The 132,979-nt window shown below is 42.9% G+C and overlaps 1 long non-coding RNA gene across 2 annotated transcripts; it reads right to left on the reverse strand.

The window, feature by feature from the left end:
* Window positions 1-23,723: 23,723 nt before the first annotated feature.
* Window positions 23,724-115,748, reverse strand: LOC122465817. Of its 2 annotated transcripts, none has more exons than XR_006290894.1 (3): window positions 115,452-115,748; window positions 29,280-29,573; window positions 23,724-23,839 (listed from the first exon to the last, which is right to left on the reverse strand). It is a non-coding gene; the product is annotated as an uncharacterized LOC122465817 (long non-coding RNA). The 2 variants fall into 2 exon arrangements; XR_006290895.1 differs by lacking the exon at window positions 115,452-115,748 and adding an exon at window positions 34,406-34,530.
* Window positions 115,749-132,979: the final 17,231 nt, after the last annotated feature.

A 132,979-nucleotide genomic window follows, 5' to 3' on the forward strand; every position in this document is an offset into this window, starting at 1 on the left:
TCTTTTGGTTAGGGTAAACAATCCAAGCTCTTTGAGTCTCCTTTCATAAGACAGGTTTTCTATTCCTCGGATCATCCTAGCAGCCCTTCTCTGTACCTGTTCCAGTTTGAATTCATCTTTATTAAACATGGGAGACCAGAACTGCACACAGTATTCCAGATGAGGTCTCACCAGTGCCTTGTATAACAGTACTAACACCTCCTTATCTCTACTGGAAATACCTCGCCTGACGCATCCCAAGACTGCATTAGGCTTTTTTCATGGCCATATCACATTGGCGGCTCATAGTCATCCTCTGGTCAACCAATACTCCAAGGTCCTTCTCCTCCTCCGTTACTTCTAATTAATGTGTCCCCAGCTTATAACTAAAATTCTTGTTATTAATCCCTAAATGCATGACCTTACACTTCTCGCTACTAAATTTCATCCTATTACTATTACTCCAGTTTACAAGGTCATCCAGATCCTCCTCTGTGATATCCTGGTCCTTCTCTAAATTGGCAATACCTCCCAGCTTTGTTCGAGGACGATGGTTTGCAGTCCTACTGCACCGTCTGCTGAAAGCAGTATGGCGCCCGCACGGAAAAGAGGCGTAAAATGATTGTCTGCCATTGGTTTCACAGACGGAGGGGCCACTGACAACATATACCCAAAATCACCCGCGACAATGTTTTTGCCCCATCAGGCATTGGGAGCACAACCCAGAATTCCAATGGGCGGCGGAGACTGTGGGATAGCTACCCACAGTGCAAAGCTCCAAAAGTTGATGCTAGCCTCGGTATTGTGGACGCACTCCGCCAACTTAATGCACTTAGTGTGGACACACACAATCGACTGTATAAAATTGCTTTCTAAAAAAATTGACTTCTATAAATTCGACCTAATTTCGTAGTGTAGACATATCCTTATTAAGAGCAACATGGAAAATTTGGCTCCCCTTCTGGCTAGTTCTTACTGTTCTGATAGGATGAAATTCACCCCTGTGCAAAAAGCCAACCTGTGCCTCACTTATAACCTCATTCAAAGGGTTACGTGGAACATAAACTCTGTTCTAGCCATCTTCACAAAGCTAAATTTCACTAATAAAAAGACCGCTGTCCAACACACAGCAGATGTGAACCTTAGGTGTACTTGTTTCGTATGTAGGCACATGATCAGACACAAGCTTTTAGCTTCCAGAATAGCTGTTTTCAAGGTACTTTGTTTAACCATAGAATTGCTCTTCTTTTCCATGTCATCTTCCAAAAAGAAGATTAGAATGGAGACCCATAAGAAGAAAAGTTTCCAAAAGTTATTCTCAACCAAGGCTGTCAAACTATATTTTAAAGATGATTGGTATTTTTTAATAAAAAGAAAAACAGACCTACCTCAGAGACAATCTGAATTTGGAGATAATAGGGAGAATGATTCAGCAAGGCTGGCAGAACATTCGACAGTTAGAGTGAGCTCTTGACAGTGATAAGTCAGGAGGCAGACAGGCACAAAAAAGAACAGCAAGTTTTGCTAAAGCTGGCCACACAACTGCCCACTCAGTCACCAGTTAATAGTAAGACTCCATGAAACTGTTGTCATGAAAGCATTCTTCCACTGGTAACTTTGGTGCAGCTTTTATTCTGCTGCAGAGCTTTATATTTCACCATGTTGTCTGTGCATAAGACTCTGAGACTAATTGTAATATAGAGTAATCAGACTGTACATTCTTTAGGTGACCTTTTATAACCTTTTATAACACACTCCTCAGATTAACAAAGAGGTCACACTGTGTTTTTTAGACTCCATTCCTTTTATTTAGTGCAAATGATTGCTTCTGTCACTGATGCTGTTTCTTTAGACCCTTTCAAAGATTTTTTTTTAAATACATGAGCTCTACATTTAATTGGCCATTTCATGGGGGAAGAATGAGGCATAAAGTAGAACACCAATTTTGCACTAATTTGTTTACTAGAAGATCATTTTACTCATCAATGTCTGAACCCTGCTGAAGTACAGTTTCAATTTCCTGTCTCAGCCATGGATAAAACAAAGTTGACAACACATATTTTTCTCTGTCAAAACATTTCACTTATTTTTCAGTCTGCAGACAGTTTAAGAGTCATAACTTCTTCAAACATTACAGTAGCATTCTTCTTGTTATCATAACACTGGAATGGTACATGAGAAATACATAACATAGGACCAAGCCAATTTAAAAAATGTGCCACAGATACACAGGGATTTTCCAAACAATAGTGTCAAATGGGCAAAGAGGAATACTTTGGCTGTTTATTAGATTTCAGTGAAGGTTAGGGCAATAATGTCTGCCATCCTTAGCCTCTAGTGCTCAGTTATATTTTTGTTCATAGTTTTCAGCTGGTTTAGGAGCCACTCCGGCATCTTATACACAGCGTTTCAGTTATCTAAACTGTCTTGCACAGGCTGACATCTGGACAAATTATTTCTTCATCACAGCTGAACAAGTATTTCTTGGCCTTCACAAGATGGCCAAAGCAGACGCAGATTTTAAGTGGCATCCCCACATATGTACAGCTTTATGCTTTGCTTATTGTCATAGGCTTCAGTGGGTCCATCTACACTGCAAAAAAAAAAAAAAAATCCTCCACAGCAGCGAGTCTGAGAGCCTGGGTCAAATGACTAAGGCTCATGGGACAGGACTAAAAATAGTAGCAGAGATGTTCCCAGGGAAGAGCTGGAGTCTAGGTTCCGAGACCTTCCCTCCTCACCAGGTTTCAAAGCCCAGGCTCCAACCCAAGCAGGAAGATCTACACTGCTATTTTTAGCCCTGAAGCGCAAGCCCTGTGAGCCTGAGCCAGTTGACCTGGACTCTGAGACTTGCTTCCGTGTTTTGGTTTGCTTTTTTTTTTTTTTGCAGGGTAGGTGCACTCACTCACTGACATATTTTTTCAGAGCTCAATGGGTTGAGGGTAAAAAAAATAAATAAATAAATACTGAGATAATTGCTTCTGGTTCCCACAGTGGCATGTTGATTATACTACAATCAACTTTATAATGCTTGTTACTAAATGCTGAATATAGGGAAGAGAGAGAGAGAATGTCAATGGAATGGAATGGTGTGCCTGGATAATGGCCTCCTGCTGCAAGATAAATGCTGAGGCCAGGCCAGGCCAGGCCAAAGCATTTGCAGAAAACAAATATTAAGGTAAATCCAAGGTAATTATTTTCAAAGCAGAAAACCACTTACTAGTCAGAAGGTTCCATGACATTATTTCTGAAAAACAAAATAAAATATTTGTAAATGTATAAAAGCAACTTACCGTACCAGCCAGAGTACCTGCACTCTGAATTAACGAGGACACTTGCTGCTGTGCAAATGCACCAGAAGGTCCAGTGCACCAAGGCCAATTTAAAGCTTTAGGGCCAAACTCAGGAGCTCAGCGTAAAGCCCAAGCAGAGGGCTGGGCATCTCCTTAAGGAGTAAAAGGCAGGGTGGACAGAAAGAATCTTCCCTCTCTGGTAACAAAAGTAGAATTAGAGCTGTGGCACTGAGGCTCATTCATCCTAATGGCAAAAGTAGCTTCTGTGGTGCTAACATTTCCCCGTTCCCCATATCCCCCACCCCCCCCCAGGGGGCATGACCAGAGGATCTGCACAGCTGTGAATCCTCTCCTTGTGCACCCCTACCCCACCTCCACCTACCCGTGGGCTCCATCCCCCTAGTCGCGTCTGTTGCACAGCAGAATGGTACTTTGTTAATGTACCTTGTTCATGTGGCAGTAAGGGGTGCATAGAATGCATACAAGTGTGTAACCTGTGAAGTGTACTGGTCATGCACTATTCCTGAACGCGTCCAGAAACAATGTGCAGAGTTGGGGAGCGGCTTAGGGAACTCATTGCAAATAAAATTCCACCTCTTTTAGTCGGGATAAAGCCCACATTGGGCCATGAGTCTATTCACCACTAATAGTCTCGGATAGTGTTGAATGTTTAGATATTAGAGATGAGAAATAGCTACTGCTAGCTGCATTAATATAGATTATCTATTCTATCTACTGCTTCCTTTATTCCCATAGACTACCTAGTCTAGCCCCCGCTAATGTATTTATACATTTATGCCATTTTACACACACATTTTCTAAATAAAGTTGGCACGAAGATCTAAATAATTACCTCTTTATTACAGATTTTTTGCAGATTTTTCTTCACTTCCCATCCTGCTCTATTGTATATATTTCTGTCTGCTTTTAAATAGCAGCCATGTCTGCATTTCAGTAGTAGATGAAGCAATCCATTCCTTTGGATCAGATAATGCTACAAGGATTTAAATTTTTATTTTTCATGTATTCTTTTCTAAAAATCATTGTAACTGTTAAACACAGGCCTAGTCAGTGAGATGCAGGGTCTTCCTTTTCTCTTCTGGCACCCATGTGAAAAAAAATTTCTTCTTCTCTATAGATTGTTTTACCCAGACCACATTAATGTGTCAGTCTGGATTTTACTCATCATGATACTTCATGGATTAATGACTGCTTGTCTATATCTGCCATATCCTTACCTTTTATTGTTAAAACATGCTCTAAGTCTAAATCCTCAGTTTTACTAATGGACCTGCTGGATCTTTAAACCTGCCCCATCCCCCATGTCTGTTTTCCCTCCTAGTGATTGCAGTGTTGTCGTCGCATGTTGGTCTCAGGCTATTAGAGAGACAAGATGAGTGACCAACTTCTCTTGGTGAAAGAAATGAGCTTTTGAGCTACACAGAGCTCTTCTTCAGGTCCTGCACAGAACAGAAGTTGGTCCAATAAAAGATATTACCTCACCCACCTTGCCATCTTAGTGTAATTGTGAGACTGAAATTTTCAACCCGAAGCTCCAAGGGCAGAGTGTGAAAGCAGCAAAAGTGATGTTGTTAAAAGGGGGCGGTAGGGAAAGAGATCCAAATGTGTTTCAGGAGAATCATTTCCTGAAGGTTTAATTTTCCTGCCTTTATAGTTCTGTTTGCTCTTAACTTCAAAGCAAATCTTGATTAGAATAGATCTAATTTGCTGTTGTCTTATTTTAGGCAACTGTTTATTTGTAGTGTTAAATAACAGCTAGCATTTGGCTTAGGTAAACACCCAAAAGTGGGTCTAACTAAACTATCCAGATTTTCTGGGTCTTCAAATTAAGTTGCAGATCTGCTTTCTCACAAGATTTCCCATTCCTCCTACTTGCTGCGCTCAAGCAGAAAATAGCAGCTATTCAAGAATAGTTTTTCACATCATGTCCTGCCTATTCTCGTTCAGGCCCCAGCATGAACCATGAAAATTAAAAGGCATGAAAATTAAAACTACTTTAAAAGATTTTTTCAATTTGAATTTTGGCTAATTTTTGTTTTAGTTCTTATTTTTCCTGTTGGGTGGATCCATTCCTTAATACATCTTCTTCGTTGCTCTGTTCTAAAAATGTTGGTGAACTTTGCCACTTCTTCCTTCTTTTTGCTTTCTTCCTCAACTTGGTCATGCTGTCTTCCTCTAGTACATGACCCTATTTTTTTAAAGTGTATATGGGCTCCCAGTTCATTCTTCTGTTGCATTTTATTGAGCTTACTGTGTGCATCACTCTGTTTTTGGATTGTTGGCCGAATCGAAATTTTTTTTTTTTAAAAAAAAATCCATTTCAGGTCAAATGAAACAGTCTGTTTGACCTGAAACAAAACATGGTTTCAGTCAGAGGGTTTTTTAAAAAACTTTTTTAAAAAAATCAAATTTGAAATGAAGTCATTTTGAATAAAACATCAAAATGTTTCATTTCAAAAATATTAAAACAAAATATTTTGATTTTGGGGTGGTGGTTGTGGTTTTCACAGAAAAAAAATTAGCAACCAAAACTGATTTTTTCTCTTTTAAACTGATATTTTCCAGTTTTCAATTTCTGAGAACAAAAAACTCATTGCCTACAACATTTTGATTGTCATGTTTTCTGTTTTTAGATAAAATGCCCAAAAAGTTGAAGAAAAATTTGGATGACAATGAAAAAAAAAGGAAAAAATATAATAGGAATTTTTTTTCCTGAGCAGCTCTAGCTTGAACCCTGAACTGGAGAAACCAACCACCTTTAAGAGTGAGATGTTCATTTCATACCCATTCACTTCCCTGCAAGAGTCTTAAATTCAATTTACAGTTCCAGGCTTGGAATCTAAATTCTGTCCAATTTTACACCATTACAATCCAACTTACTTCAATGGATTTACTCTCAGAGTCTCTCACTCCTTGGGACTGTAGGAGGCAGGAGTAATATGTGGGCCATGTTCTCAGCCACTGCAAGGAGGAAGGCAATGCTGGGCTCCAAAAGGGATTTAATGCTGGAAGAATGCAGACTTCAAAGCCTGAGCTCTAGCCTGAACCCAAACATCTCCACAGCTATTTTTAGCTCCATAGTACAAGCTCTGCAAGCCCCAGTTTGTAGCCCCGGCTCTGAGAGTCACTCCTGCAGGCTGACACTCACTGCATAGACATACCCAAAATGAGATCCAGGTCATGTCTAATACACAAAGCTTGTACTAGAGATGATCTAAAAAGCCTTAAAAGCAAAAGGTTCAAGATGTACTGATTGCATTGTCTCCTTTTTTCAGTGGCATCTTTCCATAATTGTAATGTAGGAATTTTAAAAAATAATCACTTTCTGAAAATTGTTTGTTATAGTTATTCTTATTATTAGTAATACACTCCTGGGTATATATTAATGGACCCTTAATGCACATCTTGGGTGGTTAAAGTCTCTTGGCCTTCAGCCTCATGCACACACTGTACCTGAGGCATGTATTTATAGCCTATTAATGTACCCCGTCATCTCTTATTGCTTTATTATTTTACTTGATGCAAATTGGAACCAGTCCCTTAGCAATAGCAATCTAAAATGACTAATGTGAGGAGTAGGGGTGGAAAATAAAGCTATGAATTTCTGCTGTGGGCTAAACATCTAAAATAGAATTTTATAATAAATTTAAAAATTGTATGTACTACAGTATATATACTGCACCTCATAATTCTCATTTGTGTTAAGTAGAGTTATGGAGCAGAAACAACATGAGTTATATAATCGTAAGGCTCACTTACTGTGAGCCGAGCTCTGCTCAGTTACGTCAATGTAAATTCAAAGTAACTCCAAAAGTCAGAGAGCCAGAGAATAGAATTTGTCCCTATCTGCCTTACTCAGAGTAGTATGGTCCCAGAATTTTTTTCATGAGCTACTTTGAAATCTTAACCTACACCCATTTTCCCTGTGCAAACAATAATCACCACCTCAACCAATAATAAGAGGTATCAAATATCCTCCATATACACAGCTGGTATCTTCAAAGCAGAGGACAACACCTTGTTCTCCTTATCTTTTTGGACATTTGGGATATCTTGGACATTTTCTACATCCCCCTAGGTGCCAGCCCTAGGAATCTATTTTGTTTGATGCATCGTAACAGTCTTGCAAATTGGCTGTTTTTAAATCAGCCATCCTCCATTTTGCTACTAGTGGGAACTCATCTCTCAGTAATGAAAGTGGAAGTTACCTATGTGTATAAGGGCAAGAAGAAACAATGCCCCTAAAGTGCTTTCTTGTAAGCACCAACAGGAAGGTTAATACTGCACTTGCAACTTTAGAATTAAGTATTAATTTAGGGCCAAATCTTGCTTTCCTTACTCATGCAAGCCTTCTCACTGAATTGAATTGCCATGAGTGGGATTTTCAAAAGCACTCAGCATTACCATCTCTCTGCTCCCTCAGAAACAAATGGGTCCACACTATAGTCCCTGTTAATAATGGCATTATTGCCATGCTACACTAGGACACTCACGAAGTTAAGGTGAATCAGCTAAAGGTGTGAAGTCAGTGTACATAAATTAAAGCATGTTAGATTCCCATGTGGATGCTCTCATTCAGGAGTAACGTGGCTTTAGTGAATTGTAAATTAGGGCTATACCTACACTACCACACAGTTCAGACTACAGGGGTGTGAACAGCAGTGCACCCCAGAAGGCTGAATTGCAAGCCACTTTACTCTTGGATGAGAGTATACACTTGGGGGTGGGAGGGTGGAATTCACTTTAATTTATCCACATTGATTTCACAGCTTTAGCTGATTCACTTTTATTTTCCTGAAAGTCCCTGTGTAGACAGACCCTCAGGTAATACAGGTGAAAAATGTTGCCTGCTACCGTATCACACTGCAATTCACAGCATGCAAAGTTCTACTACTTAATTAAGTAGCCTTTTTTCTTCCCCTAGAATTATGGTGGCAGAGATCTTTAAAGTGTGCGCCTGACTTGAATACATCAGTAAAAGTATTCACAAAACAAAACAATTTGGAATGAATTGTATTTTGGAAAAAATGGCCAAATTTTTCAAAAATTATTAGTGGTTTAGGGTGCCTCACTTTCAGAGTGTGCACCCTAAAAAGACACCTGCAAGACATCTAAGAGGGGCCTGATTTTCAGGAAGTGACTGCAGTCTCTCTGATAAACCATTAGTGTCAGAGCCAGTGCTAGGCATGTGCAGACTAAGCAATTGCTTAGGGCCCCCAGCAGCTCTAGGGGGCCCCCCAGTTGCTTTTTATTATAAGAACTTGCTGATTTTAGTATGGGGGGGAGGGGCGCCAAAAATATTCCTGTTTAGGACCCCTGCTGGGCTATCACGGATTCTGATTATCTTCTTACTTACACCAAAAAACAGGCACACTTTTATTGAAGACTATAATGGAGCTACCCTGGTATGAAACCAGTATATGTGAAAACAGGCCCTAGATGACCACCACATTCGCAATATTTGTTTCTTGATTAAAAATAGCCACTTGTTTAAAGGTATGTCATTTGTCTTACTGAGTGTTCCACAGATATGAGCTTTACTTCTACTTGGTTAAATCCTATGGGCTTCTGGTCTGCACAGCCTGTCTTAGTATTAACAAAATTGTACTTCCATCTCAATCCAGTCAAAAGTTAAAATCTGTTCAACTCACATTCTTTGCTGCTTTGCCAATGTATTCTTCTAACAGTAATTTTTTTCCACCAGGTATTGTTGAACTATATTAAATGCAGACCATTCTATCTCACAATTCCATACCTACCTATCTGTGGTTCAGTATAATTCAGAAACAACACACTAAATCAATTTTTTAAAAATTCTTCTAACAGTGATTTATCCTTTCTCAAGATTAATAGGATTTAGGGCTTGTCTATATGTTTCAGTGTGCACTATGGGGTGTTATTTCTAAAGCACACTAAGATGTTGAGCACTAATTGGTCAGGGTAGACTTCTAAAAGTTTCATAATTCACTTTAACGTAGTGTCTACAAATAAAGTCTAAAATCATGTACCACAAGTAGTATAATATTCTGTCCCAAGCTCCGCTGAACTGTAAGGCTACACTATTGCCATCTGCCCTGGCCACAGGGGCTAAACTCAGTGGTGACAAACAGTAGTGTAAGTCACACGTCATCCATAAGTGTGATAAGTGATGAAGTGCAACTTTCATTGATTTGCCCTCGCAGTCACTGTACTGGGGGAAAAATATCAAGTGTAAATTAAACACCAAGGACCTAAATTCAGCTCTAAATTCCATTGGTATAAATCTAGAAAAACTGCGCTGAAAGCAGTGGAGTTACCAATTTTATGTCGGTTTAATTCAACAGGGAGTCTGATCTCATGGGAAGAAAAGTGGGTGTAACAGGAAAAGCAACTGCCAGGAAGTTGAAAATAAAGGGATGGATTCCCCAGTCTGATCCAGCCCCTTTGCACCACTCACTATACATGGTAGTATACAAGGGACTAGGAACTAGTCACAAGTCTCCAGCAGAGAATCCCTCTGTTGAAGGGGAACTCCCTGCTGGCAAAAGTGTGCTGAGAGCCCTACTCAGCTCAGCCCTACTGTGGCTCAGCTCCTGTAAACTCCATTAAGGCCTCTCGTGCAACTTTGCGCAGTGTGGTAGGAGCACAGAGTCATGCGCGGAGTAGGGCTGACTCTTGGAATCAGGACGTCAGAACTAAGGCCAAAAGGTACAATTGGGAGCTTTCATCTCACTCCTTGCCTGTGGAAAAGCAAGGAAGCAATGGTTCCAAGTCCATGTATTCTTAATCTTCTGCAGAATTAAGGCAAAAATAAACCTGGCTATTTATTCTGAAAGATACTATAGTAAAAATCAGCAGTCTTTCATTTTAACAAAGGAGACTTTGGGAAAAAAAACTCCCATCTTATCATTTATTTTAAAAAATGCAGCCTAGAATAAAAGTATGGGCCTGATTCTGAACTCTCTGGTGCAAATCACTAGTAACTGCACTGCAATCCATGAAGACAAAATGGTGTAAGTGAGATCAAAATCTGGCCAATTGTCTCTAAAGGAGTGACCTTCATGGGGAATCTAGGATACTCTCTCAACTCCACGAAATATTTGAAGTGTTATTTTCTGTATTTTGCACCTATCTCATCAGGCCGTCATTACTGCCTATATAAAAGAGAATCCAGTTTGAAAGGTGCTCTATTTATGGAGCACTTTTTGTCTAAAATGTGCACTCAGGAGCCTAGCAGACATATTTTTCTTATATGGTAGAGGTAGAGCGCCCTAATTCACAACCAGATTCACCCCCAACCTACACAATTTCAGAACTGAAGACTACAGGAATAGGGCATACAATTGCTTTACTTTCATTCAGAAAAAAATATATCTGATTCAAACTATTTCACATGCAAAACCCATCTAAATTTAACATTCAAGTTAAAATAACTGAGTAAATGGTCAAGTTAGTCTGCACAGCATTAACTTCCACCTCTTATCTAAATCCAGAGTTCTCACATGAGGAACTGCATTAGCCCTTATTGGTATTAACTTGACTTGGAAAATGGCTAACCATTTAAATGCTCAAGATGGCTGATCTAATAAATATCATGGGCCTGAGTCAGCTCTCACTTACATCTGTTTTGCACAAGTGCAATTCTATTGATGACAACGAGGTTATTTCTGATTTACACAAGTGAGAGGGTGGATTCTGGCCTAGTATCTTTATAGCTAATGTAGCGGAAATGTAATCTCTATCTAAATTGCTTCATATTTTGCAGTTTTGGATCACATTTAGATCTTCTTAATAATAAAAGGGATATAAAAGGCAATATGAAGAGGTTCTTTGAATACATTAGGAGCATTCTTTGACGGGGTTACTGGAGTAATGGACGGGGGAAGTAGTAGACATGAAACATGTTGATTTTAGTAAGGCTTTTGACACAGTCTCACCTGACATTCTCATAGGCAAACTAGGGAAATGTGGCCTAGATGGAATTAGTGGGTGCACAACTGGTTGAAAGACCATACACAGAGTAGTTATCAATGGTTTGCTGTCAAACTGGGACGATATATTCAGTGGGGTCTGGTACTATTTAATATTTTCACTAATGAATCAGATAATGGAGTAGAGAGTAGGCTTTGCAAATTTGCGGATGATCCATGCTGGGAGAAGTTGCAACGGCTTTGGAGGACAGGGTTAGAATTCAAAGTAACCTTAAACAGAAATAGGAACACTGAGTTCAATAAGCAGGAACCAGGAAACAAAACAGAACAAGGAGCAGGAAGGCAACACACTCCAGTTTTCACAGTAGTTAAAGGTCTGGAATAGGCTTCTAAGGGAGATTGTGGAATTCCCATCATTGAAGGTTTTTAAGAATGTGTTGGACAAATGCCTGTCAGGGATGGTCAAGGTATAATTGGTCCTGTCTCAGTGCCAGGGGCTAGACTTGATGACTTTGAGATCCTTTCCAGAGCTACTTTTCTATGATAACCTATTAAAATATTTTTCATGCATTTTTTTCCTGTGTTAACATGTAAGCGAGCACATAATCACAGAACCTCAGAGTTACAAACCTCAGAGTTACAAACTGACCAGTCTACCACACACCTCATTTGGAAGTACACAATCAGGCGGCAGCAGCAGAGATGGAAACAAAAAAATCAAATACAATACAGTACTGTGTTAAACATAAACTACTCAAAAAATAAAGGGGAAGCAGCATTTTTCTTCTGCATAGTAAAGTTTCAAAGCTGTATTAAGTCAATATTCAGCTGTAAAATTTGAATTAACCGTAACATTTTGTTCAGAGTTACAAACATTTCAGAGTTACAAACAGCCTCCATTCCCAAAGTATTCATAACTGAGGTTCTACTATATATAGTATGTTATGTCTACTCTCCCGCCTCGCCCCTCCTTCCCCACAACCCAACCTTTCCTGAAAATAAAGGCTCTTATTAACATTAGCTGGTGTATTACTGCAGTGCTTTCTGAGGAAGGAGCAGGAGATACTGATGCTCAAACACTTCCCCTGATTTACCATGAGTAATAGGTCTTTGCATAATTATAGTGGAAGAGGTAGAGCGGCAGGAAAGAATTACAGTGTGTGTAATGTTTTGCTTCAGAGAATGCTTCGGTTCATTTTCTTGCTGCCTATGTATGCTGCAAATGAGAAAGTACCCAGCTGGCAACTTTGCTTCTGATTTATAGGAAAGGTCAGTTAATCCCAAGAAGGCATTTTGCTAAATATCAAGATATCGCCCCATGTGTTTTCGCTGTTTAACTCAAAAGAAGTTGGAAGCTAAAGCATTAGCAAGGCTAATCATGATCACTCAAAGTAATTTTGATTCACAGAGTTGAATACTTTGTGGATTGTAATTAAGATTATAAATTTACATTGTTTCCCTATTTGTCTCAATACCCCAAAGCTTGACAGAATGAGCATGCAATCTTTATCTACAGTGTGACAAATACACTGCCAGGCAGATGGCATTAGGACAGGTGAAGTACATTACAATACTAATCCTATAGTTCCTATTCACACAAAACTCCAATTGAAGTCAACTGGAAGAGTTGTGTGAGTAAGGACCCCATGTGGGACATGCAAGTCCTTTTCAGTTATGTCTACTACCGCTAAAATAGCATAGTTTTTGTTCAATTCCTCATCTTTGGGCTTTAGAAACTTCAAACAAGATTTTAAATTCAAGCAACAGGCACATTTTCTTCCATGACTATTCAGATACTTAAAGGAGAAAAGGTAGGTGAGGTAATCTTTTATATTGGACCAGTTTACGTTGGTAAAAGGGGCAAGATTTCAAGCTTCACAGAGCTTTTCTTCAGGATTGAGGAAGGTAACCAGAGTGTCTGAGCTAAATACAAGTTGAAAAGTTTGTTGGGGATAAGGTGTTCACACATGCTGTAGGAGACCACGTCAAATGAAGTGGGCAATTAAGGGATAGCAGGCAATAGGGGTGAGTGACAAATTGTTGTAATGAGCTGTAAAACTATGGTCTCTGTTTAGTCCACAGTTTTTAGCGTCTAACAGAATCATGAATTTAAGTTCCCAACCTTGTCTTTTGAGGCGTTGTGCAGGTTTCCTTTGAGAGTGAGGACTCAGAAGTTAGATATGGAGTGATCACTTTGTGAAAAGTGTTCATCCACAGGTGACAGGGTGTTTTTGTCATATCATTTTTCTGTGTAAGTTCATTCAAGAGCATATCTGTGGAGCTTGAACGCTTGTCTCTTCTACCAATGGATTATGGTCCAATAAAATATATTACCTCATGTACCATGTCTTTCTTATATCCTGGGACCAATACAGCTACAACAACACTACAAAAAATACTTAAAACCACAACCTGAAATCACAGGCTGCTTGCAACAAGAGAGGCAACTAACTAAATTAACATCAGCACATGAGGAAACCTGCATGTAACCTCCAATGCTATGAAATAAATGGACCAGAAGTATCACATTTACATTTGTTTAAGTAAATGTGCTTCAGCAGGAAGGCAGAGTATAAATAAAAGCAGATAAAAGCTCTGTAGTACCCTCGAAAAAACTGCTGAAGTGTCCAGAACCTAACACTCCATAACACTTCCTATATTAAAATAGTACATCACCCCTAGCAAGAGACCAAAGTGAAAAGACAAGGTCACTAGAGATCTTTTTAGTTTGCTTCAGTTTTTTGCCAGAGAGAAAAATTACCTGTGGCATATGGGTAACTCTTCCTGCAGAAAATGGGATCCTGAAAGGCTTACAGTGGTGAAGTGAGCTCCAAGGTGTGATGCTGTATGGATTCTGGGGGACACTTGAGGATATTATGAATATTCATATTGTAAAATTGCAATGAGTTATGTCAGATATGCCATGTAAGATATCTGCAAAAATGTTATAATTCGCCAGCTATGATAACCTCATGCATGTGTTTGTATCACCTTCCTATTTTGGGTTATAGATATGTATGTATATCTGTATTTCAAACATAGGCTATGCTTCTGGGTGACACCCCCAGACAGTTTAGCATCAGCACTGCCTAGCCTGCTTGATGACCCCAAGGACCATCAGCTGACCCATTGAGAGAAGGCAGATACATCTTATGACTCAGCAAGGCATGCAGGGGCATGACTATGGACAGAAATCTAAGGCTTTCAAGCCATGTGCTGGGCATCTTGATTTGAAACAAAGGAAGCACAGGCTGCATGGCAAAAGACTGTAAATGGCAGCTGCATCTTCTCCATTTTATCTTCAATCCTGCTTCTTACCTCTGGAGGAACTTTGCTATGAACTGAATCTCTGAACAACCAATCCAACCTGTGGATGTATTCCAGAAGGACTTTCAAGCCAGCAAACTCACCAGTACTGCTAGGAACCTCATATATGGACTTTGGAGTCTTTGTATGTATGTGACTCAGTCCCTGGAAAAATCATGGAGCAGGTCCTCAAGGAATCAATTCTGAAGCACTTAGAGGAGAGGAAAGCAATCAGGAACAGTCAGCATGGATTCACCTAGGGCAAGTCATGCCTGACTAACCTAATTGCCTTCTAGGACAAGATAACTGGCTCTGTGGATGAGGGGAAAGCAGTGGACGTGTTATTCCTTGACTTTAACAAAGCTTTTGATATGGTCTCCCACAGTATTCTTGCCAGCAAGTTAAAGAAGTATGGGCTGGATGAATGGACTATAAGGTGGATAGAAAGCTGGCTAGATTGTCAGGCTCAACGGGTAGTAATCAATGGCTCCATGTCTAGTTGGCAGCTGGCATCAAGCGGATTGCCCCAAGGGTCAGTCCTGCGGCTGGTTTTGTTCAATACCTTCATTAATGATCTGGAGGATGGCATGGAGGATGGCGTGGACTCACTTAGGATGGAAGAATCCCATGCACTGCTACAGACTAGGGACCAAATGGCTAGACAGCAATTCTGCAGAAAAGGACCTAGGGGTTACAGTGGACGAGAAGCTGGATATGAGTCAGTGTACCCTTGTAGCCAAGAAGGCTAATGGCATTTTCGACTGTATAAGCAGGGGCATTACCAGCAGGTTGAGGGACATGATCATTCACCTCTATTTGACATTGGGGAGGCCACATCTGGAGTACTGTGTCCAGTTTGGGGCCCTACACCACAAGAAGGATGTGGAAAAATTGGAAAGAGTCCAGTGGAGGGCTACAAAAATTATTAGGGGGCTGGAGCACATGTCTTATGAGGAGAGGCTGAGGGAACTGGGATTGTTTAATCTGCAGAAGAGAAGAATGAGGGGGGATTTGATAACTGCTTTCAACTATCTGAAAGGGGTTTTCCAAAGAGGATGGATCAAGACTGTTCTCAGTGGTAGCAGATGACAGAACAAGGAGTAATGGTCTCAAGTTGCAGTGGGAGGGGGGAGGGCAGGAGAGAGACCCTCCTCTTTCCCAGCACACGCTCAGGGGCTGCTGCAGCAGGGGAGAGAGGGCACATCCATCGCATTAGAAAGGTAAGACTACTGATATTAAAATACAAGTTGTGTGCTTTTATTGGTAGAACAAAAAACTTTAATATATACTGTTTTTATCCAAAGTGCTTAGCTAACTATTATAAAATGTTATAAACAACATTTGGAAAGACCATTAAGTGGTCTGCTGAGACCCTCAGCAATTTTCAAGTGGTCCATGAAAAAAAAAAAGTTTGAGAACCACTGTACTAGAGGATTGGCTGGCAGCGTGGTATTTGGAGTAAGATCCAAACCTATAATGGCCTGGTAATGTGGCTGACCCTTTGGGGTCAAAAGAACATTTTTGTATATGTGAGCAGAGTTTAAAATAAACTCACTGTTCTGGACCTAGGTGCTGACTGGGAACCAGAAAACTGGAATGCAATAATGGGCTGTGTGATTTCCAAACACAATGTGACTAGATCCCCCTGGCATGTAGTCTGGGACTGTAGTGGGCCCGCGGAGCATCCCCACTCTCTCCCCCCCCCCCCTTGCCCCTGCTTGCTGGGAGCCAATAAATAAATAAAAAAGACACACACACACACACATATGCAGGCTGTAATAAGCTACAAGCCAAAAACTAGCCAACAAGCAACTCACAAGCCAATTAAGCCCAAAACAAGCCCAATTTCTGCTTTTTTTTTTTTTGTGGGTTTGGCATGTCTGAGGAGGGGGCTATGCCACCATAGGCTCTGTAGTGTAAATGTAGCCTTGGTGAGAAGACGCCACATCACTTTAACCTCATCTACTAATATCTCAGTAGCTTTACCCATTTCTAGGTATTATCTTGAGTTTTAGACAGATGGAAAGCTCAATGAAACTTGGAGGCAAAGAAATTCTAAGTACCAAACACCAGATACATATTAAAGTTTCCTTTCCATTTTTCTTTTTAAAGGGAAACCCAAAAAGAAATGCCTCTAAAACTGCTATGTCTAAAAATTATATGACCAGTTAGTTCCAAAAATGAGATCACAAAAAAATGCTCACCCTAAGTAAAAAAGTAAACAAACACCCATCTTATGTATGTGTGGATTGATCTCTCCATGTTCTGAACTATCCAATGTTTCCTACACAGGGTAAACCAAGCTCCGTTCAGCATCCTTCAGTCTATGCTTTTGTTGTCAAGTCAGTGGACATTTTGCCAAGTATTTTGAAGCCTGGTAAAATATTCAAAAATTTAACCAAAAAAACTTTGCACCTTCCTATCACTGGGCACATTTAGCATCAGCATATTGGGTCTAGAAAGATTCTTGCCCTCCTGCTTTTATTAAAATCTCTTCCCCTGAATCCTCACTCCAGACAAAGCCAGGGAATGTAGCTCATTTAGAGCCAATTTCCTGCTCTTAATGCCACTCCCCTCCCCCCAAAAAGAGACTATTTCAATAAATTTGACAGATAGTAAGAATTCTGCTATCCTCTACTTGAATTGTAACAGTGCAAAATCAGATTATAAATCCAAAAAAGTCTCAAAAATGCAGCAAAGAGATTTGCAAGTGGTTTTTCTTTTGCATCTTAAGATAAGAACTGGCTCTCCATCTGAGAAAAATTTCTGAGATGGAATGGCCATTACCGTCATAGGTAGCAAAGCATCCAGGCTGTTGCATCTGAACTGTATGCCCATGTCCCTCCCCACTTCCCCACCTTTATTTTTCTGCTATCCAAATTAACAGCAGGTACTCATGATAAGACATCTCTGCCCATCATCTGGGGACATAAAATCACCATGTCATGCATTTAAAAACAAATGTCACTTGTCCCCTGGCTGAGTTATAAGACCTGGCAGAGTTGCCTTTTACAGTGTTTGATGGCTTCCATAATCTTCAAGCATCAGACTCTTTTTAAGTTAATTCAAACTGGCCAGCTGTAAATTTGCCGTGAGTTACTTCCAGCATTATGTAGTTCTCAGGAAAAAAAGATGAAGAGAAAGGTTCAGTTCAAGGTAACCCTCAAAGCATATTTCAGTTGAGGGTCTGAACAACTATGAGATTCCAGCACAAAACTATTCTCAGGTCCTGATTTTTTCTGAGCTCCTTCAAAAAGTTTGATGCACGTCAACCCGGGCTATTCTCAATCCTGGCTTATTTAAAACAGTTCATACAGTGGACACAGAAGAGCATGTGCATCTCTTATTGGCCTCTACTATGATTACACCCAATCCACTAATTAAGTAAAAAATTTGGTTCAGGGGTTCACTGCCCAAGTTAATTGGCTTGCTGACAACAGGTCTTATTTTCATTAATCAAATAATAATTGTTGCCATGAATAAATAAAAAAAGCCTAGAACAGAGATGTTTGAAATAATGTTTCCCAGCGGTTTCCTCAACCCTTTCCCTCTCTGACACCCAGTACGTTTTCCTCCCAGGCTCACACACAGGGTAACATATTACTGCTCATCTGTAGCTTTTACACCACAGTGGAGCAAAACTCCATGGAGGAAAGGAACAGATGAGACAAGCCATACGCTAAAAGGTGTATACATCCCTATGTCTGACCTAAAAACAACCCCCCAAATTACAAAACATTCTGGTCCAAAGTAAGGGGATTTAACCAATGTAAGTCCCTAAGCAGCAGTTCCAAGGCAGAGTGTTAATGTGGATGGCAACTTTAAAAGCAATAACCCAGCAATAGGCATTAATTTAAAGAAAGTTGCATGGAACTGGAAGACAAATAATGGGCCCCAAAGATTCATTATTCCTTGGGGAAGCTGGTCTCTCTTCATGGAATGTGATTATATTGTGCTGATTATTACGTGCCAAGGACCTGGCTCCTTGCTTTCTGAAGGCAGCAGATCACTAGATTTGAAAGTTTGCTGTAGCACTTTTCGGTAAAAATCCATTGATTGAGTTATGAGACCTGTCAGAGTTAGATTTTTCTCAACTGTATTCCCTGTGCAAGATATGGAAGACAGAGAAACGATGTGCCCAGCATCAGCAGGAGTCCAGCTAGAAGAGTAGGAGTTAAAAAAAAGCAGAAATCTTAGCGGAGGGAAGAGGGAGAAATGTGTGTGTGTTTTAACACAGGATCAAGTTACTTGGAGTTAACATATTCACAAATTCCCTCAACAGCATCCCAGCTTTATAAAATATTCCCCCAATTACTGCCCAAGAAACTGACCACCATGCAAAAATGTGGAATTTAGCAGTTACTAATGTTATATCCCGTCAGCAGTTAGGTTTTGAGAACCATAAAATTGTACCACAGTGTCTCTCTTGGGAAATATGTAGGTGATAAGATACATGTGTGGATCCCTACCACCTCAGGTATCCACACACTATGTGTGATTTTTTTTAGCATACATGTGGTAGGATCACACTCAGATGTGGGATGCTTACAGAGTGTCACAGTACCTGCAAAGCAGTATTTCCAGTGTCATGATGCCATTGCCAATAGTACCATCTTCCAGAGATGATGCTTCTGGGAATGATGGCAGGAAACATGGTACCAGACAGGTAAATCAAGGGTTATCACAAAGCCATATCCTCTGTGTCAGAAAATGGCAAGTGCTCCTGTTTGGGGAATTACTCAAAACTTGTTTATAGTCCCAACCAGCTTTGTTAAGATTTGTTTTAAGGGAGACAATGGGTTTGATATATCTATCATTGGATTGATTTTTCAGACTATGATAAAGCTACTATAGCACAAAATAGGTTGTTCTAGGTAAATATGATACTTGATGGTGATATGGGAAAGAAATAGCAAATTTCACAAATGACTGTCATTCAATTCCCACATTAAAAGATCTGTCCTTTGTCATACAGATTACCACCATTTCTTCTGTAAAGCATACAAGACATTAGCCAACTCTAATATTTGTTTAATTCCTTAAAAAAAACTTCTTTGCACTTCCAGAAATTGCACTGCTCTTGCTCAGTCAGGTTAGGTCTTCACTTGGAGCTGAAGGTGTAACTCCTGGCTCAAGTAGGTATACTTGTGGTAGTTCTCATCAAGTTAGCACACTAAAAATAGTTGGGTAGCCACAGTAGCTCTGGCAGCGTCAAGTGGAGGCTCAAGTTGCTTGCTCCAAGTACAGGTTTGTATTCAGTGCAGCTAGCCCATGCTGCTGCTCACCCCTGCCCATGCTGCACTATTATTTTGAGCTCACGAGCTCGATGACAGCTAGTACAAGTATATCTAGCCAAGATGGGAATCATAACCTTAGCTTCAACCATAGGCATAGCCTAACTGTGTAATTTTATTGAAGTTACCCTGGCCTACTTCTCCAAATCCCTCCTACTGTCTTTTTACCTGCTACTTTATACCACATCTGATATTTCCAGTAGCTTAATCTTGTCCTTTTATTTGTATTGCTGGGACATAGCACATTTATGGAAGCTGTGAGACATACATTAATAAAACTAATGCTTCTACACAGGAAATCCACCCATTTGCCTCTGGCCAAGGACCCAGTCCTCTGGGTGGCAGTGGTCAGGCTTCCAACAGGAGATCTGTGTTTACTGGTATCCCATGCGGGCTCTCCAAAAGAAAAAGGCCAGTTCCAGATTAAAGAATGTATGATGTTTCCACACCCTAAGTGCACGCTCTGGTCACCCCAGTAATGTTTACAGTCTTAAGGAATCAATGAACATGTACACTAGTGGTTCTCAACCTATTTACCATTGTGGGCCACATATGCAGCTCTGTGTTATGTGGGCCGCATCCGCACAATATATATACACACTACCTGTATGGTCCTGAGTATGTCACATGGGCCGCTGCTGTGTGCTGATTGGGCCGCAAGCAGCCCATGGGCTGAGAACCACTGATGTACACAATGGACAGAAGGTGGGCAGGTGACCTGAGTGGCTTTATTTAAACTAAGAAGGGGATAGAAAAGTGAATAGAGAATTGCAAGTAGACTAATAAAATAAAACCCCCCACACAAATGAATCCATAGTTTCCCCTCTGTTCCCCCAAATGGATCCCACTTTTGCAAGGTCCAACTTCTAACACACGTTAAGGTGTGCTGAGAAGTCATTGAAACAATCTGTCTGAAGTCTACAGCTGTTGGCCAGTATAAAGACAGTTGGAGCCATTTAAGGAGTTCAAGTGATAGGGCATGCCAATATGCAGAGATGAAGGGCATGAAAAATTGGTAGAGTAGAGCCCTCACAACCACTGTCTATGTGCACAGGTGAGGTTGAGGATCTTGATTTAGTTAAATTGTTATCAAACCTTAACTAGTTCACTCAGTATTTCCTAGTTGTAATGGAGATGCACTGCCAGGCAGTCCTGATGAGGGTAGGGCCAAGCCATTCCTCACTTCTGAGAAGGGTCTCTCAGCTCTTGCTTCAGGTTGTGCATCTAGATCAGGAAGATGCTCTGACCTGGAGTTTTGCCTGTGGTCCTTACTGGCGCCACCAGACAGGATTTCTGAAGGCAGAAATCCTAAATGGGGCTTTTGGTGTCTTAATTTCTTGAGCAATTTAGGAAGCACAAATTGTCAATCATGGGTGCTTAAAGTCAGGCACCTAAAGCCCCATTTAAGCACCAAAGTGAAAATTGTTTTGATCTAAGGTGCTGATACCCACTGCTCCCACAGGCTGCAAAAGCAGGGCATGTTCTTACCAGAGATGCCTAAAAATTTGGATTTAATTGCCTGAACTCAGGCACCCAATCTGACAATTTTGGTGAAAGCATCAAACCAAATATCTGAAGTGGCCAGTGGAGGGAAGTATATCCCTTGCTTTAAGGAACCATTATTTTAAGGAACTTTACTTTTTTCCATATCTGACCTTTGGCCCAGATAAATGTTGATATGCAAATATTTACTGCCCCTCTCCTCATTCCCACCCAGTCCCTGATAGCTTTGTCTTTCTCCTCATCACCATCCCTAGTTTGTCTGTGGTTTAGAAAAAAAGATGTCATTTCTCTATTGTTATGTCAGCTTCTTCCTAGTACTTCTCCCACAGGCAATCACTCCAAAGTTTCCCTTGAAACTGAGGATGGAGAAAGAGGGACAAAGGAGCCACCAGAGGCTGCCTCTTCCTCCTGCAACAGCAATGGGTTGTTGTAGGCCTCCAAGGAGAACTAAGGTACGTGTATACAACCCATTCTTACAATATGCAACTTTTTATAAACATGTTTCTGAAAATGCAATTGGGAGTGAGTTTCCATAGTGATGTTGTGTGAGAGAGCAAAGGGAATAAGGGGCTTCCTGCAGGAGACATGAAGCCTAGAGCAGATAACCAGAGACACTCTTGGTATAGGAAAAAGAAAAGGAATACTTGTGGCACCTTAGAGACTAACCAATTTATTTGAGCATAAGCTTTCGTGAGCTACAGCTCACTTCATCGGATGCATAAAGTGGAAAGTACAGTGAGGAGATTTTATATACACACAGACCATGAAAAAATATACATTGTAAGGAGAGTGATCACTTAAGATGAGCTATTACCAGCAGGAGAGTGGGGTGGGGGGAGAGAAAACCTTTTGAAGTGATAATCAAGGTGGGCCATTTCCAGGCGTTAACAAGAACGTCTGAGGAACAGTGGGGGGAGAGGGGGAATAAACAAGGGGAAATAGTTTCACTTAGTATAATGACTCAACCTCTCCCAGTCTGTTCAAGCCTAAGTTAATTGTATCCAATTTTCAAATTGATTCCAATTCAGCAGTCTCTCGTTGGAGTCTGTTTTCGAAGTTTTTGTTATAATTCTTGACATCTGAACCAGGAACCTATCCTTGCAACAAAGCCCATTGCCAACTGTGCCCACATATCTATTCAGGGGACACCATCATAGTGCCTAATCACATCAGCCACACTATCAGAGGCTCGTTCACCTGCACATCTACCAATGTGATATATGCCATCATGTGCCAGCAATGCCCCTCTGCTATGTACATTGGGCAAACTGGACAGTCTCTACGTAAAAGAATAAACGGACACAAATCAGATGTCAAGAATTATAACATTCATAAACCAGTCGGAGAACACTTCAATCTCTCTGGTCACTTGATTTCTGATCTCAAAGTGACTATCCTTCAACAAAAAAACTTCGAAAACAGACTCCAACGAGCGACTGCTGAATTGGAATTAATTTGCAAATTGGATACAATTAACTTAGGCTTGAATAGAGACTGGGAGTGGTTGAGTCATTATACTAAGTGAAACTATTTCCCCTTGTTTATTCCCCCTACTGTTCCTCAGACGTTCTTGTTAACGCCTGGAAATGGCCCACCTTGATTATCACTTCAAAAGGTTCTCTCTCCCCCCACCCCACTCTCCTGCTGGTAATAGCTCATCTTAAGTGATCACTCTCCTTACAATGTATATTTTTTCATGGTCTGTGTGTATATAAAATCTCTTCACTGTACTTTCCACTTTATGCATCCGATGAAGTAAGCTGTAGCTCACGAAAGCTTATGCTCAAATAAATTGGTTAGTCTCTAAGGTGCCACAAATACTCCTTTTCTTTTTGCGAATACAGACTAACACGGCTGCTACTCTGAAACTTGGCATAGGAAGGGAACCTCAAGCAGCTAGAGTCTTATATGAGAGCTAAAGCAGCTGTTGGACAGGGCTGACTCTGGGAAGTCTACAAGGGAGTCAGCTCTAAGCAGGACAGCTGCAAGCCAAACCGTAGGGCAGCCCCCTAAGAACTGAACAAAAAGGACTCCGTGAAGGAATCCTTTCACTCACCCAGGCGCTGAGGTAAGAGTCAGGCCTTGGGACAGATTTTTGGGACTAAGTTTTATTTTTCAGTTATTTGTCTGAATAAACCCAGACCCCAATAATGGTGGTTGGTGACTGGATGAGCAAGTGTGTGCAGTTTCTGTAAAAGGACCTGGAAGAGAGAATAAAGGACAGGGCAGTGCAGAGGTACCCCAACCCCAAGATGGCACATGGGGGGCAGCCAACTTGTATACATGTTATCATGAGGTCAATGGGTTCTCCTCTGTATCTGGGGAAAACAAGGGAAATGAATAGGAAAGCAAACACATTAAACTCTATTCCAGCTTATTTGATCCTACCTGGAACACAGCAGACACTGCAAGGCCTTGCCTACTTTCTTCTTACTGGCACAACCCAAGACATTCTTCCGACTTGCACCTTTAATACTGTGCATGCTTCAAACGTTCCCTGGGGGCACAGCACACATTTCCAATGTCCATCCACCTGTAAAACAAAGTCTATTCAGAGCCTCAAGGCACAAGTGCACTGAGAAGGTTAGAGCTATCACTTGCCTTCAAGGAAAGAGAGGAGCATCCATAGGGAATCTCCCCCCCCCCCCTTGCTTGATTTGAAAAGAGAATTATAAAGAGATTTAGGTCCAGGAGTGACCTTAGCATTCCTGCTGTCCATGCTGGTGGAGTTCCAGTGAGCTGCAGAAACAAAGTTTTTAGGACGCAATTCTACAATGTACTGAGAGATTCACATGACAGCTCCTAATGACTCCCTAATGACTAGTTAGTGTTAAGAGGATCTTACAGGTATAATTCTTGCCAATGCAAAAATATGATCAGGACTACTCAGAGTTTCCCATATCAACCTCAGTTTTCACTTTGCTAGATCAGGCTCTTAATGTCCCAACTGGATTAATTCACCCCCTGAGTGAATACCCCATCAACCACTCAGCACTCACAAAAATTTCAGAGCAGGACCTAGGCCAGAAAGGTCAAAGAAGAAAGATGACATCCATTATGAAGAGAGGTTCCAGATAAGGAGCTACAAAAGGAAAGAGGGGTGGTCACAGAATAAATAGACAAAAACCATACTCAGATGCTGGGGTGGATGTAAATCTGCCAGAAGGAAAAAAAAAATGACCCGGGGGCAACGAGAAAAATCTAAAAGTAGACACTAAAATAAAGTGAAACAAGCAATTAAAATCTCATCTTCATTCTGAGACATGTCATCTAGTCTGACAGGAAATTCTGAGTTAGCTTAATCACTTTTTTTGCATAGGTAAGAATTATATTTGCACAATTCCTTTGGCTCTCCTACACTCATGGAACTAGAGGAGGCTACAGCCAACTGACTTGCAAAGATGTGCTTGCAAATTTGATATGGTGTTGTGTCAGTGTTACTGAGCATCATATTGTGAAGGTTAAGGTGGACAAATTGATCACAATTATGTTGGGCAGCAAGCAAAGCTCTACTGACAATGAAAAACAATTACTCTGATATCATTTTATAAAAAAAAAATTAAATGTCCTGAAGCATACAAATTCCTACTCATTTCTTTACTAAGCTTCTCACTATGATGGAAGCAAAATTGTCCCAATAGGGGAACTACACAAAATTTAAAAAATTAATGTACAGATTAAAATAGATAGTCATGCAACCTGTTTTAATAGTGAGTAAATGAAGATTGACATTCCTTTGAATTAAAAAAACATTTCACAATAATCTTTCCTTGAATCACAAGCTTGTTACAACATTATGTGATGAGAGCTGAGTCCATGATATAGATTCCCATGTTCATAGATTATAAAACCAGTAGAGAGACCCCTGTATAACACAGGCCATAAGATTTCCCTATATTAATTCTTGTTCGAACTAGAGCATATTTTTTACTAAAATACCCAATCTTGATTTTAAAATTGCCAGTGATGGAGAATCCACCTTGTCCCTTGGCAAATTGTTCCAATGGTTAATTACCTCCACTGTTAAAAATTTATACTTTATTTCCAGTCTGAATGTATCTAGCTTCAATCTCCAGCCATTAGATCTTGTTATACCCAGTCCTCCTAGATTATCATTTTTTCCTTCCCCATGTAGGTAGTAACAGGTTGTTTCCAAGTCACCCCTCAACCTCTCTTTGTTAAGCTAAATAGATTGAGCTCTTTGAGTCTCTCATAAGGCACGTTTTTGGGTCATTTAATCATTCTCATGACTCTTCTCTGAACCCTCTCCAATTTATTAACATCCTTCTTGAATTGTGGGCACCAGAACTGAACACAGTATTCCAGCAATGGTCACACCAAATTCCAGTACCAAATACAGAAGTAATATAACCTTGCTACTCCTACTCTAGATTCTCATTTATACATCCAAAGATTGCTTTTGGCCACAGCATCACACTGGGAGTTTGTAGTCAGGTGATTCCCCCAATGATCCCCACATCTTTTTCAGAGTCACTACTTCCCAGGACAGAATCCCCCATCCTGTACATATGGCCTACATTCTTTGTTCATTGATATATCATTTTACATTTGGACGTATTAAAAAACATATATTGTTTGCTTGCTCCCAGCTTACCAAGAGATCCAGATGATGCTGGATCAGTGACATAGGTGAACAATTTTTCTAGATTATGGGGTTGAAAACACTCATTGGCTGCAGTGGCAACAAAATTAGGCATAAAGAGTAACATTTTCTAAATTATGTAAGTGATTTAGAAGCATAAACCCTATTTTCAAAAGTGACTTAAGAGCCTAAGAGTTAATGAAATCCAATGGGATCCCATTGATGTTCACTTGTGCTGAAACTGGGACTTACCTAAATCATTTAGGTGCTTTGAAAACTAACATATGAATTACTTAATTCATGTTGGATTTAAAATTACACAGTAAGTTGATTCAGATAGTAGTATTGTAGTCATTTTAATGTTTGCATACATTCACCATGTTCTTGTGTCTTTTACTGATCATTACTAGTCAATACACCCAGTCAGAGGTAGTAGACACAACTCCATTAGGGAATTAAGAGTTTGTGATATGCAGATAATGCTCAATAAAATAATTTCACTCTATTTGTCCTTTGAGTGAGAGGTCTACCAATAGAAATGAGTGAGCAATTCATAACAAAATATTGTATTTCATGAATTTAGCTTTTTTCTGTTTGCAGATTGTCCTCTAGCAATTTTCTCAAATTTATCCTTTATTCAATTAAATGTTTAGCATATTTCATTTACTCTAGGACTTGCTCTTTGAAAACTGAAATGTAAGTTGTCCTGTTTCACTGTAATGGACATTAGTGAAATGACATTCATTGATTTGGTCAGGAATCAAACAAACTGTTATTAAAAAAATTATGGTGTAAATATTCACAGAAAGCAAATTTCACATTTTGCAAGTATTCAAACATGTAAGCTTAAAATTCACTTTGCACAAGCTTTTGTGCTAGTAAAACTCAATCACATGAGCATTCAGACAGCAAACAGTAAAAGGGCATATACACAGTTACTATGGTGATGAGAGCCATTATAAGAACCTGAACTGAATAGAACACAGCTAAACTGAACTCATTTTAAAATTCACATGAATATTCACATTTTTGCAGTGTTCACTCAGCATCCTCAGCTGGTGTATCTTGGCATTGCTTTATTGACTTCAGTGAAGCTGTGACAATTTACACAGGGTGAGGGGCTGACCCATCAAGTTTTAGAAAGTAACTGAATTTCCATCTAATTATTTCAAACTCCAGAATTTTATTTTCATGACCATCTCACTCATTTTACTCGACTGCACCCACTGAACATTGGGGACAACAGAAAACTGCTGGCTGTCAACCAAAACTGTTGTGAACAAATGTCCAGGACAAAAGAGTGAGGACAAACACCTGCTCACATCTAGGTCCTTTAAACTGCCTGCAAACCAAACATAAAGGGGCTAAAATGGGACCTTATCTGCTCAGTTATCGTTTACATCCAAAAGATAGTAGAGTTTGCATTACAATGTCACATCTCAATGGAAAAGAACGTGCCTACTTCTCTTAACAACATATGCATAGTATTCTTCTATTCAGAATACTCCGTTGGAGAGTAATGAGATGCAGAGTCAGAAGTTCAGTTTTTCCAGAGCAAGAAAGGAGTGGTAGCCTGAGCAGTTTTTCATAATCTATGACAAAAAAATGTGATATAGTTACAGAAATCATAAACCCAAACACAAATACATCCAGAAGTGAAAAAATGTCTGCACTACTTCGGACTATATTTTCCTTTGCACAGACTTAAGCAATTCAAGATAGTTTGGTTCATCCAATCAAACTTTTTCACATATTCAGAAGAAAATAAGTACTATTTGTAAAAAGCTGAAAAACTAATAATCATCATTTGCAGAATGCCTATTGACTACAGATAGGCAACCAAATGACAGTCTGCCATCCAATGACATTTATGATGAGAAAATATTGATTTAAATATGAATGCTTGACATTAGAACCATTAATAGGTTCTTAAAATGGATTAATTTTTGCTCTTCTATAATCTGACCAACCACTGTAAAAAACAATATTTAATTCATGTCTCCAAACTATCCTATTACAGTTACATGCGTGCATGCCAACTACTCATCAAATCCTCCATCAGTATTTGAGATAAAGTGCAAGGCAGTCACTAAATTCACTATAATGAGGGAAAGATAGAGTTTATTTACCACTCCCCTCTCAGAGCTTTCCTGTGGTTTGTAAACCACAGCCCAGATATGGGGAATCAAAATTGCACCACCACAGGAGAAGCTTCTGGAGTCTAATGAGTAGGACTGGTCAAAACTTTTTTTAAATAGAAAATAGGGGTTTGGGAAAAAATGAAATTTTTCCATAAGAAAAGTGTCTGCTTTCCATGGAAAATTTCGACTTCTCATCAAAAAACTGAAAATCAAAACTTTCAATTCAGAAATGTTGTAACATTTAGTTTTGACCATTTTTGACTGCAACAAAATATTTTGCTATTCCCAAATATGGGAGAGGTCTTGACCTGTACCTGCAAAATTTGTGCTTGCATATGTTCACCCACATTTGTTCATGTAAATCTGTTAATTACGAAAACTGGGTATTTAGGGATGCAAATATCATGGGAGACATACATTTATGTATTTTTATACATCACATATTTTTTCATGCACTAGAAGCCCTCTATCTTCTGACACACTGACCGTAAAGACAGCACACAGATTTTCAGAACGTAAAGACCAAGTTCCATGCAGACCTATGTTACTGAAATGCACACGAGTCAGCTGATTGCATAAAAAAAGGAGTCTTGCCTAATTTGCATGCACAATCACTATCACTGCATGCACAAATATATCTGTGCAATTGTATGTGTGGACTTTGACCTTCAAATTTTAATATGTGGTCCTATATGTACACTATCATCTATTCTCTCTTCTTATACCATGTTTAATTATAATGGAACAAATAAGTATGATTTTGAAGGAGTGCATGTGACAAGCAAAAGTATTTTTGAAATAAATAGTTTATGGAGCCTATATATTGTGCATAGCATACAGTTTGACTGTTAACAGTTAGAACTCTGGCAGCACTAAAAATTTCTCACTGTTCCATTCTATTCTTTATTAGTTTCTTATACTACCCTCATCCATCATCAGATTATCTTCCAGAAGTGCATTAAGTCATATGACTAGCATTTGTCCTACATTTGTCCCTTTTCTCCCTTTGCTTCTCCAGGGGGGAAATTATGATTTTTAAAATTTGTTTGGATTTTTTAAAGTTACTTATCTCTATTGTTCTATGTGTGTGAATGTATTAAAGGTGTGGTCACAGAAGCGCATGGAATAGTGAGTGATGACTGTTGAGGTGATTCTTGTATGCTATGGGATTTTGTTCCACAGCCTCAACTGAACCCCTGAGAAAGCTCAGACTCAGGAAGTCACTTTACCTTTGCAGCTCCATTGGGCTGAAGTGCAGAGTAGTCAGTCATGGTCCCCATCCTGGAGCCCAGGGCAGCGGGCATTTGGAAGGACAGAGATGCTGAATTTGTCTGGATATTCTATGGGAAGTTGGTGGAGAGAGTGGATGACAGGTCTGATGCATTTACAGTGAATGTGTTGCTGAGTAGATTTGCTCACTGGCTTTCACTGGTCAAAGATGCTTTACCCATGTCCATAATCCACAGGCATGACTCTTTCCTCCTTTTGTTCATTCCCATTTTGTAACAGCAATAACTTACTGCCTGTAACACAAAACAGACTGTGTGTTCCTGGATTATTATCCTTCTTGGTCTCATGCCTCAGCCCACACCCAAAGCATGCAATATTCCTTTAGAAATGCACTGCTGGTTGTGTTTTATAGTCTGAAAGGAGCATCTTCATTCCCATATTTATAATCCCACATGTAAATGTCATGCATGCCTAAATTCCACACACAGGCTGTTACAACTTTCTTAAACATGCATTTTTCTTTTTTAAGACACAGATGAAATGTGCATCGCAATAGTCACAATTTACTGTTTTTATTAATAGAGTTATTCCCACTCATCTCTAGTTACTCAGAAAAAATCATGATCCTATAAGTGTGTGTGTGTAATTTGTGATAAACATGTATTATGGAAAAATTGTATCTGCCCACCATACATCTTTCAAAGTCTATTAATTGTAACATTTTAAAAGAAATACTGTACTATGATTTTATAGACTTAATGTACCAGTACAGTAGCTAAACACTTCCTGAAGAGATAGCATTGTTAGCCTCTCCCATTATAACTTCTCAGTCTTTAGTCTAAGATCAAGTGTAGTATCAGTTGAACGTCTGTCTATGTAGGATCTATATCCTGCAAACAAAAGGCATGGACAAGGCAATCTAATATGCCTTTTTTACCTCTAACGTCTAAATTTTAAAGTGGTTTGGGGGAAAACTTAGGGGGAAAAGGGGTTGCTACATTTTGTACTTTTAAGTATAAGCCAGCAGTCAATTACCTGACACATACTGATGTCCAATATATGTATGGGAAGCTAGCCAAAGAGCTAGTCAATCATAAATATCAGCATTTCTGGCCCAGCCATATCATTTCCTAAAATATAGGAACAGTACATTCTTAAATAAGGTATTCACAAAAATAGTATAATTCCCAGTGCACTTAAATAAGGTAATAGCAACTGGGTAATTTCAAAAGATTTGAAAGTTTGTCTCAGATTCACATCAGTGTGGATGCGCTTAATCTCTTCAGAGCCTAAAGCTAATCTTAGTTTTAGAAAAGTCCATACCTCCTCCTAATCCCAGTCAATAGGCACCTAGTCCATAGCCAATTGATTTCAATGGAAAGACTCCCATTGACTTCACTGGGCTTTGGAGCAGGTCCTAAATGCAGACGTGTAGAACTATTTGGCCCTATTGACGGCAATGGGAGTTTTGTCATGGACTTTAGTGGAGTCAGGATTTCACACTTTAAAAAACAAACTGCCCAGTGATTGCTTTGGAAACTCAGCAAAGGCTCTAATTTCAGTTCCAGCCACAAGTGTAGATTTCTGGGAGAAGGAGGGGTGGGAACCAGCATGACCTGAAATAACAGCTTCAGCAAATATCCCCATATGGAGACTGAGAAAGTATGGCCCAGACAACAGCTCAGGGTAGTGCACAACCAGTCTGGGGATTAATAATTTATAAGAAGCTCTTCCAGTTTGTTTGGAATATAAATGAACATAGCCTTGTCATATTTAAGGCAATTTCTCTCACTTGCAATAAAATGGGAGCCCATCTTTCCTGTTTAGGCTACTACCTATCGTAATATAGTTATGAAGAGTTCTTGGTGACTCAATCCCTTTTCAGCTATCAATCATCCAAAATAATTTTCTATCATATTAAAATCAAACAGCTAGAGCAGATTCCTTCTATTTGAGAGATAGCATCAGTCAATAAAGGAGTCAATTCTGCATATGAGACTTATAGCTGTCAGGCTTTTCATACCATCTACTTCAAGTTTCCAAATACAATATTCATGTTGGTATCAGGCATTTGACAGCCACCTGTCGCAACATCTAATGGGATTTTCTGATCATAACAAAGGTCTGAATCCTGTCCAGGTGTCTGTTAATTGACCTAGAGAGGAAGCAATGCACTGTGTGCAGCCAGCTGGCCTTGTTTAGATAAATCAATGCAGAAGAGTGAGTTTGGGGGGGGTTAAGCAGAGATCAGCATTAATCTGCAAATGTGTTTTAGTCTTTGAAGGATTTATATTAATCCAGTTTTGCCTCTGAAGCCACTGATTTGAAGCAATCATTATAACAAAGCTTTATTTGTGTGCAATACAGTTCAAGCCATTTAATAGTATATTATTTATGATCAATAAAACTGTGGGAAGATTTCCAAATGCAAATAATGACAAAAATATTTTAACGAGAGAGTGGTTTTGTTGTGGGGGTTGATGAGGAAGGTGACATTTAATAATATAACCCTATTTCCTTTTTCTTTTTTAATTTCTGCTTGTAATCTTGCCCAATACACCCCAGAAGAAAAAGAATGAAAGAGGAATTGATAGAAGGATATAGACAGGGACCACCATCCACAAAAGGAATTCAAAACAATCTTCACATCTTCAAGATTAAGACAAAAATTAGGTTTACCTCTAAAATCTCAGATATTAGGGAGATGATGGGATTACAGTTTCAAGGTAAACTCTACAGAGTGCAATCCATCCATTTTAAACATTTGAGCTGATAGATGTTTTGGTTAGAAAGCCAAAATGACACACAGATGTGAGGCAATTGCTGCAATTAACCTTCCTTTATTTTCAACTAATCTTGATAAGAATGCTGTGGAGGAATGAAAGTCCGGTTTATTTTCACCTTCTCTGAGACAACCCTTAAGAACATAATACTATTCCCAGAACATTGTTATCAAAACAATATGATTAGGTGATGGTTCCAATGCCACAGTCCTGCTCTGAAAGAATACCATTTTGTGAAAGATTAGGGACATAACTTACACAAGTCCACCTATCCCAAAAGTTGGCTCAAAGGACCGACGTTCTGGAGACAATTTAGAGATTTCGGCTTCTGATCCTTGGCTGTGCTAATACACTTTTGCAGTCTTCCAGTGACATTGTCCAGCCTAAACCGGTATCGGCAGACATGGCAGGTGTTAGGAAAGTTGTGTGCACTCTTAATAGGAGGATGACCCCAGCCTAGGGAAATCCTTAGCAGATATAGAGCTAGAGTGATGGTGTGACTATGGTTAACGGCGTGGCTAGTGGTCTCCTGTGCTCTGATGTGCCTTAACTACCTGGCAGCCTTTAGGCTGCTCTAACTTGCCAAGGGATATTGTAGTATAAACTGCATGCATGCAAGGCTGGATGCATGTACAATTCAACCATCTCAGTCTGCTATGGTCTCTGATACTCATGCCTCCCCTCAGTTGATATGAATGCACTCATTATGGCATTTACATTGTCCATTACATTTGGACAGCCTTTGGTCGCTTTCTAGAACCATAGCATGTAAATGAATTGTCCTTCAAAGGCCCTCTTGCAACCGCTACTGGTCTCTGTGCTTGTACAAGAGGTGAATGCATGTCTAATGATTCAGTGAGGTACTGTATCAGTGACAGATGTGGATCATAGGTCAGTTACTGTGCAATGTATTATTCCACTTTCAATCTTAAATTGGAATTCAATTTTCCTTTCAAGAATTCTATTTATATTGTAATTTTAATTAATAATTAAAGAGTATCATTATAATCATCATCATAATTTCTTGGTGCTATATAGCTAGAGTCCTCTGGGTGCCCATACAAAATTTAGAAAACTAAATTGCAAGAATGGTATAAAAGTAAGGCAATAAGCCCTCAAACAAGTCTCCAAAGTCTGAATGTACTGTGTATGAAACGTCCAACTCACAATGAATAAAATGAACTGGGCAAATCAAAACCAGCCTTCAGTACTGCTTTGAATGATAGGGTTGTGATCAGTCAATATTCAAGAGAGGTTTCTACATGCCCTCTCAAAGTTATGGGCCTTGATTTGAGCCTAGGCTACACTGACTTCCTCTGCTGTAAAATCCAGGCACAGGGTCTCTGTCAGTGCTTGATATGAGGTTGCATTGGTGAAGGTCAACATGGGGGGCCTTGCAATCAGGCAGAACAGCCCCAAAGCAGGCCCCAACCATACTTTAAAGCTGCCCTGGTGCAGATTCCCCAAGGCAGGACACTCCATTGAAAACACTCATTCAGGCACAGCAATCCTGCTATTATAGAGAATAATAATTTGGACCACTCTGCAAGAGTGGGATAAATTTAAGCTCACTATCTGATAGCAATCAAACACCACAGTCCAGCTGATATCATTTGCTGTATTAGAACAGCAAATAGAACTGGCCCCATAGTATACAGCTTTTTATGTGCAAAACAAATGGGGGTTTCAAAAGTGCTTTACCATTGACCTTAATAGGACTAGAGTTAGGGCAAGGCTGAGTGCCTCTAGAAATTTCACCCAAGGTATAGAAGTATATTTGACTAGCAGATACTGTATTTTAAGTATAAGCATTTCAGACTAGTATGAACTCCTACAGTGAGTTCCATTAAAATGTTTGGTGTATACCATACTGCAGTATTACTTGTGCCTTTGTGTTTGTGGTATTTGTGACAGGGTGGGACCCACCACTATGGCACCTCCTCCTGGCTGTCCTATGGATTAGCTCTGTTCATGAGTGTGCCTCTTCTGGTGGTGTCTCATTGCCATCAATTCTCCTCCTGAACCCATGTCACTCCAAGGACCACAAAATCCTCTGCAGGACACAGCCCTCTGGCTGTGTCACACTCAGTTCTCACCCCTTCCAGGGCAACTGCAGGCCACTGTCCAGCCACTTCCTTCAGTGGCAAACACAGTCTACTGTTTAGCTACTTCCCCAGTGGCAAGGAGTGGGGGAGGGGGAAGAAGGACCCAAGCCCACCCACTACTCTGGGTGCTGGCCCACAGATCCTGTAGATAGCAGCCACTTGCTATGTCCCCTCCAATCACTCAGTCTATTTCCCTAGGCCACTTCCCCATGGCCCTAGAACCTTCTTCACCCTTACCTCAAGGCTTCAGCCATCCAGGAGCTCACTCTCACTCCCCTGATCGTGCCCCAGTTGCTAGCTTTCTTCCACCTAGAAGGCAGCCAGTCCGCCTCCCATCTCAAGCTCCAGAGCGTGACTGAAGCTGCTCTGTTCTGCAGCCCCTCTCTGATTGGCTGCCTCCTGCGCAGCCTCCCTAGGGCTGCTTTTAACCTCTTTTCTGCCGGTGTGGGGCAGCTGCCCCATCACATATTCTCTGTATTTAAAAGGGGAAATGCATCAGTACATTGGTAGTTAGTCTGAATAGTAAATGTCAAGGTCGCAGTGGTGCCCACAGTGGTTTTTCAACACAGAAAGTTTACACAATAATATTCCAAGTTTGGAGGAGGCTGTACATGCCCATCCAACCATGTTATTTGCTGGAGCTTGGCTTGTGCACCATCTGTGTCCCTTTCATATACTTTTCTTTAGCATGATAACAATTTCATTTTTATTTCTCCTTTGGCTAGTCTGTTCCAAAATAGAACTACCCTCATTGAAAAGAAACATCTCCTAGAGAGTCTGGACCTTTCTGAGTTTCAGTTCATGCTCTCTTGTTGTTGAGCTTCACACACTCTCAAGCAAACAATTTTAAGGAAGCCATACATATCTTCAGTTATCTCCCTTCATATTGTAAACCTCTTTTCAAAAAGAACCAGGTATTTTAAACTCCTGAAATACTTTATCATTCCCCCTGGCCCTTTTGTACTTCATGCATTATATTATATTGTAGCATCCAATCAGGATTGGGGCTGAATTGTACAGCACTCTGCACAAACACAGATGAGGAGATGGTCCCTGCCCTGGATAGCTTAGATGTTTAGTATTTTCTTCAGGAGCCTTCCTGCAGTATAGCTTCCAAAAACAGGCATGGTACTCCAAATGCCATCTTATCAATAGTACTGGCCAACATTTTTATTTTTCACTGTGGACATTTTTCACAGTGAAATAGTTTGAGATATTTTCCATCAGCCATTTTTGTAGTGCCATTTTAGGATAATTTCTGGGCTCTGATTCTGCAACTGGATCTCTACAGGTGGATCCCTCCTCCTGCCTGAAGCTCTGTGCAGATCATATTGCAAGATCAGGGCCAAAGTTTGGGCTCTGTTCCCGCACTAATACATTTGTTCTTTTATGATAACCAGCTAAGGGGGTGGAGGGGATAGACATTCCTGCTAGCAGCTTTCACAATCTGTTCCACTAGAGCTGCCTACTGCATATTACCAAAAGGGAGAAAGGGGAGTCTCTCATAATGCTATTGTACTAATCAAGCATTTGCTGGCAAACACCAGTGTGCTTTCCAGAAACATGACACTGCAAGATAAGACTTACACACACCGAGAGGCATAAACACAGCCCACTTGTGTTAATCCTGTAAAAGCACACTTTTATAACAGCAGCATGCTGTGTTATGGCTCGCTGCAGTCTATATTTCTCTGCTTCAGTCTCTCATGCTCAAAGTGATAACATGAATGTAAGTCTGTCTTCCTTTCCTAACCCGCACCCTCTGTATGAGGTATCACTTCTTTGTTTATTAACATCCATGCTAATTAGATTGTGTAAGACCCACTTTCAGTGTATACAGAAAACAACATATCCATTATGTTAGCAATCAAAGCTATACAAGATTGGAGACTGTCCAGAGATCAAAGATGATCTGTCAGATTTCATTATAAGGGGGAAAAAAGCAGCTCTAACTTCAAAAGATACCTTATTGTCCTTTGTTTCCTCTTGAAAAAATAATTTCTGAGAAGGTGGTGAGCCATCTCAGAGGGATCTAAATGAATACACCTTTTGACAGTATCTTCTAGCTTTGACTGCAGATTGACCTTCCCTCCTGTTCATCATTTCTTCCTTCTCTTTTCTTCTACCATGAGTTAAATTTTGTAGCTTGCCAGCTTAGCCCCAAGAGATGCAAAGAAATAAATGCTTAAGTGGTTTTTCAATCAGCAAATTATCTAATGCCCCTCTTGCTTTCCTCTGGTCACCGCAGGATCAAGAGCATCTGCAAGAAGGCCAGTTGACAACCTCTTGTTGGATTTCATATCGCTGTTACTGAACTGATATTTTTAGTCATACCTTTGTTCAAAAGAATTACACAAATCTAAGCATAGAATTTTTATTCTGACAGATCTTACGTTGTATTTATTTTGTTTGTGCAAAAACAGCAGCAACATTCAAAGACTTTGATCTTATGTTTCTTTCTCTGATTCAAGAGTCCCGGGCCAAAATTTCACCCCTATGGAAGAGCTCAAATTGCCTTGACTCCAGTTCAAATTATTTAAAACCATCAGACAAGGGAACTGGTATATATGCTAAGCACAATAGCTCAAAATCTGAGTCTGTTTACAAGGCCTGCCAGGACCAAAAGCAGTCGAAATACATTTCTGTTTTAAGGGAGGCCTAAGCTAGTCTTAACCCGCTGAGTGGGGTGCTGTATTGCCACATGAGCCTGAAGGAGATCTCAACAGAGAGTCAGTCATAGAGTTTCAGGTCAGAAGGGACCATTAGATCATCTAGTCTGACTTGAATAGCAGAAGCCACTAACATCATCCAGCACCCGCACACTAAGCCCAACAACCAAAATAAAACGTAAGTGTCATAGCCCGTAGGAGACTACACTATTATGTGCCACAGGAGGGGATTGGAAGAACTGAGGTGCACCAGTGCTCGAGGCCTCTGCAATGGTAGGGAAATGATTAAGTGAGATATACTCAGACAATGCCGGCAAGTGACCTGAACCCACACACTACTGGGGCAAAGCTAGCAAGCTAATACACAGCATGGACCTGCCTGGCCCCAGTTCAGCACTGAGGGAAGCAGTGGGCTTCATCCACTCGGTCTGTCTGTGACCAACAGCATAAAGACACCACTAGCATGCCCCAGGCCTTATTTTCATTTGGGACTTACGTTTCCACCTCCCAGTAACCTCAGAGCTGCACATGAGCATACTCTTTCACTAGAGCTGCACAGTTAGACTTTGTGTTTTGGACAAGGCATTGCATCATGTACTCTTTGGCCCTTCCCCAGTGGCTGTTGATGATTCAGTGTCATTTTCCAAAAGAAGTAGGGGATCACCCACTGTCCTGAGCAACATACCCACGGTCAGTATTACAGGGTTAATGTCCCACACTTTTTCTGAACTATAAACTAGGCACACAACTACTTCTCAGTCTGCCTGCACATACAGTGCATTGTCAAGTATCAAAGTCATCACTCTGAAAGTACTTTCAATTAAATACCTGGAATATAAAGCTGCTATATAAATCTAAATTCTATTTTATTGATAAACTGCATGCTACAAAGTATGCTAAAACTATAAAACAAAAAAGTACACACAATGAAGTGAGCTGTAGCTCACGAAAGCTTATGCTCAAATAAATTGGTTAGTCTCTAAGGTGCCACAAGTACTCCTTTTCACAATGAGAAGTGTGTCACAAATACAGGCTGTAAATAGAGACCTCATAAGCACCCATGACCAAAGTATGCAACTGGATTAGAATGCAATAAAGAGGCATCTACTAATAAAGCAATAAACCAACAAATGTGCAGTATAGATAAGGCAGATTAAGAAAACATTCAGCCAGACTGCTTTGGGCTGCTTCTTTCTTCCCGTCTCCCCTAACGGGTTGCCTTTGCATTCTGTGCTTAAAACAAGTGCTCTTGCAAAGAAATAAAAACTGATTTCTCCTTAAATCGTAAAAGTAAACACCCTTCTTAATGAGAATATTTTGTTGCATGCTACTGCAGCCCACATAGGTCAGATTTCAATCTGGTTCACAGACAGTGATTCTACACTCCATTATTCTTTAACAGTCTCTCCACCATGAGGTACTGAGGCAGCATCTGGAACTTGACAGCAAAGCCAATAATAAACAGGCAAAATGTCGGGAACAAACCCCACACACTGAACATGGAGCTTTGGACTTTGACTGCTTCTTCCTTTCTTGCCTCCCCTCAGGTCTGCTCTGTCTCAAATGCTTAAAAGAGAGACATAAAACAAATCTACACCCTTAAGCTTTTTTTTCCCCCCTTCTCCTTTCTTTCTTAAAATGCTTCTTTTGTTCTCATGCCAGGATGGCTGGATCTTTCCCAAAGTTCTGGACGGTTGATTGTGTGCCGCATTAAAAAAAATACCCACAATGTCTCCCCCAATCCAGCTGAAGTACTCACTGAATCTAGAAAATTGAATAGCTAGAGATGTGCCCTGGGAATGCTCACACATGCTGGAAGGGACACAAAGTGGCTGTGCTGCAGCTTGTGCCCTTGGGTGGCATTCTGGGTCACTCAGCTAGAATTCCCCGTTGGCCCAGATTCACAAAGGGGATTTAGACACTGCAACACCTAACTTTCAGGCACCTAAAATTCAAAGGCTTGACTTATGTGCCCAGGCTCCCCGTACAATGAATGGGGAGAGTTAGGCACCTAAACAAGGGATTCACAGAAGCCAGCATGTTGAGCAGGAAGTTGCCTCAGCCAGCCAGTAGGAAAGGCCAAAGAGAAGAGGGGGGAATGATGCTGACCCCCGCTTTATATTCTTTAGCCCAGTAGTCAGAGCACTTACTTGGAATGTAGGAGACCTGGTTCAAATCCGTCCTCTGCCTTGGTCTCCCATATCTCAGGAGAGTGCCCTAACCACTGAGCTATGAGGTTTTTGGGGATGGGAGGGTCTCTCTCAACCTCTCCTATTGAAGCCATTCCACTTTGTATAAACCAGGGGTTCTCAAACTTCATTGCACTGTCACCCCCTTCTGACAACAAAAATTACTATATGACCCCAGGACGGGGGACCAAAACCTGAGCTCACCTGAGCCACACTGCCCTGGGCAGGTGCAGAGGGATCAAAACCCAAGGGCTTCAGCCCCAGGTGAGGGACCTGTAACCTGAGCCCTGCCACCCAATGCTGAAGCCCTCAGGCTTCGTCCCAAGGCGGTGGGGCTTGTGCTTTGGCTTAGTCCTAGGCCTCAGCAAGTCTAATGCCAGCCCTGGCGACCCCATTAAAATGGGGTCGCGACTCACCTTGGGGTCCTTTCTTACAGTTTGAGAACTGCTGGTATAAGTAATTAAATATTCATTGGAACAGGGACTGAAATCTGCATCTTGCCCCTTCCGAGTGAGTGATCTAACCACCAGGCTCCAGAGTCATTCTCATGCTCTGCCGCCACCCCCATGAATATTTAAGAATTTATGCAAAATGGAACAGTTTCTCCTCCTCCTCTTTCTCCCATCCACTCTTTTTGTGAGCTTTAAGAGCATTTGAGCATACTTACAGGATCAGGCCCTGAAGGCGAGAAAGGCAAGAGAATGTGGAGTTTGTAAATCCTGAAGTCTTTACCCACCTTTTGCCCAGTCCTTACTTATGCATTCCCATGAAGTCATTTGCAGCATAAGTCAGGACCATTCAAAAAGTGGGTAAGGATTTCAGAATGTGGTCCACTATTTGTAAACGTCTATTCTGTATGATATTTATTTTATTTAGCTCTTTGTTAGCAAGCATGGATAAACGTAAAAAGGAAGCAAAACAAGGATCTAATCATCTACTTCCCTGTGTAACTACAATGAAGCTTATTATTTAGCCTTAAAAATAAGCGACAATGTTCTTTCTGTCTCAAACACACACCACTCAGTTCATGTCACCCACACTACAGTTGTCTCACTTTCTATATTTGTTCAGACAACAGCAGAGAAGCAGCACCCTCTCCTACGAGCTAGTTTATGTCAGTGGCCATTCAAATCTGGAGCTTAGCATCCAGAAATTCTCACTGGCACCAAAACCATCAAGGTGTAGCAAGGTTTTGTGAAATGTGAAACATTTGAGAGTTTTTGCTATTTTTCAAAATGCAAAAGGCAGATTGCTTTCTTACGAGTGAAACTAGCTTTGTGTCTTGCCTTAGGCATAATTCTGGCATTCTCACTGAAAATGATGAAAACAGCAAACTAAACAATTTTCACCATTTTGTTGCACAACTAGGGCCAAGTACTGGAGCCCCTATTTAGGAAAGCAGTTAAATACATGCTTAACGACATATCCTTTCCAGACACCAGTTAAGCACTTACTTAACTTTAAGCAGGTGCTTAAGTCCCATTGAAGTTGTTAAGCAGGTGCTTAAGTGGTATCCTGATCAGGATGTTTTCCTCTTTTGGAACCTAGTTTTTGCCATTGGCTGCACTGCATATTACATTCACATGGCCATTAAAGGTGGCCCACAAAATTATTCCTGCCTAAAAAGAAAGCTGCTAGTTTGTCCTGACTTCTCTTCATGCTTCTGCGCATTCTCCCTTCCATGCAGTCTTCTCTTGAGCTAGTCTGACCCTTAAGAAATTAATTACGGAACTTATCTCAAGATTTCACATCTGTTCTTTATGTCAACAGTACTCAATTCCCAAATAATTGCAACATTCCTGAGAAATGAAGGCAGTTTGTATACATCAACACAGAGCAATGAGCAGAATCCAAGCCTAAGGGCTAGCCTGTTCCTTAGGCACAAGCTGGTCGAATGGAACATCCTCTTGAGAACAAATCTGATTTTGCTGCCTGTTAGATAATACACTAAGACATGATTCTGGTTACTAAAGGACATCCTGGTGCCACACCAGGGATATCCAACACGGGGACCTGTTAAATGGGCTCCAAAAAGACAGAGAGTTTCCAGATTTTTTAAAAACTCTGCTGAATCGAGACAATTATTAACAATGAAGGCTGAGGCTTTAGTGAAAGTGCTTTTCTGTGGAGATCCTTATGAGTTCTAGAGCAGAACTTTAGATTTAATGCAGTTGCAGCCCCCTGGATCCTTGGTGGGGCATAGCAAACATTTTGTTACTTAAGTCTTCATGACAGAAAAGCAAAAGGTGTTTCCCCTCCATCATCCATTTCCCAACATGGCTCAGATCTATCTCCTCCCAGCAAACAATAATACTGGAAAACTCTTCAACCCTTCTTGGCTCTTGGGCATGGAAAGAAAGAGAGCCACTTGCCTCCAGAAATATCTTGAAAACACCAGATGTTTGAATAGGGAATCTCACAAACAAGGAGTCCTGTCTATATAAAAAGGCTATTTGTAGGCAGCTCATCACAGATGCGTTTTGTATAGCAAACAAAAGAGTTACTGCTCTTTGCAAAATGCCTTTTTAAAGTATTCTAATGAGTCTTTGACTGGAACCCGTAATCAGTAGAACAATTTTTTCTTTTTTCATATAAGTAAACACTATTCTCTCATGAATTGTTTGACACTTTTTAAAAATATGAACTTTGAAATGAAAAGGATATTGAAAATATTTTTAGAGGGAAGCCATCTGGCAACTACACAATCATCAAAAAGTCATAAATATCTGCAAATACTTCACCTACCAACACAGGATCTCTGTGATTGCTCTGGGAAAGATGTCTTGTTATTAGCCAGTCACTGCTGCTGCACTGTCATTCCTGCTTGTGACTGAGAACAAAATAGTGGGGCTCACTAAATCCTGAGGGATGATACAAAAAGACCAACCTGGGAACAAATTCCCACACCATTCACCAGGCCTGTCTGCAACTTCAATTTGAGGTTCAGTCCTAAAAGAATATGTCAGCAGAAAACATGCAATAGATAAAGGACTTCAGCTCCTAAGGGACATAGGAACTTTTAAAATTTTTACTCACTATCTTGTGTCAATTGCCCTTTTAAAAGGTAGTCCATAATGCTCTCAGTGTAGTTTTACATACTTCAGATATACTAAAAGTTAAAGTTATCTTTTCCTCAGAAAGCATGTTTAATATATGGTTAATGCTCCTTTTCAGAAGCTGACCCATCTCAGAGGGCTGTAATTTCGTAGTCGGATCTGTAATCCAATTCACTTTAAACCTAGCTGAAGGTCAGCACATTCCGGCTCCTTGAGTCAAAGTCAAGGGCTTTCCATTGGGAACTCCTTGTCTTTTGTCCCCAAGATATGAAGGTACTCAGATGATAAAGTGATGGATGCTGTAGAAGTGCCTGTATATATCTCTCTACAAGTCTCAGTGTATGAGAAAGACAATCCCAGTTGGTTTCAACTGCCTAAAGAGATAATCTTTTGCTCCTGGGGGAATTCTGCACCAAAAAATACAAATTTTTGCACCCAAATAATAAAAATTCTGCACATAATCTTTTTAAATTCTGCAAAATTCTGCAAATTTTATTTGTCAAAATAATAGTACATGATCACACCAGTTTCAATTATTTTGGTAATTTATTTCAAAATACCTGTCAGCAAGTATGTCTGTAATAATACAGACATACACAAAAAATTCCCACAGGAGTAGAGTTAAAGAAACCCCCTATGACAACCCAGTTCCTGTTTCTCTGCCCCCACCCATTCCGAGAGCCCAGCCGGGGGGGGGGGTAGATACTCATACCCCCTCCCAACCAAAGCCCAGCCCCAGACACCTGCTCCATGGGCCCTCCCCAGCCCAGACACCTGCCCCCACTACTCCTCAGAGGCCAAGGATCCAGAGAGAGAAACAGCCTGATGCTGGGTCCTAGGTTTGTGTGGAGTTTTCTGCACACTGTTGTCTCCTTCCCTCAGGGCATGTGGGGAATTTCAGCTATTGGGAACTCTCTAGCTCCCTCCCCTTTCCCCCTGCAATGTCTTCTATGTGCGAGTTGCACTCTCCCAGTGGTGACCAGCAGCACTGCAGCCAATTTCTGTGGAGGAAAGAAAATTATGCACACACAACATTAATTTCTGCAAAATTCTGCATTGCGCAGTGGCGTAGAATTCCCCCAGGAGTAATCTTTAACATAGTCAAGATCCAAACCATAAAGGGCTTTATAGATGAAAACCAATACCATGAACTTCACACAAACCAAGGCAGTCTATTGAACACAGATGTAACATGCTCCTGGTTATACATGGTGGAATACAATAGGTGAACTGGGGCAAATAAGTAGCAAGTCCTTGCACCAAAAAACTTAGAGTTCCAAGGTAAGAAACAGTGTATACAAGATAATACAGGACAACCAGGGAAGCCACATGGGGTGAAATCTTGGTGCCAATGAAGTTAATGAGAATTCCATTTTCCCTGAAGAGCTGCATGGAAAAGGCAGGTTTTAAAGGAAAACTCTAATGTTTGAGGGCTGGAGATGGAAACCAGCACCAACATCAGAAGCAAGATCATAGTGGTCACCATTACAAAGCCAATATTTACACAGAGTTCCACATTCATTCCCATTTTAAATATAAGGAAATGCTGTGATATTTCAGATACCATTGTGTGCAAATGCTGACTTTTAAACTGTGGCTGCTGTAGTTGTCCTTCTGATTTCAGTTTTAACATTTTTTCTATATTTTAATGAACAAATAATCTAGTGCAAACGTAAGAGAGCATCACTACCGGAATATCCATATAGGGTCTAAACCAGCAGAAGTTGGCATCACTCTGAACTTTGCTGTAGGTAGGCATTATAGGCAGGGCTGCTAGCCAAGTCTGTTATGATGGGTTCTCAAGCTATATGACCCTATTCTCAGTTTCTTATAACTTTTCCAAATTTTAACCATAATTTCCCATGACATATGTCTTCCTCAGGCTTTCAGGGCATGGGGGTTGGGGGAAGAGATGCTATAATGGCTCAGCCATTTCTGAGAAGGAAATTAGGGAGAAATACACTGTTTTACTCATGTCAAAAAATTCTTTGGCTCTTTTCTTTGAGAAACTCTAGCACTCCCATGAGTTGGAGCAGGGATTTGAAATTTTGCAGGAGGCTGGCCTTTGTTTCAGGATGGAAAACATAGTGTGTGATCCAATAACTAAAGCCTGTAGCATAATCCATATGCACAAGGGTGCCGCATTAAGGATGCACAGGCAACTTTAATTCTTGCATTTCCTAACTTTTGAAACCTTTTTGCGATCTTTGCTTGAATTTGCAACCTTACTCTGTGTGTGCGTGTGTGTGTGTAATATAATATATATGCCACATCCTACACTATTTTCACTTTCATTGGAATATTTACTATTATGGTGACTGTGGGTATGTGGATGGGGCCTTTTATGAACTCATTGCTAAATGTCTCTGACTGTGTCTGAAGTCTTAATATCTGTAATTTATGCAATGCAGGTATGCAGAGACTATTTGAAATTAATAGCTACACTCTTGCCTGGGAAGGCGGCATGTACAGCTTCAGGGGTGGGGGAAGGAGCAACTTCTCCCCTGGGCTTTTTCTCCCATGGGGGAAAATGGAAGATATTCACATACCCCACACTAAAAGTCATTTTCTTCTTCCAGAATTTGTATAGGGTTTTTCTTAGTTTGTTTTGAGGAGTAATATTAGATAATAAATTAAATGAGCAAGAAACAGCTCTTAAAATTATTTTGAATATTAAGGGGGGAAAAGAGCTTAACAAGTAGAAAAAGATGGTTGGTTAACCAGCATTTGACTTGTTCTCAGAAAATGGCACAAAAGAAAACTGCACACAAGAAAACTCTGGGTCACTGCACTTGTAGGGAGAGATGTGTGACTTCACTGCACTTCATCAATTATTAGATTTGATTGAAAGGAAGCCAGAGACAGACAGAAAAAGATAAAAAGAAACAAAATCTTTGATCTGAAACTTTAGTTAAGTAAGCTTCCCCTGGCGAGTTAACATGACAGAGTTCTTTCCTGGTCACATTACTTTAATCAAATTGCTTTTATTTACTATATGAACTGTTTAATTTGAGAAAGCCCTTAGCCATCAGTTATATGATCTGTCCAATTGCTCACACAAAGAGGGGAAAGGGAGTCTTTATCGTTAAATTATAACACCACATTACTTCTGGAGAAAGCCTGAGCTGACCTTGAGAATCCTTCTTCACAAACATGAGCCACTGTGGAGGGGGATGGCTGTCAAGCACTATCACCATTTGGCAGCACAGGTGCTGTTTATAGCACTGAGACTTTGGCAGCTCTTTGGCATGCTCTTCACACTACAAGTCTGTGCATGTGCGCTGGGCTACATTTACAATCAGAGCAAGATGCTAAATCTGTCATTGTCTGTCTCTAACTCGACTGCAACTGCTGTCTGCTGGCAAATGCTGATACCCAATGCCTGAATGGGGTCCCTGTAAAGTGGGCACTTGTTAGTGCCTGCTCCACCCCGCTCATATTTCATGCATTGATGAGATGTGAAACAGTCTTTCAGGAGCTATCAGCATTATATTAGAGATGGCAGGCCTCACCAAGTGCAGCTGGGCAGGCTCCATTTAAGGATCCATAGACAAATGATCATTCAGCAGCTCTTCAGAATCTCCTGTAAACACAGTGCACCCAGTCCATCCCCACCACGCACACACTCAGCCCATGGACATGTGCATGCATATCCCACTACCTCTACTGGTCTCCTAAAAATATCCCAAAAACACAAGGAAGGGGAAAGGTTTTACAACAGGCTCATTGTCACTGATGTGCTACTAAAACCATAGCAGATTGAAACTGCATGGCATGTTGTGCCATAATGTTTGTGTCTGGCTTATTCCCACTTTCAGTACCTATCGAATATAGTTTTATCTTTTTTAAAGTAGTTTTTGCTGAGTGGAAGTAATACAGTCCCTTTGAGGCTTCTGAGGCTTATAAAAAGGAATTTTATTTTTTCATCTGTGTGCACGCTCAGGATTCCTAGATGTTGTGCTCAACCAGTAAAACTGAATGGGAATAAAAATGAAAAAGGGAAGATGTAAAGCTAGCAGATTTACTTTTGTCTTGAGAATCTTCATGAAGTAAGATTTTTCAGCTTCTAATCTTAATGATACAGCAGTCAGGAGGAGTGATTATCTCTCTGAGCCTGATGCACTGTATATTCTTGGTATGAAGTACACTCCTTGAATGCTTGCCTGTGAATGCTTCCTTCAGAAAATAAAGATCCTAGTTACAAAAGAAGCCTCCCATTAAGCAAACAAATGAGAAAAGGCTGCTGGAGCTTAGCACAGCTGATTTTACAATGGATTCAAGCACAAAATCTAGTATAGAAAATGCCTGATCTATACGTTTATAAAACAGGCTCTACAAAGAGTAGAATTCCTGTTCCAGACCCTGTACATCCACACAGGTCAGGACGCTCATTAGCCAACTGTTACAAAAAAGAAATAAGACATTTTACAAATGCAGTTTTGTTAAATATCCAAAGCATTTAAGTAATCCAAAGACCTGACTTTTGGCTCACCATGCAAACAGTTTACCCTGGGTAAATGCTCATGATGTCATGTGTTAATGCTTACGTACACATGTCCTTGTGTGGGGGAGCGCTTTGCCTCTAACACGTGTATTTATTTAGGTAGCAAACAAATGTGCCTGGGGAAAACATCACATTTTTACCATTTTTAAAACAATGCATAAATATAGGCACAAATCACGGATTCTTCAGCAGTTCAATCACCCCCTCCTACACTCATCTTTCCAACAGTCTCCCAGCTCTCCCCATCTAGTTGCACCAACAAACCCCAGTCCCTTCACTTTATGTAACTGGCCCATCTCCCAGTCTTACGGTCTTCAGGAGGCGGCCTCGGAGCCTTCATTCACCCAGATTCATGTGGCAACTCAGCTTTGGGGGAACCCCCGAGATCCCATTTTCGTCATCTCTTCCTCAGTGTTCCTCTGATGTGGCAGGTTTTCTTCCAGGAAAGGATTCAGCTAGCTTTTATTACCCATCTTACCCATAAAGTGCCCATATTTTAAAAAGGGAAGAAAGAGAACCTGGGTAACTACAGACCGGTCAGCCTCACTTCAGTCCCTGGCAAAATCATGGAGCAGGTTCTCAAGAAATCCATTTTGAAGCACTTGGAGGAGAGGAAGGTGATCAGGAACCGTCAACATGGATTCACCAAGGGCAAGTCATGCCTGACCAACCTGATTGCTATCTATGATGAGATAACTGGATCTGTGGATATGGGGAAAGCGGAGGATGTGATATATCTTGACTTCATGATATATCTTGACAGTATTCTTGCCAGCAAGTTAAAGAAGTATGGATTGGATGAATGGACTATAAGGTGGATAGAAAGCTGGCTAGATTGTCGGGCTCAACGGATAGTGATCAACGGCTCGATGTCTAGTTGGCAGCCGGTATCAAGTGGAGTGCCCCACGGGTCGGTCCTGGGGCTGGTTTTGTTCAATATCTTTATTAATGATCTGGATGTGGGATGAATTGCACCCTCAGCAAATTCACAGATTACACTAAGCTGGGGGGAAGAGAGATATGCTGGAGGGTAGGGATAGGGTCCAGAGTGACCTAGACAAATTGGAGCATTGGGCCAAAAGAAATCTGATGAGGTTCAGCAAGGACAAGTGCAGAGTCCTGCACTTAGGATGGAAGAATCCCATGCACCGCTACAGGCTGGGGACTGACTGGCTAAGCAACAGTTCTGAAGAAAAGGACCTGGGGATTACAGTGGACGAGTAGCTGGATACGAGTCAGCAGTGTGCCCTTGTTGCCAAGAAGTCCAATGGCATATTGGGCTGCATTAGTAGGAGCATTGCCAGCAGATTGAGGGAAGTGATTATTCCCCTCAATTCAGCACTAGTGAGGCCACACCTGGAGTCTTGCGTCCAGTTTTGGACCCCCCACTACAGAAGGGATGTGGACAAATTGGAGAGAGTCCAGCAGAGGGCAGCAAAAATGATCAGGGTGCTGGGGCACATGACTTACGAGGAGAGGCTGAGGGAACTGGCCTTATTTAGTCTGCAGAAGAGAAGAGTGATGGGGAATTTGATAGCAACTTTCCACTACCTGAAGGAGGGTTCCAAAGAGAATGGAGCTCGGCTGTTCTCAGTGGTGGCATTTGACAGAATAAGAAGCAATGGTCTCAAGTTGCAGTGGGGGAGGTCTAGATTGGATATTAGGAAATACTATTTCACTAAGAGGGTGGTGAAGCACTGGAATGGGTTCCCTAGGGAGGTGGTGGAATCTCCATCCTTAGAGGTTTTTAAGGCCAGGCTTGACAAAGCCCTGGCTGGGATGATTTAGTTGGTCCTGATTTGAGCAGGGGGTTGGACTAGATGACCTCCTGAGGTCTCTCCCAACCCTAATGTTCTATGATTCTATAAGCAGCAGCAGGAGCTAGGTCCAATAACTCCAGTAAGCTAGCAACCTGAACCACCCTATAAACTATAAATGTCATATAGTTTGAATCTGTATCCTCCAGAATACACTGCATATTTCAGAACATGAGCAATGTATCTTTAAGAGCAGTCAGAGCTCAACAGAGAGACGTGGAAAGGAAGGAGATTCCTAACCACACTTTTCAAACCTTACAGAACACTTGATTTGAGCAATGAGCAAAGGTTCAGCCATCCCTAGTGTAACTTATTCCAGTGCACAACAAGGAAATGGTTACAACTGCAATCCTAGCTGCTCTAGAGTTTTAGGAGATACCAATGGAAGGGGAAATGGGGTCTCTTTACTGTTTCTACAATTTTTAAGTTTCTGCCATATCTTCAACCCAGCAATTCCATAAAGAACATTTTCAGCTGGATATCCTGTAAGAAGAGATGAATCCAAAATGTCACATGTTTGATGTGACTCCAACAAAATGAGGCACCTTACATAGCTACAAACTTGCATGCTTAGCCACCAGTGAAGGACATGTTATTGAAGTACAACAGACACCATTGGTTAGCCATTCTTATGTGATATACAGAATTATCTTTACAACTGCAATGGGCTGTGATTGATCTAAAGGACCTTTTCAGTCTGTCAGTCCAATCTTCTTATATATGAGCCACATCTGCAGCACATATTGCTAATTTTTTATTTTGCTTCAAGTCAGTGTGGTATGATGCAAGATTTCCAAGCTTCTAAGATGATGGTGGCCTAGTATTTTACTGGGACATATAGCAAAGACTTTTCTTTTTCACAATTGTTTTCTTATGTAGAAAGTAAGTTTAACTTAAATGTACTTAAAAGTTCTCCTGAACCAGGTTCCTCGAGGCTATGTGTTTCATTTCATATGTTCCTAGAGCTGTCTCTGCTATTGGGAAACATGCTACCACGCTACCCAGTCTTGATAGACTTAGAACAACAACAAACTGATCATACCACAGAGATAGAAATGGATGCTGCAAGCAGAACTATGTAAAAATGGTAATTTTTTCCCATAAGATGTCTCACACAATTTTTCACCAGTTCATTTAACATGTTTTTGCAAACTTTCAATTTCAAGGGCCCATTTTTTCAGAGTTTTGACATAGCAGCATTCTCAACTGTTTCAACACAACCATAAAATGATAAGTCCTCCGGAGTCCCAGAATTTTCACCAGCAGTTCTCAGCCTGTGTCTACACAACCTATCCCAGTTGTCTGGTCTTAAAAAAGCATGCCCACCCAATGACCTTCTTGCTTCAGGCAAATTAGCCATTTGTTTATCTGTGGCAGCTATCTGAGGTCTGCTGCAAGTGGCGTATACTAAATGTGATGCAGAAAAGAGAAGTATCAAACCAGTGGTAACCCACTGAACTCTTGTCAGATTCAAGTCATAGAGTGACTGTCCCTAAGACAAGAACCCATACTCAGAAAATGTCTAGCAAATTCTTTAAATCTCAAAGGCAGGGGAAGAGGGTCAGTTACCCCACAGTGGGACTGACCCAAAAAAGTCAAGAAATTACAGTTAGATCCCTGGATTGTCAGAACGATTCAGCTCTTGGCTTCTCAGAAGTGACCTAAACTCATAAGTGAGGCATGAAATAGTGACTCAGCCAAACAGAAAGGAAGTCAAAGTAATAACGAAATGCCAGAGTGCTCTCTAGGATTTGACTGCCTTCTGATCAGTTTCAGAGCCCTTCAGAGACATTTCTTCCCCCCCCCCTCCTTTTTTTTCAGTTCCCACTGACTCTGTAGCCATATTGTACTGATGTCAGATTGAATTTAGAAATAGGACAATTATCTTTTTTCCATCCTACCCCCAACCATGGACAGTCTTTCCAGTGATTTTACCATATACCTGACCAGAACACTTTCCTTATTCAAATCCCCCAAGGCCTCTTTTGCCAGGATGCCTAAAGAAGTGTGCCAAAGATAATTATTTAATTAATTAATTAAAACAAAAATATTGATCTAACAAGACATCAGCCAATTGTCCCCCTGATCACTTTGCTTGTATACCATACCCCTATCTCATACTCTGGGTTGTTTTCTTATTTTTATTGGGGGGGGGCGCATTTTAAAATGTATAAGTTCTTTGGGCAGGGACGGTGTCTTCCTATATGTTTAGTACAGCACATCGCCCATTTTGAGGGCTGTCATAATACAAGTCATAGATAATAATAAATGTGTTAATTATTTTCCCACTTTAAAACCAGTGTAACTGTATCAACTTTGCTAAGTTATTCTTGATTTTCAACAGTATAGGAGTCAGACTCAATATCTGCATTTAACTTTAGTATTTAGCAAAGATGGGCACTCACAAGTCCCTGAGTATTTTACCACACACATCTCCACTAGCTCATAGAAAGCCGCACAATCCTTTCATTAGTTTTGCAAAGCGATTGGAGAAACTGGTCAGACTTACAAGAAAGAGAAAGATATTTCTCATTAACTTTAGGTAGTTTGAATTAGCAGATGTTTGCCTACATTCTTGTCTCCAATTAAAATACACCCAGAATTCAATTGCTGCCCTATCGTGCTCTGAATTTCCACACTCTGATTATTACGTGAAATATGTCATTTTCCTGTCTTCCATAGATAGTATTGTACATTCTGTATCTAGTAGAGGATTAAGATCATTCAAGTAATATTATAACCATTACTTCTTCCTCCTGCTCCATGGAATAATAAATATAACCTGAACCAAGTTCTTATTTCTTTTTATTATTTTAATCAGGGCAGATATGCAATTTTCTTTTCTCTTCTTATTTACTGGGAGACAGGAAAGCTATTTTGAACGTTCTGGTTTTACATTCTGGTTAAATCAAAATATTACATCTTTACATTTTAGACATTGCCAATCAAGTTAACACAGGCTAAAATATGAGTCACTCGCTGCTTTAGAGTGCTTTGTGTTCATGTTGTTTTGCTACAAGCAGAATATAAGGAAGAAATCACCCCAGATACATTTAGCACTTATTATGTGCAAGACATTAAACTACAATCAAACAGAAGGAAGTGACAGCCATACTCAGAAACAAGTATGTGCATTTAATAGTGGACCCTCGGGCTGGCTTGTGACCTGTATACTACTAACAATACCACACAAGCTTCAGAAACCACTGGTAACAATGACAGAGGATTATATTTAGTGGAAGTTCAATAAAATGAGTGATGCTCAGCCTCTTCTCAACTAGCCATTTTCAATGATCCATGCAGAGCTGTATCTAGCGTACTTAGAAACAGACCAGAAATGTGAGTATGGTGTAGTGTTCCTCCTTAACAGAACCAGTCATCATTCTGACAGTGTACAGACTGATGAGTGCTAAGATCATTACACTATTGCTTATATACTGTATATATAAATGAGCTCCATGTATTTGACCATCACTACACTGACATAGCAGAAGTTAACAGCAGTGAAGCTTTTAGTCAACAGTCTCAGAAAGTGTCTTTAAAAGACAAGATATACTCATGGGATTGTATAAGGCAGGATCCTTCTATCATTAGTATCTGGGATGCCTGGTCAGTGATGAATGTTGCCAGCTAGTTTTCTGGGGGGGATTATGACTGCCTCACTCAGGTGGAAGATCAAGCACTCAAGACAGGAAACAAGAAGTTAGAGAATTTAGAGATGAAGAGGTCTAATTGATATTTTAGTCCATCTTCCTGCCATTCCTGCTTTGGAGGAAAATGATGGTGGACTGGGAGTAAGAATCTGTCTGGGAGAAGAGAGGAAGACTCATCTAGGGGTGAAGAGAGTCCAGTTTCGGTGTCTCATTTAGACAAATTCTGGGGGCTTGAGTATAAAAGTTGATGCTGGCTGAAAGAAAAATAAATATTGACATCTATGGGATATATAGGCTAGAAGAGTTACATACACTTATTTCTAACATTTGTTTCAGAGAAGCAATATTCAGGGACATTTTTCCCCACTACCAAACATTCATCAAAATATTGACTCCCCCTTGAAGGACTTTCAGAAGAGCAGATGGCTCTCTGCTATCAGAACAAATGTCAAGAGCTAGTAGGAACCTTAATTTAAGAACCAATATGAAATATCGGGTGACATTCCACATTATACCGGTCATGAAGAAATAGCCATAAAAATATCCACTAGCTGAGGTACAGACTGAACTTGCAGCGAACTATAGAAAGAAAGAAAAGAAAAGAAACTTCTGGTCCATTCTCCTTGGAGTGGCTGAGCCTTGGCTCCAATTAACTGAGTCATCATTTCATTCCTTCTCTGCTCTGGGACAGAGTAGCTATGTACTGTCCCTTCCTCAGGCCAGATTGGAAAGTGCCAATCCACCACTAAGAGAAGAGGGCCTGATTTTGATCTTTCACTAGCATATATCAGGAGTAACTCCTCTGTTGTCAGTGGAGTTTTACTAGTTATATACCAGTTTGTGATCTGAATTGGGCTTATTACCTTGGCAATGCTTCTTCCTAGCCCTAGCCCAGGAAATTAGAATAGCAAGCTCACTGTCAACCTCATGTAATGGCTACATGTGCCACTAGCTGAGTATCTGAACTGAGACTGGCCATTTTCTCAATGGGACCATGCTAGCGGATTTGACTTTTCCCCCCCAACATTTGTCACCTTTCTAGAGTTTTATAGAATTATTCCTGGTTACATCCTTTCTATTTTTTTAAGGTTTCTGTGTACATATTTGGAAAAGTCTGTTAAGCAAACAGAATGTGCCTAATATACTTTGTATTTTCACAATTAACTGTACAATATTGATGATAATTTCCTGTACGGAAACACATGCTTAAAGTCATGCCACTAAATAAAACCATGCACATTGGGCCTATTTGCCACTGCCTTGGCACCTTGTGTAAGCATTACATCTGTGCGAAATGGAAGTAAAAGGCTACCATTCTCAAATGGTAGCTACACAAGGTAAAGACAGTGAAGACTCAAATTCCAAGGTTTTGGAAAGGGCATCTTGCATATCATCTGGAGTTCTACAATGGAATGCAATTTTCCATTCCTTTAAAACTCCTTCTGAAGAGTTATGTAATCAAGATCATTCTGATGTCTCTACTGATCAATGGCACTCCCTTTGATGACTTCAGCATGTCACCAGTGGTTAAATGCATTCCCTTTCCATAAAAACACTAAAGAGGATACATTTTCCTATTGCTATACACACACACACACACATTTCTCTAACATTTTTACTATTGCTTCTTTTCCCCCCAACTCAATCTTTTCTCCCTTCTTTTTCACATCTCAACAGTCTTTCAGAAAATGTGAAATGCATTTATCTCTCTGTAAGATGTTTTCCTTCTTCTATGGCAGAAGCAAGTTTTAACCTTGAAAAATTTTAAAATAAAGATTCATTTTATTACCCTGTGTTGTTAGAGGAATAAAAGCTGACATGCCTAAGGGACTATGCAATGTAGTCATGTCTTGTTGGTCCCAGGATATTAGACAGACAAGGTGGGTGAGGTAATATCTTTTATTGGACCAGCTTCTGTTGGTGAGAGATAAGCTTTCGAGCCAAACAGAGTTCTTACCCAGACCTGAAGAAGAGCTGTGTGTGGCTCGAAATCTTGTCTCTTTCACCAGCAGAAGTCCAATAAAAGATATTACCTCACCCACCTTTTCTCTTTAATATCTAAGGTAGAGCTTTTTCTGATACATTTTAATAGTACACAGTAATGCTATGAAATGCGTGAGTCTTAGGGAAAATGTCCCACCTTCAGTAGAAAAGCAAAACTCGAGATTTGCCTGGTATCAAGTGTGAAGTAGGTAATCTATGTTTCTTTACCTAGGAAAATTCTGAAACAGTTGAGCTCAAAATTGACACACAAATAGCTCTGGATTATTAGAAGGAACTGATGCGTTATTAGCCAGGGAACACTTTGGCCTGCAGATTCATATTTTTTATTTCTTCTATGTGACCTGTGAGTTTTGTGTGTGCATCCATCTCTCACAAATCAAGTTCAATTGTGAAAGAGTTTTCCTCCATGTATACTTAGATAATGAATTCTTCCTGTTGCAAAGTGACCTCTAGAGTCTGAGAAGTACTTTCATTTCAATTTGTGTCAATGAAATATTTGACAAATTGCTCTTTTTAGGGTCATGTATAACTCTGGATTTCAGTAGTGAGCATTGTTACCATTCTGACAAAGATAAATCATGCTGTAGAATGTGTTCTGTATCTTCATGTCATGACTATAATTTCAGATATAAGCCTGTAGTGCAGTCTGTGTGCAATCAAAGTAGGATGCATCATAGTGGCATAATTTACTTTCAGAACTATTTTAGGTGTCATGCAACATCTAGAGTGTGGAAAGTGCTTAAAAGTTAAACAGAGCATGAGGCTTCATTTCAAAAAATGTAAACACACTAAATAGTTAAACATATACCTGTTTAAACAACAGAAAAGAAGAATTTGTATCAGTAACTTACTCCAGTAAGTCAGCAAGCAACGAGGCTATTACTATAGCTCAGTTTTTACTCTATAAGGATTATTATTGGAGCGAAGCCACATCTTGGCTTCTTTTGTGACTCCCTGGGATTTTCCTGGTGAACCTAATGTTCTTCATTAACCAAAACAGTAACAAAATTTGTGTGCTGCTCAGCTGAAAGCATACCCTTTATCACAGAAATGATGTAATCATGTGCACATGAATTGCCCTTCCAAATGTTGCACTGACACAAGCCAGTGTTTCTTGGAGCAGCTGCCACTTGTTCTTTTTCTCCTTGATCCTAAATTATTTGAGCTTCACCTGTTCACATCTCAAATTAGTCTAAAATTGTTTTTCATTTCTAGGCTTATGACAGCAGCAACAACTGTACCAACTGGTACCCAGTTTTCAGGGGCCCAAGATCAACTAGTGACTCATTTCTGACACAGTGTGCTCTAAACTCTGTTGAATGTAGTCAGAGGTTCATAGAATTAGCTAAGGGATTTCTTCTTTGTTCTGGATGTGATTTCCCAGCCAGGTAACTCACATTCAAATGAAAAATTATAAGTAATGAACAACAGAGTACGGAGTTCCACTTCTGGGAATTAGAACAATTCTCGTTGGTTTTTAAAAACAAAAAACATTTTCTTCAAATTAGAGTGGGAACTGAGCACATTTCTTTTTAGGAACACCAGAATCCTAAATATAACTACTCCCAATTATTAATAGTTTCAGAATCCACATACATTCCTCTATTATGCACAGCCAGTTGGAACCTGACACAGTAAAAAGCAGAGCTTTTGCAAGCACCTTAAGCAGTGAATGATCACTGAATACCACACCTGGCTCTAATTCTAATGTCTTTAGTGATAGAAAACATTCACTGTCTCTAAAGTTGGCAATAAATTTCCTTAGGCCTTGCTGGAAAGATCGACTTAGCATCACACTGTTATTAAGCTTTTACAGTCAGAATTGAATTTATAACAATGATAGCATTTTTCTTTCATTGAGATAAAGGTTTCTGTGCATGTAGAAATTTGCACACATGCATAATGTATAAAGAATACATGTATGCAGTAGAATTAGAATCAAAATCACAAATAAATTTGTTTTCCTATTTGAGAAGATGAACGCATGTAAAATTTGTAATGTAATGAGAACTAGTCCAGCTATACAGTTATGTCTTCCAGTATATTTACAATGGATCTGTTAATTAATAAACAGAAGAGTTAAGGAAGTATAGCATTTCTTTTCTTTAAATGATTTTCTTTATATAGCTCATGTTTCTCCCTATAAAACTGAACTCCTTTCTGCCCCAATCTGAAGTAATGTCAGATGGAGGCTTCTAGTGTTGTACAATACGGAGCCCCTGGTGCAACTAATTAAAAGAATGGAAAAGCTCCCACTGAGCTTAATGGGAGTTGGGTGGGCCCCTAGTCCCTGAAGTAAATCTTGTAGCCTAAAAGGCTTGGGGAAAATATCCACCACCACTCCACATCCTGTCTCTATCATTTAAGACCCAGCATACATATAATTCCATCAGTCAAGATTCAGGCTCCCTATGATATCTTCACCCATATCATTAAGCAGAGACTCTAATTGGACCCTAGAAATAATCTTTAGCAAGCAAGTGGGCTAAGACTGCGCTGTATATACATGGTTACGTATTTTAGTAGTAGGGTAGTATTAGTAGAGATTTTCATGTGTTTAATTTTAGGCCCTGGCATACAGTTAATAGTGGGGGGGGAAAAGATCTCTACTAGCTTTTTCCTCAGGAACTGTGAAACATCAGTTGTGAAATCCATGTCTTATTCATTTTAAAGACTGCTTGCAAAAATGTACAGCAAAACTTCAATATATTCCAATCCACTGCCCGCAAGGACTTACTGGAAAACACAAGATTCATTATAAGCAATGCTGCTAGTATTACTGTAAAGAGGGAAAGAACAGAAACCAACCTTTCAGAAAACATGGCTCTGTAAGTGTCCAGCTTTTAACCATACGGCCACGCTAAATCAAAGCTCACTGGGTTATCTTTAGAAATGAAAAGATTGAGCTTTTTAATAAATTTGTGAATGCTGTTAAGAATTCAGCTCTTACAGCTGATATTTGTTTTATTTATTTATTTGAGGTTCACATTAAGGAGTTTTAAAATTATATTAAAGTAAAAATTGAGCAAAGGGCCAGATGTTGTTAAGCAGGATCACTAATCAAACACAGCCTGGGTAATGTGTTCCATGCCTTGGTCGATGGAAAGTAATTACTATAACATTAGATTTACAGTGTTTAAACAACCATTTCATTATATTTTTTCTACACTGATTAAATTTTCCCAGCGTTTATAATGCATCATTACATCTGCTTTGTGCACAGATAACGTACATCATAACTGCTCATTAAATATTCCCTGCTCTCTTTCATCATTTTTAATAAATCTAATTTGACTGTATTTGCATAAAGTATTTTAAAGAGTGATTAGTTCTTTTATTACCACCGTCCTTAGGTATGAAGCTACTAAGTTACTTCTTGCCAAAAGAAGTTGCTTGCAGAGTCAAGCCTAGACTTAAATGCTTAGGGAATCGTATGCCCTGGAGGTAATTAAGAGTACACAATTCCAAATTAAGACAATTGACCATTGGCTAATTTTAACCATAACAACTATGATCATATGATTCAAACCACTTTACTTCCAGTTCCTGTAATATATTGTCTCATGAGTACAAGCATATCATGTCTTCTGCTTTAATATTAACATTTAGCTTCACAGAGGCCAAGGACATTTCAGAGTTCACCTAAATAACTAGACTGTTAACTAATCTCAGGAAGAGTCTGGATTAACTAAAATGAACATAACACTAGCACTATCAGATGAATGCTGTGCCAGGAAATGTGTCTCATGAGCTGAAAATGCACAGAGTTCTCCTTAACTCTACAACTAAATGGATTATTTCCTAGAAACACAGCAAGCGTGAACCCTTATTTTTAATTGTTGGTTTGGGTAAGTGAAATTCACCCTCATTAGACAAGTGTCTTTTGGGTTAAACCACAGAGCAGAGAGTATGGTGCAAATATAGTCATGGGTAATGTCAGTTTGAACCCAGAGTACTACATTATGGATTTAAAGATACTGATACTGGAGATGGCATGAGATGTCCTTTTCTTATCTCATTTACTGCTAAAAGTAAAAAATAAACATTCACACTATCAGCTAAGCACTTGTTGATGGACAGCAACATACTGTATATGAAAATGGAGGGTATATTAAATGCCTATAGATAAATAATGTATTGAAAACCTTGAATTAGAAATGACCTCTAAATGACTCCTCTTTACTCTGATAGAAACCAGTAGTCTTACCCAACTCACATTAAAGTCAATGAGAGTGTCAAAGCGTGGCTGGCCCTTTATGGGGAGTTGTGACTAATCAGCAGCCTCCCAGATGATGCTATGAAGCCAAGGATCAGGCGATAGCTTGAATATCACCCCTGGTGAATGACCTACAGAGTGTAAATCTGCAGGGAGCAGGCTAGGAAAGAGAAGGGAGCAGAAAGGTTTGCACTGACTCTCAGGCAGACCTGTGGAGTTTAAGAGCTGCAGTGAGTAGGCAGGCTCCTGCAAAAGACCCTGGGTCTGGTGAAAAGGACATGACAGATGCTAATCTTGTGTTAAATAGTTTTATTATGAAGAAATAGGGAGGAAATCCAGTGGCTGGAGAGTGTTCTTTGGTTCAGGGGCTGATGAGTTAGCCCATCAGCTTAAAGGGAGTCTTCTCATTGACCGTAATGGACTTTGTATCAGGTACTAAACGCATTATGGGAACAAATTATAGGAATTGCTCTACCAAAGCAGACCTTTTTTCTGCATTCATTGGCAGTATCTCTTCAAGGAAGACTAAGCAGCCCAGAATATGCCTGGCTAATTGCACAATGAAGTATCCTGAGAAGGTGAGAGCAGAATTGCTTCCCAGCCTCTTGCAGGTGATTTTATTGCTTGAAGCATGAGTATTGCTGGTGGGAATTTCTTATTGCAGCAACACATTTATATTAGGCATTATTGGCTACAATGATCTCCATCACCTCCTACTGGCCAGCTCTCTTATATCAGCATCACTTGCCATCACCCAACCTGCCAGTCCATGGTAGGGTTCTGAACTAGAAACATCTAGTAAGGAAGAGGATCAGTAACAGGTTAAAAAAGGGAAAGGTCAACAGAGTGAAATCCCTTTATCCTTTACACAGCACATCTGTACAGGGGAAGTGTAAAACTCTGCGATCTTATGCTGGGTCCTATCATGACAAGGAAGGTAATCTGAGCTAGTTTCTTTATCACAAACAGATTCTATGCATCATGCATAATCATTCTGAATTAGAATTTATTGTTTCACTATAATTCTTTAACTAATCAGCCTTCTAAACTTCACCATTCACCTTACCATTACAAAGTAGAGAATAAGAAACTGAGACCCAGCCTAGGAACAACTTTGCATATTTCTGATCTGTGACCTCACAGGTTCCAGGGTAGGGATTTGTAATTTATATAGGCCACAGCAGATAAACAAGTTTTACTCTATCTGTGTTTTACACGGATTTGGATTAACACTGCAAGCAAGGGGAAGATGATACAGCATCCAATTATCGAAAGAAAATTAAAACAATGACAGTTTCTCTTTTTTAGAAAAATGAAGTTATTTAATTATTTTTCTACATTTGTTTTCATGTTTCCCCTATTTCCATTGCATTCCTTTTCTCTTTAAAATTATCCACAGACCCATTTTTTCCCTAACAGATAGAGGAAACTCATGGAGACTAGACTGCAGTGCCTTAAATAACCAGATTGCTTCACTAGTGAGCTGATAATAGCTAGTGAGTAGTACAGCTGGTTAGAAAAATTCTGACAAAACATTTTTTTGTCAGAATTTGATAACTTGTTGGAATTGAAATGTTTGATTTTGATGAAGTTCTAAAGGAACACTGGCAGCTTCCTGTCAGAGACCTGCCTGATTTCTTGCCAGCTCACCCACCTGGCTCACCCAACTGACAAGGAGCCCTGGCTTCATTCCCTTTCACAGAGAATTTTGAAATTTTGGGTTTTAATTTTGATATGGAATTAAACCACTTTCCAAATATCAAAATCCTCCATAAATAATTACAGATGTTCAGAAATTAGAAGTTGCAATGCAAGCCAAATTCTGCTCTCAGTTACATCAGTGTAAATAACATCACTAACACCAAGAGTTTGGCACTACATGTTTAGGATCACTATTATGTATGCTATAGTAGCTCCCAAAATGTGCTACTGACGGTACTACATAAATACAAGTACAACACAAATTCTCTCCTGTCTTCCATTTCAGTGCCTTGGATTTAAACTCACCTGTTACTACAAGGAAACGCAATGTTGCAAAGCCATGGTGTCATCACTGTTACATATTTTTTAATGCTGTTCAAATCAGATATTTTTGAGGCATAACTGCAAGGCTCTTTGTTACAGCTAGAATGAAGATACTGGACTAGAAATGGTTAACAGGTGAGGTAGAGTCACTTGCCCACTCTAAGGCAGATGAATAAACAAACATTTCATGTTGCTCAGTCAGATCTATTACTAGGATTGTAAAAATAGGAAAGTTGAAAAGTGACAGCGGCTTAAGAACTATTTTTCATAAATATGAGTGAAAAGATGGCTAATTATGATAAACAGCCCTATATTGCTGTATCTGTAAGTTCAGAGATACCCTAATTATCAGTAGGCACTGCCACAAAACCTCACGTTCTAAAAGCATTTATGTGATGGTAGCTATTACCTTCCAAAAATTCTCTTATCCCAACCTGTTTTCTTCTGACAGTTTGATTGTATGCAAACTAAAATGTGCTAGAATTGCTCTGCCTACTGTCCATGCAGTTTACAGTAATAAAAAAGAGAAGGCTTGTTCTGGTCCTGCTAGTCGCTGCATCTTTTCTCTTAGGAGAATTCAGAGCTTCTATCCACCCAATAAATTATATCCTGTCCCTCTGCGCACACGGTCTGAGATTTCTCTCTTTTGATGGGAATTAAAAAACACAAATATTGCATTAGACATACCTAATCTATACTAACTAGATAGCAGTGGAGTTTTAGACCCAGATATTAAGGCCTAACATCAGTTTCAGCCTTATGGGCATGCTGCCAATAATTACTCCTCAGCAATCTTTGTCTCAAGAAAGATCAGTCTTCCATCCTCCCCCAACTCTGTGAGCCAAGGTTCCTACAGACCTTTTAGTGTATTTATACAACACTATCATTTCAAAAGAAAGTGCTGGCCTGTGATCAAAGAGAATAAATACCCCCACTCCTGCAAAGGCCCACAATATTTGAAGTTTCCTAAATAAGAATAAAAGATTGTAATGAGGGAAATGTGTTCAATGGCAGGATACAGTAAATGTGAAAAAGTGGGAGGAGATGGGGAACACACTGGTGAATAGCATCTAAGTAACTGTCTTAAACATGGAACAGCTATTCAGTCCTGAAAAGAAATAAAGTTTTCAAATGCTTTCATTGGCTACATTTGTAAGTTTACTTTTATAAGGCCAGAAGACCTTGCTTCTTCAGAAATATTTTATTCCTTCTAATCTCAGACACCAGAAAATAATCTGAGACAGGAAGCAAGTAAAGGATTTAAGAGCTCCCAAGTACTATCAAATCAGGGCCAGATCCTCAGCTGGTATAAATCACACCTTCTTATCAGAAACTATGAGTGCTCAAGTCATTCGGGCTCTATTTGGAAATCAGAGGGGAAATAGTTCCTCAGTCTCACATGAACCCCAACAAAGCCAGTCTGCCAGCTGTATTTTTCCTTTCAGTTCGTGTGTGAATGTTCAAATCTGGCACCTACCCACTGTCTTAAACAGATAGTGGACATTATTTCCACACCATAGGTGTGTTGATGTATTCTTAGAGTCCACTATGTAATACACATTCCTATAAAGAAGTAAAGTCAGTGTGATGGGTGTGTATTTTTGTTCCTTTTCTTTTTTCTTTTTTGTTGTTGTTGTTGTTGCCCAACACCAATGAATAAGAATCAAGACTTCTCCTCCACTGCCCTGGCACATACCCAGAGTTTGTTGGTTAAAGCTATGAGGATATTTGTATAGGGATGTTCTGATGCTATCAGTACTGGTAAACCAGCCTCTGATACTCACTCTGTCAGACTTCTGTAAATCTAAGAAGTTAATGTCAGTCTTTTTTTCTACTTTTAGCAGAGCAAGAAATATACTTTTGTGTTTAATTCTTTGCTTAGTCTTTACAGAGGAAGCACAGGTGAAGCATATGCATTTGGAGCAATTATCTTGTGCTCTTACAAAAGATACAGAAACAAAAGAGAACCAAAGCCACCAAACACTGAAATAAAGAACAGGAAGACATGGTCAGCTAACAAAGAAAATGGCTCATTAAAATCAATAAACATGCTAGATAGTACAATGAACCACTAGGAGCCTTATTGTTTAAACCCAGGGTGCTAGAATGTTTTTCTATTATTGTTTTATTCCAGTGGGGCTTCTTTCTGTTTCCATATCTGATGTTCTACTGGAAGGTGATTAAGCCCAGCACTGGTAGTCAGGTGATCGGTATCCTGGATGCAACTCTGCCACAGACTTGATGTGTGACCTTGGGCAAGACACAAACTCTCTGGGCCTCACTTTACCCATTTGTAAAATGGAAATAATAGCTGGCTTCTCTGCAGAGGTATAGAAAGGCTTCATTCATTCATTCATATTTATAAGATACTTTGAGATCCTTGACTGATAAGGCAACATATTATCATTCTGCAACGTTGCAGAAATCCTGTTGCAATGACATTGATATGGAGAATGGGAGTGTTAAGAACGAAGTAATAGATGGGGAGTTTGAGTGGGAGTTCTGTTGGAGGAGAAGGTATTTGTGTGTGCTTGGTTTTGTATTGGTAGTATTTGTATGTGTAGAGGCTTGTAGGGGCTTTGTGCTGGGAGAGAAGCTGAGCCCTGATTAGGGGGCGGGGCTTCACTGACTAGGGGTCCTAGTTAAGGTAGCAGCCAGTCAGGCAGCGGCACAGACAGCTGCAGCGGCACAGGAGCTAGCAAACAGAGCTGTAAACAGGGGAGTTTGAGTGGGAGTTCTGTTGGAGGAGAAGGTATTTGTGTGTGCTTGGTTTTGTATTGGTAGTATTTGTATGTGTAGAGGCTTGTAGGGGCTTTGTGCTGGGAGAGAAGCTGAGCCCTGATTAGGGGGCGGGGCTTCACTGACTAGGGGTCCTAGTTAAGGTAGCAGCCAGTCAGGCAGCGGCACAGACAGCTGCAGCGGCACAGGAGCTAGCAAACAGAGCTGTAAACAGGGGAGTTTGAGTGGGAGTTCTGTTGGAGGAGAAGGTATTTGTGTGTGCTTCGTTTTGTATTGGTAGTATTTGTATGTGTAGAGGCTTGTAGGGGCTTTGTGCTGGGAGAGAAGCTGAGCCCTGATTAGGGGGCGGGGCTTCACTGACTAGGGGTCCTAGTTAAGGTAGCAGCCAGTCAGGCAGCGGCACAGACAGCTGCAGCGGCACAGGAGCTAGCAAACAGAGCTGTAAACAGGGGAGTTTGAGTGGGAGTTCTGTTGGAGGAGAAGGTATTTGTGTGTGCTTGGTTTTGTATTGGTAGTATTTGTATGTGTAGAGGCTTGTAGGGGCTTTGTGCTGGGAGAGAAGCTGAGCCCTGATTAGGGGGCGGGGCTTCACTGACTAGGGGTCCTAGTTAAGGTAGCAGCCAGTCAGGCAGCGGCACAGACAGCTGCAGCGGCACAGGAGCTAGCAAACAGAGCTGTAAACAGGGGAGTTTGAGTGGGAGTTCTGTTGGAGGAGAAGGTATTTGTGTGTGCTTGGTTTTGTATTGGTAGTATTTGTATGTGTAGAGGCTTGTAGGGGCTTTGTGCTGGGAGAGAAGCTGAGCCCTGATTAGGGGGCGGGGCTTCACTGACTAGGGGTCCTAGTTAAGGTAGCAGCCAGTCAGGCAGCGGCACAGACAGCTGCAGCGGCACAGGAGCTAGCAAACAGAGCTGTAAACAGGGGAGTTTGAGTGGGAGTTCTGTTGGAGGAGAAGGTATTTGTGTGTGCTTGGTTTTGTATTGGTAGTATTTGTATGTGTAGAGGCTTGTAGGGGCTTTGTGCTGGGAGAGAAGCTGAGCCCTGATTAGGGGGCGGGGCTTCACTGACTAGGGGTCCTAGTTAAGGTAGCAGCCAGTCAGGCAGCGGCACAGACAGCTGCAGCGGCACAGGAGCTAGCAAACAGAGCTGTAAACAGGGGAGTTTGAGTGGGAGTTCTGTTGGAGGAGAAGGTATTTGTGTGTGCTTGGTTTTGTATTGGTAGTATTTGTATGTGTAGAGGCTTGTAGGGGCTTTGTGCTGGGAGAGAAGCTGAGCCCTGATTAGGGGGCGGGGCTTCACTGACTAGGGGTCCTAGTTAAGGTAGCAGCCAGTCAGGCAGCGGCACAGACAGCTGCAGCGGCACAGGAGCTAGCAAACAGAGCTGTAAACAGGGGAGTTTGAGTGGGAGTTCTGTTGGAGGAGAAGGTATTTGTGTGTGCTTGGTTTTGTATTGGTAGTATTTGTATGTGTAGAGGCTTGTAGGGGCTTTGTGCTGGGAGAGAAGCTGAGCCCTGATTAGGGGGCGGGGCTTCACTGACTAGGGGTCCTAGTTAAGGTAGCAGCCAGTCAGGCAGCGGCACAGACAGCTGCAGCGGCACAGGAGCTAGCAAACAGAGCTGTAAACAGGGGAGTTTGAGTGGGAGTTCTGTTGGAGGAGAAGGTATTTGTGTGTGCTTGGTTTTGTATTGGTAGTATTTGTATGTGTAGAGGCTTGTAGGGGCTTTGTGCTGGGAGAGAAGCTGAGCCCTGATTAGGGGGCGGGGCTTCACTGACTAGGGGTCCTAGTTAAGGTAGCAGCCAGTCAGGCAGCGGCACAGACAGCTGCAGCGGCACAGGAGCTAGCAAACAGAGCTGTAAACAGGGGAGTTTGAGTGGGAGTTCTGTTGGAGGAGAAGGTATTTGTGTGTGCTTGGTTTTGTATTGGTAGTATTTGTATGTGTAGAGGCTTGTAGGGGCTTTGTGCTGGGAGAGAAGCTGAGCCCTGATTAGGGGGCGGGGCTTCACTGACTAGGGGTCCTAGTTAAGGTAGCAGCCAGTCAGGCAGCGGCACAGACAGCTGCAGCGGCACAGGAGCTAGCAAACAGAGCTGTAAACAGGGGAGTTTGAGTGGGAGTTCTGTTGGAGGAGAAGGTATTTGTGTGTGCTTGGTTTTGTATTGGTAGTATTTGTATGTGTAGAGGCTTGTAGGGGCTTTGTGCTGGGAGAGAAGCTGAGCCCTGATTAGGGGGCGGGGCTTCACTGACTAGGGGTCCTAGTTAAGGTAGCAGCCAGTCAGGCAGCGGCACAGACAGCTGCAGAGGCACAGGAGCTAGCAAACAGAGCTGTAAACAGGGGAGTTTGAGTGGGAGTTCTGTTGGAGGAGAAGGTATTTGTGTGTGCTTGGTTTTGTATTGGTAGTATTTGTATGTGTAGAGGCTTGTAGGGGCTTTGTGCTGGGAGAGAAGCTGAGCCCTGATTAGGGGGCGGGGCTTCACTGACTAGGGGTCCTAGTTAAGGTAGCAGCCAGTCAGGCAGCGGCACAGACAGCTGCAGCGGCACAGGAGCTAGCAAACAGAGCTGTAAACAGGGGAGTTTGAGTGGGAGTTCTGTTGGAGGAGAAGGTATTTGTGTGTGCTTGGTTTTGTATTGGTAGTATTTGTATGTGTAGAGGCTTGTAGGGGCTTTGTGCTGGGAGAGAAGCTGAGCCCTGATTAGGGGGCGGGGCTTCACTGACTAGGGGTCCTAGTTAAGGTAGCAGCCAGTCAGGCAGCGGCACAGACAGCTGCAGTGGCACAGGAGCTAGCAAACAGAGCTGTAAACAGGGGAGTTTGAGTGGGAGTTCTGTTGGAGGAGAAGGTATTTGTGTGTGCTTGGTTTTGTATTGGTAGTATTTGTATGTGTAGAGGCTTGTAGGGGCTTTGTGCTGGGAGAGAAGCTGAGCCCTGATTAGGGGGCGGGGCTTCACTGACTAGGGGTCCTAGTTAAGGTAGCAGCCAGTCAGGCAGCGGCACAGACAGCTGCAGCGGCACAGGAGCTAGCAAACAGAGCTGTAAACAGGGGAGTTTGAGTGGGAGTTCTGTTGGAGGAGAAGGTATTTGTGTGTGCTTGGTTTTGTATTGGTAGTATTTGTATGTGTAGAGGCTTGTAGGGGCTTTGTGCTGGGAGAGAAGCTGAGCCCTGATTAGGGGGCGGGGCTTCACTGACTAGGGGTCCTAGTTAAGGTAGCAGCCAGTCAGGCAGCGGCACAGACAGCTGCAGCGGCACAGGAGCTAGCAAACAGAGCTGTAAACAGGGGAGTTTGAGTGGGAGTTCTGTTGGAGGAGAAGGTATTTGTGTGTGCTTGGTTTTGTATTGGTAGTATTTGTATGTGTAGAGGCTTGTAGGGGCTTTGTGCTGGGAGAGAAGCTGAGCCCTGATTAGGGGGCGGGGCTTCACTGACTAGGGGTCCTAGTTAAGGTAGCAGCCAGTCAGGCAGCGGCACAGACAGCTGCAGCGGCACAGGAGCTAGCAAACAGAGCTGTAAACAGGGGAGTTTGAGTGGGAGTTCTGTTGGAGGAGAAGGTATTTGTGTGTGCTTGGTTTTGTATTGGTAGTATTTGTATGTGTAGAGGCTTGTAGGGGCTTTGTGCTGGGAGAGAAGCTGAGCCCTGATTAGGGGGCGGGGCTTCACTGACTAGGGGTCCTAGTTAAGGTAGCAGCCAGTCAGGCAGCGGCACAGACAGCTGCAGCGGCACAGGAGCTAGCAAACAGAGCTGTAAACAGGGGAGTTTGAGTGGGAGTTCTGTTGGAGGAGAAGGTATTTGTGTGTGCTTGGTTTTGTATTGGTAGTATTTGTATGTGTAGAGGCTTGTAGGGGCTTTGTGCTGGGAGAGAAGCTGAGCCCTGATTAGGGGGCGGGGCTTCACTGACTAGGGGTCCTAGTTAAGGTAGCAGCCAGTCAGGCAGCGGCACAGACAGCTGCAGCGGCACAGGAGCTAGCAAACAGAGCTGTAAACAGGGGAGTTTGAGTGGGAGTTCTGTTGGAGGAGAAGGTATTTGTGTGTGCTTGGTTTTGTATTGGTAGTATTTGTATGTGTAGAGGCTTGTAGGGGCTTTGTGCTGGGAGAGAAGCTGAGCCCTGATTAGGGGGCGGGGCTTCACTGACTAGGGGTCCTAGTTAAGGTAGCAGCCAGTCAGGCAGCGGCACAGACAGCTGCAGCGGCACAGGAGCTAGCAAACAGAGCTGTAAACAGGGGAGTTTGAGTGGGAGTTCTGTTGGAGGAGAAGGTATTTGTGTGTGCTTGGTTTTGTATTGGTAGTATTTGTATGTGTAGAGGCTTGTAGGGGCTTTGTGCTGGGAGAGAAGCTGAGCCCTGATTAGGGGGCGGGGCTTCACTGACTAGGGGTCCTAGTTAAGGTAGCAGCCAGTCAGGCAGCGGCACAGACAGCTGCAGCGGCACAGGAGCTAGCAAACAGAGCTGTAAACAGGGGAGTTTGAGTGGGAGTTCTGTTGGAGGAGAAGGTATTTGTGTGTGCTTGGTTTTGTATTGGTAGTATTTGTATGTGTAGAGGCTTGTAGGGGCTTTGTGCTGGGAGAGAAGCTGAGCCCTGATTAGGGGGCGGGGCTTCACTGACTAGGGGTCCTAGTTAAGGTAGCAGCCAGTCAGGCAGCGGCACAGACAGCTGCAGCGGCACAGGAGCTAGCAAACAGAGCTGTAAACAGGGGAGTTTGAGTGGGAGTTCTGTTGGAGGAGAAGGTATTTGTGTGTGCTTGGTTTTGTATTGGTAGTATTTGTATGTGTAGAGGCTTGTAGGGGCTTTGTGCTGGGAGAGAAGCTGAGCCCTGATTAGGGGGCGGGGCTTCACTGACTAGGGGTCCTAGTTAAGGTAGCAGCCAGTCAGGCAGCGGCACAGACAGCTGCAGCGGCACAGGAGCTAGCAAACAGAGCTGTAAACAGGGGAGTTTGAGTGGGAGTTCTGTTGGAGGAGAAGGTATTTGTGTGTGCTTGGTTTTGTATTGGTAGTATTTGTATGTGTAGAGGCTTGTAGGGGCTTTGTGCTGGGAGAGAAGCTGAGCCCTGATTAGGGGGCGGGGCTTCACTGACTAGGGGTCCTAGTTAAGGTAGCAGCCAGTCAGGCAGCGGCACAGACAGCTGCAGCGGCACAGGAGCTAGCAAACAGAGCTGTAAACAGGGGAGTTTGAGTGGGAGTTCTGTTGGAGGAGAAGGTATTTGTGTGTGCTTGGTTTTGTATTGGTAGTATTTGTATGTGTAGAGGCTTGTAGGGGCTTTTGTGCTGGGAGAGAAGCTGAGCCCTGATTAGGGGGCGGGGCTTCACTGACTAGGGGTCCTAGTTAAGGTAGCAGCCAGTCAGGCAGCGGCACAGACAGCTGCAGCGGCACAGGAGCTAGCAAACAGAGCTGTAAACAGGGGAGTTTGAGTGGGAGTTCTGTTGGAGGAGAAGGTATTTGTGTGTGCTTGGTTTTGTATTGGTAGTATTTGTATGTGTAGAGGCTTGTAGGGGCTTTGTGCTGGGAGAGAAGCTGAGCCCTGATTAGGGGGCGGGGCTTCACTGACTAGGGGTCCTAGTTAAGGTAGCAGCCAGTCAGGCAGCGGCACAGACAGCTGCAGCGGCACAGGAGCTAGCAAACAGAGCTGTAAACAGGGGAGTTTGAGTGGGAGTTCTGTTGGAGGAGAAGGTATTTGTGTGTGCTTGGTTTTGTATTGGTAGTATTTGTATGTGTAGAGGCTTGTAGGGGCTTTGTGCTGGGAGAGAAGCTGAGCCCTGATTAGGGGCGGGGCTTCACTGACTAGGGGTCCTAGTTAAGGTAGCAGCCAGTCAGGCAGCGGCACAGACAGCTGCAGCGGCACAGGAGCTAGCAAACAGAGCTGTAAACAGGGGAGTTTGAGTGGGAGTTCTGTTGGAGGAGAAGGTATTTGTGTGTGCTTGGTTTTGTATTGGTAGTATTTGTATGTGTAGAGGCTTGTAGGGGCTTTGTGCTGGGAGAGAAGCTGAGCCCTGATTAGGGGGCGGGGCTTCACTGACTAGGGGTCCTAGTTAAGGTAGCAGCCAGTCAGGCAGCGGCACAGACAGCTGCAGCGGCACAGGAGCTAGCAAACAGAGCTGTAAACAGGGAGTTTGAGTGGGAGTTCTGTTGGAGGAGAAGGTATTTGTGTGTGCTTGGTTTTGTATTGGTAGTATTTGTATGTGTAGAGGCTTGTAGGGGCTTTGTGCTGGGAGAGAAGCTGAGCCCTGATTAGGGGGCGGGGCTTCACTGACTAGGGGTCCTAGTTAAGGTAGCAGCCAGTCAGGCAGCGGCACAGACAGCTGCAGCGGCACAGGAGCTAGCAAACAGAGCTGTAAACAGGGGAGTTTGAGTGGGAGTTCTGTTGGAGGAGAAGGTATTTGTGTGTGCTTGGTTTTGTATTGGTAGTATTTGTATGTGTAGAGGCTTGTAGGGGCTTTGTGCTGGGAGAGAAGCTGAGCCCTGATTAGGGGGCGGGGCTTCACTGACTAGGGGTCCTAGTTAAGGTAGCAGCCAGTCAGGCAGCGGCACAGACAGCTGCAGCGGCACAGGAGCTAGCAAACAGAGCTGTAAACAGGGGAGTTTGAGTGGGAGTTCTGTTGGAGGAGAAGGTATTTGTGTGTGCTTGGTTTTGTATTGGTAGTATTTGTATGTGTAGAGGCTTGTAGGGGCTTTGTGCTGGGAGAGAAGCTGAGCCCTGATTAGGGGGCGGGGCTTCACTGACTAGGGGTCCTAGTTAAGGTAGCAGCCAGTCAGGCAGCGGCACAGACAGCTGCAGCGGCACAGGAGCTAGCAAACAGAGCTGTAAACAGGGGAGTTTGAGTGGGAGTTCTGTTGGAGGAGAAGGTATTTGTGTGTGCTTGGTTTTGTATTGGTAGTATTTGTATGTGTAGAGGCTTGTAGGGGCTTTGTGCTGGGAGAGAAGCTGAGCCCTGATTAGGGGGCGGGGCTTCACTGACTAGGGGTCCTAGTTAAGGTAGCAGCCAGTCAGGCAGCGGCACAGACAGCTGCAGCGGCACAGGAGCTAGCAAACAGAGCTGTAAACAGGGGAGTTTGAGTGGGAGTTCTGTTGGAGGAGAAGGTATTTGTGTGTGCTTGGTTTTGTATTGGTAGTATTTGTATGTGTAGAGGCTTGTAGGGGCTTTGTGCTGGGAGAGAAGCTGAGCCCTGATTAGGGGGCGGGGCTTCACTGACTAGGGGTCCTAGTTAAGGTAGCAGCCAGTCAGGCAGCGGCACAGACAGCTGCAGCGGCACAGGAGCTAGCAAACAGAGCTGTAAACAGGGGAGTTTGAGTGGGAGTTCTGTTGGAGGAGAAGGTATTTGTGTGTGCTTGGTTTTGTATTGGTAGTATTTGTATGTGTAGAGGCTTGTAGGGGCTTTGTGCTGGGAGAGAAGCTGAGCCCTGATTAGGGGGCGGGGCTTCACTGACTAGGGGTCCTAGTTAAGGTAGCAGCCAGTCAGGCAGCGGCACAGACAGCTGCAGCGGCACAGGAGCTAGCAAACAGAGCTGTAAACAGGGAGTTTGAGTGGGAGTTCTGTTGGAGGAGAAGGTATTTGTGTGTGCTTGGTTTTGTATTGGTAGTATTTGTATGTGTAGAGGCTTGTAGGGGCTTTGTGCTGGGAGAGAAGCTGAGCCCTGATTAGGGGGCGGGGCTTCACTGACTAGGGGTCCTAGTTAAGGTAGCAGCCAGTCAGGCAGCGGCACAGACAGCTGCAGCGGCACAGGAGCTAGCAAACAGAGCTGTAAACAGGGGAGTTTGAGTGGGAGTTCTGTTGGAGGAGAAGGTATTTGTGTGTGCTTGGTTTTGTATTGGTAGTATTTGTATGTGTAGAGGCTTGTAGGGGCTTTGTGCTGGGAGAGAAGCTGAGCCCTGATTAGGGGGCGGGGCTTCACTGACTAGGGGTCCTAGTTAAGGTAGCAGCCAGTCAGGCAGCGGCACAGACAGCTGCAGCGGCACAGGAGCTAGCAAACAGAGCTGTAAACAGGGGAGTTTGAGTGGGAGTTCTGTTGGAGGAGAAGGTATTTGTGTGTGCTTGGTTTTGTATTGGTAGTATTTGTATGTGTAGAGGCTTGTAGGGGCTTTGTGCTGGGAGAGAAGCTGAGCCCTGATTAGGGGGCGGGGCTTCACTGACTAGGGGTCCTAGTTAAGGTAGCAGCCAGTCAGGCAGCGGCACAGACAGCTGCAGCGGCACAGGAGCTAGCAAACAGAGCTGTAAACAGGGGAGTTTGAGTGGGAGTTCTGTTGGAGGAGAAGGTATTTGTGTGTGCTTGGTTTTGTATTGGTAGTATTTGTATGTGTAGAGGCTTGTAGGGGCTTTGTGCTGGGAGAGAAGCTGAGCCCTGATTAGGGGGCGGGGCTTCACTGACTAGGGGTCCTAGTTAAGGTAGCAGCCAGTCAGGCAGCGGCACAGACAGCTGCAGCGGCACAGGAGCTAGCAAACAGAGCTGTAAACAGGGGAGTTTGAGTGGGAGTTCTGTTGGAGGAGAAGGTATTTGTGTGTGCTTGGTTTTGTATTGGTAGTATTTGTATGTGTAGAGGCTTGTAGGGGCTTTGTGCTGGGAGAGAAGCTGAGCCCTGATTAGGGGGCGGGGCTTCACTGACTAGGGGTCCTAGTTAAGGTAGCAGCCAGTCAGGCAGCGGCACAGACAGCTGCAGCGGCACAGGAGCTAGCAAACAGAGCTGTAAACAGGGGAGTTTGAGTGGGAGTTCTGTTGGAGGAGAAGGTATTTGTGTGTGCTTGGTTTTGTATTGGTAGTATTTGTATGTGTAGAGGCTTGTAGGGGCTTTGTGCTGGGAGAGAAGCTGAGCCCTGATTAGGGGGCGGGGCTTCACTGACTAGGGGTCCTAGTTAAGGTAGCAGCCAGTCAGGCAGCGGCACAGACAGCTGCAGCGGCACAGGAGCTAGCAAACAGAGCTGTAAACAGGGGAGTTTGAGTGGGAGTTCTGTTGGAGGAGAAGGTATTTGTGTGTGCTTGGTTTTGTATTGGTAGTATTTGTATGTGTAGAGGCTTGTAGGGGCTTTGTGCTGGGAGAGAAGCTGAGCCCTGATTAGGGGGCGGGGCTTCACTGACTAGGGGTCCTAGTTAAGGTAGCAGCCAGTCAGGCAGCGGCACAGACAGCTGCAGCGGCACAGGAGCTAGCAAACAGAGCTGTAAACAGGGGAGTTTGAGTGGGAGTTCTGTTGGAGGAGAAGGTATTTGTGTGTGCTTGGTTTTGTATTGGTAGTATTTGTATGTGTAGAGGCTTGTAGGGGCTTTGTGCTGGGAGAGAAGCTGAGCCCTGATTAGGGGGCGGGGCTTCACTGACTAGGGGTCCTAGTTAAGGTAGCAGCCAGTCAGGCAGCGGCACAGACAGCTGCAGCGGCACAGGAGCTAGCAAACAGAGCTGTAAACAGGGGAGTTTGAGTGGGAGTTCTGTTGGAGGAGAAGGTATTTGTGTGTGCTTGGTTTTGTATTGGTAGTATTTGTATGTGTAGAGGCTTGTAGGGGCTTTGTGCTGGGAGAGAAGCTGAGCCCTGATTAGGGGGCGGGGCTTCACTGACTAGGGGTCCTAGTTAAGGTAGCAGCCAGTCAGGCAGCGGCACAGACAGCTGCAGCGGCACAGGAGCTAGCAAACAGAGCTGTAAACAGGGGAGTTTGAGTGGGAGTTCTGTTGGAGGAGAAGGTATTTGTGTGTGCTTGGTTTTGTATTGGTAGTATTTGTATGTGTAGAGGCTTGTAGGGGCTTTGTGCTGGGAGAGAAGCTGAGCCCTGATTAGGGGGCGGGGCTTCACTGACTAGGGGTCCTAGTTAAGGTAGCAGCCAGTCAGGCAGCGGCACAGACAGCTGCAGCGGCACAGGAGCTAGCAAACAGAGCTGTAAACAGGGGAGTTTGAGTGGGAGTTCTGTTGGAGGAGAAGGTATTTGTGTGTGCTTGGTTTTGTATTGGTAGTATTTGTATGTGTAGAGGCTTGTAGGGGCTTTGTGCTGGGAGAGAAGCTGAGCCCTGATTAGGGGGCGGGGCTTCACTGACTAGGGGTCCTAGTTAAGGTAGCAGCCAGTCAGGCAGCGGCACAGACAGCTGCAGCGGCACAGGAGCTAGCAAACAGAGCTGTAAACAGGGGAGTTTGAGTGGGAGTTCTGTTGGAGGAGAAGGTATTTGTGTGTGCTTGGTTTTGTATTGGTAGTATTTGTATGTGTAGAGGCTTGTAGGGGCTTTGTGCTGGGAGAGAAGCTGAGCCCTGATTAGGGGGCGGGGCTTCACTGACTAGGGGTCCTAGTTAAGGTAGCAGCCAGTCAGGCAGCGGCACAGACAGCTGCAGCGGCACAGGAGCTAGCAAACAGAGCTGTAAACAGGGGAGTTTGAGTGGGAGTTCTGTTGGAGGAGAAGGTATTTGTGTGTGCTTGGTTTTGTATTGGTAGTATTTGTATGTGTAGAGGCTTGTAGGGGCTTTGTGCTGGGAGAGAAGCTGAGCCCTGATTAGGGGGCGGGGCTTCACTGACTAGGGGTCCTAGTTAAGGTAGCAGCCAGTCAGGCAGCGGCACAGACAGCTGCAGCGGCACAGGAGCTAGCAAACAGAGCTGTAAACAGGGGAGTTTGAGTGGGAGTTCTGTTGGAGGAGAAGGTATTTGTGTGTGCTTGGTTTTGTATTGGTAGTATTTGTATGTGTAGAGGCTTGTAGGGGCTTTGTGCTGGGAGAGAAGCTGAGCCCTGATTAGGGGGCGGGGCTTCACTGACTAGGGGTCCTAGTTAAGGTAGCAGCCAGTCAGGCAGCGGCACAGACAGCTGCAGCGGCACAGGAGCTAGCAAACAGAGCTGTAAACAGGGGAGTTTGAGTGGGAGTTCTGTTGGAGGAGAAGGTATTTGTGTGTGCTTGGTTTTGTATTGGTAGTATTTGTATGTGTAGAGGCTTGTAGGGGCTTTGTGCTGGGAGAGAAGCTGAGCCCTGATTAGGGGGCGGGGCTTCACTGACTAGGGGTCCTAGTTAAGGTAGCAGCCAGTCAGGCAGCGGCACAGACAGCTGCAGCGGCACAGGAGCTAGCAAACAGAGCTGTAAACAGGGGAGTTTGAGTGGGAGTTCTGTTGGAGGAGAAGGTATTTGTGTGTGCTTGGTTTTGTATTGGTAGTATTTGTATGTGTAGAGGCTTGTAGGGGCTTTGTGCTGGGAGAGAAGCTGAGCCCTGATTAGGGGGCGGGGCTTCACTGACTAGGGGTCCTAGTTAAGGTAGCAGCCAGTCAGGCAGCGGCACAGACAGCTGCAGCGGCACAGGAGCTAGCAAACAGAGCTGTAAACAGGGGAGTTTGAGTGGGAGTTCTGTTGGAGGAGAAGGTATTTGTGTGTGCTTGGTTTTGTATTGGTAGTATTTGTATGTGTAGAGGCTTGTAGGGGCTTTGTGCTGGGAGAGAAGCTGAGCCCTGATTAGGGGGCGGGGCTTCACTGACTAGGGGTCCTAGTTAAGGTAGCAGCCAGTCAGGCAGCGGCACAGACAGCTGCAGCGGCACAGGAGCTAGCAAACAGAGCTGTAAACAGGGGAGTTTGAGTGGGAGTTCTGTTGGAGGAGAAGGTATTTGTGTGTGCTTGGTTTTGTATTGGTAGTATTTGTATGTGTAGAGGCTTGTAGGGGCTTTGTGCTGGGAGAGAAGCTGAGCCCTGATTAGGGGGCGGGGCTTCACTGACTAGGGGTCCTAGTTAAGGTAGCAGCCAGTCAGGCAGCGGCACAGACAGCTGCAGCGGCACAGGAGCTAGCAAACAGAGCTGTAAACAGGGGAGTTTGAGTGGGAGTTCTGTTGGAGGAGAAGGTATTTGTGTGTGCTTGGTTTTGTATTGGTAGTATTTGTATGTGTAGAGGCTTGTAGGGGCTTTGTGCTGGGAGAGAAGCTGAGCCCTGATTAGGGGGCGGGGCTTCACTGACTAGGGGTCCTAGTTAAGGTAGCAGCCAGTCAGGCAGCGGCACAGACAGCTGCAGCGGCACAGGAGCTAGCAAACAGAGCTGTAAACAGGGGAGTTTGAGTGGGAGTTGTGTTGGAGGAGAAGGTATTTGTGTGTGCTTGGTTTTGTATTGGTAGTATTTGTATGTGTAGAGGCTTGTAGGGGCTTTGTGCTGGGAGAGAAGCTGAGCCCTGATTAGGGGGCGGGGCTTCACTGACTAGGGGTCCTAGTTAAGGTAGCAGCCAGTCAGGCAGCGGCACAGACAGCTGCAGCGGCACAGGAGCTAGCAAACAGAGCTGTAAACAGGGGAGTTTGAGTGGGAGTTCTGTTGGAGGAGAAGGTATTTGTGTGTGCTTGGTTTTGTATTGGTAGTATTTGTATGTGTAGAGGCTTGTAGGGGCTTTGTGCTGGGAGAGAAGCTGAGCCCTGATTAGGGGGCGGGGCTTCACTGACTAGGGGTCCTAGTTAAGGTAGCAGCCAGTCAGGCAGCGGCACAGACAGCTGCAGCGGCACAGACAGCTGCAGCGGCACAGGAGCTAGCAAACAGAGCTGTAAACAGGGGAGTTTGAGTGGGAGTTTGAAAGGGGAGTTTGTCTTGTGGTGCTCGTGTGGGGTTTGGTTTTGCTGTGGGTGGTGGTGTTTTGGTGTGGTTTGTGTTTCCCAGATTAACAGGATTTAGGTGGAAAGGATATGACAGATACAGAGGTGGCAGTGGGAGTGACCCATGTAGCAGATGACACAATGAAGATGACTGGATGTGGAAGCTGTGGTATGTACATGATCCTGGAGGGGGCACCTGGTAAGAGTTTTGTCTGCATGAAGTGCCGTCTGATAGAGCTGATGGAGGAAAAGATCCGAGGTTTGGAGATGCAGGTGGAAAGTCTGGTAGAGTTTAGGAAGGGGTTTGAGCAGATTATGGAGCAAAGACATGAGGTATCTGAAGGGAAAAGCTCAGACTTGCAGATGGAAGCAGGACTAGGGAATTCTGAGGGGAGACTGGGTGAGGAAAGTGGTCAGTGGAAGCATGTGACTAAAAGAACTAGGCAGAGGAAAAGGCGGGCTAGTGAAGGAGAAATAGAGCTTAAGAATAGGTTTGCAGAGTTGGAAAATGAAGAAGGGGCTCAGCAGGTAGTCACTGAGGGTGACAGGGCAAGGAAGAAGAGAAGAGAGGTTAGTCCTATAGGAAAAGGGGAAGAGTTAATGGAGATTACACCAAATATGAGCCCCAATAGGATACAGGATGGGTTAAAAAGGATTACAAGGGAGAATGGGAATGGAAAGAACTTGCAGCCAGAGGGAACAGGGGATAGACTGGAGAATAGCACCGTCACTAGGAAAAGGCAGGTCTATGTGATTGGGGACTCTTTACTGAGAAGAATAGATAGGCCTGTAACCAGAGCTGATCCAGAAAATAGGAGGGTGTGCTGTCTTCCGGGTGCTAAGATACGGGATGTAGACCTGAGGTTGAAAAGGATTCTAAAGGGAGCGGGAAAGAATCCCCTAATTATCCTTCATGTGGGAACAAATGATACGGCTAGATTCTAGCTGGAAAGTATTAAGGGAGACTATGCTAGGCTGGGGAGGACGCTTAAGGAAATTGAGGCTCAGGTGATCTTTAGTGGGATTCTGCCTGTTCCTAGAGAAGGGCAACAAAGGTGTGACAAGATTATGACTATCAATAGATGGCTTAGGCAGTGGTGCTATAAGGAGGGCTTTGGGATGTATGGCCATTGGGAGGCATTCATGGATAGAGGACAGTTCTCTCGGGATGGACTTCATCTGAGTAGGGAAGGAAATAGACTTCTAGGATGGAGGCTGGCACAACTGATTAAGAGAGCTTTAAACTAGGAATTTGGGGGAGATGGTCGGGAGATGTCCAGGTAATCTCCACGCCAGAATTCAGCATAGAGTGGAAAGAAAATGAAGTAAGAGTGGATACAGCTGTAGGTAGGAGGAAGGGCAGTGTAGATACAAGTCTAATAGGTTATACTGGTAGTAAAATAACCGTGCCTAATAGGGTACAGAATGTGAGTGAGGCTAAACAGCAAAAATTAAGATGTTTGTACACTAATGCAAGGAGCCTAGGTAACAAAATGGAGGAACTAGAGTTACTGGTGCAGGAAGTGAAACCAGATATCATAGGTATAACAGAGACCTGGTGGAATAGTAGTCATGACTGGGCTACAGGTATTGAAGGGTATGTGCTGTTTAGGAAAGACCGAAATAAAGGTAAAGGTGGTGGAGTAGCACTGTATATCAATGATAAGATAGAATGTAAAGAAATAAGAAGCGATGAAATGGGTATGACTGAGTCTGTCTGGGCAAAAATTAAATTGGGGAAGAAAACTATTAGAGCCTCCCCTGGGATAGTGCTTGGGGTGTGCTATAGACCGCCGGGATCTAATTTGGATATGGATAGAGCCCTTTTTAATGTTTTTAATAAAGTAAATACTAATGGAAACTGTGTGATCATGGGAGACTTTAACTTCCCAGATATAGACTGGAGGACAAGTGCTAGTAATAATAATAGGGCTCAGATTTTCCTAGATGTGATAGCTGATGGATTCCTTCAGCAAGTAGTTGCTGAACCGACTAGAGGGGATGCCATTTTAGATTTGGTCTTGGTGAGTAATGAGGACCTCATAGAGGAAATGGTTGTAGGGGATAATCTTGGCTCAAGTGATCATGAGCTAATTCAGTTCAAACTGAATGGAAGGATTAACAAAAATAAATCTGCGACTAGGGTTTTTGATTTCAAAAGGGCTGACTTTCAAAAATTAAGGAAATTAGTTAGGGAAGTGGATTGGACTGAAGAATTTATGGGTTTAAAGGTAGAGCAGGCCTGGGATTATTTTAAATTAAAGCTGCAGAAGCTATCGGAAGCCTGCATCCCAAGAAAGGGGAAAAAATTCATAGGCAGGAGTTGTAGACCAAGCTGGATGAGCAAGCATCTTAGAGAGGTAATTAAGAAAAAGCAGAAAGCATATAGGGAGTGGAAGAAGGGAGGGATCAGTAAGGCAAGCTACCTTATTGAGGTCAGAATATGTAGGGATGAAGTGAGACAGGCTAAAAGTCAAGTAGAGTTGGACCTTGCAAAGGGAATTAAAACCAATAGTAAAAGGTTCTATAGTCATATAAATAGGAAGAAAACAAAGAAAGAAGAAGTGGGACCGCTAAACTCTGAGGATGGAGTGGAGGTCAAGGATAATCTAGGCATGGCCCAATATCTAAACAAATACTTTGCCTCAGTCTTTAATAAGACTAAAGAGGATCTTAGGGATAATGGTAGCATGATAAATGGGAATGAGGATATGGAGGTAGACATCACCATATCTGAGGTAGAAGCGAAACTCAAACAGCTTAATGGGACTAAATCGGGGGGCCCAGATAATCTTCATCCAAGAATATTAAAGGAATTGGCACAAGAAATTGCAAGCCCATTAGCAAGAATTTTTAATGAATCTGTAAACTCAGGGGTTGTACCGTATGATTGGAGAATTGCTAACATAGTTCCTATTTTTAAGAAAGGGAAAAAAAGTGATCCAAGTAATTATAGGCCTGTTAGTTTGACATCTGTAGTATGCAAGGTCTTGGAAAAAATTTTGAAGGAGAAGGTAGTTAAGGACATTGAAGTCAATGGTAAATGGGACAAAATACAACATGGTTTTACAAAAGGTAGATCGTGCCAAACCAACCTGATCTCCTTCTTTGAGAAAGTAACAGATTTTTTAGATAAAGGAAACGCAGTGGATCTAATTTACTTAGATTTTAGTAAGGCGTTTGATACGGTGCCACATGGGGAATTATTAGTTAAATTGGATAAGATGGGCATCAATAGGAAAATTGAAAGGTGGATAGGGAATTGGTTAAAGGGGAGACTACAACGGGTCCTACTGAAAGGTGAACTGTCAAGTTGGAGGGAGGTTACCAGTGGAGTTCCTCAGGGATCGGTTTTGGGACCAATCTTATTTAATCTTTTTATTACTGACCTGGGCACAAAAAGTGGGAGTGTGCTAATAAAGTTTGCAGATGATACAAAGCTGGGAGGTATTGCTAATTTAGAGAAGGATAGGGATACCATACAGGAGGATCTGGATGACCTTGTAAACTGGAGTAATAGGAATAGGATGAAATTTAATAGTGAGAAGTGTAAGGTCATGCATTTAGGGATTAATAACAAGAATTTTAGTTATAAGCTAGGGACGCATCAACTAGAAGTAACGGAGGAGGAAAAGGACCTTGGAGTATTGGTTGATCATAGGATGACTATGAGCTGCCAATGTGATATGGCTGTGAAAAAAGCTAATGTCGTCTTGGGATGCATCAGGAGAGGTATTTCCAGTAGGGATAAGGAGGTCTTAGTACCGTTATATAAGGCACTGGTGAGACCTCACCTGGAGTACTGTGTGCAGTTCTGGTCTCCCATGTTTAAGAAGGATGAATTCAAACTGGAACAGGTACAGAGAAGGGCTACTAGGATGATCCGAGGAATGGAAAACTTGTCTTATGAAAGGAGACTCAGGGAGCTTGGCTTGTTTAGCCTAACTAAAAGAAGGTTGAGGGGAGATATGATTGCTCTCTATAAATATATCAGAGGGATAAATACCAGAGAGGGAGAGGAATTATTTAAACTCAGTACCAATGTGGACACAAGAACAAATGGATATAAACTGGCCACTAGGAAATTTAGATTAGAAATTAGACGAAGGTTTCTAACCATCAGAGGAGTGAAGTTTTGGAATAGCCTTCCGAGGGAAGTAGTGGGGGCAAAAGATCTATCTTGCTTTAAGATTAAACTCGATAAGTTTATGGAGGAGATGGTATGATGGGATAACATGGCTTTGGTAATTAAATATTCATGGTAAATAGGCCCAATGGCCTGTGATGGGTTTTAGATGGGGTAAGATCCAAGTTACCCGGGAAAGAATTTTCTGTAGTATCTGGCTGATGAATCTTGCCCATATGCTCAGGGTTTAGCTGATCGCCATATTTGGGGTCGGGAAGGAATTTTCCTCCTGGGCAGATTGGAAGGCCCTGGAGGTTTTTCGCCTTCCTCTGTAGCATGGGGCACGGATCACTTGCTGGAGGATTCTCTGCTCCTTGAGGTCTTTAAACTACAATTTGAGGACTTCAATAGCACAGATATAGGTGTGAGGTTTTTTTGTGGGAGTGGTGGGTGAAATTCTGTGGCCTGCGTTGTGCAGGAGGTCAGACTAGATGATCATAATGGTCCCTTCTGACCTAAATATCTATGAATCTATATCTATGAATCTATGAAAGTGTAGCTATATCAGTGAATATAAACTGCTAAATTTCAAAGCGGATAAGGCAAATGGGACCAATAATGGAGAAAACTTGGAGTCAGAGATACTTTTTCGCTCTGCAAAACCAACACAAACATTAACACTATCTAGTGCAGAGTAGCCAAGAGATCAGATACCTAGTCAAACATAGAATGTCCTCCAGCTTATTAAGGCAGCATTGATTCCAGCTTAGCCCTATGTGTTCCCACATGAACAAATACATTATCTTCAGAATAGAATTATCCTATGAATTCTATACTTCCTTACTGAATTCACATCCTCAGCTCATAAAATACCTTTCCAAAAATATATCTATTATGTCCTGGTTTGCACTATTATACATGGAGCCATTATTCATCACATATCAACTGTGGAAGTGTGACCTCTTCTCTTCCTGCCCATCCCCACTTAAGCAGCACCCTCTGCATTCCCAATGCTGGGTTCAAAGTACTTTCATGATAAGAGACACCAGTACAACCTGTGTCTTTTCAAGTACAAGCAACTAGCTAGGCATCTTGCAGACAACACTACAAACACAGATAAAGATGACTTTTTTGCAATACTTAATATTAAGAGTTCATGAAATATTTGCCAGAATCTAACAGGATAACCTTTCCAGTGTAACATCTCATTCAAACCAGAGAGAAGTCTATGACTGAGCATATGCTTGATCAGAAAGTGACCCTAATGAAACACATCATTTATGATGGCATTGGGGAAGACAATTTTCTACAGTCGTATATTCCTTTCTGATCCTAAAACTCTGGGATTACCACCATCAACTTTGATAAAGTATTCTGATGCCAAGTTATGCCACTTATCCAGCTGTTGAAAAAACTGGAGAAAAGTTTTTAAAACATTAGACATCTGCCAACATATATCTACAGAAATGTCAATTCCTCTTCACCTGGTCCTACACAGATACTGAACTGTTGATTTTTTTATGTCAGCATATTCACTTGTGGCCTCTTTAATGCATGTAGGCCCAAAAGGTTTGGATACTTTGCATGAGTATCTGAACTTGGTGTCTTTTAACTGAGCAGAACCATCAGAGTTGGCCTATCACTACACAACACAGTCTCCATGAGACTGGATGTAGGTTTGGAGAGAGTCCACAGTTAGATGGATAAAAGAATACCTTTACTATTAACAACTCCACCTTTGTTTAAAGGAACAGATTTCATAGTGTGTTGCTATTTAGAACATTCAAACTGAACAGAAGAGCTTATAAAAGAAAAGCTTCCCACAGTCCATTTTCTTCCCCTGACATGCAAGCAGCATTGGGCTGCCATGATTAAAATCCAACTGCAAATATATCAGCCTTTTGTTATTGTCAGGATTTTGTGGCATTCTGTAGAACGCTGCACAGACAGGTCCAGGAGGCTCAGGCTGACATGAGATTGTCTTATAGCAAATCGGGGGCTGCTATTCTCTGAAGAACTCATCTTTCCTTTTTGGTCTGCTTTAACAGTTGTGGTATTTGGTCAGGTTGGAAAGCTGCTAATATGTTTTATTATTGTTCTGTTCTGCAGAGAGAACAGCACAGAAGAAAAACAGAATTGGGGGCCAGGATAACAGTACTTGCTAGCAGCAAGGATACGAATTTATTTTTGAAGGATAATAGTAATCTGTCAAGATATTCCCACAAGGGCTTCATGTTCTCCTGTTCCTCTTCCCCACATTTAAGTGGAAAGGATCAGAGAGATTTTTATAGGACTAAGCTAAAAACATGCTCTCTATCCTGGTTTTTCTGAGAATGAAAAAGGCGAGCAAGCCAAACAAGACAAAAAGAGGAGATAAAGAGTGAAGGGGGAACATGAGAACAGTCCACAGTGCAGGCTCAGGGTATGGCTACACTTAAAATGCTATGCTGCTGTAGCTGTGCCTCTGTAGCACTGCAGTGTAGATTCTCCCATCAGTGTAGGAAAGCCCCCTTCAAGAGGCAGTAGCTAGGTCAAGGGAAAAATTCTTCAGTTGACCTAGCGTTGTCTTCAAGGGGACTTAGCTCAGCTTCTGCGGGTGTGTGGAATTTTCACACCCCTGAGCAACGTAGTCATGCCGACATAATTTTCTAGTGTAGAGCTGGCCTCGGGGTACCTTACTGAAGGACCTCTGCAGGCAGGAAGGCAGGCAGGCTAGTATAACAAGCTAAGTTTATGACAATTCCCCTGTGTGTATGTCAGGAAGAGCAACAAAATGCAGAGCAGCGGGTAACTACTGTGATAACACCGTTTTAAATTATTACAGTTTTAAAAGCAAGCCCATATTAAAAATTCCAAGCTGATCTTAGGTGCTGCTGCTAAAAAGTAAAGCTATCCACAGGGAGAGCTCTTACCAAGAGCAGTAAATCACTCTGTCAATTAGTTCTTTTATTCCTCTAACCACCCCACACCTCTGCACTAGAATGCTGCATTCACCAGAGTTTGTTAAGCTGTGTCTCCTGAGCAGCAGTATAGGCTTTGTTTTAGCTTATAAATGTGTGTGGGAATTAGATAGCATACATTGACTACAGATTGACAAAGTGAGGAAGGATCATCTTGTGGTTAAGACCATCAAATGGGGCTCCTAGGCACTACCTCAATAGAAATCAACAACGGAGAGACATGAAACCTCGGTACTGTGTCAAAGACTTGGTATGAGACCTTGGCCCAGTCACTTAATTTCTCTGCCTCCATCTTCTCTGTTGTAAAATGGGGTTTTATTTATTTATAATTATTACACATTTATAGGGAACTTACCCCCACGGCATCTCTGACTTGGGAGATACAGGGCTCAGTGATTTACTCTTTGTAAAGCATTTGAGCTGCTCTAAGTTCCTGTGCAGTACGGTAAGCACATGGTATTATTATTAACAACATGTAATCATAGGACTATAGCATATGATAACTTCAGGTACGTGAATACTTCCATTCAAGTAAATAGGACTGCTCTATGCATGATTGACTGCCTTGCTGGATCAGGGCCATAATGCCAATAATCCCGTAGCTGAGAGAGATCACTTTTTCCAGCCAAAAAGGTATTAAATTAAATATTCCTATCTATCATCCCAATCCTGTAATTGGATCAGAGTGGGAAGAGTCCTGCACCCACACTGAGTCTCACTGAAATCTGTGTGACTCTGGCCACAGGACTGAGATCTAAATATGTATTTCTTCGCTATAAGTGTACTTGTCGCTTCAGTCATCTTCTGCTGGGGCTTCTCTGTTGATCCTTTCTATCAGCCAAAGGGTTCCAGCACCAGCACAAACAAAGACCTGGTCTCTAACTCAATCTCTGAGGTAAAAACTGTCCACCTTTCTCCAAACACTGTCCCAGCTCCCCCACCCTTCTCTGCATCTCTCCAATGGCTCTTCTGTCTTCCTTTTACATCAGTATATGCTAGACCTGCTGGATCACAGAGGATAATGAAAGGTTGGGGAGGGAAGGCAGAAATGGGAGTGTTAAGGACAGCAGAGAAACAGGGAATTATTGGAAAGTCTGTATTGTTGGGAGCCTCTCTGAACATAGCCCCATAAGCTTCTGAAATTTGTCTATGTTTTCATAAGATGTTAAAAAATGCAAATGTTACATAACTATAGAAATTAATTATTCATATGAGAGACTTTAAGGGGAGACAATCACAGTCTCGCAAATCTTGCCACTTTTCCATAACCTCAAGTAACGCAGCACATCCTTGCATGCCCCTGTAGAAATGATTTGCTTCTTGTGGAGGCAGCTCTGTTTATGAACTGCAAAATGTTTTGGATCAGATGTTTGCTGCTCAAATCTGCTACTTTTGGCAAAGTTTTTCAGTGATACCTAAGGGGGCAGTTTTAGACAAGAAGAAGAAAAAGGTTTACAAGGGGTCATTCTTTTCACATAGCCAATGTGACACTTTATCATTTTGTACATTTTCACAAATACAGGACTCCCTGTCTATGGGCCTCGCGCCTCATGCAGCCAACACTTTGTCAGGCTACAATACCATTTTTTAGTTGATCAACCCTGGTAAACCTGGTGCTGTGAGCCTCAGGTATTTTGGACATCAGAACGTGAAACCCTTTGAGGGTTTGAGTCTCTTTTCCCACTGTGGCTCCTTGACACCATTCTGAAACGTAAAGGTGCCTCCCTGTTGGTGTAGATTACATTTATACGCACTTTAAAGTCCCTTTACAGTGCAAGACTGACATAAAAGGGACTAAGAATAACTGGGAATTCAGTCCCATAAGCAGAGGGTTACTTGGATTATATTAATGGAGGAAATGAGCTAGGTCAGTTGACTACAGAACTAGTGAAGTGTCCAAGCAATCAGAGAAGTCACCGTTTTCTATCTATGCATTTCTAATGTGCCCATCCACTCTTCAAATCCTAGATTCTCTATCTTTTCCAAACAGGAATCTCCAGGAGGAAGTAAGAAGAATCCTTGTGGTACTCAACTGAGACATCATCTTGACATTCAGCAGTCACCGCAATAGAACTTTCAGAGAATGTAATGATATGAAGCAGGTAGATAGGGAGGAGGATTTAATATATAGGGGAAAAAATTAAAGCTTTATGAAGGCTCAGGTTTAATCTGAATTCCCTCACTGCTCACATCCTGGATTTCACAACCCCATGATGTATTACATCCTTTGAGACAAGCTCCCGCCCTGGAAAGGCTCCAGGCTCTAAAACAGGTGTTTATGTAGTGACTGAGTCACAGTGGAAAACTAACTGCTGTGGGATAGCCAGAAAACAGAATCAGAAAAAGCAAGTTATATTCTAAGGCCATTTTTTTACTCTATCAGAAATAACTGTGTAACAAGGAGCCTTAAAACACTTTACAAATCTCATTATATTAGAAATTACCAACGATTATAATGAAAGAAATTTATGAAGTATGATATTTTTCTTTCCTACTACATTATATATAGTCAATGAATTCTGGCATATTCTTGTCATTTTCATATGCCTTCAGGGTGTAATTTTGCCTTCTTTGCGTATTCAGATCTCCCAGTGACTTTGCTGAAAGTTTTGAAAGTATAATCAGTACAGGATGGTGCCAGGATTGCAATATATGAATTTATATGTGGATATTTTTAAGAGTTGTGGTTGGTTGGTATAGTAAGAATTACATTTGCAGAAATGCTTTACATGCTATACAGTACAACGGATGTGATACACTGCCCTACATTTTAGATGCATAAGATTTTCATGCTCGATCAGAAGCATAGAATCATAGAATATCAGGGTTGGAAGGGACCTCAGGAGTCATCTAATCCAACCCCCTGCTCAAAGCAGGACCAATCCCCAACTAAATCATCCCAGCCAGGGCTTTGTCAAGCCTGACCTTAAAAACTCCTAAGGAAGGAGATTCCACCACCTCCCTAGGTAACACATTCCAGTGTTTCACCACCCTCCTAATGAAAAAGTTTTTCCTAATATCCAACCTAAACCTCCCGCACTGCAACTTGAGACCATTACCATTGAGAGAAGTGGTCCTTCTTGGCCCACAATCAATGGAATTTTTGCCATTGACTTCAATGGATGCAGGGTAAACTCTTTAGTCCATTATCTTGTCTGTGACAATGGCTAGCACTAAATGCTTCAGCAATGTCAAGAAACCCCATACTGGAGTATTACAGAATAATTTTAATAAAAAGTAGATCAATATGTCTTTACAGTATAATTCACTACTTGAATATACCTGAATACACACTCTTGCTTGAGCTCTACAAAGAAAATTCTAACCGCTAGAGCAATTGTGTAAACATCACAGCATTGTAGAAAAAAAGCTAAACAATTTTTCCACAAAACCAAAAGACAATTTTTACGGGTGTAAAACAGATTATCATCAAAATATATTCTAATCTCCAAAATGGCAAGTTTCTCCCAAAGTCAAAAATCATAATTTTACCTGAAAGCTCGGTACATTTCTCCCCTAATTTCACAAATTTTCCCTGAGCAAAATACTCAAGAATATAAGTTTTTTTCTACAAACACTTCCACAGAAAAAATTACTATTCTGTTCTGCACCCATATATTGAAACTTTCTTCTAGCACTCTCGCCTGATCAAATTTCTTGTTTTGACATTCAACTTGGGTTTAAATCTTTTAATTAGTCTTATTATGACGTGAGACTTATGCATTACACTTAGAAGGCAAAGCTCCAAAACCTGAAGTCTTAATACATGAGAGTTTCTGATTTTAAAGGTAAATTGAAACAATTTCAAAACTAGACTGATCAAAAAGAAAAGGAGGACTTGTGGCACCTTAGAGACTAACAAATTTATTTGAGCATAAGCTTTCGTGAGCTACAGCTCACTTCATCGGATGCATTCAGTGGAAAATACAGTGAGAAGGTATATATTCACAGAGAACATGAAACAATGGGTATTACCATACACACAGTAACGAGAGTGATCAGGTAAGGTGAGCTATTACCAGCAGGAGAGCGGGGGGGCAGAGGGGGAGCCTTTTGTAGTGATAATCAAGGTGGGCCATTTCCAGCAGTTGACAAGAACGTCTGAGGAACCGCGGGGGGGTGGGGAATAAACATGGGGAAATAGTTTTACTTTGTGTAATGACCCATCCACTCCCAGTCTTTATTCAAGCCAAAGTTAATTGTATCCAGTTTGCAAATTAATTCCAATTCTGCAGTCTCTCCTTGGAGTCTGTTTTTGAAGTTTTTTTGTTGAAGAATTGCCACTTTTAGGTCTGCAATCGAGTGACCAAAGAGATTGAAGTGTTCTCCAACTGGTTTTTGAATGTTGTAATTCTTGACGTCTGATTTGTGTCTATTTATTCTTTTATGTAGAGACTGTCCAGTTTGGCCAATGTACATGGCAGAGGGGCATTGCTGGCACACGATGGCATATATCACATTGGTAGATGTGCAGGTGAACGAGCCTCTGATAGTGTGGCTGATGTGATTAGGCCCTATGATGGTGTCCCCTGAATAGATATGTGGACACAGTTGGCAATGGGCTTTGTTGCAAGGATAGGTTCCTGGGTTAGTGCTTCTGTTGTGTGGTGTGTAGTTGCTGGTGAGTATTTGCTTCAGGTTGGGGGGCTGTCTGTAAGCAAGGACTGGCTTTTCTCCCAAGATCTGTAAGAGTGATGGTCGTCCTTCAGGATAGGTTGTAGATCTTTGATGATGCGTTGGAGAGGTTTTAGTTGGGGTCTGAAGGTGATGGCTAGTAGTGTTCTGTTATTTTCTTCGTTGGGCCTGTCCTGTAGTAGGTGACTTCTGGCTACTCTTCTGGCTCTGTCAATCTGTTTCTTCACTTCAGCAGGTGGGTATTGTAGTTGTAAGAACACTTGATAGAGATCTTGTAGGTGTTTGTCTCTGTCTGAGGGGTTGGAGCAAATGCAGTTGTATCGTAGAGCTTGGCTGTAGACAATGGATCGTGTGGTGTGGTCTGGATGAAAGCTGGAGGCATGTAGGTAGGCATAGCGGTCAGTAGGTTTCCGGTATAGGGTGCTGTTTATGTGACCATCACTTATTAGAACCGTAGTGTCCCGGAAGTGGATCTCTTGGGTGGACTGGTCCAGGCTGAAGTTGATGGTGGGATGGAAGTTGTTGAAATCATGGTGGAATTCCTCAAGGGCTTCTTTTCCATGGGTCCAGATGATGAAGATGTCATCAATGTAGCGCAAGTAGAGTAGGGGCATTAGGGGATGAGACCTGAGGAAGCGTTGTTCTAAGTCAGCCATAAAAATGTTGGCATACTGTGGGGCCATGTGGGTACCCATAGCAGTGCTGCTGATTTGAAGGTATACATTGTCTCCAAATGTGAAATAGTTATGGGTGAGGACAAAGTCACAAAGTTCAGCCACCAGGTTTGCCGTGACATTATCGGGGATACTTTTCCTGACGACTTGTAGTCCATCTTTGTGTGGAATGTTGGTGTAGAGGGCTTCTACATCCATGGCGGCTAGGATGGTGTGTTCAGGAAGATCACTGATGGATTGTAGTTTCCTCAGGAAGTCAGTGGTGTCTCGAAGATAGCTGGGAGTGCTGGTAGCGTAGGGCCTGAGGAGGGAGTCTACATAGCCAGACAATCCTGCTGTCAGGGTGCCAATGCCTGAGATGATGGGGCATCCAGGATTTCCAGGTTTATGGATCTTGAGTAGCAGATAAAATACCCCTGGTTGGGGTTCCAGGGGTGTGTCTGTGCAGATTTGTTCTTGTGCTTTTTCAGGGAGTTTCTTGAACAAATGCTGTAGTTTCTTTTGGTAACCCTCAGTGGGATCAGAAGGTAATGGCTTGAGGAAAGTGGTGTTGGAGAGCTGCCTAGCAGCCTCTTGTTCAGATTCCGACCTATTCATGATGACGACAGCGCCTCCTTTGTCAGCCTTTTTGATTATGATGTCAGAGTTGTTTCTGAGGCTGTGGATGGCATTGTATTCTGCACGGCTGAGGTTATGGGGCAAGTGATGCTGCTTTTCCACAATTTCAGCCCGTGCACGTCGGTGGAAGCACTCTATGTAGAAGTCCAGTCTGTTGTTTCGACCTTGAGGAGAAGTCCACCCAGAATCCTTCTTTTTGTAGTCTTGGTAGGAAGGTCTCTGTGGGTTAGTATGTTGTTCAGAGGTGTGTTGGAAATATTTCTTGAGTCGGAGATTTCGAAAATAGGATTCTAGTTCACCACAGAATTGTATCATGTTCGTGGGGGTGGAGCAGCAGAAGGAGAGGCCCCGAGATAGCCCAGCAGAAGAATCTGTCCTAAGAGTATAGTTGGATAGATTAACAATATTGCTGGGTGGGTTAAGGGAACCACTCCTGTGACCCCTTGTGGCATGTAGTAGTTTAGATAGTTTAGTGTCGTTTTTCTTTTGTAGAGAAGCAAAGTGTGTGTTGTAAATGGCTTGTCTAGTTTTTGTAAAGTCCAGCCATGAGGAAGTTTGTGTGGAAGGTTGGTTTTTTATGAGAGTATCCAGTTTTGAGAGCTCATTCTTAATCTTCCCCTGTTTGCTGTAGAGGCTGTTGATCAGGTGATTCCGCAGTTTCTTTGAGAGCGCGTGGCACAAGCTGTCAGCATAGTCTGCGTGGTATGTAGATTGTAATGGATTTTTTACCTTCAGTCCTTTTGGTATGATGTCCATCTGTTTGCATTTGGAAAGGAAGATAATGTCTGTGTTTCTGTATGAGCTTTTTCATGAAGTTGATAGATTTCCACTCCATACGGCTAAATTCAGTGCCTTGCATAATGACGGATTTCAGAGTAGCAGCCATGTTAGTCTGTATCTGCAAAAAGAGAAGGAGTACTTGTGGCACCGTAGAGACTAACAAATTTATTTGAGCATAAGCTTTCGTGAGCTACAGCTCACTTCATCGAATGCATTCAGTGAAAAATACAGTGGGGAGATTTATATATACAGAGAACATGAAACAGTGGGTGTTACCATACACACTGTAACGAGAGTGATCAGGCAGACAGCCCCCCAACCTGAAGCAAATACTCACCAGCAACTACACACCACACAACAGAAACACTAACCCAGGAACCTATCCTTGCAACAAAGCCCATTGCCAACTGTGTCCACATATCTATTCAGGGGACACCATCATAGGGCCTAATCACATCAGCCACACTATCAGAGGCTCGTTCACCTGCACATCTACCAATGTGATATATGCCATCGTGTGCCAGCAATGCCCCTCTGCCATGTACATTGGCCAAACTGGACAGTCTCTACGTAAAAGAATAAATGGACACAAATCAGACGTCAAGAATTACAACATTCAAAAACCAGTTGGAGAACACTTCAATCTCTTTGGTCACTCGATTGCAGACCTAAAAGTGGCAATTCTTCAACAAAAAAACTTCAAAAACAGACTCCAAGGAGAGACTGCAGAATTGGAATTAATTTGCAAACTGGATACAATTAACTTTGGCTTGAATAAAGACTGGGAGTGGATGGGTCATTACACAAAGTAAAACTATTTCCCCATGTTTATTCCCCACCCCCCCGCGGTTCCTCAGACATTCTTGTCAACTGCTGGAAATGGCCCACCTTGATTATCACTACAAAAGGCTCTCCCTCCCCACCCCCCGCTCTCCTGCTGGTAATAGCTCACCTTACCTGCTCACTCTCGTTACAGTGTGTTTGGTAACACCCATTGTTTCATGTTCTCTGTGTATATAAATCTCCCCATGTATTTTCCACTGAATGCATCCGATGAAGTGAGCTGTAGCTCACGAAAGCTTATACTCAAATAAATTTGTTGGTCTCTAAGGTGCCACAAGTCCTCCTTTTCTTTTTACTGCAATCAGATATTCCTCCCAACATCTGTTTTTCTCTCTCTGTATCATTATCTTCCCATAGGCTTGTGCTGTTTCATATGCTGAGAAGGTGAGATCATGGAGCAGTAGCCAACAGAATACTACAAAGACCAGAAGTAATAATTCATGGAAGAAAAATTTATTTGCTAGATTTTAGCAATTTTACAATTCTTCCTTTGTAGAAGGGCACAAATTGTGTACTGGAACACAGAATGCTTCTTTAAGGTAATATCTGCAGAACCTTCCTTTGTACTGCCTACTCCTGAAATGTACAGTTGGGATGTGGTATTTTTATCCCTTCATTGGTAAGTTTGGGCTCTTGTAAATACAGAAAAAGAGAATGTGCATAATTTTTTTATGCAGGTCCATTTCAACATGATAATTCCTTGGCTTTTCCAAGCACAAAATATGTGTGAGGCTTTCAAAATGTAAGTCTGTCACTAATTTCAAAATGTGAGTCTGTGTATATAAATCTCCCCACTGTATTTTCCACTGAATGCATCCGATGAAGTGAGCTGTAGCTCACGAACGCTTATGCTCAAATAAATTTGTTCCATCTCTAAGGTGCCACAAGTCCTCCTTTTCTTTTTGCGAATACAGACTAACACGGCTGCTACTCTGAAACTAATTTCCAGTGACTCTGACAACCTTCTCACCATAAGGAATATCACCATTTATATGGCTTTTGTTTTGTCAACAGTTTTAAATCATTCATTTAGTATTCCATTGCAAACTTTTTACAGAACATGCAATGCTACAAGGAAGATTGAAGCAGCATGTTTTTCTACATTTTTCTTTTGGTCAGTCGCTAAAACTAAAAACAGATAGACAGAGATAAACCGGTTTGGGACAGGGATTAATTCCAAAAATGAGTTCAAGAAATGCACTTAGAGCATTTGTTTTCCCTTGCAGCAAGAAGGGAGCATTGGAAACTCCACTGTTAATATGGACAGTCTCTCTACTATGGAAAGTGCTTCTAGAAAATGAAATAGATGGAACATCAACCTAAGTCACACAATAAAGTGATGGGAATATTTGTTTTGGCAGAATTTATAGGAAAACTATTATTGTTTTGAAGGAAATTTATATATATTAAAAAAAGATTTGGCTCATAAATATAGTAAACTTTTAACAGTAAGCGACCCAGGAAGCTAAGCTTCCTTTATTAGCCCTTTTTTGTTGTTGGTTTTCCACTCAGTGGTACTGATCTTTTAAAACTGATAAGCAATAGCTCAGCAAAACAGAAAAGCTCCTGATAAACAGAAGCTACCGGAGGGCAGGAAATTTTAGCAGAAATTGATTCTAATGTTATAAATCTTCAAATGCAAATGTTACTAAGTCTGAATAAATGTCTACAATAGTGCCCCCAAAATGACATACGGGGTTTAATACTGTGACATAAATGAACACAAATATTACTGATGCTATTTTTTTTGTTTGTTAATATTACAGCAGCATTTAAAAAGAAGTTAGATTTTTGGTGTCTACGGCTTCCACTCCTGATGGTTTGCATTGGCAATTCATCCTCTACAAAATCTCCAACCCGCACATACGAACATCAACACCCAATCTTACTTAAGCACTTGATAAGGAAAGAGTGGGTGGTGAGGGAAAGATGCTAAAGAACAATTTCCATTTGTGTTTTTGATAAACAGTCCAAAGCTCCTATGTAAAAAGAACTCTGTTTAGTATATTGCATAAGGCAGATTTATTAGACAATGTACAGGGGCCTAATCCTGCCAATGCTATCAGTGCAGGTTTAATAGTTTGGCAATACTGGAGTTTGTTTGTTTTTATCATTGACAAAGCAAGGGTGCTTAACCAACAGAGTGGATGAAAAACAGGGGAGAAAACATCAGCAAATATTTATTTGAATGTTTTCATGAATTTGCTACAATCCAGCGTGTGCGCCCTTTTATGTTCACTTTCAACAAATAGTCTAGTAAATGAGTTTACACTGTTACGAATTGTTTGCCAAAAGGGAAAATTTTAATCAAATATTGCAAAAAGAAAAATTTTCCTTGTGCCTATTTGTGATAGAAACCTGATCTGAAGAGTTCTGTTCATTCAATCAGGCAACAGAAATTTACCGGCCTTGATTCTTAGTTCCTCCATTTCTACACATGGAGCAGGGACTCAGTGGAGACTCAGAGGCCTGCCCAACTCCAGAGGAAATCTCAGGGCTGCTCTGATTTATGTTTTGCTTCCCATGGCTACTAGGAAGCCATAATGCAATGCACTTCAGCCACTCCTCCCTGCACTGGCCTGCCACCTCTGACATGACTTCATATCTTGGGTCCTGGAAACTAGATTAGTCTAGAGCTCTCATAGCACCTCTACACGCAGGGGGCCCACTGTGGTCAATGAGAGCAATTTATTCTGCAAAAGAGGTATGAAGAGATTTCTGTGTGAGAATCAGGGTCACCTTGTATCCCTGCAGAGAAGTGCAAGATAATGTAACAGGGATTAATCCAAAAAAGTTCTACTAAAGATGAAGAAAGATTTATAGAAATTACACTAAACCTCTAAAATTTAATAGAAAATTATATTCTTTTTATAGTTAACCCATAGAATTCTATAAGTAGGGATATCGTTCTCTACTAAATTCTATAGGGCTTTCTGTGAATCATTGAAAATAACAAATGAAGTCAAAAAATGATGGTCTGCTTACAATCAGTTAAGAAACACAAAAAAATTCTTGATTAACATATTTTTTTATGAATTATTCATCCTCCTCTGCTTAGCAAGCAGTAAATGGAATCCTAACAGCAACAACATTATTACTTAGCAGTTACATTGCACTTCAAGGGCCTGATTCATCAGTGAATAACTCCAGCTTTATGTACGCGTAATCTCATTGGTTTCAATGGCATCACAATGGCATAAAACATCAGCCACACAGAGGTTAATCAGTCCCTGCATTTTCAGAGTGCTGTACAAATATTCTAATAAGGATCAATCCTGCAAGGTGCTGGGAGCATGTTGCCCTTGAATCAACAAAGCACTTAAAGACATAGACTTACAGAAACGTAGGACTGGAAGGTACCTCGACAGGTCATCTAATCCAATCCCCTGAATTGAGGCAGGACTACGTATTATCTAGACCATCCCTGACAGGTATTTGTCTAACCTATTCTTAAAAACCTCGAGTGATGGAGATTCTACAAGCTCCTTAGATAATTTGTTCCAGTGCTTAACTACCCTTACTGTTAGGAAACTTTTACCTAATGTCAAACCTAAATCTCCCTTGCTGCAATTTAAACCCATTACTTCTTGTCCTGTCCTCCATCATTAAGAACAATTTACCAACCCCTTATGTTCTTGAAAACTTATGTCTCCTTTCAGTCTTCTCTTCTCCAGACTAGACAACCCAATTTTTTCAGTCTTCCCTTGTAGGTCATGTTTTCTAGAACTTTTATCATTTTTGTTTCTCTTCTCTGGACTTTCTCCAATTTGTTCATATCTTTCCTGAAATGTGGTGCCCAGAAGTGGACACAATACACAAAACTGGACTGAGGCCTTATCAGCACGGAGTATAGTGGAAGAATTACTTCTCATATCTTGCTTACAATACTCCTGCTAATCCCAGAGTGATGTTCACTTTTTTTGCAACAGTATTACATTGTTGACTCATATTTAGTTTGTGATACACTGTAATCCCTAAATCCTTTTCTATGCTACTCCATCCTAGGCAGTCATTTCCTATTTTTGTATTTGTGCAATTGATTAGTCATTCCTAAGTATAGTACTTGGTATTTGTCCTTATTGAATTTCATCCTATTTATTTCAGACCATTTTGCTAGTTTGTCAAAACCATTTTGAATTCTAATCCAGCGGGTCCTCGGTGTATGTCGGGGTTATGTGCTTGAAAAAGGCAACAGATACTGAAACGACGTATACCAGGCACCCACTGGTACAGCAGTGGCGTAGACAGGAGGGGACACTCGGGTGGGCCCCGGGTGGGTGGGCAATGATGGGGGGCAGAGGGATAGGAGCAATCTGGCTGCCTCTTCCCTGCTCCAGCTGGCCTTGCGGGCGGGGGGGGAGGGGGGTGCTATACGGTCTGGCCAGTGGCTCCCGTAAAAATGTGTGTCCCTGGACCCACACCTACTCTGTCCCCCCACTCCCCCTCCTGCCTGGTGCTTGGGACTTGTCCCATTCTGCCTGTCTGGTGCTCCTGCAAAGAAGCAGGATCAGGGCATGGGGGCTTGACCCACTCCGCCCAGCGGGGGAGTGGGGGTTGGGGGCTTGGAATCCCTCCTCGCCCCAACCCCGCTGCCCAGCAGGAGGGCCGGGCGAGTGATGTGGGGTAAGTGCTGGGGCAGAAGCAGAGCCAGGACTGGGGGATGGGGTGGGCCTGGATGTTAAGTAGGTGGGCTGTGGCCCACCCATGGCTATGCATATCTGTCGCATATCTGTCGCTCATCAATAGGAGAATGTGTTCCGATTTACATCAGTCCCAAACCACATATCCATCGTTTTCAACTTACAGTACAATACTGCAAACAATGGATATGCAGATCGGGACAGTAATGCAAATGACGGATATGCGGATTGGTACCGACGTGAATCGGAACATGTTCTCCTATTGATGAGCGACGGATATGCGAAACAATGGATAATGGGGAGATGTATACCAGGGAGCCGCTGTCCTGTCCTCCAAAGTGCTTGCAACCCCTCCCTGCTTGGTATCATCCACAAACTTTACAGTTGCTCTCCCTATGCTATTATCCAAATCATTCATGAAGATATTAAACAGAACTGGATATAGGACCATCCTTGTTGCTCCACTTGATATGTCCTTCCAGATTGGTTGTAAATGACTGATAACTACTCTCTGAATACAGTTTTCCAACCAGTTGTGCAAACACCTTACAATAGATTTGTCTAGGCTATATTTCTCTCGTTTATTTATGAGAAGATCACGTTAGAACGGGGATGGGCAAACTTTTTGGCCTGAGGGCCACATCGGGGAATAGAAATTGTATGGCGGGCCATGAACGCTCACAAAATTGGGGTTTGGGTGCGGGAGGGGCTGAGGGCTCTGGTTGGTGGTGCGGGCTCTGACGTGGGGCTGGTGATGAGGAGTTTGGGGTGTAGGAGGGTGCTCTGGGCTGGGACAGAAGGGTTGGGGCATGGGTAGAGGCTCAGAGGTGCAGACTCTGAGCAGCACTTAACTCAAGGGGTTCCTGAAAGCAGCCCTTTCTCTGGCTCCTAAGCATGGAGCGGCCCTCGACCCTCAGAGTGAGGCCATGCAGCTGCTTCCAGGAGCCGCGTGGTGCAGCTCCCGCCGCAACTGGAGCACCGGAGCGGGGCCAAGCCTCATGGTGTGGCTCCTGACCCAGCACCCCAGCTGGAGCACCAGAGTGGAGCCACACCACGTGGTGCGGCTCCCAACCCAGGGCCTCAGCTGGAGCTAGCGAGCAGGCTTAAAATGGCTCGTGGGCCGTAATTTGCCCACCCTTGTGTTAGACAATATCAAAAGTCTGACAAAAGTACAGATATATCACATCATCTGCTCACTCCCCCTCACAATCCACAAGCTTGTTGTCCTGTCAAAGAAGAATATTAGGTTGGGTTTGCATGATTTGTTCTTGACAAATCCATGTTGACTGTTAATTATCACCTTACTATCTTCTAGGTGCTTACAAATTGATTGCTCCATTACCTTTCCAGGTACCAAAGTTAAGCTGACTGCTCTACAATTCCCTGCATAGTCCTTATTCCCCTTTTTAGAGAGGGACAAATATAGTACCTTTTGCCAGTCCTTGGGTATATCCCCAATCCTCCACAAGTTCTCAAAGGTAATCACTAATGGCTCAGAGATCTCTTCAGCCAGTTCCCTAAGTATTTTAGGATGTATTTCATCAGACCCTGCCAAATTGAAGACATCTAACTTGCCCAACTAATTTTTAACTTGTTCTTTCCCTATTTTAGCTTCAAATCCTATTCTATTACATTGATGTTCACTATGTTAGTCATCCAATCACTGCTAACCTTTCTGGTGAAAATTGAGACACTTTTCAGTTGTTGTCTCTCTCTTGAGTAATAGACTTACCCTGTCCTTGGTCCTTCTGTTGCTTCTAATGTAATTTGTAAAATGTTTTCTTGTTACACGTTATGTCCCTAGCTAGTTTAATCTCATTTTGTGCCTTGGTCTTTCTAATTTTTTTCCTACATTCTTGTGTTGTTTTTTATCTTTGGATTTTGACCTAGTTGAGTTTCAGGTTGTTGAAGACCTCCTGGTTAAGCTAGGGTGGTCTTTTACCATACTTCCTAACTTTCTTATGTATTGTAATAGTTTGCTCTTGTGCCCTTAATATCTCTTTAAGTAACTGCTAATTCTCATGCACTTTTTTCCCCTTCGACCTGTTCCCATGGGATCTTACCTGCCAATTCTCTGAGTTTGCTAAAGTCTGCCTTCTTGAAGTCCACTGTCTTTATTCTGCTGTTTTCCCTCCTACTATTCCTTAGACTCGTGAACTCTACCATTCCAACTCTATCACCCAAACTTTCTTCCTCCTTCAACTTCTCAACCAGTTCGTCCCCATTTGTCAGAATCAAATCTAGAGCAGCCTCTCCCCTAGTCGCTTTCTCCACCTTCTGTAATAATAAACTGTCCCCTACACATTCCGATAACTAGTTAGATAATCTGTGCCCTACTGTATTATTTTCCCATCAGATATTTGGGAAGCTAAATTCCCTATCACCAAGTACTGTGCTTTGGATGATTTTGTGTTAGTTGTTTAAAAAAGCTCCATTCACCCTTCTTCCAGGTTAGGTAGTCTACCATGACATCACCCTGGTTTTTTGTTTTGTTTTGGGGTTGTTGTTTTTTTACCAGTTATCCTTACCCAGAAACTTTCAACTGGTCTGCCTCCTGCTTCTATCTCAATTTCATTGCAAGTGTATACATCTTTGATACAAAAAACGACAGCATCTTCTTTTTTTCCTCTGCCTATTCAGGAAGGACAAGCTGTACCCATCTATAGTAACATTCCAATCATGTGTATTACCCCACCAATTCTCTGATGATGATAATTATGTCATAATTGTGATTATTCACTAGTATTTCTAGTTGTTCCTGTTTATTCCCCACACTTCTTGCATTAGTATACAGGCATCTAAGATGTTCAATCGATTTCCCCTCATATCTCCTACTACAATTGCCCATGTTCCCCTGAGATTCTGACCCTTCACCCACATCTCCATGTTTTGGACTTACCTGGGGGCTTTTGTCCCCTGCGACCACTGAACCTAGTTTAAAGTCCGCCTTACTAGGTTAGCCAGTCTGTATCTCAACATACTCTTCCCCATCCTTGATAGTATACACCATCTCTGTTCAGCAGTCCTTCTCAAAACAGCATCCCATGGTCAAGGAAACTGAGTCCTCCTGCTGACAGTACCCATACAGCCATGCAGTCACTTCCAGGATGTGAATGTCTCTTCCTAGGCCACTAACCTTGACCAGAAGGATCGATGCTTTACAGTAAGAACATGGGCAGTACTATTGGTTTCAGGTGCTTAGCACCTTACAGGATTGAGCCCATATTTCTTCCATGGACTCATGCTGGGATCTGCATTTCATAACATGTGAATCCAAGTATGGGGAGCTGTGGGTGCAATTTCATGAAGGAGAATTTAAAATATACATATTTGCAAAAAAAATTAGAATTTTTTACCCACTGCAAGAGGAAGGAAAATTTACAACAGTCATTTTTTAAAGCTGAATATTTGAAGAATTAGCTGCTCCAAGTAATTTCTCAAGACCTGAGATTAGTAGTTCTCTCTTATAAAAGGCTAAAAAAAAAAAAATTATTATTTATTTATTTAATTATTTTAAAATATTTTAAACACACTTATACTGGGGCGAGGCATATATTATTCTGGTCCATTATAAAACAGGTCAGACTGACTGGCTGTAGCTTCTTGTTATTATTCTGGTCCATTATAAAACAGGTCAGACTGACTGGCTGTAGCTTCTTGTTCTCAAACAGCTAAATGCAGGTGAGTGAAACAGCACACTTCTGTGTGGGCATTAACAGAATTGCTGACTGTCTTTCTGTTGAGCTTTTTACTCAGAAAAAGAAAATCTCAGGTAGAGGCTACAAACAGAGTTCTGATCAATTTTTCAATCCTACTCATTGTGATTCACACTAAAAAAAATCAGATCTATTTATCGATCAGATGGTTAGTCAGGTGGAAGCTGTGTTGACACCATTTAAACCAAACTGTGAGACACATTTTAAAAGAGCTACCAAGACAAAAAGTATGACTGCTTGATAGCATCATCAGAACTCCCAAAATGACAAGTCAATGTTCAACTCTGGGGAAAAAAAACATACAGAAAGAGGGTAAAATTGATGCAAAAGCAGGCATGGGATATCTTCTTTCCCAGCAAGTTTTAAACCCTATTCTTCAAAGCCTCAAAGAAAAGAAGGCACCCATGACAGGCATCAAATCTCAAAAGAATGAGAGCTTGCAACCTTTGAATTCATTCTGGTTAACACTGCAGTATTACAGCAACGGGCGCTTCACATGGTTTGGGCAAAAGCATACAGCCATTAAGGCTTTTCCTTTTAGAACAGCATTAACAATGTACAGCTGTCTCATTTCTATAACAAGTTCCAGGGAGGCAAAGCTGCATTATTTACCTAACGTTTCCTGCTATCATCACAGTGGAAATACTTCAAGTGCCACCTTCTGGACATTTGAATCTATTGCAGTACACTGGCTCTATTTCAAGTCTTACTTCCAAAATCTTGTAAATATGTATTATGTAAATAAATTATGTTTTGCCTGAACAGTATTTTTATTCTATAGCTAGAATATTTCATTTAAGTGTTAAAAAGGATCCAGTGAGATGGCCTAGCTCTTCATTACAAACATGAGGGTTACAGCTTAGTAGTTTGATTCCTCGTACCCCAAGCCTAGAGCCAGAAAGGATTGGAAGCAATACATAAGCAGTATGCTTAGGCTGGGTGAGGAGGGGGGCAGAACCCTGAATCCACCAGTAGTGATCCATCTAGCTGATTAAAGGATAATGTGAACTACAAAGGTAATTCTATCTAGTGTCAGATAAAACCAATGTGGCTCCTCTTGGGGTAAAAGTTAAAAAAAAAAAAAGAAATCCATGCGGATCATCATCAGCACTTCATCAGGGATATGGTGAATAAAATTTATTTTAAAAAATATAAGTTGCTCAGATTTAATCTATATTATTTGTATGATTATTATGTGTACCTCTGTCTATTTGATTACTACCATGCTGTCTGCTACAGTCCTGGGTAGTTTTTGCACAAAGTGAGGAACAAAATTTAATGGCTGGAGGTAGGCCAATCACCAGTCTTTACCTGACAATACAGATGTAAAGGCCTTTGAAATTTTATCTCTGTGTAAGAGGGGTACAATAACTCCTAGCTTGGGAGAGGAGAAGGGCCCTTCAGGTAGGAAACCTTAAACAAAGAACTTGGAAACTGTCAAGAGTGCATCCCTAACGCACAGAGGTAGAGAAGTGGGGTCTGTAGAAAAGCAGATGGAGCCTCGGTCCCCAAATGTAGGCGGGTACTAGGATAAGGTGGGCCTACCTAAATCTAGGGAGGAAATGCTAAGCTTCAGGTAAGACAATACGAGTATAAGCCTTTTGTTGTTTTGATCCTTTTCTCTCTAATTACTATGTTCCTGTGGATAAATAAATACATTGTTTTGAACAAGTTGTTCTGAGTTACCACTGATCACAGTGCCCTAAGGAAAAGTGATAGCTGGAGACAAATGCTGAGAAAACAGGGGTTCTGTAACCTGTAAAGCCAGTCTAAAAGTGGGGAGAAGTTCTCTTACTGAGCCTGTCATTTGAAAGCGGTAGCATTGAGTGAGGGATCACAGGTACAGCTAACCCTGCATCATGACAAATGATGTGGCATAATTTCCCTTTCACACACGCAGTTGCTGCTCCATTCTGAGATCCAATCTCTTTATTCAGAATTAGTGTCATTGCTAAGGTGACCAGATGTCCCAATTTTATTTGGACAGTCCCAATATTCGGGGGTTTTGTCTTATATAGGCGCCCATTACTCCCCACCCTCTGTCCCGATTTTTCACACTTGCTATCTGGGCACCCTAGTTATTGCTGACAAGGAGCCTCCAAGGCTCCTTGTCTCTCAGTAAGAGTAATCCAAACTTTTGGATACAGTGGCATTGAGGAGTGAGTGCAGGCTCCCAGGAAATCTGAATTCTTTAGGCTGCCAGGATGCACTATTCAAAACTCCACGTTCATGGACCATAAGGCCAGATAAGCAGAGCAGCTGATTCAGTTTTAGGGATGACACAGAAGCAGTAATGTTTGATTGCATTATAACATATTGCATTTACTTGCACTCAAGCAAGACAACAATTTCTGACGTTAAAAAGTGCTAATGTAACACAGTAGACTATGATAAAAATTGCTCATCCACTAGAAAGTTGTTTTCAGACCTTTTGACATACCCTTTCTGTATATTATCAATAACCTCATCTTTCTTTCCAAGCATGGAGACGACTGAGTCAGCCAGGGGCAAGGCTAGTAGCTGAACAATCTTAGTGTAGAAAGGAGAATGAGCCTTAGCCATGGGAGCATAAAGAGATTCATAGATTCATAGATTCATAGATATTTAGGTCAGAAGGGACCATTATGATCATCTAGTCCGACCTCCTGCACAACGCAGGCCACAGAATTTCACCCACCACTCCCACAAAAAAACCTCACACCTATATCTGTGCTATTGAAGTCCTCAAATTGTAGTTTAAAGACCTCAAGGAGCAGAGAATCCTCCAGCAAGTGATCCGTGCCCCATGCTACAGAGGAAGGCGAAAAACCTCCAGGGCCTTCCAATCTGCCCTGGAGGAAAATTCCTTCCCGACCCCAAATATGGCGATCAGCTAAACCCTGAGCATATGGGCAAGATTCATCAGCCAGATACTACAGAAAATTCTTTCCCGGGTAACTTGGATCTTGCCCCATCTAAAACCCATCACAGGCCATTGGGCCTATTTACCATGAATATTTAATTACCAAAGCCATGTTATCCCATCATACCATCTCCTCCATAAACTTATCGAGTTTAATCTTAAAGCAAGATAGATCTTTTGCCCCCACTACTTCCCTCGGAAGGCTATTCCAAAACTTCACTCCTCTGATGGTTAGAAACCTTCGTCTAATTTCTAATCTAAATTTCCTAGTGGCCAGTTTATATCCATTTGTTCTTGTGTCCACATTGGTACTGAGATGAGGATCCTCCACAAAAGCCAATTTACCCTCCCTCCCCCCAGGTGTTATCAAAAACATTTGATGAACTAGATGGGCAAGAGATGGGGTGGGAGGTGGTCAATAAAAGTTATAATAATCAGAAAGGTAAGATTAGAAAGATAGTTTATTGTTACAGATTCAACAAGAATTTGCATCTAGCTGCTATTATAGGATGAGTATTTTCCCTTCTATTTAGGTTGCCTAACATTTTCATTATAGAAGATTCTTGCAACTTCTTTTTAAGAGGTCCAACACCTCCACTACTGAATTTCAAAGGCCTGCTGCAAACAGAAAGATAGCTCTAGGGTCGGGAGGTGCCTTTTGCTGATCCCATGTAAATTCTTCAGATCTGAGAGTGTTTAACCACACCACATCTTTAAGCAGTGGAGAATTTGTCTCTCTGGCTGAATGAAGGGAACAGTGCTTTATGGCTAGAGAGAGGTCAAAATGCTGCAAAAGGGGACAAGGGGCAACACTGATTCATCCCTGGAATCCAGATAGGCAGGAGGGCTTAAAAGGGGCAGCCTGTGCAATGAAGCCCCTTTTACATGGAGCAGGCTGAGGCAGCAGCAGGGAATGAAGGACTTTGGCATGTCTCAGCATGGCTCCATGTGGGAAAAGGACCGTGAGAATGGGGGTGGCGGAATGGGGAATGGTTGATTCCCCCCTTAGAATTATAGAATATCAGGGTTGGAAGGGACCTCAGGAGGTCATCTAGTCCAACCCCCAACCTTCCCCTGGTCTGGGTAGGGCAAGGCAGGCAGAGGAAAGTAGTTCCAGAAGGGGAGGGGGAGTTGACAGAGGCATCCCCAAGGGTAGAGAGGCATCCCCAAGTCGGATTTTGTCCCCGGGTATAGAGCCAAGGATGGGGAGGAGAGGGAATGTGGCCCCTCTTCTAGCAGCTGTGCTGTGGGTACAGATGTAGGGAATCAGGTTTCAAGTTTTCCTGCTCTGAGCAGGAGACAGCAGGGGGGAATTTCACTTCTCCCTCCAGGTTGGTCTCGCTGGGACAGGGAGGGGGGCAATCAAACCCTGCCCAGGGCAGACAGAGCAGAGTTGTGGGGCCCATGGGGAGCCAGGGGCAGGATCCTCACAACAAGGGTGAGGGACCAGTGGAGCCCGCGGTAATGTGTTTAATTACCAAGGGCAGCCCCCCAGGCTTATGGAAGCAGGGGTGGGGCTCCAAATGAAGCCAACAACCACACAAATGAGCTGGCTGCATTTGCTGAGGATTTGATGCAAGTTGTCAGGGTGATTGCATCTGAGGTTGTTTTCTCAGCATTACAGGGTGTACAGAGTGTAAGGGGTCAGCCAGAACCAAGATGTTTGACTCAGGTGATTGCAGGAGATGGCACTGAGGACAAAGGTGAGTTGAATCAACAACAGATAGAGGTTCCTGATTGCAGGGGTGCTTGGATCTGCATCGGGCAGAGGCTGCAAGGACAGGTGGTACAGGTGGGCCACTACCACACAATGTGGCAATAGTTGGGGATTGCGGGGCCCTCAGTGCGGCACAGAGTCCATGCACTATTGGTTCCTCTGAGGCTTTACATGGGGGGAAATGGGGATGGACCAGACGGGGTACTGAATGGACCACTGGGGCAAGGATTGGGAGTCTTAGAAGCTGTATCAGCTCATCTGGTGAGCACACCCCTGTAAAGAGGCTCATGGTATTGCACAGCTGCAACAGGCTAACTTGCAATTGTTGCAATGCCTTGGGACACTCACAGGAGAGGTATCTTGCCAGGGTGGTGACAGAGGCATAGGGAGGGCACGAGTTGTGGAAACAAATAAGCAGGTGGGGAAGACCCCCTGCACTGGTGTGGGGGTCCTCAGCAGGGGTGGGGGAGAGCACTGGGAAGCTTTCTGCTCTTCGACTATCAAGGACTGTAACTTCATGGGATAGAGTTGCTGTTCTGCAGATAGCCGAGAGGTAACAGGGCAATGAGGGTGCCACAACGGTCAGTCCTGAATAAGGTTATGCTGGGGTCGCTGAGTTCATCTTCTCAATACTACTAGGGATAAAATCCTGAGAGGTGAAGAGGAGGTTACTCACTCTGTGCAGTAACTGATTTTCTTCGAGATGAGTGTCTCTGTGGGTGCTCCACTCCAGGTGTTGGTGCATCCCTGTGCCTTCGCTCAGAGATTTTTACAGCAGTACTCATACTGGCCTTCCCCCCCGTTCTGAGTGTACGTTAATAGTACGTGTGCACAACTGGTCTCCTCAGTTCCTTCTCTACAACAGAGGCTACCCCAACTCTGAAGTAGAGGGGAGGAGGGTGGGTAGTGGAGCACCCACAGGGACACTCATCTAGAAGAATGTCAGTTACTGCACAGGGTGAGTAACCTCCTCCTCAAGAGAGAGATGTCCCTGTGGGTGCTCCACTCCAGGTGACTTAAAAGCAGTGTATCTCAAGGAGGTAGGGACTTTGGATTTGGTAGGAATGCAGTAGATAATACAGCTCTGCCTAATCGTTTATCAGAGAGAGGGCCTTGAGTAAGGGCATAATGCTTAACAAATGTGTGTTCAGAAGTCCAAGTGGCCACTTTACAGATGTCAGCCAGAGGAACTTTGCGTAGAAAAGCCACGGAGGTAGCCAGGGATCTTGTGGTGAGTTCTGATGCCGCCTGGAGGCGTAACTTTCTTTATTTGATAGCATAGTTGGATACAGTCAGAAATCCAGTTTGAAAATCTCTGGGTAGAAATAGGTGTCCCTTTGGAGCACTCCGCAATGGAGACAAAGAGTCTGGAAGAGTTTCTAAAGGGCTTGCTTCTATCTAAATAGAAGGACAAAGCCCTGCGTACATATAACATATGCACTGTGGATTCAAAAGAGTTTGCAGGTGGTTTAGGAAAGAAGGTTGGTCGGTGTATCGGCTCATTGATGTGGAATGACAAATGCACCTTTGGAAGAAATTTGGGGCGTAGTCGGAGGGTAACCTTGTCCTTAACAAATAGTGTGTATGGTGGGTCCACCATGAAAGCTGCTATTTCTCCTGCACGTCTGGCAGAGATGATTGCCGCTAAGAATGTTGTTTTCATAGAGGGGTGTAAGAGGGAGCTAGGGGCTCGAATGGTTGTTGAGTTAAGCAGGATAATACTAAGTGAAGGTCCCACGGAGGGGTAGGAGGTTTAATGTCCGGGTATTGGGACTGGAGCCCTTTGAGAAAACACTTGGTGATTGGATGAGCAAAAACAGAGGTATCATCAATCCTGTCATGAAAAGTTGTAATAGCAGCTAAGTGGACCTTGATGGAGCTGAAAGAAATGCCAGATTGCTTAAGGTCAAATAGATAGTCAAATATGGGTGGAAGAGGTGCAGAAGTAGGAGGAAGTTGTTTAGTTGAGCACTATTGTGTGAATCGCTTCCACTTTCGGAGATAGATGATGTGAGTAGATTGTGTTCTGCTATGTAGGAGCACTCTTTGAACCTGTTCAGAGCATGCTAGTTCGTTTTGGGAGAACCATGTAGGAACCAAGCTTTGAGGTGAAGCATGGACAGGTTGGGGTGAAGAAATCAGCCGTGTTGCTGCGATAGGAGGTCCGGAGCGGGGGCAACGAAATCAATAGGTGAATTGACATTCTGGTGAGGAACGGAAACCATGGTTGTCTGGGCCACGATGGGGCAATCAGAATTACCGTGGCACCATCTGTCCGTATCTTTGTCAGAACTCTGTAGAGAACCAGTATTGGAAGAAAAGCATACATTAAGTGTTGAGCCCATGAGATCAGGAATGCATCTCCTAGGGAATGTTTGCCCAATCCCTCTTTGGAGCAAAATTCGGGACATTTCTTGTTCTTTGCAGTTGCGAAGAGGTCCAGGGTTGGATAGCTGCAAACGTGGAATGTATTGCATATAATCGCGTCATTTATCTCCCATTCGTGATCCCAGGGAAAACGTCTGCTTAGTTCGTCCGCGGTGGTATTCAGGGCCCCGGGAAGATAGATGGCTGATATCCAGATGTCGTTCATGGTCACCAGTTCATGGTTCATGAGGCACCAGTTCCAGAGCTTCATGGCTTCTGTGCAAAGCGAGTGAGATTGAGCCCCTCCCTGCCTCTTGACATAGAACATGCCTGCGATGTTGTCTCTCGTTATCTGAACATGTTGGTTTTGAATAAATGGGAGGAAGTGACGGCAGGTATTGCGTACGGCTCGCAGTTCTAGGACGTTTATGTGTAGGGAGGCTTCAGTGGAAGACCATAGCCCCTGGGCTGTGTGGTGGGACATGTGCGCTCCCCATCCCGTGGGGGATGCATCGGTACTCATTACGAGTGATGGGGAATCCTGGAGAAAAGGGACTCCTGAGCAGAGGCTGGAGGGAACTGTCCACCATCGGAGGGAGTCTTTGACTCTGATGGCTATGGATAGAGGCTTGGTTAGAGTGTGTATGTTCCATCTGTAAACTGTGGCCAACCAAGCTTGGAAGCACCTCTTGTATAGGCGTGCATTTTTGACCACAAAAGTACACGAGGCCATGTGGCCTAATACTTGCAGGCAGTCTCGTGCAGTGACCTGGGGACTGTTATAACCAGGAGTTTTATGGTGTTGAAACGATCGAGCGGGAGAGACGCTATTCCTGTTCGGGAATCGAGGTGCACGCCTATGAACTCCAGTTGTTGGGTAGAGATAAGGTGGATTTGTTTTTGTTTATTTGCAGGCCAAGGCAAAGAAAGCAAGCGACGGTAAGCTACATGGATCGAAGAGCTTCGTCAAGTGTTGAGGCTTTGAGGAGACAATTGTCGAGGTAGGGAAATATTATAACCCCCATTTCCTGAGGTGGGCAGTAACCACGGCTAGGAGTTTGGAGAAAACTTGGGGGGCGGTAGATAGGCCAAAGGGCAATACTCTGCATTGAAAATGTGTCGAACCGAATGTAAAATGAAGAAAACATCTGTGGGCTGGGTGAATAGTAACATGAAAATAAGTGTCCTGTAGGTTGAGGGCTGAACAACAATCGCTCTGCTCCAGCGCTGGGATTATGGTGGTGAGGGTAACCATTTTGAACTTTTGCTTTTTGATAAATTTGTTTGTTGCCATCCCCTGGTTTTCTTTTCTGTTAAGAAGTAATGGGAGTAGGAACATTTCCCTCTGTATTGTTCAGGCATGATTTCCACTGCCCCCAATTGAGGGAGATGTTGTACAGCTTGGAGGAGCAGTTGCTTGTGAGAGGGGTCCCTGAAGACGGACGAGGAGGGTGGGTGGGTGGGAGGCTGGGAGAGGAAAGGGATAGAATAGTCAACTGTGATGACCTCTAAAGCCCACTTGTCGGTGGTAATATTGCACCATTGATGGGAGAATGGGCGTAGGCAGTGACCAAAAATAGGGGCAGGGGTGTAAGCGCTGAAGTGGGAATATTGTTTTCTATACCCTCGACCAAGGCTTCAAATTTGCTTATTGGTCGGAGGGGGTTGAGACACTGCCAAGGAGTTGGGACAGCAGCGTTGCTGTTGTCGCTGTTGCTCGTGAGATCTATGGAATTGCTGGGTGTATGTGGGGTAGCGTGGTCGCTGGTAAGGCTGATAGCTATATTGTCGTCTTCTGGTCATAGGGATTTGAATTCCTAGAGACTGGAGAGTTGCCCTGGAGTCCTTCATGGAGTGGAGTACATCATTTGTGGTGGAGGCAAATAGTTTGTCACCATCGAAGGGGAGATCCTCAATGGTACTCTGGACCTCCCAGGGAAAGGAAGAGGACGAGAGCCATGACCTCGGCGCATCACGACTGCTGTGGCAGTGGACCGTGCCACAATATTTGACACATCAAGGGCAGCTTGAAGAGCAGTGTGGGAGATGATTTGTCCCTCGGAAACTATGGCTGTAAATTGTTGTTTCTTTTCTTCTGGAATGTGATCAATAAAGTCCATGAATTTATTGTAATTTTTGTGGTTGCACTTTGCTAGAATGGCTGAATAATTAGCAATGCGAAACTGCAATGTGGAAGCAGCGTATACCTTACATCCGAGCAGATCTAATCGCTTACTATCCTTGTTGGAAGGGGTGGATCGGGGAAATTGCTGTTTGTTCTTTTGGTTAACTGCATCTACTACCAGCGAGTTTGGCACTGGGTGAGTAAAAAGGAATTCTGAGCCCTTGGAAGGAATAAAGTGCTTTCGATCCGCTCTCTTACAGGAAGGCAGGCTTGCAGCCGGGGTTTGCCAAACGGCCTTGGCAGGTTCTAAAAGGGCTGCGTTGATAGGTAATGCAATTCTAGAAGAAGAGGGCTGCAGGATGTCAGTTAGCTCATGCTGCTGTTCAGGAACTTCCTCCAGGTTAATTCATAGCTCATTGGCAGCTCTTTTAAACAGATCTTGAAATTTTGAGAAGTCGTCCGAAGACGTCGGAGGAGGAGAAAGCAATGCTTCATCAGGCGGAACAACTGGTTCTACCGGGTTAGAGGCAGGCCGTGCTTGCTCTTGCGGTTGTGACAGGGCTGCCTGGTGTCTGGAGTCAGTGGCAGGGTCGTCAGCTGGTGGTACTGACCAGGTCTCACACCTGGCTGCATTGGTATAATGAGTGTGGTCCTGAGTATAAGGAGCCCATGGAGCCCAATATTGCCACTGTGGTGGGAAGGGCATGGGTGATGCCATCCAGGGGTTCACGCACCATGGGGCAGGACCCTCGAAGTAGGATGAGGCACTTTTCTATGATCACTCTTGACTGGGGTCTGTGGACGGGAGATCTGATAAGGTGAAAATTCTCCCTGCAGCCCAGATTCCCCATCACTGGAGGAAAGCTGTGCAGACCTTGCTGGAGAGAAGCAAGTGTGACTGCAAGATAGGTAACACCAGGAGGTCCCTTGAGTGTGTGAATTGCGGTGCCGCAGTGCCTCTCTGAGGGGAGGGCTGAGCGAGAGGAATTTGTTGTGAGGAGGGATTCCTCTGCACCTGTGTCCCAAGTGTTCTGTCACTTCCGGCTAGTTCAAAGGCTGATGGTGCCAGGAGAGTGAGAGGAGCCTATGGGGGGTTAGGTAGGCTGGTATGCATCAGCACCGCTTCCACTGCGGTGCCGAATGGTGCCGTGTGAGAGGCAGGCAACTGAAAGCCTGAAGCCTCAGCACCGGAGGTTAGTGTGACCGCCGCGGTCACAGGCGGGTTTCGCGTGGCGCCGGAGGAGCCCGGTGTATCAAAGGTACTCAGCCAGGGGAGCGCAGGGAGAGAAGCAGTACCTGGAGAAGGCTTGTCCCTGAGAATACCCTTTGTGGGTGACAGAGACTGATTTTTTTTTAAGTTTTCTTTTGTCTCTTTGAAGCAGGGGGGCTGCAGCGTACAGCAGAGTCAGAGCCCGGGTCTGAGGGTGGTCTGAGAGATTTTTGCAGCAGGGGCAGTTTTAGCCGTAGCTCCCTGTCTTTGCATGCCCTAGATTTTGACTTGCTGCAGTGGGCAAATTTTGGGGGGATGTGGGACTCCCCCAAACATTTAATACACTTAGAATGGCCATCTGAAAGAGAGATGGCATCATTACAGTTAGAGCAGCACTTAGAACCTGGAGAGCCAGGCATGTCGGAAGCGGCTGCGCTGACAGGAACAAAAATGTTTTATTTTTGTTTGTTTGTTTTTTTAAAAGAGAAGAGAAGGGAAAAGGGTACCTAACTATTGCTGGTAAGCTAAACTAAGAGGGAAAACAAGTTGAACAAGGGAGAGAAGAAATTATCTAACGAGTCTGTTGAGCTCCTTCTCAGGCCGGGACGGTAGAGAAGGAACTGAGGAGACCGGTCGCGCACACATACTATTAAGGTACACTCAGAGTGGGGGGGGGCAGGCTCTGCGGTGCGTGACCAGTATGAGTACTGCTGTAAAAATCTCTGAGCGAAGGCACAGGGATGCACCAACACCAGGAGTGGAGCACCCACAGGGAAATCTCTTGAAGAATACATGGCAATATTATCACTGTTGCACAGGGAGATGATGGTGGTCAGTAATTAGAGATTGAGTAAACAGAACAGAGAAATGCCCAAGCAGCCAATAGTCCATAGAATGAGGGAAAATTGCGAGGCTGCCTTCCTTATCGATGCAGGTGTTATAGCTGAGGAGAAGCTCAGCCTTGTTTAGATATATGGATATAATCAGAAGGGCATATGATACATTCAAGGGCATGTCTTGGTTTCATTATGATGAGCAGGTTAGATTGAGGGAGGCAAAACAAACTGGGATTCAGTGGGACATACCACATCATATGTCGTGGTTGGAATGGCAGACGCCACGGTGACCTGGTGCCCACATCGATAGTGGCCTGTTCATTCAGCGGCAAGCCCGGCAGGGGCCTGGGTTCCATATTTGCTAGGCATTTAATGATAGTGGTTGTTTTTGCAGCATCTGTAAGTTCAGGCATGCTTGCAAAGTATGTGTTGGCGGCTCATACAGTACATTCATGCCAGAATGGTGAGGGGAGGTCCCAAGGGGGAAACAGGATGAAGGGTAGAGAAAATGCCACCTGCAGGTTTGGCTTGGCAGGAATGGGGCATGGGGGACAGAATATAAGCAGGCGCAGGGGGTGTGTTGAAAGCAGTGAAATAGGCAAAGGCACAGTTTCCAGTTAAGCTGGAGGTGTTTAAGGTGCTCTTGTGGGACCACCCCAACTAAGCCAATGGGGCAGATTTGGGGGGCAGGGTTAAATGGGGGTTTCTGATCCATTTTATGTTAAATAAAAATAAATAATTAAATCAAATAATAATTAAAGTCAGGGGCTGGGTTTGGCTATATTGTCAGGACAATGATTCCAGAGGAATGAATTGAGGGTAGAGTGACAGGGCCATTCAAGCAGTTGCCTGTGGAGAACTTGTGGTGATTTTTCCCCTCCGAGGCTTGGCCCCCAAGAAGGCTTCAGAAAATGCAGATTTAATCACCTCACTGGAGTTGATAATGGCATAGCATAGGCCCTGTCTCATGTTCAGCTGCACAGATTTCTGGAGCTGGCACCAGGAGCCATCCAGGCACCCAGGCAGATGCTGCTAGTGCTATGGATGGCGGTCACTGTGGTGCAGAGATCAGTTGCTCCTCGCACGTAGCAGAGCTATGAGAAAAGTTAATGATTTCATGGAATTTCAGAACCGGGAAGGCCAGACAACAATATGGTCCATTACAGAGGAACAGGTGCTGTGGTACATGGTGCCGCTGGCAACCCATCACCTGGCTCCCTCAACAATCTCGAATCACCTTTCTGCCATTACATTCGTCAGTAGGCTAAATGGTTATCTTGATCCTTGCAGTGGTTTTTAGCTTGAAGGTTTTTGCTGGGGTGGTCGCATACCAGTGTCCCCAGGGAAGATTCACGTCATCCCATCACAGTTTATATGCTCAGGGATCTTGTGCAGATCACTGGTGCCATATGTCGTAGTGCACAGGAGGCAGCCTTGTTCAGGGCAGCATTGTTGATAGCATTGTTTGGTGCTTTCAGGATCAGCAAGCTAATACCTCGGTCCGGTAGGGACTCTACAAGAAGAGCTTTGGAACTGGGTGATGCATTCAGTGATATTACACTTGTGAAGTTCAAAGAAGGATCAAGTAGGCTGGAGTGAATCTGTTATCCTACGGGAGGGCAGTGAGCCTGGAGTCTGCCCCAGGCTTTGATGGCCTATGTGGAGATATGGTTGGGGTGGGGGAAGGGCCCCTTTTTATGCATGGTGACAAGAGTCCCCTCACAACATATCAATTCATTATGGTATTGAGATGGGAACTGACAAGTTTAGGGCTGCTAGCCCACAAATTTGGTTCCCACTCATTCAGAATCAGGGCAGCAACAGCAGCAGCAGAGCTAGGTATGGGAGCAGAGGCAATTCAGGCAATCGGGCGTTGGCATTAGAAAGTGTACCAAATGTATGTGAGACCTCAGGTTGTTGTTGGATCATATTAAAGAAGTTCTATATTAAAATCACAAATGAGTTTGATTCCCCACAGTTTAAATTCCAGGGTATTACTAATTAAGAGGTCTCTTGGTTTTTGGTACTGTTTCTCTCCCTCTATGTGTGAAACTTGCAAGCTGCTAATTGCGTTAGTACATTCTAAGACAGAGTCTGTTCTCAAAGCAATTCACACAGAGAGAGACTCAAAGCAATACTCTGTAACAACAGAAACAGCACACAGAGACTCCCCGCCCTTTTGTTGTATTAACAATTGTGATTAAAATAGAGATAGAGGATGTATGTGGATGGATGCTTGGTGTGGATAATAACTGAATGATCAGGGAGGTGCCAGACTAAGAATCCAATGTCCATTGGCTGAAGAAGACGTCAAGTGGAAATAACCAGAGGACCCCCGGAGGGCAGACTGGAATCCACCCAACAGCCTTAAGAATGGGAGAACCAAAGAACAAGATAACATCTAGCAGCACGGAGCCGTCAGGAATGTGCTATCTGCTGATTGATTCAGCAACAGCATGGTGAAGCAATTCCCATAGACTGGCATAGGAAGAAATTCCTATAAAAATGGATTCTAGAAAGTGAGAACTTTGGGGTCTGATTCTGCAAACCAACTTCCAGGAGCATCAGATGAGCATCTGACAAGGCCCTGCTCCCTCCTCATGTCCAGGCCACCTGGCCAGTGGCTTGGCAAGAGCAACTCTAAGGCTGGTAACTATGATAACAACCTTGCAGAACCTCTCCCTCTCTCTGTGTGTGTGTGTGTGTATGAGATTGAATGGAATGTTATAGCTATAACTAACTGCTTACTATGATTATTTCGTATTCACAATAAATGTGGTATTTTGCCTTTTTCCCTTTAATAAGATCCTGCTGGTTTTTATTTTATTGGTATAACATTGTAAGTCACATTAATTTGTTGTAACCTCATTCCAGATATTGAATGACCAGCCGTGCAGACAGTGGTGTGGATCTGCAGGCACAGTATTGTCTTTTGAGGTCATAGGAGTGCGTCCAAGTTGTCTGAGGGTTCACAACTGGGGTTCGGCGGTGAAGCAATACTGAGTTGGCATGGAAAGAGGAGCATGTTATGGGATCAGCTGATACCACTGCTGAATGCTATAGGGACCCATCTGCATCCACCAGATATAATTGCAGTACACCTTGGGGAAAAATGATTTAGGAACGTGTAAAGGGGTGGAACTAATGTTCAGAACAAGGAGGGACTTGAGGCTGATCCTTGAACTTTTTCCATGAGTTAAAATTGTATTGTCAGAGATACTTCACCGCAGGGTCTGATGGGGAGCCATGAGGCCCCCCAGGGTGGACAAGGCAAGGAGATATGTGAACATGGAGGTGGCCAAATTTCTTGGGACCATAGGAAGGGCAGTAATTTCACATCTTGGCATAGAATATGGGGCACCAGAGTTATTTCAGGAGGATAGGGTTCACGTCTCAGACTTGTTGTTGGCTGATACAAAAGAGGGCATTGGAAGATGTCTGGGAACCTAACTGGGTTTGGGGAGGAGGCAGCCAAGCTAATGGCTGGTGCCTCCTTGTAGCAAATGTCCAGTGCAGGTACTCCACAGCAAAGGTATACAGTGACCGGATAAATGGCTTGGAAAAGGACTTAAAAAGAAGGTGTTAGTTAAAGTGTTAGTTAAAGGAATGAAACCGAGGGGGGGGGGGGTGCGGAGATGATTGGGGCTCCTATGATTGGTACAGTAGGGCATCAACCCCCCTTTCTTATAGCCCACCTTAACCCTCGTAAAAAGGGGAGGGAGGATGGTAAGGTCCCAGCTGGGGACCTGGGTGGAAAAAGTGGGAGGGACTGGTGGAAGCCCCCAGGGAAGTTACTGAATGAACATGGGGTTTATCTGCACTGCATACTTTTATCTTCTGAGTAGTCCCTGACATCTAATAATAAAGTTGCAACCTGATTACAGACAAACAAACTGTTGGAAATTACTGTTGCCTATCTGTGTTTTGTGTATCTGGCAGCATACAAAAATCCCTCCAGTTTCTACAAGCACTGTGCATGCAGCTTACCCCTGCATTTACCAAGCAGAAACACTTCATCCTCCTTTGCTAACGGGACTAGGTTCTTGGAAAATTCTAGCCTGTTTCCTTATACCTATAATTCTCTGAACTGGTGACCCTTGAATTTACCATGGCTCTCTTTTCCAAGTTCTTTGCTTTGGCACAATGTAGATTCTCACTGCACTGATCACTTTGGGCATCAACAGAGCATACACATTCACAAATGCAGTATATGTACAGGGGTCAAATAATTTTAACAACTAATCCTCCTAGGAGGACCAAGGTTTGCTATTTGGTCTTCCATACAGTCTGCCATTCTGTCAAGTTCTTTCTTTCACACCAGATTGCCTCCCCCAAGACTCTTTCCTCCCCACCCTTGAACCCAATCTCTCTGCAGGGCCCTCACTGCCCACAAGCTTTACTCTCTGTCTCCCCTTGGCTGCTGCTAAATAGCTCCCTCCAGTATGGCTGGCTGGCTTCCATAAGTGAGTTGTCCTTAGTAGTCAACCCTGTTTCTACTCCCCTTCCTCTCCTACCAGCTGTTATAAATATGTGCCACTCCAACTGCAGATGTTGATTAGATCAGACAGCGTCACCTGTTTTATTCAGACAACTGGTCTGTTCTTGCTTAGGAAACTATTCAGCATGCAGACTAGTTATCTGAAGCAAGGCAATGTATACACAGATGCACAATTTTATAGAGAAAATTATACACATGCACTCCTAGCATGGACTAGCAATTGTGGATGCTTCCACTTTTGGTTCCAGCTTTCCATGGGACCTGATTTTCAGAAAGTGATAAGCACCCACCCTCTGAAAACCACTCTTAAAATATTTCAAGTTGGGGACTAAATATCATTAGGCACTTTTGAAAACATAGGCCTACATACATAATACATACATAATATACACACACACACAAAGTATAGCAATTTGCAAACTGGTTTAGAATCATTCCTGATTAAATGTTTCATATAAATACATTAGTAATGTGTAACACTTCCCAGTGTTACACCTCCCTAAATCTCTTACATATTTGTGAAGTTTACGGTGGTATGATAATTTTCTTGTAAGCTGTAAATCAATTTTCATTTAAAACTCCCCCCAGTTTAAGTCACCAGCCTTGGATTGAATCTTGAGGGTTTGGCAAATTTTAATTAACCCACCTCCCTCCCACCCCACCCCGCCCTGCATACTGCAGCCATTCACATAGCACTGAGATGAGGCATTGTTGGATGGAAGAAAGCTGTTAAGGCTTTCCTTTTGATTGAACATAAAGAATCTATTGAAACTGAGAATCCTTTTTCATTTTTAGGGCTGACCTTGCCTTCATTTTCTCCTGCTCTTTGCCTGCACTCCACTGAGGTATGTCACCGAAGCAGGGGAAAAGCCTTTCAGCAGTTTTATGAAAATGAAATCCAAGAAACATGCATGTTTTTTATATGCAGATCAGTGGCAGATTTAGAGTTAGTGAGGCCCTGTGCTCAGCTTCATTCCCCCCCGCCCCCGCATGGGGGGAGCATTCTCTCTTATCTTCCCCCCACTGCCCGTTTTTCATTTTTTTTCTGCATTCTCCTCCTGGGGCTCAGGGCTGGGGGTGCAGGGTCTGGGAGGAAGATAGAGTGCGGGAGTGGGCTGGGGGTGGAGGGTCTGGATGGGAGTTATGGTGTGGGAGGGGGCTCAGGGTTGGGGCACAGGGTTGGGAGTGGGTGGGGGTGGAGGGGCTGGCCAGGAGTTAGGGTACGGGAGGGGGCTCAGGGTTGGGGCAGCGGGTTGGGGTGCAGAGCACTTACCTAGGGCATCCCCCGTTTGGTGCGCAGGGAGTTCAGGTGGCTCTGTGAGGCCCTATGCTTGCCCCGCAGACACCGCTCCCCCCGCAGCTCCCATTGGCCGCCATTCTCGGAGCCTCCTCCCCTCCCGCCAGGCAGGGCCGGAATGCAAGGGCTTTAGGGGCTGCAGCTCAGGGCTAAGTGGGCCCTGGAGACCTGGGCTTCAGCCCCTAAAGCCCCGCCCCCTTTCTGAATCTGGCCTGCGAGCGCAGGCTGGAGGACTCAGGAGGAGCAGGGGCAGCCACACAGCCAGAGAGAAGCAGTGCTTCTCTCCGGCCAGCTGGGCGGCTGACCTGTGATCCTCCTGAGTCCTCCGGCCTGTGTTCACAGCGCTCCCGTCGTCTGCACTTCTCGCCTGCTCCCCTGAGGCTGCAGGTGAGCCACCCTCCCTGCTCTCCTGCTCCCCACAGCTTCTACCCCTGCAGCCCTCCTCCCATGGAGCAGCTCCCCCCTCCACAGGGGGTGTGCCGGTGTTGAGCTGCCCGAGTGCCCAGCCCTGGGGCCCGTGGTTGTTGGGGGGCACTGTGCCAGGGCACTGTGTGTTTCATGGTAAATCCTCCCCTGATGCAGATCATTGCTAGCATGCAAAATTCACAAGATTTTTTCCCCCTTCCAACTACACATGGTGCACAAAAATAAGAGAATAAAGCCTGGTATGGCTGATCTCACACCAGTCTCCTTACTCCACAGCAAACTGTTGGAGGCTCAGTTTCTCTAAACTCTCTTATAATGTACAAATTCTCCCTGGGAGTGCAATATTTTACCGCAACCTTCCAAGAAGATGTATTGTCATCATTCTGACGTCAGCCGGAGCTAAAGATTCCCTGGGCTGGTTAACCTTAAAATCAGTTTCTCATTGCATTAGCTTCTTGTGTTTATCTACACTGCCCTACTAGGCAGTAGTGGTGCTTTGTCATATAACAATGGAAATATTAGCATTAGACCCTGACATTACCCATAAATAGTATTGTTCTCCTCCAGAAATCACTGTAAGGGATATATAGGTGGCATGAATTAAGGAAAATACAGTGTAACAGAGTTGCAGGATTCAATATATACACAGCTTATTTTACTGGCTCATCATCCAGATCTTTAGGTAAGACTGTTCAGAATTTATGTCCTATGACCTTGAAGACTTCATAGCTATACAACATCAGTCAAAGCAAGATCAAAGTTCTAAGGCTGGAGGCAATAACTTTCTTGTCTCAGCTTGACTGGCTTCAGAAATGAAGTTGCTTTGCAAGAGCCAAAGTACTGCACTTGAAAATTCACCATGCTGTTTCTTCTAGTTAGTCATCAGGATGCACAGAATTCATTTTAGTAGTTTCCAGCATTCAGTATGAGTTAAAGTCATTGGTATCTTAAGATCTTTGTTACACAGTGAGGCTGAAGGGAGGTGGTGGTGGGTAATTGTCAATAGAAAAGGATTTCATTGGCTTCTAATTGTCAAAGTAAACTCCGCTGGTTGTTCATTAATTCCACACACCATCTTTTTATACATTAAAGACTGGAAGAATAAACAAAGAAAAGTAAAGTTCTCTATGCTAAGTGCTTAAAAGTCAGATCAGTAACAATTTTCTCCCTGCATTTTTGTATTTTTTTCCTCTTATTAGACTATGCAAAGTACACACAAATATTTCTATCCTCCTTAATGACCTAGAATAGGGGGTAAATGGTGTGTTAATTACATTCACTGATACTATACCTGTAGGTGTTGTAAACGCTAGGGAGGACGGAGAAATGATAGAAGGGGATTGAAAGTGGTTAGAAATATTGGCAGGAAAAGCAAAAATTAGATTCATACTTGAGAACAGCAGGCTAGACTGGATTGGAAATAATCTGAAATACAATATTCAATGACAAGTATTAAGACTTGATGGTGAAAACTGGCCCATAAATTTATGGGTGCCAGGTTTGTATAATTTTGGTGGTGCCCAGAACGGGTCCAGGCAGAGCTGTCCCGTCCATAGGACGGACTAGAGCAACCACCCCGGGCCCCATGCTCTGGGGGGCCCTGTGCTTCAAGGGGACGCGGGGTCCAGGGTGGCCTGGAAGTTTAGCAGGGGGCCTGGCACCGGCAGCAGCAAGCAACCCATCCCCAGACCGTCCCTCCTCTGTCCCCTCCCCCATTCCACCCCTTCCCCCAGTGATACCTCTTTCCGGCTTCGGCCCCCTCCCCTGAGTGACACCAGGAGCCGACGGGTTGGGGCAGGCTGGGGCCAGGTCACTCGCTAACCTCCCAGGACACCACATCCCCCTGAAGTGCGGGGCCCCCAAAGTGCAGTAAGCCCAAACATTGGTGGAGCCAGGCCCACGTTCCTAAGTATTGGTGGAGCACGGGCACCACGGGCCCATATAACTCGTCGCCTATGAACAAACTAGGATATGGTATGGCAGCAAAGCGAGAAAGTGTGTTTTGGAGCCTGCATGAGAAGAAGGATCACATGATGGAGCAGAGAGGCCATAGTCATTCACTATTTGGTATTAAAGTGACAGTACTTACACTCCTGGGTACTTGTCTGGGCATCTTTGAGAAAATTTCAGACAAATTGGAGAGAGATGAGAGAAAGGCAACAGCAGCAATAAAAGGCTAGAGGAACTGATTTATGAAGAACACTTGGAAGAACTATATATGTATAAAAAACTTAGCCAAATGTAAATTCAGGGCAAGTAAGATAACTGGGTACAAATACTGGAAGGACAGAAACACCAAGGAAAGAGAAGAATTGTTTGTTGTAGTCCATGAGGTCACTCTAGGAGTCATGTTATGAAATTAAGCCCAGGAAATTTAAACTGAATATTAGGACAAGTATTCAGTGGTCAAATCTATTAGACTGTGGGAAGATTCTCAAGTGAAGCTGTGAAAACTTCATCACTTCAGTCATTTCAAAGTGGACAAAGTAGTAACTTCACTGTAAGAAACAATCCTCCAGTGACAGAGGTTAACCAACACCAGTAGATTCTTCTATCAGTAATTTCTATGATCCTATGAACTTTTTGACAGAGTACGTATATCTAATTTCACTTCCAAAACAACAGCTAGCTCTGGCCACAACTGAGTTCTCAAAATGCAGGATGCTTGGCTTGCTCATGTTCATGTTGGCGCCTGGAATACTCTTCCACCTTATGGTAGAAGCATCAAAGCACTGGGAAAAAACAAATTGTGTAGAGAGAGTGTTCTTTTATATGCTTTACAAGCAAAAATGTGGAAGGTTTTCTCCCAGTCTGAGCCTCCATACTGACTGTAGGTTGCACTCATCAGAAAAATAAGATAAATCCTTTACTACACTGTATAACTTCACAGAGAGCAAAACCAAAAAGTAAGTCTGCTCTGAAGCTCTGACTAGCTTTGTGTGTGACACGAAAGACCAAACTGAATATCTGGCAAAGACGACACACCAGCTAGCCTCTCTGTTTCTCTGTGACACAGGCTTTTGAGGTAAGAATATGATCCAGACCATATGATCCAAAATAATTTTCAATGGCATTTTACTATGCTTAAAATAGAGACTGTGACAAATAGAGACTGCAGCTTTTCAGACAGATTAGTGGAATAAAGCAGCCAGAGAGCTTGCAGCCTGACTCTGCACAGGATTAAAATGAGCAAGCCACAGAGGACATATCAAGTCCCCTCTGACCTTAATGCTGTTGATGTTTACGCATGAGCCTCCCCATTCAGCTGAAGATAAGGAATGACAGACAGTACAACAAATTAGTGAAGGTCAATAGAGCGGGAGGTAGCAGTTAATCAATTAACAAAGCAAACCCTCTGTTACAGTATCCAGTCCTGTGTTTTGTCAGTATAATCAACTGCCTGACTCATGTAGTCTAACAAACTTGACCTGTTTTTGCTTTGTCTAATTGACTGTTGCCTTGAATTTCATAAACTTCTGGTGTTCTAGAATTTAAGACTTAATATCATGCTACCAAAAGGCAGACATCTAATTAGCCCGTCTCCAGATACCTTAGTAAAGTGGAATTCCATCCAACCATGACAAAACCCCTGCTTTGAAGGTGTTTACAAGCTATTTATTAACTCTATTGGGTGCTAGTAAAGTCACTGTGGTGAGAGGATTCTCCATGCGTGAACAGCAAGCACTAAATTACAACAGAACTGCAGAACACTTAAGACATTCTTGATTTGCTCCTTTTTTGCCAGAGAGATGAAGGAAACCATGACATTATTTTTCTCAAGAAGCAAAAAGTTTTTCCTTCCTTGATTCCGGCCCCACTGAGATTCTAAATAACCTGCCTCACACCTTCTGCCCTTAAAGACTTTACACATCTAGTGTGGTAACTGTGAGGGGGGGCACTCACTTCTTGAATACCTCCTAGCAGATGGGGGTTGTACTGCAGTTCTTTTCTCACCCCAGTATCTCTTGCAGGTTGCTAGCTAAACCCGGTGGGTCTTCTGTGGCTTAGCCCTCCTGCAAAGTCACTACCCTGCTGGGGTAGTAAAGATTCCAATAAATTAACAATCCCATTGCCCTCAATAGGGTCTTCAAACCTTGGTTCATGCTCTCAAATAAATCCTGTCTCCTTCTTGGAGTTTATGCCACTGTGGCTGGTAGGGGAACTACTCTGGGTTCCAACCCAGGGATCCTATAAACAGCAGCTACACCATTGCTTGATTTCAGTTCATTGCTGCTTCTTCCCTGGGCCTCTGCCCACCTGGCCCCTTTTAGCTTCAGTCTTACCTAGGGCCAAGGTTCTTAGATTCTTTCTCTCCCTTCACACCCATCTTAAGTAAATGTAGCCAGAAACAAGCTCTGGCATAGGTGCTGGAACTCAGGGTGCTGGTGGGGCTGCCACAACCCCTAGCTTGAAGTGGTTTCCATTATACACAGGGTTTAAATTTTGGTTTAATGGCTCTCAGCACCCCCACTATCAAAACTGTTTCAGCACCCCTGAGCTCTGGTTATCCCTCGTGCTCCTTTGGCCAGAGAGGAGCACCCTTCCTTATCCCTTGGGTAAGCTCTGATTGGCTGCTTACCTGAGGTCTCTCTAGGCAGGCCTGGAGAATCCACCTTCACTGCTCCTTTCTTGTCACTTCCCTGCTTCCTGACGCAGGACGTAGTAGGACCGGGAGTCTCCTATAGGGAGCTGCAAAGGCCAGGTACACCCTGTAACAGTAAACAACTTATCACGGGATGGGGGAAGGGAGAAAGAAAAAAAAAATCTAGTTTAGCTTAGGCCCCTTTAAAAGGTCAAGCATTTATTCATTTTTGAGACAGAAAAAAAGTATGATGGAGCTAATAATTTTGGCTCAAACTTTCAGGAATAGCCTGTTGTAATCATTAAGATCCAGCATGCCTACTCCAACTGTGAGCTCAGTTGTTGGAAGGCAGGTGAACGTTAATACAATGTTAAAGTAACCTGTACCAATAAATTCTGGTAGAGAAAGGTACAAAAAGAAGACCGACTGAATTAGTCCAAACAAAAAGATCTACTGATATTGCCCAAGGACTCTCTTGAGATCATGAATGGTAAACAAGGAGAATAGAACTGGCAATTAATGAACCAAAATTGGTGCATCAGAAATTAGGTCTAATTTGTGGACAAAATAATGAGAGGATGGGCTACTCCACTCATAACACACTTCTGGGGACCTTAAAAAGAGACTGGGGGCGGGCAGGAGAATCAAAAGGATGCAGACAGATGAACCAAGAGGAGTGAGTTTCACCATCATAGCTGCCACCACCACCTTCTGGGACCCCAGGATGCACCATGACACTATTGGACTTTCATCATCCGGATCCTGAAAGACATCCTGACCAGATAGGCCAGGGAGTGAGGACTTGGATGATGTCATCAACTCCAGCTAAACCCCAAACACCACCTGGATATGAGATGAGTTGCTGCTGTCACCCTCTCCCTCGTGTTTTTTTCCTTCCTCACCTTATTTCTTCTCTCTCTCTTTTTGTCTTCTGTTTAATAAGAGTCTAGCTTAACTTGCCAAGGCTGTCTCTTTTGCAACACTGCTGTAAGCTTGTGACCAGAAAAGCAGCTAAAGCTATGTCTTCAACAGCCCTATGCAGGTACAAGTTTTCCAGGTCTCAGAATGGCTGATAAGACCATGTGGTGGGCCTGTGTTTCTCTAGCAGTGAGGATGCAAGTGAAAGTCAGCACCAAAGACAGAAGCAGTATTTTCTATCTTTGCTGGTTTTTTCACTTCCCTTTTACGTATGTTTGTCTTGTTTTGTCTTCTAGGAAATGGGATCTGACTTTAACAACAACAACATTTCCAGAGCATCTCAACTAAACTTATTCTCTTTTCCCGGGAAGGACAGTTATTACCATCTAAAAGATTGTCTGATGGGTTTGGAGTGTTCCTTATAACAACTCTCTATAGTTCAAGGGAAAGCGAATAAGAGATATTGTTAAAATGAAAGCTTTTACTCAATATTTTACATTTCAAAGGCTTTAACTGTTTTTCCTTCCCCCCACCCTCTGTATTTTCAATAAAATGTTTAAAAGTTTATGAAGGGTGTGTTTGCCCTGGGAATAAGCAGGTTGAAGGCTCTATGCTCAAAACCCTGGACCATGTTTAACTGTTTAGTGTTGTACAGTGACAGGGTCATGTGAACATATTCAACTCTCTGCACCCATTTATTCAAGCCCAACAGCCCCTAGTTTGGGTGCCTCCATTTTTTGGTACCCAAGCTCTGATATCTAAGACCCGCTTTCAGAGCATCCACAACTTCATCTGTAATCAATGAGAGCTACAGGCACTCAGCACCTTTGAAAGCCATGACACTTACCTAGGTGTCTGGAGTATAAATGCATGTGCCTAACGTTGGCTACCTGTGTTCAGAAATGTTGGTCAATAGTCTCAGTTATTATAGTAAAACTGAGATTTTCAAAGGAGCCTAAGAGAATTAGGCACACAAATCCAACTGAAAGTCAACATAAGATCCCTTGAATTTAGACCTCTTGAAAACCCCAGCACGAACCAATAGGCCCTTATTATGCCATTGTTGTCCATATCTCTGGGAGTGAAACATTGCTAGATGCAAAATGTCTACTGAATTGACTTGGATGCACTATTGCTATGTCTAACTCACAGTTCTGAAACGCACTCTGAGAAGTTGTGTCCATTCTGTAAATTATGTGCATTAACATTAGAAATGGAACAGTAACTGCAGAATTCAACTCATCCAAGTCTTCTTTCAGTATTCCAGGTCAACAATCATCCCAGAATAGAAAGTGATACAATAATGTAAAAAGAAAATACTGAAGATGAGTTTAGGAATACATTTGCTAGAATTTCTTCACATTTCACTCTTCTGCATAATGCCACGTATATTCCTTACAATTAAACTGTGCAGTTTTTTGTTTGAACAAGGCAATTGGTGTGGATATTAAACACTAATTACTTCTTGTTAAAAGTTAATATTAATTATATTACAATATATCCTATTACAAATAGGGTACCTCCAGCTGAAGACCACGTGATTGCAATTCCATGAGAGGGAGTTAATCAGTAACTATAACAGCGAAGCATGAGTTATGTATTCTTGTCACCAGAAACTCCAGATGGAATTATAGCTTTAATTTATGCATACTTTGGTGGGAAGGGTAAGCTAGTTACTTCATTATAATATACAGTTTAAAATAGCTCCTTTGCTAATCTGTCTAATCTCCCATTTTCCACCGAGCATCTCTCTGCTGCAAGAGGCCCCTAACTATGTTTCTCTATAGCTCTTCTCTTCTGGGCTGGGGGAATAGTCAGCTTCTTTCCTCTCTTCAGCTGCACTCCCATTGAGGATTTACCAATGAACTTGTGACTCCTCTAACTCCTACTGTTCTTCACTTTCCTGTGACTTTGTTCCAAACCCTATCTCAATCACTCCCTCCTCCCTTTGCACCTCCATGCCATAATGCCATTTCTTGATTGTAAGGTACCTATTAACGTCATGCAAGATTCATCCTCCCTCTGAGGGGAAACTTCAAACTCATTTCTAATCACCTCCAACTCCCTTTTACCACTAGGCTGATTAGAAAAAAAAATTGGTTCAATTCTTAAGAACTAGTGCACTTTGTGAAAAGGCGCATTGTGGCAGAGGAGGTTACTTACTTTAACTGGAGGTTCTTTGAGATGTGTGGTTCCGATTTGGATTCCAGACGTGGGTACACATGTGTGCCATGTGCCGGAGCTGGAACTGTTCATAGTAGTGTCAGTTGACCCGCATATGCATCATGCATCAGCCACGTGGTGTGCCTGAGGTTTTAAGAGGTTGGGCGGGTCAATGCCACTTCAGGTCCCTCTTACCAGCAAGCAGTGGAATCAACAGAAGAGGGGATGGAGGGGCAGTATTGGAATCCAAATAGGACGAGTGGGGAGAGATCGGACTGTAAAAGGTGGAGAAGGTAGTCCAGGCAGATGGGAATGGAGATGGAATCCAGAGAGTAGCAGCAGCAGCACCCACAGGCAGTGAAGCAGCACTAGCTTGGTAGCAGGCTCTAGTAGATGGCTTTCTGCTGTAAGCGAGGATAATGCGCATGGGGGCAGAGCACGCCCTGTCTACACGCAAGCTCCATCCAAATACCAGGTCGTGAGGTGGAGCAGCCCCAGGTTGGGACACTGCAGGCGGCCGTGTGCCTGTGTGAGAAGATTCAGGAAGGTGGGAATGTGGATCGAGGGGCAAGCAGAGAGGTGGAGGAGATCGATGAACGAATACTGGCAAGATCAAGAGGGCGCTATGAGAATAACGGTTGCACGAGCCCGCCGCACCTTGCACAGGACTTGCGGGAGCAGGGAATGGGCGGGAAGGCATAGCGGAGTTCGGTGGTCCAGGGAAGGAGATGGCCGTTGCCTTGTGAGCCTGGCCCATGAGCTTTTCTGGAGCAGAAGAGGGAAAGTTTGTGGTTCAAGGCCCCAGCTTGACATGCCCCACTGGTGAAAGACTGAGAGGAGAGTGGGGTCATGGAACTCTCATTCATGATTTGCGTAGAAGGCCCTGCTGAGCATGTCCTCCAGACAGTTGCTAGTGCCCAGGAGGTGCACACCATGGAGGGTGACTCCGTGCCTGTGGCACCAGTTCCAGAGGAGGATGGCCTTCATGCAGAGGGAGGGGGACCGGGCACCCCTGCTTGTTGATATATACAACCACCGTCCTGTTATCAGACAGCAGTTGAATGTGGCGGGATATGATGAGGGGCAGGAATGCCTAACAGGCAAAGCAGGAAGCCTGCAAATCCAATATAGCGATGTGCATCTCTGTCCAGACGCCATGGGTAGCAGAAGAGAAGCTGATCGAGATACGCAACAAAAGGAAGCTCGGCACCGAGGACTGGACCAAGATACAGCTAGTAGATTTGATATGTTCTAATGATCAGAAGAGGAATAATGGTCCAAGTTTGCAGGGAACTTCCAGTCCATTGGCAGAGGCCAGCAGGCGAGAAAAATCTTAGAACCAACTTCCTGAAGAGTAACAGGGAAGAGGCTGACAGAGGTAGCAACCATGTTCAGTCCAGACTGAATGCACCACTGCAACAGGAGTTGTGGTCAGATCTGCAGCTAGAGCAAGAGAAGTTGCAGCTGGAGAGAGTCAGTGCATGTGGAAATCCACAGCAGCTTGCAGTCCCGGAGCAAGAGAGAGCAGACCAGAAGCATCAGTATGAGAGAGACACATCTCCATCCAAGAGAGATGATGGCTGGGCGCTGGAAGCCTGAGAATGGGTGACTTTTGATAGACCATAGAGGGGAAGCATAGGTGCAGTTGCTCTGAACTGTGACACTCCCCTACATGAGAGAGACATGTCTTGAGCATCCTTCAAGATTCGCAGTATAGTAAGTGCTGGTGGAAGTTAGGTTCTGTTAACATACCAATTACACACTATAGGGGTCCTAAATGGACTTGAGCTTTGATTAACACCTCTCTTGTGGTAGCTCCTTGAGTGAGGAGGAGATACAAAATCTGAAGGGGATGGACAGTGCTCCTGAATGGCCTACATAGCAACACTTGACTCCTTTGAATTCAGGAGGAGAGTATCCACATTCAAATGTGTGCTAGTGGCAAGAGCAGGGGACCAGGAGCCAGGAGATCAGGGTTCTAACCAGATCACCGACTCACTCTTTGACCTTGGATGATTTGGCTGATCTCCCCATGCAATCTGTGAAATGGGGATGTTACTTTTTAAAATACTTGTAGACCTTTGGACGAAAAGCTCTGTGTAGTGCAAAGTATCATTCTATTTTAACAAGTAAGCAGAACTGACTCTAGGCACCAGCAAGCGAGCATGTGCTTGGGGCAGCACAATTCCAGGGGGAGCGGCATCTGGCCACCCTTTTTTTTTTTTTTTTTTTTTTTTGCTTGGGCAGTTGCGCTCTCAGAGCTTGGGGCAGCAAAAAGCCTAGAGCCAGCCCTGCCACTAAGGCATATGTAGGGCTGGATTGTAGGTGTCTTACATGGACAGCAGGGGAGATATAGAAGGAGTTGGTTGGGGCAATAAATATAGGGATATTTATATAAAAACCAGGTTAGAAAAAATAAAAGCCAACACTGGTTTCTTAACTTCTGAAATACTGCTTTGTTCTATTTTTGCATTTCCTGACTTTTGTTTCTTTAAGTCAGATCCTGCATGTTACCTTAACATTGATTTTGTAATTAATTTCATATAAAAAGTAAAAATAAAAAATAAACAGAGAACCCCTATCACTAACATTGTATATAAGATACTATCACCAAAACTGTAATTTAATTGCAGTGGGATTATTACATCTATTTTTCTGAGATCATGCCATACTGTATGTTACAATCTCAAGGATCCTTGATCTACAGATCACTGACAAAGCACTGTCTCACTGCTGTATCATTTTTACAATCAGAGACTCTTGATCCAAGAAATATTGACATAGACACATCACCTCTTTGACTGCATCAATGTGCTCTAAGTGTCCTTAACTGGGAAATTATTGACATCACAGAGCATCATTAAAATCATTTGTGTCAAATTGAGTTTGTGTAATTAAGAAATGTTATATTCTGTAACACATATGTTGTAGCAGGAAAGCAGACTACTGTAATTCCTATTGACTCAAATTGCTAAGCAAACTAAGATGCCTCAATCTTGACTGCTTCAATTTAAAAATAATAATTAAGAACACCCAAATGCTAGACTGTAATATGGATGTTGAGTAAAATTATTAAATTAGATCAATTACATTTTGGATGTATAGGAATTTCTTTTTAAAAAAGCTGAAACTCTAAGCTAATTTCAACCAAGTTACTTCAATTAATGTTTTACTAAAAAAAAACAAACAAACCACACACTCCTGAACCCAGGATTTTTTCTACCTAAAGAACATAAACTAATTGTGCACATGCATGACCTGTTGATGAGAGTGTTTCTCTGCTTTAGTTACAAACATAGGCTGTGCTGCATTTGCTTTACACTGCACTGCTGGCATAAACCCACCCTAAAGTTGGCATATAGCAGATCCTCTGATCACCCCTACAAGAACTCCTCTCTCTGCAGCCAAATTAGAAGGCTTAGCAAGTGAAAAAGAGGGAGTAGCTAATGCTAGCCTGCACCCCAGCTACCTCTGGAAGCTGTATCAATCTTTTGAGGCCATAGCAAATTAGAATATTCTGGCTCCATACCCCCCACTCCACTGCTCCCCCTGACTGGTGAATGGCTGCAAAGGGGTGCCCAGCCAACCTTTGCATGCTGCTATCACCTTTGCTACCCCTGTGTCAAGGCTGATTCCCCACTCTGTCACTTCGAGGGCTGAAGGTGGGGGCCCGCAAGGATTCTAAAAATACTGGCCACTCCAGGCTTGTCTTAAACTCCCAAGGTTACAGCTTCTCTCTGACCTTGGATGGGTAGATACTGCCACCACCCAAATGCAAAACCCCTTGGAACCCAGGAAGGCGCACTTGGGAATTCCTTCCTGAGGGGTACCCTCAAGCCCTTTCACAGCCCACCTCCCCCCCCCGGGGAAGCTGAGAAAGGAAAACAAAGAAATCAGCTGTTGCCAACAGCTAACTAAAAACCATGTGCACAAACCTCTTAAGATACAAAAATCCAAATCCTGTTCTTAAAAAAGGTACATTAAAAAAAAAAATCTCAAAACTCAGGCTATTGCTAGATTTTTTTAATTCCAAAAATTAAGCACCCAAAATAGTTTTCTGAGGGTTCAGCGTAAAGCTTACAAGCAACAAAAGCATCTGGGGTTAGCACAGAGGAATCCACAAGCCATAACAAAATAAACCTAATCCTGTCTTTCTACACATTTTGTGATCTATTTACATATCTGAGTTTCCAAATAAGCAATTTCTAGGTATGATTCTGATTATTTTTATACGTGGCCTTTAGCTTCTCACAGCATAACTGCTGCCATTCCCCTCTTCCCCAGAGAGCAACAACAGACAAACAAAGAGGGAGTCTTGTTTCAATTTTTAAAAGTTCTAGCCGTCCCATTGGCTCTTTTGGGTCAGGTGCCCACTCCCTTTCTTTTACCTATGCAGGGAGACTTTATTAACCCTTTACAGGTAAAACAAGCAGAGAACAGCCACCAAGAGGGACTTTATAGCTAACTGGCTGGCTGGGTGTCCATAAAAGGTGTCCCTCCTTCATTTATCACACCTTGCCAGTGCAAAGGCCATAGTGAGGAGATGCTGTGGATCTGAATCTATGTGATCCTGGTACCCCACACTACCAATGCACAGGGGCTGTGGCCACTATCCACTTGCAGGGACAACTGTCACCCTTACTGAATGGGACTACTGGTATAACAAGATATCATTCAAGGAGAGGGTGGCAGAATTGGACCCTTGACCTATCTGTGCCTCCTGTTTACTCATCTTTAAAATAGCTATATAAATGCACTTATGACTCTCAGGTGTGCTAGGAGGCATAAGTAATCTTTGTAAACTGCTTAGAGATCCTGGGATGAAAGGCACTATTATTATTAATCATTTATACTATTATAGCACCCAAAGGCTACAGACAGAACAGGCCTTATTTGGGCTGGCTAAGTGCAATGGAGTCTCTGTTTTCTGGGGCTAGAGCAAGTGTCTTTTTGACTATATTTAACATGTTTTATAAATCAGGAAAATAACACATTTTCCCTCTTACTGCGTTACTTTTGCATAAGCTTCCACAATCCATTTCAGCTTTTAAAAGATATTTGAGGTCTATGAATCTCTCACATTCCTAGTTGTTCACACTTAACAGTAGCGGCACCACAAAGCCCACGTCTGCAGAAGAACATGTGGACAGAATTGGAAATGGAGGGTTGCTTTTTTTATTTTCATGCCATTCCAATCAGTGGAACAGTTTTGCCCAGGTTTCACTTTACGAGGCAATTCTGTTTTCATGTCAAGAAGCATTTTGTGCCACTTCAGGCTAAGCAGTCCATCTCCTTTTGGTTCTATTCTAAAACGGACTATTTATGACAGCTCCAATAATGGCTCACAAAATTACTGTTCAAGAACCTAAGCCTACTGTACCTCTGACTATCCTACAGGACCAAACTTGTTAAAATTTAAACATGAGCATTAAGACTGTCATGCATTTTACATAGGATGTTTTGGTTCCAACATGATTTCCTCATTGGAGCCATTGGCCAGTCAGGCACTTGCTTCTGTCTCGCCTGAATTATTCATTAGACATTTTCATTTAGAAATCATCAACTTAACTGGAACAACCACTCTGCAGAAAAATATGTCAACATATTTTATTTCCTCCCTTGAATTAAATTCTGATGTTAATCAAGTGCACTAAGTAAAGAAAAAGAAAATTAATTTCTTCGTAAGAAACTATGGCTGAGGCATTTATTCATGGATGTCTGTTATCTGCCACACATGAGGAGTAGCATCCTGAATTAAAGAGGGGAAAAAATTAGATTTTTCCCCGGAGTGGCTGCTGTGTAAGTGACAAGGTTCCTAAAGAAAAGAATGAATAAACGGAAGTAGAAAGATTTGGATTGCCATTTTAATATACTGCAGATAGAATACAACTACCTTCAGAATCCTTAATTCCAGTGACTGGTGATTATCACAAAAGCAAATACTGTACTTGTGACTCCAAATGAAATTTAAGAAATGAATACCAGGTGGTATGGCTGAATATACACAAAGCAGTCTACATTATTTTAGCAGATTGAACTTTCATTGTAAAAGCCTGCGATATACGAACAGGTATAGTACAGGAACTGGTTTGTCTTTCTCCTATGGATGCTGCTGGCTAAAAATGTGACAGAACATACTCAAAGTGTTACAGACAGCATGAAATCCTGGCTCTGTTCAAGTTTCTCACATTGAATTCAGTAGGTCAAGATTTCACCCACAGTTTCAGAGGACAAAATCCACATTTGTGCTAAGTGCCAGCACAAGGGCCTGTTTTGAGTTTCAGCAGGACTAAAATGATGACTGATTTTGTGCTGGTCCTCTGCATGGGGGTGAATTTCATTCAGAACACTCATTTTCTTTTTAACTTTAGATACCAAAGACAATAGGATGTAAAGGTATGAGAAACACATTCACATCACAGCTTTAACGATGAAAATGCCAAGAACCCAAGCAGATAAAGAGCAATAGGCACAAATTACCTTGGCCTAGCCTCTCTGAGTTTCTGTAACTTGACTCAGTTCTCTTCTCAGGTCTTAGACCCAATGTGACATTTCCCAGGGTGCAATCTGAATGGCTGGGTCCTCTCAGCTCTCCAGCCTAAAATGCCTTTTACACTATTTTGCGATGGACAGCACGCCCCCTGCCAGGCTCTGCTCACTCACAACCACCAGCATGCAAAGTCGCTCCGAGCTAAAAAATGAATGCTATGCCCAGCCATCCACTAATTACGTTTCCTGTCTGGGGCTGCCAGTGTGCCTTTGTCTCTGAAAAATGGGTTTGTGGGCATTACCCAGAACTACAACGTTTCAGTAATAATCACAGAGCAAAATTTCGTAATTTTACATGCAGTGTTGCGACACACATTTCAACAGGATAATAAATTCAGCAGATTATGAGTTTTCAAATGATACCTGACAAGGCATATTTTGTACAAAATATATCTTACAAAAGTGTGAACACAGGGTATCATATGTGGTACAGCGTATCACAACATCTATTCCCTATAGGTGTTTAAACCCATTCAGTGCCTACATTTTCAGGGTAAAAGTTCCCTAGACACCTATGTGTCTCCCTCTGAGCATGTGCACTGCTGACTCCTCTCAGGACCCAGGTGCCTATCTGCTACCTAAGCTCCACAGTGATACCCTCCTCAAGATAGCCCATTCCTCAGTGGTTATAGAACTCTCCTGCAAGGTGGGAGACCCAAATCGAAATCCTCTCTCTGGGAGGGTGTGGTGGGGAATTGAACTTGAGTCTCCCACATACTACGCAAGTGTGCTAAGCACCACCTCCTCCCACCCCAACAGCATAGGCACCTTAACTGAAAAGGCAGTTCCCAGTGAGACTTGCAGACAGAGATAGGTGCCTCCCTGCAGCCTGGACTTCAGTGCCTATTTCTGACAGGGCTTAGCACATACCCCTGTCATCAGCATCTCTAGAGTTCTGCACGGATACAAAATTTATATCTGCAGATATAAAGTAGTATCCGTGGAGCTGCAAGGCTCTACTGGGAACTGCAGCGACAGAAGCAGCAGCATGTTGGGCTGCCAATCCCAGAAGCCAGCGCCCAGCCCGGGCAGTTCCTCCGGCATGACTGTACCTCTCCCAGCCCCGCCCACTGGGGTGGGCACCAGGCTCACCGGGAGCTGTCCCTGATCACGCTAGTGTTTGCAAGCGGCTCACATGCTCCCGCACAGGAGATGCGGATCGCTGCGTGGATGGGATCCTGTCTGGGAGCGTGTGAGCCGCTTGCATACACTAGCGTGACCAGGGACAGCTCCCAGTGAGCTGGTGCCCACCCCACTGGATGGGGCTGAGGGCGGTACATCCATGCTGGAGGAGCTGCTGGCATTGGGTGCTGGCTCCTGGGAGCAGTGGCCCAATATGGTACTGCTTTCACCTCTGCGGTTTCCAGTAGAGCTCTGCAACTTCCGCGGATACTGATTTATAACTGCATCTGTGGATATATATTTTGTATCCGCGCAGGGCTCTAAGCATCTTCCACTGGCTACCTTAGGCAGCTTCCTGCCTAGCCTGTTAACTTTTGTGATTCACAGTGCAAGTCACCAGTCTCTCCCCTTTCACTGAATAGGAGTGTAGGTGTCTAAACTCAAGCTTTGTGAGTTTTCCAGATACCAAAAAGTTAGTCATTGTGACATGCCTATATCCTTTCGAGCATTCAGCCCTAGTCCTCAGAGTACTTTCCTTCCTGGTCCTTTATGTAGTCCCAGATTAGAGTCTACTACTGATCATGTTGTTTTCTTCCCTGTAAATTAGTAGCCAAACTTTGCAATACAGGAGCATTCTTTAACTATTTAATCCATTCTTGAATTACATATCCTAATTCCAGTAAAATGCAGATATACGTGGACTAGAGCTGTGTCTATCAACTAGGCCACAGGAGAGAATTTTGCCCTTTTAAAAAAAAAAACCCCAGTATATTTAAAAAACATTAACAATATAAAGCAAAGCAGGAAAAGAATCCAAGAAGCTTTCTGCATTATATAATGACAATTTTAATGCTAACTACCAGTTGTTGTCCCTTTAAAAATAGGTAAAGAAAATTACATTTGGAAACTGAATCCTTTGCACAGGAAAAGATCAGTATTACAAATGTTCAGTTTTTAGCTAATCACTGACTATCACTGCCTTCCATTAGCAAATCCATTAATAATGTGTTCTAATTAAAAATTATGACAATGTTTCTGTACTGTGTAATTATAGTCAAGTGAAAAACCAAAAGTCATAACCTGCTTTACCTACTGTGACAAAGCTCTGTCCTTGCCTCTGTGGGTCCTGTGTTTCCTGGCGGATTTCGCTAGCCTCAGAGGCTCACTGTGACCCTCCATGTAACCCTTCTCTCTCTAGAGACAAGGTTCACAGTCTACTGAGCCATTTTCATCATAAGCCAGCAAGGGAGGTGAGGAGAAGCTATCCTTCCTTGCACAGTCTCTGTTGTCTCCCAGTCTTAGTGATTAATCAGGGGGCAAAGGTGTGGGGGGGAGCCCAGGCCCACCCTCTACTCCAGGCTCCAGGCCAGGGACCCTAATAGTATCAGCTATGGTAGCTGACCTTTCAGAAACATGACATGTACAATTCCCTGGGCTACTTCCCCCATAGCAGCCATCACTTCCTCAAGCTCCACTTCACCCTTACCTCAGGGCCTCCTTTCTTGTGCCTGATATGGTGTGTACTACTCAGCCTCTCCAATAGCGCAACTTCCTCCCACAGCTCCTGACATGCACACCCACCTGACTAACTGGGAGACTTTTAACTAGTTTCAGCCAGCCCCTGATTGGCTTCAGGTGTCCCAATCAACCTAGTATTCTCCCTGCCTTCTGGAAAGTTCTTAATTGGCCCCAGGTGTTTTAATTGACCAGGAACAGCTGCCATGTCACTTATCCTGGTCTTACT

The sequence above is a fragment of the Chelonia mydas genome, chromosome 5 (genome assembly GCF_015237465.2).
Source record: "Chelonia mydas isolate rCheMyd1 chromosome 5, rCheMyd1.pri.v2, whole genome shotgun sequence".
Classification (NCBI taxonomy): domain Eukaryota; kingdom Metazoa; phylum Chordata; order Testudines; family Cheloniidae; genus Chelonia; species Chelonia mydas.